The sequence below is a fragment of the Xenopus tropicalis genome, chromosome 10 (genome assembly GCF_000004195.4).
Source record: "Xenopus tropicalis strain Nigerian chromosome 10, UCB_Xtro_10.0, whole genome shotgun sequence".
Taxonomy (NCBI): domain Eukaryota; kingdom Metazoa; phylum Chordata; class Amphibia; order Anura; family Pipidae; genus Xenopus; species Xenopus tropicalis.
Genome location: NC_030686.2, coordinates 45,586,915 through 45,695,389, shown reverse-complemented (window position 1 = coordinate 45,695,389; position 108,475 = coordinate 45,586,915). Strand labels below are relative to the sequence as shown.

At 47.2% G+C, this 108,475-nt stretch overlaps 3 protein-coding genes and 1 pseudogene across 7 annotated transcripts; all 4 read right to left on the bottom strand.

Moving 5' to 3' along the window:
- Nucleotides 1-9,547: 9,547 nt before the first annotated feature.
- Nucleotides 9,548-10,177, bottom strand: ras-dva2 (small GTPase Ras-dva-2). The gene has a single exon (NM_001044409.1). It carries the CDS (start codon nt 10,175-10,177, stop codon nt 9,548-9,550), a length of 630 nt encoding a protein of 209 aa, NP_001037874.1.
- A 17,034-nt stretch (nt 10,178-27,211) lies between these two features.
- On the bottom strand, nt 27,212-53,030 carry sec14l5 (SEC14-like lipid binding 5). 3 transcript variants are annotated; one of them, XM_031894046.1, is made up of 18 exons: nt 52,909-53,030; nt 48,079-48,160; nt 47,696-47,789; nt 37,149-37,298; nt 36,056-36,187; nt 35,396-35,524; nt 35,061-35,295; nt 34,275-34,384; nt 32,878-33,067; nt 32,400-32,488; nt 32,149-32,219; nt 31,871-32,042; nt 31,649-31,783; nt 31,401-31,535; nt 30,425-30,676; nt 30,124-30,302; nt 29,928-30,029; nt 27,212-28,862 (listed from the first exon to the last, which is right to left on the bottom strand). In XM_031894046.1, exons 3-18 carry the CDS (start codon nt 47,756-47,758, stop codon nt 28,625-28,627), a joined length of 2,382 nt encoding a protein of 793 aa, XP_031749906.1. In that variant the 5' UTR covers nt 47,759-47,789; nt 48,079-48,160; nt 52,909-53,030; the 3' UTR covers nt 27,212-28,624.
- Nucleotides 53,031-60,034: 7,004 nt separating this feature from the next.
- Nucleotides 60,035-61,413, bottom strand: LOC101735073 (annotated as a pseudogene).
- Nucleotides 61,414-68,244: 6,831 nt separating this feature from the next.
- mgat5b (alpha-1,6-mannosylglycoprotein 6-beta-N-acetylglucosaminyltransferase B) lies at nt 68,245-99,507 on the bottom strand. Of its 3 annotated transcripts, none has more exons than XM_004918435.4 (19): nt 99,303-99,506; nt 94,779-94,853; nt 92,609-92,721; nt 89,419-89,566; nt 87,924-88,033; nt 87,664-87,737; nt 87,341-87,508; nt 85,749-85,913; nt 84,856-85,025; nt 84,397-84,528; nt 80,459-80,592; nt 78,906-79,036; nt 78,401-78,406; nt 75,569-75,724; nt 75,295-75,441; nt 72,938-73,054; nt 71,084-71,158; nt 70,142-70,404; nt 68,245-68,710 (listed from the first exon to the last, which is right to left on the bottom strand). In XM_004918435.4, exons 2-19 carry the CDS (start codon nt 94,844-94,846, stop codon nt 68,512-68,514), a joined length of 2,376 nt encoding a protein of 791 aa, XP_004918492.1. In that variant the 5' UTR covers nt 94,847-94,853; nt 99,303-99,506; the 3' UTR covers nt 68,245-68,511. The 3 variants fall into 3 exon arrangements, 2 of the variants coding, with proteins under 2 accessions (XP_004918492.1, XP_004918495.1); XR_209539.4 differs by having other exon boundaries at nt 68,621-68,710; nt 70,142-70,352; nt 99,303-99,507; XM_004918438.4 differs by lacking the exon at nt 70,142-70,404 and having other exon boundaries at nt 68,593-68,710; nt 99,303-99,507.
- Between the last annotated feature and the right edge of the window lie 8,968 nt (nt 99,508-108,475).

The window sequence follows — 108,475 nt, the reverse complement described above, 5'->3', positions numbered from 1 at the left end:
GTGTGAGTACCTGTGAGGGATAGAGTTCCAGAGGGAAGGAGCAGTGAGATAAAAAGGGTTAAGCTGAGAGAGCGCAGTGGGTGTGGATGGTGTAAAGAGACGGAGGCTCTGAGAGGAGCGGAGGAGACGACCAGGAATGTGCAGGGAGACCAGTGAGGGAATGGAGTGAGGAGCGGGGAGGCCGGTGAGGGAATGGAGTGAGGAGCGGGGAGGCCGGTGAGGGAATGGAGTGAGGAGCGGGGAGGCCGGTGAGGGAATGGAGTGAGGAGCGGGGAGGCCGGTGAGGGAAGCTCTCAAGTTTGGGGTTTGAGCAGTTATTTGGTTACTATGGTCCAAGTTACCTTAGCAACCAGGGAGTGGTTTGGATGAGTGACTGGTATATGGACAGAGGAGGGGCTGAATACAAAAGTAACAATAAAACTGGAGCCTCACAGAGCAGTAGTTTTCTGGCTGCCGGGGTCAGTGACCCCCATTTGAAAGTTGGAAGAAGAAGGCAAATAATTCAAAAACTAAAACAAATAAATATAAAAGACCAATTGAAAAGTTGCTTTCTATAACATACTAAACGTTAGTGTAAAGTTAAAGCACCCCTTTAGTGTGAGTAACCCTTTATGTACCATGTCCTGTGTCACCCACTGACGAGACTGAGCTGAGCTCTGGCTCCTTATTGTATTCACATTTGCCTTTTCTGTATCATTCTTACCATCACTCAATGGGGCCACACTCTCAGGCCACTTAAAGGGGAAAAGTCAACAACATTTTTTATAATTTTGAAAATCAAAGTCTGGACAAACATTCTGACAATGTGTAGCCTTTATGGCTAATTACTGACGCAGCCTCCCTGGCCCGTGTGAGTGAAAGCTGATTCGCTGTGGCAGGTCACGTGGCCACACCCCTCAACAGCCAATAAGTGCAAAGGGAAAGTAAAGCAATGGCACCGGGCTGGGGCTGATGAAGCTGCATTTGTACATGTAACAGTAAAGCAGCTTATTGCTTATATCCACATACACACAGCACTTTCCTTTGCATTTGTGCGGCCCCCCAGCAGCCTTAGTGCAGCTGCCCCTCACCCTCCTGCAATTTACCCACAGATACGAGTCCTTTGGCAATAGCCACATACAGGGGTAACTAAAGAGTGTATAAAGCAGACTTACCCCCATACCAGCGACTATTGTAGCACCATTACAGACCTGGCACAGGCAACTGTGTGTGTACTGGCACATAGACTCCTGTATGTTGGATTCACAGACACCTCTCTATAGTCAGAGCTCCCTGTAGACTGAGCAGCCAGGCTTTCAGGCTTCATGATTGGCCAGCTGAGTCTAATCAGGCCCCCTGGTCAGTCTGTAGCATTTACTCTGCTCTAGCCAGTCCCTGTATTCCTATTCTGTTATCGTTAAGCTCACATACATACACACATACATAAATATATAAACAAATTGTAGTTTTATAGGAATGTGCAAGTGAATGCCCTAAAGGTATTGCTTAACTACAACTCCCAGCATCCCCTGCAGCTCCCTCGGCAGGTGTGTTTCCAATGGCTGGGCCTTTGTGCTAAATAACATGATGGCTGCTGCTCCAAAAAGCAGGTATGTGGCTCCTTGTCTCATAAATAGCCAAGAAATAAAGTTCTAGGTGTTTGTTAGTGACTTAAGTTGAATTTTTAGACCTTTCCGGGTTTTCTATCAGGAAAGATGGGCAGGTGGGGGTTAAACTCCCGCCCTCTCTGCTCAGAACACAATCTGCCTGTCAGTACTGAGCCCAGTTGGGCAGAATCCCAAGCAGAACTTGTTGGGGTTACCCTTGGCCTCTGCTGCAATGCGCTCCCCATTTTCTACCTTTGCCGTACGGATTGCTGCTTTATATTGCTGCAATGCAGCGTCTGACCCCTCTGACCGGTATGGCTTAAATGCCTTCATTTTCTTCCCAATTAACTTCTTTACTTCCCAATTAAGCCACATAGGGTGGGTCTTAATGCTTCTACATTTACGTCTTATGGGGATAAATCATTCTATCCCTCCAGTTTCCCATGGGTATATTTGCCATTCTGTACTACTTGTTCTAGCCTGGCTATTCCTGTCATTCTATCCTTTAATCCGTGGGATGAGCCCAAGGCGCTCATATTGTCCACCTGTTAGAAATCCCTTGTGTCACTGACTGTGCTGCTATTATGGGCTTTGGCCACTAGTGGGCGAGCTGGCTCCATGGAACTGCTTTACAGGGTACAATGTTGTCAGTCACTTTCTCAGCAGACTGTATCCTTCTAAAGAGTCTGCCCAGTCTGAGCATCTTAGAGTTACCCATATATATATAATAATAACATTTTGCTGTTGTATGGACCTTGCCATAATAACTGCCAGGATCAGACACTGGCACCTTACAGCAGCCCCTCTGGCATTTGCCTGAACCCACAGATTGCCAGTCTGGGCCTGGGTCCTGGCATTCCAAGTACCCAGAGGCACAAACAGCCCCCCCAGCCCAATAAATAGTGAGTGTCTGTGGCACCTTACAGCAGCCCCTCTGGCATTTGCCTGAACCCACAGATTGCCAGTCTGGGCCTGGGTCCTGGCATTCCAAGTACCCAGAGGCCCAAACAGCCCCCCCAGCCCAATAAATAGTGAGTGTCTGTGGCACCTTACAGCAGCCCCTCTGGCATTTGCCTGAACCCACAGATTGCCAGTCTGGGCCTGGGTCCTGGCATTCCAAGTACCCAGAGGCACAAACAGCCCCCCCCCCAGCCCAATAAATAGTGACTGTCTGTGGCACCTTACAGCAGCCCCCCTGGCATTCCCAGTACCCAGAGGCCCAAACAGCCCCCCCAGCCCAATAAATAGTGACTGTCTGTGGCATCTTACAGCCCCCCTGGCATTCCCAGTACCCAGAGGCACAAATAGCCCCCCAGCCCAATAAATAGTGACTGTCTGTGGCACCTTACAGCAGCCCCCCTGGCATTCCCAGTACCCAGAGGCCCAAACAGCCCCCCCCAGCCCAATAAATAGTGAGTGACTATGGCACCTTACAGCAGCCCCTCTGGCATTTGCCTGAACCCACAGATTGCCAGTCTGGGCCTGGGTCCTGGCATTCCCAGTACCCAGAGGCCCAAACAGCCCCCCAGCCCAATAAATAGTGACTATGGCACCTTACAGCAGCCCCTCTGGCATTTGCCTGAACCCACAGATTGCCAGTCTGGGCCTGGGTCCTGGCATTCCAAGTACCCAGAGGCCCAAACAGCCCCCCCAGCCCAATAAATAGTGACTATGGCACCTTACAGCAGCCCCTCTGGCATTTGCCAGAACCCACAGATTTCCAGTCCGGCCCGGGGGCACCCCCCCACAAGACAAAGCACTGCTGGGCAAAGACCAAGAGGCCTACAAAAAGGCTTCTGCTTTACACCCAAGACCAGTAAAAGGTTGGTCTATCCCAAAGGCGCTGTAGAGAACGAGCCGTCAGACTAAAGTCATAGCGCTCAGGGGTGCACCAAGGGCCCCCCCATTTCTCATAGCACCCGGGGGTCTATGCCTTACTAAAGCACCAACACAGCAGCAGATTCAAACTCAGGGTTCCATCTATAGCAGGTAGCCGACCTACTCCCTGAGCCGTGCCGCTGCTAGCCCACATTCCCACGCTCTGTTGCTCTTTGGGTCGAACATTGGGTGCAATCGAGCAGGAACAGACTGAAATAAATGAAAAGCAGCCTTAGTGGGCTGGCGGCATGGTGGCTCATCGGGTTGCGCTACTGCCTTGCGGTGCTGAGGTCCTGAGTTTGATTCCGGCTCTGATCTCAGCTCCGCGAGGGGTGGGTGCTCTCTGCGTGGGAGGCGGCTAGTTCTTTGGGCGGCCCCCTCTCATGCAGAGAACACATCGTTAGGCTGATTGGCTATAACCAAATTCCCCGTAGGTGGGTGTGCTTGGGTGTGTGTGCGCATAATGTGATGTAGGGTTCCTCACTATAGGGGGAAACTCCTCGCGGTGCTGGGGGCAGAACCCCGAGACCCCAGCACCGCAAGGCAGTAGTGCGAGCCGCCATGCCATTTTTGAACCTTTCAAGCCAAAAATAATAAAATAAAAACTCCCAGTGGATGTGGCTCAGGTCAGAACTGATCCCAGGACCCCAGCTCTGCAAGAAGCAGCACTTACCTCTGAGCCACAGCACTTTCACTTGTTGGGCCCTTTGTCATTTGCAACCATGTATCTGACCCCCTTATAAAGACTCACTACACTGTGTATTGGATATTTAGAACGAATTAGACAAAACACAACAGAAAGCCTAGTGGCTCAGAGGGTTGAAGGCCTCCAGTATGGCCCCAGAGCCCAGAGTTCAATTCTCACCTATGTGCTATTTTATATTATAGTTTTATTGATGGCTTTCTGACTCCTCCTCCTTTAGCAGCCATGTTGCTACTCCCTCTATGGGGAAGCAGATTCCTGTAGCACTTCCGGCTCAGCCATGTGACCTGTAGCTTCCTTTCCTGTTTGCAGCCATGACACCCCATAATGTTGCCCCATAATGTTGCCCCCCACTGGCCAGAGAGCGCACAGTCAGCACCAGGGTTTGGGCCTTTGTATTTGTGAGAAACAAGAGGGGCTGAAAGTAGATCCGGTTGTTGCGCAGGGAAGGAGGAGGCTCAGGGTTTGGAGACCATTTGCACCCAGTATGTTCCCAGTTCCTTGCATAGAAGCAGGGGGAATGATTGGTCTCAGATTCTACCTTGCTATGTGGAACTGGCTTCCCTCAGCCCTAAAAGACCACTGCTTGCCATTGTGGCCAGGGGACTAAGAGCTTGGGTTGTGGCCTGGCCGTGCCTATGTTGATGGGTGCCCAGGTGCCCAGGGTGCTTTGATTCAGGTAGAATGAAGTGGGGAAGACTGGGTGCAGCGTATTCCTGGCACAGGGGGCAGACAATGAGCAAATTTAAGCAGGTAGGTGCCACTTACCACAACGTGCAGCTCCGGCCAATAAGAACTCTTGGTGCCACCAGTATTTTGGTGCCTTGCTGCGCTGTAAGAACAAAGCCCCCGGGCACTCGGGTGAAACCGCAGTTTATTAAAGGTGCCAACATCAGAAGCCATTCCGTGCACTTTTAGGTGCCCAGAGCCATTGTGCCAGTTTTCGGGGTGCAATTTATTTCATATGATTGGCATTAATGTGACCCTGTGTGCATTATCTCTTTAGATCTATGGGCACAAATGGCAATAAATCCTCTTTAATCTGCCCTATTCTCAGCCCTTTGGGTTTGGCACCACTTGCCCCATAATTAGAATTCTATTGTTTCCCTGGTGCCCCTTATTCCTAACGGGGATCTACCCAGCCTTTAATTTAACCCTTAGTTATCCCTCCAGTTCATGTATTAAAGCTGCCAACCCTGCTGCGAAAGTGAGAAATGCCCACCAGTTGGCACAGGCCAGGTTTTAGATCTTTCCACTTTTTTTGTTCCTTTTGCTTGAATGATAAGAAGAGTTGCACCCCGTTGGCATCATGATTTGTTACTTTATCCTCCTTGGCCAACTTGCTCCATTGCTGCCATGCTTTGCCCAGGGTGCCCGCACTAGTGACCATCAGGAACAAACCTTGCATGCCAGCCCAGGGGAAACACAGAGTAATGCCCCCATATCCCTAGCCGGGGCATATTGTGTTCCCACATGTCTGTCGTGCCAGCACAAGAACTATTCATATACAGTAGGGGGTATCTATGGGTGCCCAGAGCCAACATAACCGAACATCACCATGTGCAATGCCAAGCGGGAGGGGTGTAAGGGGCACTGCCATTGGACTCTCAAGCAGTGGCAATGTGTTATTGGGCGTAGTAAATTGCATTTTACCATCTAGCAGTGATGGAAAGTCTGGGCAGATGGGGATTAATACCTCCCAGAATTGGGGGATCAATTCCCCCCCAGAATGCATGGGGCCCATGGTAAAGTTTGGTGGAGGAGGAATAATGGCCTGGGGGTGTTGCCATGGTTTGGGCCCTTGGTTGCACTAAAACCATAAGCCTACAGGGTACAATGACTTTCTTACATACTCTGTGCAACAGTTTGGCCCCCCCCCCCTACACACGCAGCCAGGTTTATACAGTTTGTTGTGATGGGAAGAACCTGAGCCCTGACCCCAACCCAACTGACCCCCTGTGGGATGGAACCCCCCGACTATGAGCCTGATCCCCAACATCACTGCCCAACCTCACTAACACTATTGTGGCTGAATGGGAGCAACTCCCAGCAACCCTGCTCCAATATCTAGTGGGAACCTTCCCTGACTGAGCCCTGACCCCAACCCAACTGACCCCTGTGGGATGGAACCCCCCGACTATGAGCCTGATCCCCAACATCAGTGCCCAACCTCACTAACGCTATTGTGGCTGAATGGGAGCAACTCCCAGCAACCCTGCTCCAATATCTAGTGGGAACCTTCCCTGACTGAGCCCTGACCCCAACCCAACTGACCCCCTGTGGGATGGAACCCCCCGACTATGAGCCTGATCCCCAACATCAGTGCCCAACCTCACTAACGCTATTGGGGCTGAATGGGAGCAACTCCCAGCAACCCTGCTCCAATATCTAGTGGGAACCCTCCCTGACTGAGCCCTGACCCCAACCCAACTGACCCCCTGTGGGATGGAACCCCCCGACTATGAGCCTGATCCCCAACATCACTGCCCAACCTCACTAACGCTATTGGGGCTGAATGGGAGCAACTCCAAATAAAATTTCCTTGGGCAAGAAACCATCCACTCCCACTCCCATCCTTGGCCAACTTGAGCAATGTAATACTAAGTGAATGTGCCTCCCTGTATCCCAGTCCCCTCCTCATTAGATTAGGGCAACGGCACAGGAGTGGGATCTATTATCCAGAATGGCCCTGTAATTTTCCGCTTGGATGGGACAGGAGCAGCCCAAACCAACACAGAAGCAGAGACATTTGGGCACTATTATTATTGGTTAGTGTATATATATATCCAATTAACTACTCTGCTCTGTGCTGCCCCCCCCCCCCCCCCCCATGTATTATGGTTCAGCCCAAGTCTGAGAGTGAGGGAAATAGGGGAAAGGTGTATAAGTTCATTATAGAAATGAATGGGCAGAATTTAAACTGATTAATCAATCACACACTCAGAATGAGGGATTTACAGGGTAAATAAAACAAAATGAAAGATATTTTAGGCATAAGAGTATATTTTCCTTTGAGTACAGAGTGAAATCCTTGGCATTTACCCCATGCAAAATCCTAAGTCCCTTCCTCCTGTAGAACCCAGTGCAGCCGGTAGATGGCGCTGCGCTCACACCAATCAGCAGCTCTCTGGTTCCCATACACTTGGCTGCGCTTGAACCAGTCACACACATAGTCATGTTTGCGCCCAGCTGCATCTCCCACGCAAGTCTCACCCAGCTGGGCACCTGGAGCAGTTATGTGCAACCTGCGTCCCCTGCTCTTGTTCAACTACAGCTCCCACACCCTCCCCATCCAGCTGGGGGGTCTCAGAGTGATGTCTAAATGAGAGAGGTCTGACTGCAGCACCAATGCAGCACCAATGCAGCACCAATGACTGCTCACCAGTAATTTGCCTGTATTATTTACCCTGGGTCTCTTGATTAGGATTGAAATAACTATTTGGTTGCTAGGGGTCAATAAACCTAGCAACTAAACCAGGTTGCACAGAGGGTCTGGAAAGAAGGATAAGCAATAAAAACATAAGAATAGCAATAAATTGGTATCTATTTGTTTTTGGGTTGCTGGGGGTCAGTGACCCCACTAACCTGAGAGCGTTGAGAGCTGCTGGGGGGGGGAGTAGGAACGCCATGCAAAATCCATAATGATGACCAACCGAAAAGTTGCTTAGAATAGGTCCAACAGCAATATATTAAAGGTTCATTGCAAGGTGAACTTACCCTTTAAAAACACAGTCATACGTTTTCCACAAAAACCACAAAGTGGGGGGGGGGGGATTTGGGATATTTAATGGCACATGGGAAAACCGTCGTAGCAAAATAATCCCCCCAAACTGTTGGCTGAGCCATTAGCCTAATCCCTATAGGGATGCCCAGCCTCCATCTGCCCCCCCCCCATAGCTTATACTGTGTACAAATAAATAGATATACACACCCCCCATAGCAAATAGCAGCACAGGCCGGGGGGGGGGGGGCACCAATTCCACAGGGAAAAGTCCTAGAAATAAAGGATGAATAGAATCCCCCCCCCTTTGTGTTGGAATACAAGTGCCCCCCCCAAACCCACTGCAGAAGGAATACAGAGGTAGATACATTATGTGGGGGGCCCATTATTTAAACACACAACTCCCAGCACTCCCTGCCAGCCCTCAGTTCTAGTCTCTCCTCCTTCCCAACTCCTCATGTTCCCCACTCTGTTTGTTATTGCCCCTGTTTAGATAACAAAGGAGGTACATTATATGAATAGTGAAGGGGGCATTACAGTGGGAGTGGGGGGGGGGACATTACAGTGGGAGTGGGGGGGGGACATTACAGTGGGAGTGGGGGGGGACATTACAGTGGGAGTGGGGGGACATTACAGTGGGAGTGGGGGGGACATTACAGTGGGAGTGGGGGGGACATTACAGTGGGAGTGGGGGGGGACATTACAGTGGGAGTGGGGGGGGGACATTAAAGTGGGAGTGGAGGGGGGACATTACAGTGGGAGTGGGGGGGGGACATTACAGTGGGAGTGGGGGGGGACATTACAGTGGGAGTGGGGGGGGACATTAAAGTGGGAGTGGGGGGGACATTACAGTGGGAGTGGGGGGGGGACATTACAGTGGGAGTGGGGGGGGACATTACAGTGGGAGTGGGGGGGGACATTACAGTGGGAGTGAGGGGGGACATTACAGTGGGAGTGGGGGGGGACATTACAGTGGGAGTGGGGGGGGACATTACAGTGGGAGTGGGGGGGGACATTAAAGTGGGAGTGGAGGGGGGACATTACAGTGGGAGTGGGGGGGGACATTAAAGTGGGAGTGGAGGGGGGACATTACAGTGGGAGTGGGGGGGGACATTACAGTGGGGGACATTATACAATGGTTATATTAGTAAGTAAATTACATTATTGGTTTGCGGTGGTACCAACTGTTACAGGGGGGGGGGAATATTTGACACGGGCACCCTTACACCCCTATTTCTCTGCTGAGCAGCTTCCAGCCCCCCCCAGCTCTGTGCCAGCCAATGGAATGTACAGATAAACCTCAAAGCCCCCCAAATTCCAACCTCTCTCTGCTCAGTGAGTGCAGCCAGGGCTGGAGTTTATGCACTGGTAGCTATTGCCTTGCTAATGGCCCCTGGGATACGGGGGCCCCACTAAATGTCCCCCCCCCCCGGGTACAACACTAACACAGCTGAGTCTTTTGATCGGTAGATAATGTGCAGTCGCTGTACTGACCCTGTCCCTCCTCCCTTAGAACAATGGGGGGGTCACAGGGATTGATCAGTAAATCAGTTACATTGAGTTCCCAGTCCTAAAATGTGACCCCCCCCCCCATGGGATCTTCCTTCCCAGTCTGTAATGCTCTATGTTGAGTCTTGTATGGCGGTAACTTGCCATTGATCAGCAGATGCTGCAGCTGTTGGTCTTGTTCATGGGGGGCTTAAAGCTCCCCCCGTTGGGAATGGTTTCCCTCCTCCTCCTCAGTGCCGGGCTTAGCCGGCTGGGCAAGTTGACCTCTCTGAGGACCTCGGTGAAGACTTCGGTGACGTTGAGGTTCTCCTTGGCCGAAGTTTCCAGCAGTCGGTGGTTCCACTCCAGTTCCACCGTGGACAGCGCCTCTTCCCAAGGCACCTTCATGTTGCCCCCCAAGTCCTTTTTGTTGGCCACCACCACTATGGGGGGGCTCTTATCCCCCTTGGCCTCCAGAATCTCCTCTCGCAGATGTTTCACCATCTCGAAGGAGTCGGGGTCGTCCATGGTGTAGACTAAGGCGAAGGCGTCTCCGCTCTTCATGTTGAGCTTCCTCATGGCCGGGAACTCGTAGCTCCCACTGGTGTCCATGATCTCCACCCTCACCTGCGTGCCACACGTGGCCTCATACTCGGTGCTGTGCAACTCTTCCACGGTGCGCCGGTGCTTGGGGTCGAACGTGTCCAGCAAAAAGCGACTGATAAGGGAGGTCTTGCCCACCCCGGCGGCCCCCAGGAACACCAGGCGGATCTGCCTCTTCTCCTTTGTGGACAGTGACATGGCTAGTGAATGGGGGCTTGGGCTAGTGAATGGGGGCTTGGGCTAGTGAATGGGGGCTTGGGCTAGTGAATGGGGGCTTGGGCTAGTGAATGGGGGCTTGGGCTAGTGAATGGGGGCTGGGGCTAGAGAATGGGGGCTTGGGCTAGTGAGGAGCGACCGGCCGGGATCAGCATGTCCGGTGCCTTCTCCTCTCCACTATTTATTCATATTATTCTCTGTGATGCAGCCAAGCTCTCCTCCAATCAGCTTCTGCCCCCACCAGCAGGATAGTGCAAGGGGCGGGGCAACCTACCAACAAGCATTAACCTCTTCCCTCCTGGAACCCAACAGAGCCAAACATTCCCCTGCAGCTGCCACACCGACCATCATCTTCATCACCAGTCAGGAAAGGGCAGGGATACGGCATATGGACTGCTGTTCTTTCACTACAACTCCCAGCAGCCTTTAGCAGCCACAAACCACTGTGCCAGTAGAATTTAGAAAATCAGTAGAACCAACGGTGCTGGGAAGGGTGACCCATGCCCTACTATGTGATACACAGTGCCAGGGGTGCCAGGCTGAGAATATAATACACAGTGCCAGGGGTGCCAGGCTGAGAATATAATACACAGTGCCAGGGGTGCCCAACTGAGAATATAATACACAGTGCCAGGAGTGCCCAACTGAGAATATAATACACAGTGCCAGGGGTGCCCAACTGAGAATATAATACACAGTGCCAGGGGTGCCCAACTGAGAATATAATACACAGTGCCAGGGGTGCCAGGCTGAGAATATAATACACAGTGCCAGGGGTGCCCAACTGAGAATATAATACACAGTGCCAGGGGTGCCCAACTGAGAATATAATACACAGTGCCAGGGGTGCCCAACTGAGAATATAATACACAGTGCCAGGGGTGCCAGGCTGAGAATATAATACACAGTGCCAGGGGTGCCCAACTGAGATATAATACAGTGCAGGGGTGCCCAACTGAGAATATAATACACAGTGCCAGGGGTGCCCAACTGAGAATATATACACAGTGCCAGGGGTGCCAGCTGAGAATATAATACACAGTGCCAGGGGGTGCCAGGCTGAGAATATAATACACAGTGCCAGGGGTGCCAGCTGAGAATATAATACACAGTGCCAGGGGTGCCAGGCTGAGATATTAATACACAGTGCCAGGGGTGCCCACTGAGAATATAATACAGCAGTGCCAGGGGTGCCCAGGCTGAGATTAATACACAGTGCCAGGGGCGCGCAGACTGAGAATATAATACACAGTGCCAGGGCGCCCAGACTGAGATATAATACACAGTGCCAGGGGTGCCAACTGAGAATATAATACACAGTGCCAGGGGTGCCAGGCTGAGATATTAATACACAGTGCAGGGTGCCAGGCTGAGATATAATACACAGTGCCAGGGGCGCCAGGCTGAGAATATAATACCACAGTGCCAGGGGTGCCAGGCTGAGAATATAATACACAGTGCCAGGGGTTCCAGACTGAGAATATAATACACAGTGCCAGGGGTGCCAGGCCTGAGAATATAATACACAGTGCCAGGGTGCCAGACTGAGAATATAATACACAGTGCCAGGGGGTGCCCAACTGAGAATATAATACACAGTGCCAGGGGTGCCCAACTGAGAATATAATACACAGTGCCAGGGGGTGCCAGGCTGAGAATATAATACACAGTGGCCAGGGGTGCCAGGCTGAGAATATAATACACAGTGCCAGGGGTGCCAGGCTGAGAATATAATACACAGTGCCAGGGGTGCCAGGCTGAGAATATAAATACACAGTGCCAGGGGCGCCAGGCTGAGAATATAATACACGTGCCCAGGGTGCCAGGCTGAGAATATAATACACAGTGCCAGGGGTGCCCAACTGAGAATATAATACACAGTGCCAGGGTGCCAGGCTGATAATATAATACACAGTGCCAGGGGCGCCAGACTGAGAATATAATACACAGTGCCAGGGGTGCCCAACTGAGAATATAATACACAGTGCCAGGGGTGCCAGACTTGAGAATATAATACACAGTGCCAGGGGTGCCCAACTGAGATATAATACACAGTGCCAGGTGTGCCAGTCTGAGAATATAATACACAGTGCCAGGGGTGCCAGGCTGAGAATATAATACACAGTGCCAGGGGTGCCAGACTGAGAATATAATACACAGTGCCAGGGGTGCCCAACTGAGAATATAAATACACAGTGCCAGGGGTGCCAGACTGAGAATATAATACACAGTGCCAGGGGCGCCAGACTGAGAATATAATACACAGTGCCAGGGGTGCCCAACTGAGAATATAATACACAGTGCCAGGTGTGCCAGGCTGAGAATATAATACACAGTGCCAGGGGTGCCAGGCTGAGAATATAATACACAGTGCCAGGGGTGCCAGGCTGAGAATATAATACACAGTGCCAGGGGCGCCAGGCTGAGAATATAATACACAGTGCCAGGGGCGCCAGGCTGAGAATATAATACACAGTGCCAGGGGTGCCAGGCTGAGAATATAATACACAGTGCCAGGGGTGCCAGGCTGAGAATATAATACACAGTGCCAGGGGCGCCAGGCTGAGAATATAATACACAGTGCCAGAGGTGCCCAACTGAGAATATAATACACAGTGCCAGGGGTGCCCAACTGAGAATATAATACACAGTGCCAGGGGTGCCCAACTGAGAATATAATACACAGTGCCAGGGGCGCCAGACTGAGAATATAATACACAGTGCCAGGGGCGCCAGGCTGAGAATATAATACACAGTGCCAGGGGCGCCAGACTGAGAATATAATACACAGTGCCAGGGGTGCCAGGCTGAGAACATAATACACAGTGCCAGGGGTGCCCAACTGAGAATATAATACACAGTGCCAGGGGTGCCAGACTGAGAATATAATACACAGTGCCAGGGGCGCCAGACTGAGAATATAATACACAGTGCCAGGGGTGCCCAACTGAGAATATAATACACAGTGCCAGGTGTGCCAGGCTGAGAATATAATACACAGTGCCAGGGGTGCCAGGCTGAGAATATAATACACAGTGCCAGGGGTGCCAGGCTGAGAATATAATACACAGTGCCAGGGGTGCCCAACTGAGAATATAATACACAGTGCCAGGGGCGCCAGGCTGAGAATATAATACACAGTGCCAGGGGTGCCAGGCTGAGAATATAATACACAGTGCCAGGGGTGCCAGGCTGAGAATATAATACACAGTGCCAGGGGTGCCAGGCTGAGAATATAATACACAGTGCCAGGGGTGCCAGGCTGAGAATATAATACACAGTGCCAGGGGTGCCCAACTGAGAATATAATACACAGTGCCAGGGGTGCCAGACTGAGAATATAATACACAGTGCCAGGGGTGCCAGGCTGAGAATATAATACACAGTGCCAGGGGTGCCCAACTGAGAATATAATACACAGTGCCAGGGGTGCCAGGCTGAGAATATAATACACAGTGCCAGGGGTGCCAGACTGAGAATATAATACACAGTGCCAGGGGCGCCAGACTGAGAATATAATACACAGTGCCAGGGGTGCCAGGGGTGCCAGGCTGAGAATATAATACACAGTGCCAGGGGTGCCAGGCTGAGAATATAATACACAGTGCCAGGGGTGCCCAACTGAGAATATAATACACAGTGCCAGGTGTGCCAGTCTGAGAATATAATACACAGTGCCAGGGGTGCCAGGCTGAGAATATAATACACAGTGCCAGGGGTGCCAGGCTGAGAATATAATACACAGTGCCAGGGGTGCCAGGCTGAGAATATAATACACAGTGCCAGGGGTGCCCAGCTGAGAATATAATACACAGTGCCAGGGGTGCCAGGCTGAGAATATAATACACAGTGCCAGGGGTGCCCAACTGAGAATATAATACACAGTGCCAGGGGTGCCAGGCTGAGAATATAATACACAGTGCCAGGGGTGCCAGGCTGAGAATATAATACTTAGTGCCAGGGGTTCCAGACTGAGAATATAATACACAGTGCCAGGGGTGCCAGGCTGAGAATATAATACACAGTGCCAGGGGTGCCAGGCTGAGAATATAATACACAGTGCCAGGGGTGCCAGGCTGAGAATATAATACACAGTGCCAGGGGTGCCCAACTGAGAATATAATACACAGTGCCAGGGGTGCCCGACTGAGAATATAATACACAGTGCCAGGGGTGCCAGGCTGAGAATATAATACACAGTGCCAGGGGTGCCAGGCTGAGAATATAATACACAGTGCCAGGGGTGCCCGACTGAGAATATAATACACAGTGCCAGGGGTGCCCGACTGAGAATATAATACACAGTGCCAGGGGTGCCCGACTGAGAATATAATACACAGTGCCAGGGGTGCCCGACTGAGAATATAATACACAGTGCCAGGGGTGCCCGACTGAGAATATAATACACAGTGCCAGGGGTGCCCGACTGAGAATATAATACACAGTGCCAGGGGTGCCCGACTGAGAATATAATACACAGTGCCAGGGGTGCCCGACTGAGAATATAATACACAGTGCCAGGGGTGCCCGACTGAGAATATAATACACAGTGCCAGGGGTGCCCGACTGAGAATATAATACACAGTGCCAGGGGTGCCCGACTGAGAATATAATACACAGTGCCAGGGGTGCCCAACTGAGAATATAATACACAGTGCCAGGGGTGCCCAACTGAGAATATAATACACAGTGCCAGGGGTGCCAGGCTGAGAATATAATACACAGTGCCAGGGGTGCCAGGCTGAGAATATAATACACAGTGCCAGGGGTGCCCAACTGAGAATATAATACACAGTGCCAGGGGTGCCCAGCTGATACCCAGTGATGGCGCTGCCAGCCCTCGCTCTCCTTGCTGGCAATATGCACAGACAGTTGGCACAGGTGCCAAGTCCAATAATGCTGCTCTGTTTGCACACAAGCTGCTCCCTATCTGAGAGCCCAGGGCTGCCAGCGGCCGGGCGGCTAATGTGCGGCTGATAAGGTTTATGGGGCAGAGCCGGGGAGCTGCAGCCGGGAGATTATCAGACAGGCGCGGTGCAACCATGGGAGAAAGACAGGGGACAATGGGCACCGTGGCCAACGCAGGAGAGACAGACTGACAGTCACAGTACCATCATGAGATGTCTCTTGTACTCCTATGCACAGACTGTGTCACTTGCCCTAAATGCCCCCGCCCCACCGCTGCCTGCAATGCACCTCCCATTCAAATGAGCGTGGTTTTGGTTCCTGTGTCGCTGCTTAGCTTCCTTATATTAAGCACTTCACTCCGGCCTCAATGGAAACCCGCTGTATATCTTCCTCTGGCCTTGTTAGCGCCCAGTCATGGCTCAAGGTGAGGGCTACCCAAGGGAAGGATAATACAGTTACCCAGCAGTCTCACAGAGATACAGCCAATCAGCTTCCTAGTTGAAGAGTCTATATAACCCTGTATTGGCGCTGATCTCAAACGAGCAAACAAGCTCCTGAACAGAGAGAGAGGCGGCTAATAGCATTAAATAGAACCGAGGTCCCATTGTTCCAAAGCCCATCCACCTACTGGGAAAGCAGATGTCAGATAGGCGTTTAACCCCCACTGGGCTGCGCTCTAACACCTCCTACATAGGAGCCTATTGGTAGGGAGCAGAATGAAGGTGAAGCTAATACACAGGGGGAATGCTCTGGGCCTTTATCCCAAGCAGCACATGGTACAGCCCCCGCCATCCTATGAAGCCTGAGCCCCAACTCAATAGCAGCCCCTATATTTCTGTAGGTGGAACCCCAACAGGAACGTGAGAGGCAGCAATGCCATCCCAGCCCCTATGCCCAGCTCACTGGGTATCATCCTCCTATGGAGATTTCCATCACATACTATAACAATATAATATAATACAGATATAGGACCCGTTATCCAGAATGCTCGGGACCATGGGTATTCCGGATAAGGAGTCTTTCCGTAATTTGGATCTCCATACCTTAAGTCTACTAAAAAATCATTTAACCATTAAATAAACCCAATAGGGCTGTTCTGCCCCAATAAGGGGTAATTATATCTTAGTTGGGATCAAGTACAGGTACTGTTTTATTATTACAGAGAAAAGGGAATCATTTAACCATTAAATAAACCCAATAGGGCTGTTCTGCCCCCAATAAGGGGTAATTATATCTTAGTTGGGATCAAGTACAGGTACTGTTTTATTATTACAGAGAAAAGGGAATCATTTAACCATTAAATAAACCCAATAGGGCTGTTCTGCCCCCAATAAGGGGTAATTATATCTTAGTTGGGATCAAGTACAGGTACTGTTTTATTATTACAGAGAAAAGGGAATCATTTAACCATTAAATAAACCCAATAGGGCTGTTCTGCCCCAATAAGGGGTAATTATATCTTAGTTGGGATCAAGTACAGGTACTGTTTTATTATTACAGAGAAAAGGGAATCATTTAACCATTAAATAAACCCAATAGGGCTGTTCTGCCCCAATAAGGGGTAATTATATCTTAGTTGGGATCAAGTACATGTACTGTTTTATTATTACAGAGAAAAGGGAATCATTTAACCATTAAATAAACCCAATAGGGCTGTTCTGCCCCAATAAGGGGTAATTATATCTTAGTTGGGATCAAGTACAGGTACTGTTTTATTATTACAGAGAAAAGGGAGTCATTTAACCATTAAATAAACCCAATAGGGCTGTTCTGCCCCCAATAAGGGGTAATTATATCTTAGTTGGGATCAAGTACAGGTACTGTTTTATTATTACAGAGAAAAAAGAAATCCATTTTAAATTTTTGAATTATTTGATTAAATAATCAATTGAGTCTATGGGAGTCGATTGAGTCTATGGGAGTCGGGCATTCCATAATTTGGAGCTTTCTGGATAACGGGTTTCCGGATAAGGGATCCCTTACCTGTACTACTATAATAAATGAGCAGCCCCTAAGGCGAATGTGCTTCCTCCATTGAAACCCCCAAAACTGCCTGTGCCACTTTTAAAAGCTTTTATTGGATTTAATCCAAAAATGAGTGGTTTCCAGTAAAGCCTATGGGGAGGGGGGTGCCCTAACCTACTCCTGGCCCCTTGGTTCATTAACTCGGAGGCTGCAGCTGGCCCTTAGTGGATAGTAATAGCCCCTGGTAGCCAGCCCTGCCCCATATACAGTAATGCAGAGCAGAGCAGATTCTTTACAACCAGACCCAATTTAGCCCCAGTAATTGCTTTATAATCCCTTTATATTACACTGATCCATAGAATCTAATTAGCAGGAAACGTTAAACCTTTATTTCCCAGGGTACCGGGCAGATGCGCTCTGGGACCTTCTATGGGGGGTACACAAGCCCCTTTACCTTCTATGGGGGGATACACAAGCCCCTTTACCTTCTATGGGGGGATACACAAGCCCCTTTACCTTCTATGGGGGGGATACACAAGCCCCTTTACCTTCTATGGGGGGTACACAAGCCCCTTTACCTTCTATGGGGGGATACACAAGCCCATTTACCTTCTATGGGGGGATACACAAGCCCCTTTACCTTCTATGGGGGGATACACAAGCCCCTTTACCTTCTATGGGGGGATACACAAGCCCCTTTACCTTCTATGGGGGGATACACAAGCCCCTTTACCTTCTATGGGGGGATACACAAGCCCCTTTACCTTCTATGGGGGGGGGATACACAAGCCCCTTTACCTTCTATGGGGGGATACACAAGCCCCTTTACCTTCTATGGGGGGATACACAAGCCCCTTTACCTTCTATGGGGGGATACACAAGCCCCTTTACCTTCTATGGGGGGATACACAAGCCCCTTTACCTTCTATGGGGGGATACACAAGCCCCTTTATTTTGCTACAGAATCATTTCCAAGCCGGAATGGACTTTAGGAAGGGGGGGTTAGTAGGTAAATAGGCCCCTGACTGTCCCTGTAATGGAAACACAGGCAGCAGTGCTGCCCTGCTCTGTGCAATCTGCGGGGGTCTCACAGGGCCCCATTAGCACAGTGGGGGGCGGCCGAGCCTGGGGAATAAATGTGCCGCTTAGCATTCTGCGCAGAGATTAACTGCCAGCCGAGGGGCGAGAAACCCAGCGCAGACCCCAGGGCTCCTAACTGCCTCATACATTGCACATTACATGGATATATAAATAGAATTATATTGGGTTTTTTTACCTTTTTCTATTACATTTTTCCCAGGAGTTGGGACATTTGGCGAGCGCAGTTTGACTCTGTAGAATGGAGTAGATTAGGAATTTAACCCTCGCCGTTCCTTTTTCTGGTACCGACTGCAGGGAGAGAAGCAAAGGGATTAAATGGGATCCAAACCCAGAGCTGCATTATGTACAAAGCTCATTAGAACCCCAGAAATACTTGGGGCCCATCAGGGATAAGTGACTGGGTATCAGAAGACAAAGCAGGTTCCCTTTTATGTCAATGGTATAAAGTATGGGTGTGAGTGCTTCTCAAGGAACTGAGTATCACTCGTATTATAAGGGATAATGTACCCCCTACTGTAAATGATAAGGATATTAGCAGTCACTGAGGGGTTCTGTGCCCCCCATATAAAGGCACAAGGCTGCAGGCTGAGTTATACAGGGAACTCTGAGTATCACTCATGTATTATAAGGGATAATGTACCCCCTACTGTAAATGATAAGGATATTAGCAGTCACTGAGGGGTTCTGTGCCCATATAAAGGCACAAGGCTGCAGGCTGAGTTATACAGGGAACTCTGAGTATCACTCATGTATTATAAGGGATAATGTACCCCCTACTGTAAATGATAAGGATATTAGCAGTCACTGAGGGGCTCTGTGCCCCCCATATAAAGGCACAAGGCTGCAGGCTGAGTTATACAGGGAACTCTGAGTATCACTCATGTATTATAAGGGATAATGTACCCCCTACTGTAAATGATAAGGATATTAGCAGTCACTGAGGGGTTCTGTGCCCCCCATATAAAGGCACAAGGCTGCAGGCTGAGTTATACAGGGAACTCTGAGTATCACTCATGTATTATAAGGGATAATGTACCCCCTACTGTAAATGATAAGGATATTAGCAGTCACTGAGGGGTTCTTATTATGGGATACAGACTGCGGTGGGCAGGAGAATGCTCTTTCCCAGACAGGGGACATTAGAAGGCAATTGCCCTACATTCCTGGGGTGACAGAAGAGAGAAATAACGGATAGTGACAAGTGACCTTTCCAATGACAATTTCCAAACAGACAACTGCAGTCATTAGATTTGTGCAAAGCTCTGAAATGCTGACAGGGTATTTGCCCCCGTCCCGGTGCCAGTGTGAGGCAACAACGTGCGGCTGTCGGTGCATCTGGTGGCAGGGGAGCGCGGCCCTGCAAGCACCGGCGTTACAGCTATTTATATCAGCAGGAAGATGCCTATCAGGTCTATTAGAGCTAAAGAGAAATGTAATGTTTTCTTCCCCCCCAGCTCTGAGTGCAGATACCAAGTCCTATTATTGGCCATTAACCCCATGCCCTACTAGAGGGAAGGGTTCCGCTGCAGCAGCCCAGCCAGGCGGGGGTTAAAAAGAACTCATTGGCAGCTACATTTCTGCCTAAAAGCACCGACATCTCCATAGGAACAGAGAGGAGAAGAGACAAGCGGAGGGGAGAGCAGCTATCGGAGTGCGGCCATTCCCCGGGGATACAGCAACAATGTCCGGAGGTCTTTAGGGGTAGTGGGGTCTGGTGGAGACCATACTGAGAATTGCCTCTGCTAAACACACATAGAGACAGTTATCAGTAAATGATCAGCATTGTCTGTTTTAGTAGCTGCTACTAGTAGCTCTGTGTGTCTTCAGCCTTAGGGGCAGTAGTTGGTTATAGACAGGATAGGAGGATTGGAAACCCAAACCTATTTCTAAAATCAGGTCCTCGGGAACATTTATATGGCATTGCCCTTATGGCACAGCCCCGCACTCCTTGGCACAGCCCCGCACTCCTCGGCACAGCCCCGCACTCCTCGGCACAGCCCCGCACTCCTCGGCACAGCCCCGCACTCCTCGGCACAGCCCCGCACTCCTCGGCACAGCCCCGCACTCCACTCCTCGGCACAGCCCCGCACCCCTCGGCACAGCCCCGCACCCCTCGGCACAGCCCCGCACCCCTCGGCACAGCCCCGCACCCCTCGGCACAACCCCGCACTCCTCGGCACAGCCCCGCACTCCTCGGCACAGCCCCGCACCCCTCGGCACAGCCCCGCACCCCTCGGCACAGCCCCGCACCCCTCGGCACAGCCCCGCACTCCTCGGCACAACCCCGCACTCCTCGGCACAACCCCGCACTCCTCGGCACAGCCCCGCACTCCTCGGCACAACCCCGCACCCCTTGGCACAACCCCGCACTCCTCGGCACAACCCCGCACCCCTTGGCACAACCCCGCACCCCTTGGCACAACCCCACACCGCTTGGCACAGCCCCGCACCCCTTGGCACAACCCCGCACTCCTTGGCACAGCCCCGCACCCCTTGGCACAACCCCACACCCCTTGGCACAACCCCACACCGCTTGGCACAGCCCCGCACCCCTTGGCACAACCCCGCACTCCTTGGCACAGCCCCGCACCCCTCGGCACAACCCCGCACCCCTCGGCACAACCCCGCACCCCTTGGCACAACCCCACACCCCTTGGCACAACCCCACACCCCTTGGCATTAAGTTCCCTAGCCACAAGGGGCATGTTCCATTTAGAAGGGTGCCTAGGGTGGGGGTAGAAGGGGATAATAATTCAGGCCTTTAGGCACAGATGTAGCTCTTGCACTGCCACCTCCCACCTTTATTGGGCACATAAAACCCACAAGCTGAATGGCTAATTAGCATTGTATTTGGATACGTTCTGCATGGCTGCACAGATATCGGCACAGGCTGCAGCGTGCAACTGCTAGTCTGCCACACAGGGCATGGATTTACTATGTGCCCGGTAATAGAGGGGGGGCGTCGGGACCATTAGTATCACTTTCTGTAAATGCTTTTCATTCCTGCTTGCCGGTATATGGATAGACTCATGGTGTAGACTGCTAGCTCTGCAGACAAATCCCTCTGGATTTGTGCTCTACTCTGATGTGCCAGCCTGTTAGTCCTTATGGATCTAGATATAGATCCAAGCACTCACACACCATCATCTCAAGCTTTTATCTTGTTATCCAACAGACAGTCCTTGGTACGAGCAACTGAGCCATCTCATATCAAAGGTCATTTATTCACTGCCGTGCGCTCATCCACTCCATCTGTCTGCCCCAATCTCATCTGTGTGTCTGTCAGCTCCTCACACCAACCAATAGCCTGGCAATATGTATTTATACATGTGGGTAGGAGGTGCCATAGTGTTTCCCTTAGACAGTACAGTATGGGGGTACAGCTTATTGTGTGCCCAGAACATTCCTTCTCTGTATATTTGTATTTATACATATGGGTAGGGGGTGCCATAGTGTTTCCCTTAGACAGTACAGTATGGGGGTACAGCTTATTGTGTGCCCAGAACATTCCTTCTCTGTATATTTGTATTTATACATATGGGTAGGGGGTGCCATAGTGTTTCCCTTAGACAGTATAGTATGGGGGTACAGCTTATTGTGTGCCCAGAACATTCCTTCTCTGTATATTTGTATTTATACATATGGGTAGGAGGTGCCATAGTGTTTCCCTTAGACAGTACAGTATGGGGGTACAGCTTATTGTGTGCCCAGAACATTCCTTCTCTGTATATTTGTATTATACATATGGGTAGGGGGTGCCATAGTGTTTCCCTTAGACAGTACAGTATGGGGGGTACAGCTTATTGTGTGCCCAGAACATTCCTTCTCTGTATATTTGTATTTATACATATGGGTAGGGGGTGCCATAGTGTTTCCCTTAGACAGTACAGTATGGGGGTACAGCTTATTGTGTGCCCAGAACATTCCTTCTCTGTATATTTGTATTTATACATATGGGTAGGGGGTGCCATAGTGTTTCCCTTATACAGTACAGTATGGGGGTACAGCTTATTGTGCACCAGGAACATCCATACTCTGTATAGTTTACATGTATTACTTTCGTGTCCAATGAGGCAATACCCAAAGACTACTATGATAACAGCACCATCTAGTGGCAACAAAGAGTTGGTTCTGACACTGTAAATAAACAGTGAAAACAGGCAGTCGGTGCTGCCAAACTGATTTCACATAGTGAGGCCTTCATACTATAATATCTAAGGGAAACAATATGGAAACGCTCACGTGCAATAGCCGATTAAAGGCAACTTACCCCTCCTGCACAGTTGGCTGCAACCTGCCTCATATGGTGCAACTGGAGTCCTGTAGTGCCCTATTGCTGGGGGTAAAACAAAGACAACAGCAGACTTAGTACTAACCAAACCGGTGTAAAACTCAAATACCAACTTTTATAATCAGTAGGAAGCAGGCGCATTGCTAGTGATATACTAATTTAAAGGGAAAATTAACCTTTTATGCATCTGTGCCAACAAGGATGTTTGTGGGCATTGGCACCAAGAGCAAATTCTCAGCCAGGCCCCTGTATAAAGTGACATTATCAGACAGGCCCAAAATTTCCCATAAGCACCTGGGGCCTGCCACCCAGACCAGTTGGGGTTTGTCCTCCAACACAGAGGGATAGATAGAGGTGCCAGGGAAACCACAGCTGGAGGTGCCACAGTGTCTCCATGGCCAGGCCCGGACTGGCAATCTGTGGGTTCAGGCAAATGCCAGAGGGGCTGCTGTAAGGTGCCATAGTCACTATTTATTGGGCTGGGGGGGGTGTTTGGGCCTCTGGGTACTTGGAATGCCAGGACCCAGGCCCAGACTGGCAATCTGTGGGTTCAGGCAAATGCCAGAGGGGCTGCTGTAAGGTGCCATAGTCACTATTTATTGGGCTGGGGGGCTGTTTGGGCCTCTGGGTACTGGGAATGCCAGGACCCAGGCCCAGACTGGCAATCTGTGGGTTCAGGCAAATGCCAGAGGGGCTGCTGTAAGGTGCCATAGTCACTATTTATTGGGCTGGGGGGGCTGTTTGGGCCTCTGGGTACTGGGAATGCCAGGACCCAGGCCCAGACTGGCAATCTGTGGGTTCAGGCAAATGCCAGAGGGGCTGCTGTAAGGTGCCATAGACAGTCACTATTTATTGGGCTGGGGGGGGGGGGCTGTTTGGGCCTGTGGGTACTATAAATACCAGGGTCTATTTTGTATTCCAGTCTGGCCGAAGGCCTAGGCATCCCTTCCTGTGTAACACACATATTTGTAATGATTGGCACCATCTCAGAATTCCCATTAAAATGTCCCACTTTCCACCAGAGCCCATTCCTGATGCAGACTTCCCTTCCTGCCCAGTTACATTGGGCACATCATTGGGCACATCACTGGGCACAGAACGTTTGTAGCCGCAGAGCCGCCAGTTGCATCTGTTCTTCTGTTCAAGGGCAACATACCCTATATGTATATAAATACCAAGAAGAACAAGCCCCCCCTGGAGACGCTGTGGGCCCGGGGGGGGGGGGGGTTGGCATATATAAATGACAGCTGACTGATTTCACAAACCTTGGGAGCTGTGGGGTCAGTCCTGCCCTGTGGGCACCAACACTGTGTCGGAGCCCTAATTATTTCTCTATACAGTAATATTGGGACTGTGGGTTTATTATGTCTCCGCATCCCGGTGGGGCTACAAACCCAGTGACTGTGCAATTGTAATGATTTAGGTACCACACAGGTTGGCAAAACCCACCCCAGGGGTATGAGGGGCACAATTTAGGGACCACTACCTCCTACAGACCCCCCTGCTTCTCTAGGAAGCGGCCATATTGTCACTCAGACACCAAGCGTTACACGACTGATGAACTACAATTCCCAGCATCCTCTGCAGCTATTAAAATGTAGTATAAGAGGAAGATTAATGAATCATATCTTAGGATAGTGGATTTGGCCACAGGGGGGAGCTCTGTGCATTATATATATATAATGTATAATATAATGTATAATATATATATATATATACATACATATCTACAGGTAGGAATTATATAGACAAATATAATTACCAAACATGGCCAGCCTTCCTCTGTCATCCAGAGTAAATATAGTATGTCTCTACCAACCAAACCCGGGGCCCCAGCCCTTACCAATCAGACCACTGATTGCCCCCTAGCCAATAAGAGGCTCCCTGCTCAGGTGGGGGGGCTCAGCAATTAGAAGCAGAAACCTGAGACTGTTCCATAAAATAAATGGCTCTTTCCATTACAGAAATGAGGGAGCTTAAATGGAGGAGGATTGGATGTAGTGGCCCTGGGGGGCCCCGTGGAGCCACTTAGACATTGCCCGGCCCCAGTTGTTGGATTAAAAAGGAAAATGCCAGCAGAATCCAGGCTCCAAATGGAATTTTCTGATGTCTCTGTTTATTGCTGCCCCCCCCCAATCCTTTATATGGGAAAAAGCAGAATATCCGAGGCTACTGTGATACAAAAAACTACAATTAGTATAGATCTTGGTGTATATTTAGTTTATATATGTGAGTATACAGATCTGTATATATGGTCACTGGTTTCACCTTTCTGTATGGCTTTTGGGTGAGTTACTTTTTATTTCTTTTCAGTTCTGCATCAGGTTGCCAAGGCTTAACCCTAGCAACAAGGCAGCAAGCTAGAGAGGATAATGGCCTTTCATTATGTGATGCTGAGACTGGTTGGCTGCTGATTGCACCATTCACAATGCAATTAGCAGGGCAGCTCTGATTGCAAGCTGATTGCCTTCATGTTAGGAACGGCTGGGGGGCAAATGTTAACCCTTGCACTGCTGTATTGGTGAAGCAGGTTGGTAAGACTGATTCTGCCCAGGGCATTGGGCTAAGTGCAGAGGAAGCACTAACTGACCACTATTGGGCCTCATTTGCAGTGATTGTTAACCCTTTTATTGCCACCCTAGGACGTGTTTCTGAAGGACACCGAGGGGGGGGATGTTTGTATTGGCTGAATACCTGTGGGAGACACGGGCAGAGCAGTAAATATAATTCTGCCCAGATACAATCATGGCAATCTAGATAACAGAGGTTAATGGATATATAAATGCGACAGGCCCATGTTTCCCATAGCAACAAAGTGCCAGGCGGCTTTTTCCGAGAATTCAAATAAGTGAAATTAATCCAGATGTACTGGGGCCGGAACATTCTAGGGACGGCTGGGAGATTCAGCATGAACCCATGAAAGTAATAAGGGCTCTCTTCATTAGCCATGGCTCCTCATTATTTCTATAGAGAAAGCATCTCCGCTCTTATACAGCCTGTCTGCTAATGTGCAACTCCCAGCAACCCCTAGTAGCCTCCTGCTTGAGCAACAACTGAGAAATAGCTCTGCAGCTCTACTCTATTAGATCTGCTCTCCCCACTGCTACTATAGGCACCATCTCTCCCTACTATACCTGCTATCCCACAGCCCCAGTCCCTTCCCAGAGGCTATTATCCCCCCACTGCTACTATAGGCACCATCTCTCCCTACTATACCTGCTATCCCACAGCCCCAGTCCCTTCCCAGAGGCTATTATCCCCCACTGCTACTATAGGCACCATCTCTCCCTACTATACCTGCTATCCCACAGCCCCAGTCCCTTCCCAGAGGCTATTATCCCCCCACTGCTACTATAGGCACCATCTCTCCCTACTATACCTGCTATCCCCCAGCCCCAGTCCCTTCCCAGAGGCTATTATCCCCCACTGCTACTATAGGCACCATCTCTCCCTACTATACCTGCTATCCCACAGCCCCAGTCCCTTCCCAGAGGCTATTATCCCCCCACTGCTACTATAGGCACCATCTCTCCCTACTATACCTGCTATCCCACAGCCCCAGTCCCTTCCCAGAGGCTATTATCCCCCCACTGCTACTATAGGCACCATCTCTCCCTACTATACCTGCTATCCCACAGCCCCAGTCCCTTCCCAGAGGCTATTATCCCCCACTGCTACTATAGGCACCATCTCTCCCTACTATACCTGCTATCCCACAGCCCCAGTCCATTCCCAGAGGCTATTATCCCCCCACTGCTACTATAGGCACCATCTCTCCCTACTATACCTGCTATCCCACAGCCCCAGTCCCTTCCCAGAGGCTATTATCCCCCCACTGCTACTATAGGCACCATCTCTCCCTACTATACCTGCTATCCCACAGCCCCAGTCCCTTCCCAGAGGCTATTATCCCCCCCACTGCTACTATAGGCACCATCTCTCCCTACTATACCTGCTATCCCACAGCCCCAGTCCATTCCCAGAGGCTATTATCCCCCCACTGCTGCTATAGGCACCATCTCTCCCTACTATCTATCCCACAATCCCTTCGCAAAGGCTATTATTCTCCCCCCAATTGCTACTATAAATTGCTGACACCAGGCTGATGTTATGTAGACATTCAGCATTCCCTGACCTACTTATATTTTCTACTGACCCAATTCAATCAGCTTGTAGAGCCCTTATGCGCAATAGCATGGGCTATTAATTCAGTTTTGATTTCACTTGATTACGTTGGATGGCTGCAAGGTGGTATCTTAGTGCTCTTAAGCCATTTCTGTCCTACTTTTATCCCCCCAAATACAGACACGATCATTCTTCCTAGTATAGGAACGTAACACCCACCATGATTTCCCCGACAGCAGATATGTTTGGAATCATTATTATATGAGCCTTTCTATCCATGTATATGACTTTGGCAACACAAATCACACAGGTGGCATTACTAGCAACACTGGCTACAACATGGAGATATGTCTGCCTACCATAGGTGTGGGTGGGTCAGGGCTGTGACCAGGGCACTAATTGGCTAGCTTACTCCTCGAGCAACTCTTGGCACAAGGTAAACTAATAACCTCAGGCTCCCTAGGAAAGTAATGGGGGGCCCCATGATTTCTAAGGTAGCCCCGCACCTACCTGGTATTTTTCATACTCTGTCCCCAAAGTGGAGGGGTTAATGTGGAAGCTCCATATAACCAACCCTGGTGTTTAGAACTATAGTCAGGGCAGAGCAACAAAGACAGGCCCCCAGGTCTATTTACACAGTGTCAATGTTTATTACAATGAACGTTTTTTTAAAAAAATGTATTTAAAAAGGATACTGAAGTGTTATATAATGGAGAGTGAGATCACAAGTTAAACTCAATAGCAGACAACTGATATGCAATTGGACAGTTACAGATTTATATAAAATAAAAAAAAAAAATGGAGGGGAGGAAGAAGTTAGAAAAATAAAAAGTTGAGCCATAAGTGTTACATGGTATTTATCCAGAGGGTCAGGCCTGCTCCCCTTAGGCTGCGGCTAAAGCACAGCAGATGCTGGGAGTTGTAGTTCTGGGATAGGAGCAGGTTAGACCTTCTTGGATGAATTCCTTCCAGTGCCAGGCAGTGAGGCTCCCCAGATACAGGAATGGTATCTACCCCACTACCTATAGATAATGTGCTTTTATTAAATATATAAAATAAAAAATACCCCCAGCCACCTATTGTGTGGGAGGGTGTCTGACGGTGATACAGGTGCTCGTGTGAGTACAAGGGAATGGGGTGAGTGGAGGGTACCCAGCAGGCAGGGCACAGCCCTTGCTGGTGGGTAATCAGCCCTTATATTCAGGAGGAAAGTGACATCGGCATCACAATGATAAAGATTGGTGCTACCTACAAAACCAAAGTTTCACGCATGCAGTTAATGTCTGAAGAGCATGCTGGCGCCCCCTGTATGTAGTTGTGCAGTATGCTACCCCCTTATTACTATTCCTGGAGCTAGGAGGCACCTGTAAAGCAATTTATTCTCTAGGCTAAACAGGACAGGGATACACTGGTGTGGAGGGTAAAACCGGGCAGATTTACCCCTCTATTAAAGTGACCTGGCCTTTAAACTCCTACATTCTTATTGGACAAATATGCCCAGAGAATGCCTGCACCTCTCCCATACTGCCTAGAGTTCAGCATCTCAAAAGCAGATGGAAGGGGCAAAAAAAAATGTAAAGCCTACATTGTGTAGGACCTGGGTAGGATATATGCAGGTAAGTGCACGCTGATGGGACTGCCACAGTCCTGACTTGGGTCACTGGGATAAGCCTAGAACTCAGAAAGGAATTGTATTTTGATTTAATACCCTGTGCCCTTAAGTGTGTGTGCCAGCAGAACCCACACCAACAGGCTTTAATGTGCAATGCCAGCGTTGGCTGATCTTACCTACTCCTGCATGCAGTAATGCTCTGTGTGTATTGCCTATGGATATCACAGCGCTCAGGTATTTGCAAGAGAGTAACCGAGCATCACATGCCCACGCCTATCATGGAAAAAAGTAATAAGACACAACCACAATGAGAACAGTTCCACGTCAGGGTGCCTTTCTGCTGTAGAAGAGAGTAGCATCTGAGAGAAAACAGTTGTCTGGTGCATAACCCCTCAATACAGACTGCCTACCCCCTCCAAGCACAACCTCAGGAAGCATCGGTGCTCTCGGGTTCGATGGCAGGTGGGCCCCCAGGCTCCCGGATGAATGGGAGGCGCCAGGATGGGGGCCAGCGCAGGAAGACGGGGGGTCTGAGTGTGTAGAGAGTAGAAAAGTGCTGGCCCCAGAAGGAGGGGGAGAAACGGAGGAGCCCATCCGGGTTGGACTTCAGGTCTTGGGGGTGAATAAGAGAGGGGAGCGCTGACTCAGACAGAGGGAGGGGCTCTCTGTAACAACCAAAACAAGGGGAGAAATATTGGGGTGAAGGTACAGGAGAGGGAGAGGGTGGGGGCAGGAAAAAAAAAAAAAATTAAAAAAAGGTTACATAGTTTGTAAACAGCACGGAGCATGTGGCGGGGAGATTAACGTTTGAATATGGAGGCGCAGAAAGCTAAATGGCCGTGAATGGTGACACAAGATGGGCTGTGAGAATGTGGAGGAATAAAATGAAGGGGAGAGGGGGGGGGGGGGGGGGAGAGTACAAGAGATACATAAAAAAGAAAAAACAAGTCAGAAGGTTTGTAACCTCACCCATAAATACAGTATTACAATAAAAGACCAGTGAGAAGCATATTACATGGCACATAAAAGAATGCCCAGCCAGCAGCCCTTACCCTCCTGTACAATATCAGCCCAAGAGACTAAATGCCAACTCCCAGAATGCCACACACTGCCCATTTAACTCTCAAGGGTTACGGCTGAACATTCTAGCCTTCCACCTGCAGAAGAACTAAAGCTCTCAAGATGCTGAGAGGTAAAGTTCTAAGTCAGAATACAGATGGCTTATAAAATGGATTCGAAGCTGAAAGCCCTCGGGCATTATAATAACCCACACAGCCGAATACAGAGGTCTGGTCTTGGCCAAGCCACTTAGGGATGAACAATGGTTGGAAAAACAAGAGCATAGCATTTTTATACAAATTTAATACAGATTTATGTTTAACTCTTTTCCAACATTCAAACAACTTTACAAACCCCCCGCCAAAACCAAACACATACAAAACGTGGATAAAGGTGATCAAAAAGCTTTAGTTATATATATATCCAAGAGCTTCCAGCCATAAGGCAGGATGGTCAACATAGAGGCCGTAGAAACTCTAGATTATTAAGTGCTAATTAGCAACAGGTCTAGAGTAACTCCCATGGCAAGTCTAGCCCACTTACTCCCTCCCATAAATTAAGAGGGTTCTCATAAAGGGAGTGGGGGGGAAGAATTGGTGAGATGAGGCTTCAGTGGGGGTAGGAGGAGAAATCTGTGGCACGGTGGGGTTACAGGTGCAAGGGCCGGCTACCTGGAAACCATGGAACTGGAGTGTGACTGGCTTGAGGAGGTGGTGGCAGCGCTGAGCTGAGAGAAGCCACTATGGCTGGATTCCAGGCTGGTCATGGAGCCCCTGATGGAGAAAGAATCAGCATTAGCACTTTCATAGTCACTGCTCGTCTACAAGAACACAATCCTGCCCTCACCCCAGGGTAAAGCGGCCATACCTGAAATCCTCTGAGCCAATGATCTCTGTGTAATACATGACTTTGCACTTGTGAGAGGAGACCTGAAGGGAGGCGAGCACATCCTCCACCCGGGGGAGACTACTGGTGGCACAGGCTGGCATACTGTGGAACTTCCACTGCAGGATGTAAAAACCCGGCCAGCGGGTCACGTGGGAACCCTGTGGAATTGGGAGTCAGTGCTATAATTATATAAAGCCTGTAGCAGTTTCACATCCTCACTTTACCATCATGAAGTTGCAGATGTTACAGATGTTTTCTCTGGTCTGAAAACAGACATTACCTGCACACTCTCTCCTTCCTTGCAGATTAGCGGAGATTCCACCATGCTGTAATCCCGCCCCAACTGCCAAGCTTTGTCAATCAGCTGCACATTGTTGCCCACAGGAGAGGTGATGCCATGGGCTCCAAGTGTGTCCCTCTTGGGCGCCTGGGGGGCCCGCTTGGAATGGTAGATGTTGAACACGATATCCCCTTTACACACATCAAAGTCCCAGGTGATGACAGAAGAGGCATCAACTATCTGGATCAATATCTGTGGGAGAGAGACACACAAGATAAATTATTTGCCCTGAGCCTAAAGAAAATGGGGGAGTCTACCCATATATAAGTTGCTTCTCAGCACTGGGGACACTATAAACCCCCCTTTATGGGTAAGAAATGAAGAGAAGGACAAAGTAAACATCTATGGAACAATGAGATTCAATGTAATAACTGTTTATTAGTTACATTTTCTATATTACTAGAAACCCATAGATTTTGTATCTTAAGGTGGCCCATACATGGACCGATTCGGCAGCTTTTCGGCCCGTGTAGGGGCAGAAACGACGGCCATACCCAACCGATATCTGGCCTGAAATTGGCCAGATATCGATCGGGCAGGTTATAAGATTTAGTCGGCTCAGGGACTGCATAGGCTCGTTGATGCAGTCCCCAAAACGGCCCCAAAATGCCGCCATTATAATTGGATCGTTTGACATACATGTCCCCTAGTATCGCCCACCCGTAGGTGGGGATATCAGGTGAAGAGGAGGGAGGTCTCCAAGCGAGCGGATCTTAACGTGTATGGGCCAACTTTAGACGCTCACAAGAGCTCAGACTCAAAGCAGCACATTACTAAATCTTCAGGAATATGGCAATTTGGCAGCCCTCTGTAAATCACTAGAAGGTTCTGCGACCAATACAGGTCACCTCAGCATGCCCCCTTTGCAATATTAGGGGCATATAAAGCAAGTGAGGTCAGGTAGTTCCATACATACCTCATGCGGTGAGCCCTTAAATACACTAGCAGATTGATATATGGTCTCTGTCCACAATCGGATATCATCATTCTCTAGTTCTTCTGGGGTCCTGTAGAGAGCCTTGGGGACCATTCCGCCCTCTGACACTTCACACTGGAATGCAGAAGTTTCATTGGTGAGTTAGAGGCAGCGGAATGCAATCTATGCTGTAGTCATTTGGATGAAAAGCAAGTAGATATTATATTATAGACAGAATGCACACTTACCATACACTCCCCTCCCAGGAAGTCAGGAATGACCTCTTTGTCAATGTAATCAATCAGCCCACCCGGACCTTGGTAATCATTCCCAGCATAAATAAGAAATTTCTTTCTGGTATTCTCATCAATGAAGGGACTGACCTAAAGGCAGATAATAAGGTGGATGGTGACTATTATGAACAAATAAAGCAAAAGCAATTTGGTACATATATAGGAAGGGGAACCTACCAGAGTCCAAAGGACCGGAAACACTCTGGGAGCCCGCAGGATCAGTAACCGACCAAGGGTCTCTGGGTAATTTGCTTCAACAACCTCAATAATGCGCAGCAAGGCTTTGACTCCTGGCCTCCATAGATGCCTCATGTTTAGACCTTCCAGGTCAACTAGACAGGTCCAAGAGCTGAGAAGAGACAGGGACAAAATTATATGAGGAACAAAGATTTAAGGCAGAAGACTAATTTCTCCAGCCTGAAACCGTCCTGGCATTCTTATCACAGGCCTCTCACCTGATGGGGCGCCCAAAGATGTTCGTGTTCTCTTCACAGCGCCTTAGTCCTTCCTCATTGATTGACAGCACCTTTAACCAAAAGAAAAATATATTATTAGAACGCAATTCCAGCAAAACCCATTGCCAACAGTGCCAAATAAGGTCCAATTTGTTGCCCCTCTCACAGCAAAAGGACATATAGAAATCCTGACTTTCTGCCCCTATTACCGGCTCCCCAGAGTAAGACTCCCACCCCAAAATTCATCTTACATGTCGAAGGAGGGACTCTTCCCCAAGTGCCCTGACCAGACCCTTGGTATCCATCTGTCCAAGTCTCAGCACATACAGCGGGCGCCCATCTGCAAGGGAGGAAAGGGTGGCTTTATTCATCGTAGCAACAGAAAACAAGTGAAAACATTGGTTTAAAATTAGGAGAATAAAGACCTAACTCTTATCAACTCTTTTCATACTGTAATATCTATAAAAAGTAACACAGCATCTCTCTCCCACTAACGGAGAGAAGGAAAAGGCTGCTTTGCACTTAACTTTAGGGAAACTATTCAACTTTCTTAAGTACATTTTAACCATTGCCCCCAGCATATTGGGGTTTGTAGATCCATAAGATGAGCCACACTTTGCACACAAGGACAGAGATCTATTTTGTGCATCTTTACAGGCACCAGGTCTTCCCTGCTACATAAACCTGCACATTGTTAGGTGTAAGCAACAATGAAGTGTGGGTGCCAACCTCTGTCGTGGTGGTGCCAGCCTCCAGCATAGTAATCGTGTAACACCTGGGGAGGGTCCCACGTGCTCAGCAGGTAGTCGACATGGTGCTGCTTTCTCCAGGTGAGGGATTGGCAGAGGATTTCCCGAGCTTTGTCGATGTTGAAGTCGCGGGCTCGCAAAAATCTCAATATGTGCTCATCTTTGGGAATCTAAACACATACAAATGTAATGATAATAGTCCAAATTGGAGACTCCAGGGTCTACTCAAGCTCATTTAGCGGTGAGGACAAATTCCCTTTTTTTCTATAGTCTACCTAGACAGTCATCCAGAGGCTATCAAAATCAGTGCTTATCTTATGTCCTACAGCAGGGATTATATATATATATATATATATATATATATATATATATATATATATATATATATATATATATATATATATATATATATATATATATATATATATATATATATATATATATATATATATATATATATATATATATATATATATATATATATATATATATATATATATATATATATTATATATACATATATATATTATATATATATATATATATTATATATATATATATATATATATATATATATATATATATATATATATATTATATATATATATATATATATATATATTATATATATACATATACACATATATATAAATATATATTATATAACACACACACACACACACACACACACACACATACACACACCAGGGATCCCCAACCTTTCATACTCGTGAGCCACAGTCACATGGAAAGACTTGGGGAGCAACACAAGCATCATAAAAGTTCATGGAGGTGCAAAATAAGGGCTGTGATTGGCTATTAGGGGCCTCTATGCACCCTATCAGCTTACAGGGGCTTTATTTGGTAGTATATCTTGTTTTTATTCAACCAAAACTTGCCCCCAAGTCAGGAATTCAAAGATAACTCCCTGGTTTGGGGGCACTGAGAGCAACACCCAAGGGGTTGGGGAGCAACATGTTGCTCCTGAGCCACTGATTGGGGATCACGGTCCTGCAGCATGGCTGTTCATATATCATATGTAGCAGCCAATTATTTCTCATACAGCATGTTCAAGAGCTGATTAAATTAAAATGATGTCATACAGAAAATTCTATGGAGCCTTTGAGCAGGCTAGGGTCCATAAAAAGCCTTTGGACAGCCACATCCGGCCCGCAGGCCTCCACTTGGACAGCACTGTCCTACAGTATAACAATTCCACAGGCTACATGGGAGGATGCAGAGTGCTATAGCTGAACAGCATCTGAAGAGTCAGACTGCCCATCCCTGTTCTAGAGAGGCACAAATTACATTGCCCCCAGCCTCCAGTGTTTTTCCCTTTCACAGGAGCCCAGCACGACAGACTGATGGCCAACTTACTTTGCCCTTGTGGGTTTCCTGTAGCCACTGACGCAGGCGGATTAGGCAGCTTTCCTGAAGAGGGGTGAGATCTCCCAAGTAACGTTTAATGTAATCAGCATCCAGCTTATCTGCAAACACACAGGGCGATAAGTTTCAGCAAAGTCAGAATAAAGGGCACACACATGTACTATATGTATGTTTCTCATTATAAGACAATACCACAAGGGTTTTCTTGTATTCTTGTATTCTTGTTTTCTGGTGCTTCTCTCTGTCTCTACCAAGCTGGGTACAGATTTTATTTGATATCTATTGTTTATGGCTGAGATTCTAGCTATCCGTATAACAGAGCATTCTGTCACAGTGTCACAGATCCTATCTGATCCCCCCCCATTGTAAGCAGCAGTCCTGCCCTGCTTTATGGCTGAGATTCTAGCTATCTGTATAACAGAGCATTCTGTCACAGTGGCACAGATCCTATCTGATCCCCCCCCCCCATTGTAAGCAGCAGTCCTGCCCTGCTTTATGGCTGAGATTCTAGCTATCTGTATAACAGAGCATTCTGTCACAGTGGCACAGATCCTATCTGATCCCCCCCATTGTAAGCAGCAGTCCTGCCCTGCTTTATGGCTGAGATTCTAGCTATCTGTATAACAAAGCATTCTGTCACAGTGGCACAGATCGGATTGTAAGAAGCAGTTCTGTCTTGCTTAATGGGCCGAGACTAACTATTTAATTAGAAAATTCACTGCTTAATAAGTCCTGGTTTGCTGGAAATTATCTGGTGGAACAGACAGATGAACTTACCATCGGGTGTGCTGCTCAGCTCATGGGTTGCAGCGGTGGGGCTGGATGGTAAGCCATCTTTGCTGCTGGGCCCATCGGCAGATTTTGTGGGTATGCTCTGAGGGGGAGACATGGCCCGGCCTGAGGTATCTGTTTTGGTTTCTTGCCGCTGAGCGATTTCAGGAGTCCAGCGAGGCATGGAGGTGATACCCTCCTGCTCCAACTGGTTCAAGTAATATTCAATGATTTCTTTGCCCTAAGAGGAATAAGGAGAAAAAAAAGGCATCAGAGATGAAGGATTTGGTAATGATGTCACATTCAGAGCTAGGAGTGCCACCCTGTGGCATAAAACTCACCTTTTTTATGTTTGTTGTGTACTGCTTCATTGCAATCTTTTCCACAGTGCTCTCAAATCCAAAGAAGGACTTGATGTCCAGGCTGGCCGACTGTTCGAAGCAAGTCCAGTTTTCATTATCAGGGTGTACCTGAATGGAAACATTAAAGATCAAGGCTATATCCTTGTCTCAGGGGGAACGAAAATAAATTTCCCTTGTTCAGCCATTATGGCAACAAGTGAGGGGACAAATTATCCACTGAAGCTGGTCATAAACCAGAAGTTTTTTGGATGAAGCATGGAGAAAATGACATGGCAACCCAATCAAAAAAAAATAAATACTGCAATGGCTGAAATAAGGTCCCCTATGTGATCCAGTCATTGGCCAGGTTTAATATATTATACCACCCTTATCTGGTTCTGCCACTATGCTGGTACCTGATGAAAGTAATTTAATTTATAGTGCCCGATATAATGGCTATCAAGAAATGGCACATTTGGAGGCACATTAAAAGCAGATATGATGGGACCTTCTGGTTTATACTCTTTACACGTAAAGTAGTATCTGTGCAGTAATAATTCAAAACAGATATGGTTTAACTTGGGGCCCATCCCCAATTATTGTCACCAAAAGCCTAGATATGTACAAATAATTTCACAAGTACTTCCCAGTGCTACTCACAGTGTAACAGCAGTGCTCATTGACTATAATCCTACTAGAGAAGGTCTCATTGTAAGCCTCAATGTGCAGAGTACGCTCCTGGCGGTTCAGAGAGTTCTTCTGGATAAAGTAAACATAATCCACTCCAGCTATCTGAAAACATGAAGACAAAAACAAGGCAATGAGCTTCGTGCAATACAGCAAGGCAGCATGGCGCCTCCTGATAATACATTCATATATTAACGGGCTTGTTTGTTTGTTTTTGCACTTAATAACAATTCGATTTAGAAAAACAAAAACTTGAATGTGAAAATTTCGCCACGAGGTTTCAAAGTGTGTTTATTTTAAAAAGTGATGAAGACCTCTACAATTTTTCTGGTTACTAAGCTCTCTCGGACAAGGACAAAAGCTCCATTAATCACCAATTTATGGCAAAGTGCAAGGTTTTTACTTTGCTTTTGGCTGCAATATTACATAGTTACCAGCAGAAGGCGCCCACAGATTAGTTATTGCTTCTGCATTCCAGTGGAGGCCACAGTTTAAGTGTGCCTTTTATTCCCGCAGAATAGCATTATTCTGCAGCTCAATGGCTCTGTGCCACAACTAAGGGCAGGCCTGTATGCCAGAATGGCACAGATAAACCTTGATGCTCATGTGAGCAGACTCCTTTGAAAAACCAAAGGCCAATTACCAGAACTAGACAGGTGCCCTACACACGCTAAAGGTCCCCATACACGGGCCGATCCGCTTGCTTGGCGACATCTTCTCCCGATATCCCCTCCTACAGGTGAGAGATATAGGGAGAGTCCAGGCTAATACGATCGTTTAGCCCTGGGGCCAAACGATTGAATTATAACGATGGGTATAGGAAAAGTTGGTCCGGGGACCGCATTAACGAGCCAATGCGGTTCCCGATCCATCTAGATTTTATTAACCTGCCCGATCAAGATCTGGCCGATTTTAGGCCTTATATCGGTTGGGCAGACCCGTCGGTAGTGCCCATATACGGGCCGCTTAGCTGCCGAATCGGGACCGACATCGACAGCTAGAATCGGCCTGTGTATGGGGTCCTTTATCCATTCTACAGATAAAATGACATGTTAATAGGGCTCACTTTCTTCAAGAGGCGCGGAGCATCCACGTCCAGCTTGCAGCGCCTCTCTACGATATGTACAGCTCCATCCTCACTCTTGTATTCGTTCATTAGGTCGCTGCCAACAAACATGGGGATGAGGGGACAGGTGGGGAAACGCCGCTCGTACGCCTGCGAATGGAAAAAGAAATGAGACAAGAGATCTGTACATTAGAATTTAATGTATGGTATCATTCTAATATTTTAAACTGCTTTAACAAGACGGCCAATGAAAAAGGCTGGCACTGCCAATCAGGCAGGAGAAAAAGAAAAGTGTGAAGAGTCAGAACAGCTCCCTTGGCATGTATGCTTGCCAAACAGTTTGAGTAGCCTCCAACGCATCATAGATTTCATTAATAAAGCACATAAATTAAAAAAATCTGTCGCTGGCCCGAGAACAGGAAGAATCAAGAATGACAGAATTAGTGCTTTGTAAATACAAGTTAGCATCTTTGGTTCTCTCATTCTGCTTGGCCTTATTTATCCGCAATAAAATAAATAATTGGCACCCTAAAAACGGGGCCCTCCCGATGGCCTCCCACACAGATATCAAGCAACACAGCTGGGCAAAGACTGCATTGGCATGGTCCTCCATTATGATCTGACCAAAGGGCCCATGGGTCAACACTATGGGGGCCAAACCAGATAAAAAAATAGCTTATCTGGCAACCCTTTAGGGCTGTGGCACACGAAAATCTCACTTGTTGCGGGTGACTAATCTCCCCGATATGACATCCCACCGGTGAAAATGTAAATGGCCGGTGGGGTGGCATACGCGGCAGTGCGATTTGCAGAAATCGGTGAAGTTGCATCAAAAGGCAACTTCGGCGATCGCGCCGCCGCATATGCCATCCCACTGGCGATTTAAATTTTCGCCGGTGGGATGTCATATCGGGGAGATTAGTCTCCCGCAACAAGTGAGATTTGTTGCGGGTGACTAATCTCCCCGTGTACCAGAGCCCTTACAAGAGGCGAATTCACTCAAGAATTCACAATGCTGATTCTCTCTATTGTCTATTTTGACAAGTAGCTGCTACTAAGTAGCTGTGTGTCTTTAGCCTTAAGTACACATAATAGATCTCTGCTAGTGCATTTCAGCTGGCAAAAGACACACCGGACCCCCTTCTGTTAGGCTGAGGTGGTTTATTGAATAAATAAGGCCCTTCTCTGTACCATAGGCCTAAAGTCAATATAATTAAATACACTAAGAAGCTGCACAATAAATCAACATTACTACACATTGTGAATGTTCCCCATAACAGCCACCAAATCAAACACGACTTTACAGCACAGGGAAAGCACAGACTGTACTGAATATAAAATCCCCTGAGCACCATGACTGTATTGCCAGAAAACAGGCTTATACAAGTCTATAAAATATGGGGAAACGCAAGTCAATCACTTTAGCACAAAAGGGGGAAAAAAAAATAAAAAAAGACAAGGAAATGTGAATAAGTGGTTGGACCAGTGGAACTTCCAGCTGCAGTCTGTGTTGTTACTGTAAAGCTACGGAGGAAGCACGGGTTGAAAGAAACATTTCCACTGCTGTGCATACAGTTTCCAGAACATAACAGAACTATGAAACTGCCTATTTTTTCAGCAGCTGGGTGCCGAGAATATTTTCCGATGTGCTTAGGCCGGGGTAGCGCTAACAGCTTCTGCCCTCTTTCCGACGCACTCACACAGGCCTCGCTGCAAAAATACATCAAGAACCATCTTTAGCTGCATCTTTGTCGGTCACCCCGAGAAATAATTTCCAATCCTTTTCTATCATGTAAGTTGAGAAAAATAAACTTTACTTACACTATATAGATCTAGGTGATACCTAGGAAGTGCTGAATGGAAATTAAAAGTAATTGTAATTAAAAATCGGAGCGGTCAATCATTTTTAAATACATTTCTTAAAAAAAAAAAATTTGATTTCAGGTTTCATTTTTATTATACAGCTTTTTATCTGTGGATGACAAGTCCCCTTTAATGTACAGGGAGCTCCATACTACTAAAACATATTTTATATAGTTAGAAGCCTCTAACAGATGTTCCAAGTACAGGTATCAGACCACTTATCCGGAAACCCATTATCCAGAAATCTCCAAATTACGGAAAGGCTATCTCCCATAACCTCCATTTTAATCAAATAATTACCATTTTTGAAAAGGATTTCCTTTTTTCTGTAATAAAACAGTACCTGATCCCAACTAAGATATAATTACCCCTTATTGGGGGCAGAACAGCCCTATTGGGTTTATTTCATGGTTAAATGATTCCCTTTTCTCTGTAATAATAAAACAGGACCTGTACTTGATCCCAACTAAGATATACTTACCCCTTATTGGGGGCAGAACAGCCCTATTGGGTTTATTTAATGGTTAAATGATTTCCTTTTCTCTGTAATAATAAAACAGTACCTGTACTTGATCCCAACTAAGATATAATTACCCCTTATTGGGGCAGAACAGCCCTATTGGGTTTATTTAATGGTTAAATGATTCCCTTTTCTCTGTAATATAAAACAGTACCTGTACTTGATCCCAACTAAGATATAATTACCCCTTATTGGGGCAGAACAGCCCTATTGGGTTATTTAATGGTTAAATGATTCCCTTTTCTCTGTAATAACAGTACCTGTACTTGATCCCACTAAGATATAATTACCCCTTATTGGGGGCAGAACAGTCCTATTGGGTTTATTTCATGGTTAAATGATTCCCTTTTCTCTGTAATAATAAAAAGTACCTGTACTTGATCCCAACTAAGATATAATTACCCTTATTGGGGCAGAACAGCCCTATTGGGTTTATTTCATGGTTAAATGATTCCCTTTTCTCTGTAATAATAAAACAGTACCTGTACTTGATCCCAACTAAGATATAATTACCCCTATAGGGGGCAGAACAGCCCTATTGGGTTTATTTCATGGTTAAATGATTCCCTTTTCTCTGTAATAATAAAACAGTACCTGTACTTGATCCCAACTAAAGATATAATTACCCCTTATTGGGGCAGAACAGCCCTATTGGGTTTATTTAATGGTTAAATGATTCCCTTTTCTCTGTAATAAAACAGTACCTGTACTTGATCCCAACTAAGATATAATTACCCCTTATTGGGGCAGAACAGCCCTATTGGGTTTATTTCATGGTTAAATGATTCCCTTTTCTCTGTAATAATAAAACAGTACCTGTACTTGATCCCAACTAAGATATAATTACCCCTTATTGGGGCAGAACAGCCCTATTGGGTTTATTTAATGGTTAAATGATTCCCTTTTCTCTGTAATAATAAAACAGTACCTGTACTTGATCCCAACTAAAGATATAATTACCCCTTATTGGGGGCAGAACAGCCCTATTGGGTATATTTGATTTTTAATTTTTATTTTTTTTTAATAGACTTAAGGTAGGAGGTACGAATTATGGAAAGACTCCTTTATCCAAAAATCCCAAGGTCCCGAGCATTCTGGATAATGGATCCTATTCCTGTAGTTTTAGAACAGTTACCCCATGCAAAATCAACTCAACTGGATGTTGGTGTTGAGCAAGCTAAACATTATCATCTCATTCTGGGGAGTAGAACATTAATCTGTACGTAAGAGATCTGTTCTACTGACCCATTAGGAAGCCCGATAGACTGATAATTAGGAACTGGGTTAAAGAGAGTAGATTTGCTATGAGTGCAATTTATACTGCGCCCCCTTCCAGACGCGGAGAGGCTGAATGTGACTCTGGGGGCACTTATTCTCCTTGACTGAATGGGGTCAGAGCCGGCAGAGAGAGCACAGCTGTTCCGCTTTGGGGGGGCAGAGTCGGGAAATATACATCACGTGGCACGTTAGGGAGCGGTTCAGGATAAGATGTATTTAATGAATCAGACAAAACTGAAAATAAAAAGGATTATACATGCTGAAACAGGAGAAATGAAGATTATGCCTTTGTGCTTACGGCCCTCGAGCTATTGTGGCAAAATACGTCTACTTATCCTGCCAGTGTTTCCAAGAGTATTGGGGCACCTACCTCCCTATCCAACATCTCATTCCCAAACCAAGGGGATAGATATGAAGTTGCCCCTCCCTTTGCTGCTATAACTGCCCCTTCTCTGCTGGGAAGGTTCCCAATAGATGCTGTAACAGGGTTGCAGGGAGTTGCTTCCATGGGTTGGGCACAGACGTTGGGGGGGGGGGGGGGGGGGGGATGAGGCTCAGTCATTCCATCAGGGTCCCAATTCATCCCACGGGTACAGCTAGCTTAAGGTAGTCATCTTAAGCCACCTTAAGTGTAAGCAGGACCGGTTCTTCTATTGTATTTGTTGTCATTTATTATGTCTTGTGGTTATTCAGTTATTTCCCTTTTTCTTTAGCAGCTATTTGGTTGCTAGGTTCGGGTTACTTTAGTAACCAGGCAGTGGTTAGAAAAAGAGACTGGAATATGAAAAGGAGAGGGACTGAAGATAGGGAATGAACAGTAACAATAATAAAATTGCAGCCTTACAGAGCAAACGTTTTTGGCCACCCAAGGTAAGCGACACCCATTTCAAATAGGGACGCACTGAATTCAGGATTTGGTTTGGGAATTGGCCTTTTTTGGGAGGATTCTGATTCCCGGACTGGCTGCCACAAGCATTTGAACTGAGGGGGGCAGCTAACACCGCTCGCACAACCAGCACAAGTGAGAACTGCTAATTAGGCACATTCTATGATTTCCCACAAACTTGCAAAATAAGCCCCGCCTCTTTCCGCCAGCACAACAAAAGCAGCCGCTGCACGATAACAGCTTGAAGTGAACACGGAGTTTATCGGAACGTTCTGTTTTAGGATGTTATGCAACGAGAGCAGCGCAATATCCTGCCAGGGCTCCCCGTTCCCCAGATTTACTGCGCAGCCCATTGTTATTGGCCTTCACCGTAGGAAAATCTGCTTCCTTAGCTCACAATAGCACAGCGGGCGAATGGCTGGGCCAAGCCACTCTCAGCCAAAGCGAGAAACACGACTTTAATTAGGGCTTACGGATCAAAACTGGGTTTATTGCCCTTTAGCTGAAGGGCTGCTAGGTTAACCCCATTGTACTCCCAAGGCTTGGGATCTGGCCAGTCGCCCAATAAGAAGTCCCTGAAGACCGGGGCCAGATCAGGGATTTCTCATGCTGAGCAAGAACCCTCACTGCTTATGCAAGGACTCCAGCTGTTCATTACAACACTATGGAACTGTTGTATAACATTATCCCAACCCATCAGGAATCTTGCATTCCATAACCTTGTTGCCCCATCTACCCATATCAAAGGGCGTACTGCAATATATAGGTTAAAGTTATAGTTATATTCCTAGCAACTTTGCAATTGGTTTTTGAATTATTTGCCCTTCTCTCCTGCCTCTTTCAAATGGGGGTCACTGACCCCGGCAGCCAAAAACCTATTGCTCTGTAAGGCTACATTTTTATTATTGATTAATTTTTATTACTTCTCTTCCTATATAGGCCCTATACTATTCATTTTTCCCCATCTCTCATTTAAACCACTTCCTGGTTAATAGAGTAAATAAGACCCTAGCAACCAGATACCTGCTAAAACACCAAATGGAGAGGTGCTGAGCAAAAAGCCAAATAACTGAAAAACCATTAAAAAAAATGAAGACCAATCGCAAATTGTCTTAAGGTGGCCATACACCTTCAGATCCGCTCGCTTGGTGATGTCACCAACCGAGCAAAGCTTCTCCAGATATCCTCCACCTACGGGTGCGCGATATCGGCAGAATCCAGGGTAATTCGATCTGGGGCCAAACGATCAAATTATAACGACGGGTATAGGCAAAGTGAGTTCGGGGACCGCATCAACGAACCAATGCGGTCCCCGATCCGACTAGATTTTCTAACCTGCCCGATTTCAGGTTAGATATGGGTCGGGCAGGCCCGTTGGTAGTGCCCATACACGGGCCGATTAGCTGCCGAATCCATCTAAGGGACCAATATCAGCAGCTACTATCGGCCCGTGTATGGGGACCTTTAGGCTACATCTATTCTATTATTATTGTTAATTTTTTATTATTTCTCTTTCTATGCAGCCCCTCTACTATTCATTTTTCCATCTATCATTTAAACCACTACCTGGTTACAAGAGTAAATAAGACCCTAGTAACCAGATAGCTGCTAAAATACCAAATAGAGGAGGTGCTGAGCAAAAAGCTAAATAACTGAAGAACCATAAAAAATGAAGACCAATTGCATATTGTCTTGGGATAGCAACGTCTACATCATAAAAGTTAATTTGAAGGTGGACTACCCCTTTAAGGTGCTTTATTTACCCTGGCTGTACGGCAGCTCCAGGTCCTTATCATAAAGAGGCCCTCACCCATGCGCTAGTGAACATTTAATATGTGTATTTATTGCACAAGGCAGGCGCATATCTCTGGATTACACAAGGTAAAGAGTTATATAAGTGTTTAAAACGGGTGCAGATAGCAGGGCCAGGGTGGCAGCCCAAGAACAAGGTGAAGGAGTGTGAGCCGACAGCATGGAAAGGCATGTGTGTTCTGATAAGTGCAGCTACGCACTCCCAGGCTGCTCACAATACACTATGGAACCCAAAGGTGACTATCTGTTCTTTTAGCCGGCATCATGATCACTTTTTTTTTTTGTTTCTTTTAGAGATAAAGCAGAACCGTAACTTTTGCATGAAAATGTAATTAACAAAGGGGGATAATGATGCAAGGACAGGAGCTGCCGCCATTTAAGGTCATGGCAGGGGGCAGGAAAAGTGGGTAATATTCCAGCAGTGTTTTCTAGAGCCGAGAGCGTGATCTGCCCATGGCCTCTAATTGCTGTACAAGAACATCCGCAGAAACTTCCTGCAATCAATAACAAGTTCTGGGACAGGGCGGGCCTGCTCTCACAGGATAGCAGTTCCCACCCATATGTACACAGAATAAGCTGTACCCTCATACTGTACTGTCTAAGGGAAACACTATGGCACCTCCTACCCATATGTATAAATACAAATATACAGAGAAGGAATGTTCTGGGCACACAGTAAGATGTACCCCCATACTGTACTGTCTAAGGGAAACACTATGGCACCTCCTACCCACATGTATAAATACAAATATACAGAGAAGGAATGTTCTGGGCACACAATAAGCTGTACCCCCATACTGTACTGTCTAAGGGAAACAATATGGCACCCCCTACCATATGTATAAATACAAATATACAGAGAAGGAATGTTCTGGGCACACAATAAGCTGTACCCCCATACTGTACTGTTTAAGGGAAATACTATGGCACCCCCTACCCATATGTATAAATACAAATATACAGAGAAGGAATGCTCTGGGCACACAATAAGCTGTACCCCCATACTGTACTGTCTAAGGGAAACACTATGGCACCTCCTACCCATATGTATAAATACAAATATACAGAGAAGGAATGTTCTGGGCACACAATAAGCTGTACCCCCATACTGTACTGTCTAAGGAAAACACTATGGCACCCCCTACCCATATGTATAAATACAAATATACAGAGAAGGAATGTTCTGGGCACACAATAAGCTGTACCCCCATACTGTACTGTCTAAGGGAAACAACTGGCACTACCCAAGCATTTGACCGCCCCTGCAGGTACATCTTTTAGGGTAAAGCCTCACGAGATGGATGATCAGCCTGCATATAAGCAAAAGGCTGAAAACCTGTCCTTAGCTTGAAAAATCTTCTAATTGCGCCTGCACCATGAAGCACTGAACCCACCTTGGTGCAGGCACAGGCAGCAGATATCGAACCAAGTGATGGATACTTCTATACACCCAAGAAAATACAAGGTGGTATAACTGAACTAAGGGCTGGTTTGGTAGATCCTGATTAAAATGAATGTGGCTTTAGAGGATATTGTTTTCATTCCCTCCTCTGAATTAACTAGAACCCAGATACGAGTGGTTTGGCCAAATGGATGAACCAACTGGCAAGGTCCAAAATACATTAACAGTAGTTTCAAAACTATTTGTAAGGGTAATTCAACCGAAAGCATAATTTGTTTTAGCCCTGCTCAAAATGGTACCTTGAAATATTCTGCTGCATTGTGCCAGGAGTCAGAACAACACAATCAGCTCAACAGTGGACTAGACTGGTACCAAACAGCATTGCGTGACCAGCATAAATCACCATCTGTGCATCTAAGCCCCTACCACTTTGCTAAATGCTGGCTGAAGCAGCAGGGCAGAGGATAGTGGAAGAAGTGTTTTCAAAAGCTGTAAAGCAACAACCCTTAGGTAGAAGTTCTATACTCATTAACAAGTGTCTTGCAGTTAAGCTTCAAAGGAGGTTCCAAGTTACAAAATCCACCCCCCCCCCCCCCCCCACTGCTCTACAAGCTTCCAAGAAACTTGGGCGAGTCTGGAATTTTAATGAGAATAAGATCAAGCGGGGTAACATTATGTGCAGGGCTGGGAGGGCCATGAGTAAATGTGCAATTACACTTATGGCCCATGATATTGGCTAAATGATATATATGTATCGATGGCAAATTGATGCTAGCGAGGAAACCTGACATGGAAACCTGTGCATGAAAGCTCCCTGGATCTGCAGGGCTTTGAAGGAAGGCAGATTAATAATGCAGAGAGTGCTGTTGGAATTATTTTCATGCATAGAGTGAAGCGCCCTGGTTGCACTTGAATACGGCCATTACCACCACAAAGGGGAATGAAACCTACTCGTGAGAGCGATTCTCAGCCCCGGATGGAACCACTTCCCTACTTATCGCCCGTTCCGTAAACAAACTTTACCCAAGTGTTGCAAAGGGAACAAACAAACTGCCAGATCCAGTCACGCACTCCACCCAAAAATATTTTTGCATCATGCTTATAACTCTAAGCAACTTCCCAATATCCCTTCATTACACACTTTCAATGGTTATTTGTAAACCTAAATGTTAAAGAAAGCAGCATCTGTCTGGCTGTTTTAGATACCCTGCACTCCTAGCTCTGACTCCTAAAACTATATAGCAGAATCCAACTGATAAGCGGGCTGGAGGAAAACAGACTTCTCCAGAGAACAAGAAGGGATAAACACTCAATAGCAATTAGATGTGCCAAATCAAAATTATGAAATCACTTACTACTACTCAGACTAAAGCTGGCCATACACATAAGATTTGCTCGCTTGGCGACCTCGCCAGGCGAGCGGATCTTCTCCCGATATCCCCACCTACGGGTGGGAGAAATCGGGGGAATTTAGGCTAATTCAGTCGTTTGCCCCTGGGGCCAAATGATTGAATTATAACGACTTAATGGGGCAGTCGGTTCATGGACCGCATCAATGAGCTGATGCGGTCCCCGACCCAACTGAATTTTTGTACCTGCCCGATCGATATCTGGCTGATTTCAGGCCAGATATCGGTTGGGCAGGCCAGTTGTTATTTCCCCTACACAGGCCGATAAGCTGCCGAATTGGTCCAAGGGACCGATATCAGCAGCTACAAACGGCCCATGCATGGCCACCTTTAGTCTTACAAGAACCCAAATAAGCATGTAAAAACTATCTGCTCATTCATTGAGGTCACCAAAAAAGCAGATTTTTCTCCCAATACACCCACCTAAAGTGGGCAATTTCGGACTAATTCAACCATATGGCCCTAGGGCTAAATGATCAAATTAAGACGGGTATAGGAGCTGCCGGAGCAAGGCATGCATCAATGAGACACTGCGGTCCCTGGTCCGACAAGTAAATCAAACCAGTCTGACTCTTGCCACATATCTGTCGGGTAAGTTACCGAATCGGTCTGAAGGACCTTAAAGCTATTCCTTTGAATAACTACTCCATAGCATTCTTATTTGGAACTCAGATTGAATTTCTAAATCAGCTAGGGATTACAGCCTTATGTTTCTTTCACTTTTTTCCAGTAGAGCCAATCACAGGGGAGGGGCAAATTCATTACGTGACCCCCCCCCCCCCCAAGTGAATACTTTTCTTCAATGAAAAACGTTCCACCCTCAGGTACCACTATAGTAAGTGCCGTACCCAGGGGTGCTGCCACCATGAGGCAAGTAGAGAAACTCTCCTGAGGCGGCAGCACCCCCAGAGTTACCGGGGGCGAAAAAAAAACTCCTGGTAACTTTAAGAGCCGAATTTCCATCATCTTTTCATGTCATGTGGATACTTTATGGCCGGGTCTGGGCTGTGTTCATTCACAGTGGAGTGTAAAAAAATAAATAAATAAGGGCACAACCAAAAATAGTCTCTGACCGGATGCAAGGTGTAAAGCAAATACACATTTAATGAAAGAGGCAATTTAATTCTAAAGGGACGGCTGTATCGCTTCTAATCTACTTATGAGGTTACAGAGTTTAAATGCAAGTTTGAATGGATTAAGCGTTAATCTATTTAAACGTTCCCTGGACACCCTTTGGCCTTGTAGTTGGAGAAAGGCAGTTACTCAAGACAAACACTATACACAGAACCAAGATAAAAACATACCTATCAAACTGTACAGTAACAAGCGTATTAAAGCAATGAATTACAAGGATCTGAATAAAATAATAAGACTTACGGCCATAATCAGCTCAAAGCCGTGCTTATACACGCGGACGGGCGACTGGTATTTCTGCACCATGGTTGCTTGTTCTTTTTGGCACGTTAGTTACCTGACAGACATGAAATGTATTTACATTAAAAATTGTATGAGAGCTCTATTATACAAACAGCTTGAAAGCAAGGAACATTCTTAGGATTCCCTCCGAGTTCAGGCTACACAGGGCCACCTTTCAACTCCGCAGCTGAAACAATCGGGAACAGCGGGAAGATGTGGATCCTCTTCAACGTACACTTCTTGGAGCAAAAATTCTTATATGGACCCCATAACCAACTGTTCTGTTTCTACATATATAAAATGCCCCTTTCCCAAGCTTCCTGGTCCACAGGGTAAAAACATACCTAAAAGGAATCTTCATTAAGTCCCAGGTTAATTGGCAGCAAAGGTGGCCGATCATACGTGTAACAATTCCATGTAACACATCTGCAGGGAGGGAGGAACATAAGCTATAATTAACATGAACAGTACATTACAACATATATAACAATCCAAAATATAAAGTTAATGATCCCTTATTACATGAAAGGTACTCTGTGTTCCCTGACCTGTATAACTCAGCCTGCAGCCTTGTGCCTTTATATGGGGGGCACAGAACCCCTCAGTGACTGCTAATATCCTTATCATTTACAGTAGGGGGTACATTATCCCTTATAATACATGAGTGATACTCAGAGTTCCCTGTATAACTCAGCCTGCAGCCTTGTGTCTTTATATGGGCACAGAACCCCTCAGTGACTTCTAATATCCTTATCATTTACAGTAGGGGGTACATTATCCCTTATAATACACGAGTGATACTCCGAGTTCCCTGTATAACTCAGCCTGCAGTCTTGGGTACACAGGAATCCCTATGCTGCCATCGTTTTATGGTATCTCTCTGTACAGGCTATGAGCAAACTTAGGGGGCTGTTCCTGCTGAATTGTGCTTAGTACAGGGGAATCCCTATGCTGCCATAGTTTTATGGTATCTCTCTGTACAGGCTATGAGCAAATTTAGGGGGCTGTTCCTGCTGAATTGTGCTTAGTACAGGGGAATCCCTATGCTGCCATAGTTTTATGGTATCTCTCTGTACAGGCTATGGCAAAAGTCTAATTTTTTGCAGTGTACATTACACATACCTTAGCTACACTTATGTAATGAAATAATTAAAGCCTATGCTTGTACAGAACAGATACATAGCTTGTATCTATATTAAAAAAGAAAAACCTAACTGAATTAAGTGACATTTGAAATAAGGAAACAGAAACGGTGTGGTTTGTGGGCAGGGAGGGTCCGTGACATTTTATTTCCTCTTGCATTTGCCAATGCATATTTTATAAACATGCTCATATGGGAATATAGTAAACCCACCAGTAAGTTTCCTCATAAAAACTGCACAGAGATTGGACCAAAAATGCAATAAAAATAATATCCCTTAACAATGCCCAGCCTTAAAGGGACAGTAACACCCCTAAACACCCCTTGCTACACTTTCAGTTTTTGTGTTACTGTTTCTTTAACATAAGCAAGCCCACATCTTGGAATACACACCTGTAAATGTAGTGGTAGAAAACCTAATTGTAGGCTAATTCCCAATATACAGTCACTCAAAATTTCCAATGGTTTTCAGGTGATTTGTAATTGCTACGGAAGGCACTGTTTGTTTATCTTTCTCTGTTCTAGGGTTCAGCCTTTGGACACTATGTAGCAGAAGCCGCTTCTCCTTTAGGTCTATTCACCTTGGCTTCTGCCGCAGCCCGAGGCTTTTAGCAACAAGCAGTGTTTCTCTTGTTGCAATTACATTTACAAATATCTCCAAAACCACCAACAATTTGTAAAGTATTTTGGGAAGTTGCTTAGAATTACATTGTATTTCATAACGCAAAGAACAGGTTTTGGGTGGAGATCCCCTTTATATAACAAGTAAACAGTCGCTGGGAGAAAGCGCGCAGCTCAGCGAGTAATGCCCTCGCCAGTTTGCATTATATTTGCACACAGAGTTGAGCCAGAAATTAGCTTTAACCCCAGTACAAAGAGTTCTCAGGCGTCCCTGCTCTGGGCCCAATTGGGCCCTTTGGTACCTCGGCCATTACATAAGCAGGTAGGAAGCAGGGTGGCTCCACCAGACAGCAGGGCTGCACTTTGGCAGGATAAACTCAGTAATGGCCTTATTTACAGGCTATAAACGTATATATATGTACTGAGTAACCTCTCCACGTAACCCAGGCCTCTACCCATTGTGTAACTACAGCACTCACTGTGGGTCTGTGTGCAGGAGAGGGTTACACAGGCCTTGTGACTCCCCTAAATAAACTACTGCTCCCATAATCCCCCCCCCCCCCCCCCGTAAGTACAGGTTTGTATAGGAACAGCCAGTTATGCCAGGCATCTGTGCCCTCCGGCATCACCCACTCTCCCGCATTCACCTCTATCCACTCCCCCCCCCATATACCACACTCCAGCCAACCCCCCCCCATATACACACTCCAGCCCCCCCCCCATATACACACATCCAGCCCCCCCCCCCATATACACACACTCCAGCCAACCCCCCCCATATACACACTCCAGCCCTCCCCCCCCCCCCATAATACACACTCCAGCCTCTCCCCCCCCCCATATACACACTCCAGCCTCTCCCCCCCCCCCATATACACACTCCAGCCTCTCCCCCCCCCATATACACCCACCTCCCCCCCATAAGCCTCCCCTCCCCCCCCCCCCATATACACACTCCAGCCTCTCCCCCCCCCCCATATACACACTCCAGCCTCTCCCCCCCCCCCATATACACACTCCAGCCTCTCCCCCCCCCCATATACACACTCCAGCCTCTCCCCCCCCCCCATATACACACTCCAGCCTCTCCCCCCCCCCCCCCATATACACACTCCAGCCTCTCCCCCCCCCCATATACACACTCCAGCCTCTCCCCCCCCCCCATATACACACTCCAGCCTCTCCCCCCCCCCCATATACACACTCCAGCCTCTCCCCCCCCCCCATATACACACTCCAGCCTCTCCCCCCCCCCCATATACACACTCCAGCCTCTCCCCCCCCCCCCCCATATACACACTCCAGCCTCTCCCCCCCCCCCCCATATACACACTCCAGCCTCTCCCCCCCCCCCCATATACACACTCCAGCCTCTCCCCCCCCCCCCATATACACACTCCAGCCTCTCCCCCCCCCCCATATACACACTCCAGCCTCTCCCCCCCCCCCCCCCATATACACACTCCAGCCTCTCCCCCCCCCCATATACACACTCCAACCCCACTCACACAGTCCCCTCTCAGGCCCCATACTCACACTCCAACCCCACTCACACAGTCCCCTCTCAGGCCCCGTACTCACACTCCAACCCCACTCACACAGTCCCGCTCTCAGCCCCAGTACTAACACTCCAACCCCACTCACTACAGTCCCCTCTCAGGCCCCATACTCACACTCCAACCCCACTCACACAGTCCCCTCTCAGGCCCCGTACTCACACTCCAACCCCACTCACACAGTCCCCTCTCAGCCCCAGTACTAACACTCCAAACCCACTCACACAGTCCCCCTCTCAGGCCCCATACTCACACTCCAACCCCACTCACACAGTCCCTCTTCAGGCCCCATACTCACACTCCAACCCCACTCACACAGTCCCCTCTCAGGCCCCATACTCACCACTCCAACCCCACTCACACAGTCCCCTCTCAGGCCCCATACTCACACTCCAACCCCACTCACACAGTCCCCTCTCAGGCCCAGTATTCACACTCCAACCCCACTCACACAGTCCCCTCTCAGGCCCCATACTCACAACTCCAACCCCCACTCACACAGTCCCCTCTCAGGCCCCATACTCACACTCCAACCCCACTCACACAGTCCCCTCTCAGCCCCACTCACACTCCAACCCACTCACACAGTCCCCTCTCAGGCCCCATACTCACACTCCAACCCCACTCACACAGTCCCTCTCAGGCCCCGTACTCACACTCCAACCCCACTCACACAGTCCCCTCTCAGCCCTACTCACACTCCAACCCCACTCACACAGTCCCCTCTCAGGCCCCCTACTCACACTCCAACCCACTCACACAGTCCCCTCTCAGGCCCCTACTCACACTCCAACCCCACTCACACAGTCCCCTCTCAGGCCCATACTCACACTCCAACCCCACTCACACAGTCCCCCTCTCAGGTACTAACACTCCAACCCCACTCACACAGTCCCTCTCATACTCACACTCCAACCCCACTCACACAGTCCCTCTCAGGCCCCATACTCACACTCCAACCCCACTCACACAGTCCCCTCTCAGGCCCCATACTCACACCTCCCAACCCCACTCACACAGTCCCCTCTCAGGCCCCATACTCACACTCCAACCCCACTCACACAGTCCCCTCTCAGGCCCATACTCACACTCCAACCCCACTCACACAGTCCCTCTCAGGCCCCATACTCACACTCCAACCCCACTCACACAGTCCCTCTCAGGCCCCATACTCACACTCCAACCCCACTCACACAGTCCCCTCTCAGGCCCCCTACTCACACTCCAACCCCACTCACACAGTCCCCTCTCAGGCCCCATACTCACACTCCAACCCCACTCACACAGTCCCCTCTCAGGCCCCCTACTCACACTCCAACCCCACTCACACAGTCCCCTCTCAGGCCCCATACTCACACTCCAACCCCCACTCACACAGTCCCCTCTCAGGCCCCATACTCACACTCCAACCCCACTCACACAGTCCCCTCTCAGGCCCAGTACTCACACTCCAACCCCACTCACACAGTCCCCTCTCAGGCCCCATACTCACACTCCAACCCCACTCACACAGTCCCCTCTCAGGCCCAGTACTCACACTCCAACCCCACTCACACAGTCCCCTCTCAGGCCCCATACTCACACTCCAACCCCACTCACACAGTCCCCTCTCAGGCCCCATACTCACACTCCAACCCCACTCACACAGTCCCCTCTCAGGCCCAGTACTCACACTCCAACCCCACTCACACAGTCCCCTCTCAGGCCCAGTACTCACACTCCAACCCCACTCACACAGTCCCCTCTTGCCCCCCCCATACACACACTCCAGCCTGACTCAATGCCCCACACACCGGGGGTAAGCAGACTCAGCGCCATACACACTCCCCAAGCCACTCAGGCTCCGAGCCCCCTACCTCTCCGTGCTGACCGGTCCGTATACCCCGCAGCCGGGCCCCGGTTCCACAGAGCAGCCGGTTGACCAAGTCGCACAGGCGCAAAACAGCCTCCTCTGACGTCAAAGCTTTAAAATCCAAGCCCCGCCCCTCCCCGTCAGCTGCTCGCACATTCCGGCCCCTGGTCACATGTTCCGATCCGAGAGTCGCCTGATTGGCTGGCGCTGCTGTTTATTGTGCGTCACCGGCACCGGGGCTGTCAGTGCGCCTCTAGCGGCGGCTACTGTGTACTGCCAGCTTCTGTACTACCGCTTCCTCTCATATGGCTGAACTACCACTCCCAGGATCCTTTGCCTGCCGTGAGAGCCAATATGTAATTATTGTTAGCCAAGTAACAAAACATGTCCGCACTCCATAGCTTTCATTTCAGAAATATTCTCTTCTCTCCGAAGAGGCGCATCATCAGAACAAATATGATTTATTATTTTAATTTACAGAACCCCTCAGTGACTGCTAATATCCTTATCATTTACAGTAGGGGGTACATTATCCCTTATAATACATGAGTGATACTCAGAGTTCCCTGTATAACTCAGCCTGCAGCCTTGTGCCTTTATATGGGCACAGAACCCCTCAGTGACTGCTAATATCCTTATCATTTACAGTAGGGGGTACATTATCCCTTATAATACATGAGTGATACTCAGAGTTCCCTGTATAACTCAGCCTGCAGCCTTGTGCCTTTATCTTTGCTCCCAGTGCCCAGCCTGTGACTCCCAGTGGCCACTAGATGGCAGCAATACCATGTACTACAAGCACAGAAAGGCCAATGCACTTTTCACAGCTTTATCTAGAAAGCTTTAAAAGGAATTTGCCATAAAACTCTATAATAACTAAGGAGGCACTGAACCCAGGATTCGGTTCGGGATTTGGCCTTTTTTCGGCAGGATTCGTCTGAATCCATTTGCCTGGGCAACAGAATCCTTAAAGGGGTGGTCCTCCTTTACTATTAGCATTTAGTATGTTATAGAACGGCCTATTCTATGCAACTTTTCAATTGGCCTTCATTTTTTGTAGTTTATGAATTATTTGCCTTCCTCTTCTGACAGCTTTCAAATGGGGGTCACTAACCTTGTCAGCCAAAAAACGAATGTTCTGTGAGGCTGCAACTGTATTGTTATTGTTATTTTTTATTACTTATCTTTCTATGAAGGCCCTCTCCTATTCATATTCTAGTTTATCGTTCAAAACACTGCCTGGCTGCTGGAGTAATTTGGACCCTAGCAACCAGGCAACTGCTAAAATTCCAAACTGGAGAGCTGCTGAACAAAAAGCTTAATAACTCAAAAAACTACAAATAAAAAAAATGAAGACCAATTGCAAATTGTCTCAGAATATCACTCTCTGCCATACACTAAAAGTTAATATAAAGGGTAACAGCCCAGAGCTCAATGGGCATGTGCAGTGCCAGCGACACAAATGATAGCCTAATAAGAGCCAAGACGGGGAGCAGCTGGGGACAAATTTGAAGGCCTGGATCAAAACTCTGGATTCCTACAGTAAAGTTCTAGGTAATGTAACCCCCAAAACAAACACATGTAACAATGCCCAGAGCGCTCTTTGCTCCAAATCTACATTATTTTTCTAGTTTTCAAGATATTTCAGTTTTTATCATTCTAATATAATGAGTTTGATACAACAGTGCCTCCTGCTGGTCAGTTAACAAGTGGGCAGAGATGCGCAGAGGTGCATTCTGGGTTTCCTCCCTTTCACTCACATCTCCCTCACTATATAGAATGGTCAATTCTAAGCAACTTTTTAACTGGTTTTCATTAGTTATTTGTTATAGTTTTTAAATTATTTGCCTTTTTTTCTTCCACTTTTTGCAGTTTTTAAATGGGGGTCACTGACCCCGGCAGCCAGAAAACTATTGCTCTGTGAGGCTCCAGTTTTATTGTTACTTTTTGTAGCTTTCTTTTCTATTCAGGCCCCTCTCCTTATCATATACCAAGCTCTCATCCAAACCACTCCCTGGTTACTAAGGTACCTTGGACCCTAGCAACCAAATAGCTGTTCAATCCCCAAACCGGAGAGCTCCTGAACTGAAAATGAAATAACTAGAAAACTACAAATGATAAAAAATAAAGACCAATTGCAAATCATCTCAGAATATCTCTCTCTACATTATACTAAAAGTTAAGTTCAAGACGAACACCCCCTGTATGGAGGCTCCTCTCCCGCCCCACTGAGCGCTCAGGGACCCCCCAGCTTGGGTATAGCAGATATTGGGGCTGGATGCTGCCTGTGCCGACTGCACAGCTTGTTTTGCCTGGGGGCTGAGAGCAGTTGAAAGTAAGCCGGTCCTGCCAGGACTCAGATGCTTGTGATAGTAATGCAGATGCAGCTGCAGGCGGTGGGGCGCAATTGTGCAGCCCGAGGGGTCTGTATGGCACGGGTTCATGGGTGGGCCTGGGAATAAAATCATCTCTTTATAAAGGTGCCATGACTAATAGAAGTGCTTATTTATCCTCATTCTTTTTATATTCCCAGCAATGGGCACAGGGGCTTCAACAAATGATGGGATGAACAAAGCTACGATATAGACCATGTTTATTGCCGCTCTCTTCCCCCCAAAACTCCCTTTCCCATTTCATCCTTCTCCTACCTTTATCCCCCCTCCTTCTCTCCCTTACCCCCCACCCTTCCCTGCCCCCCTGTCCCTGCTTCTGCCATCAATATAACAATAGACATTAGTGTAGCCATTATCCCACCATGCACCTGTACATAGCACGGAACTATGACACAATCAATACTCCAATCAATCATTTCATTTTCCATGTAAAGCATAGGAGCTTGTGTTTTATTCTCCCTTTGACTGTTATTGTGCACCAGTTTGGGGGCCGGGGCCCGGTGAACCAGGGGCCCCTTTACTTTGTTAAAGTGAAACTGTGGCCCTTAAGGCAAATGGTAAGGACTGGGCTTCAAAATGCTCTGAATAAGTCAGTTTCACTGCCCACATGGATAATGTGATGAATGGGCAGACTGATTCCTTGAAACAGAACCCCTTTTATTTTCTCTCTCGTTCACAAAATGATTTTTGTTAGCACAAAATGAATGTGGCGAGGGCAGCCAGACAGGGAGATGGATATGATGGGTAGATAGAAAGACGGAGTAAAATCCTCCCAAGAGCAGGTAAGGATGGAGATGGATGGCTGGGCCGGACACAGGCTCGGAATGAGCCCAGAGTAAACGAATTAGTGAGAAGGGGCTCAGCCTCGGGGAGAGAGAGGCGCAGGTCTCGCAGATGCCGGAGGCAAAGACAGTTTAGATTGAGATGAATGGAAGGAGCGGCAGTGTGACGGCACCATTACTGGGCTCATGGAGAAAGAGCAATGGGAGGTAGATGTGATAGCAGCCAGAGACATGTTGTACTGGGATTGATAGGAGGATGGGAGAGGGGATTCAGCAAGAAGGAGAGCAGCACTGAGAGGCAGGGAGGAAGGAGAGTCAAGGGAAATATGGGAGAAATGAATAAATATAACAAATGGTACAAAAAAGGACAATTCACAAAAATGTATATCCCATCTGTAAGTACTCATTCAGACAGGCAGAGAAAGAATGCAATACCAGGCTCAACCTCAGGGGGCAACCACTCTTACACCCCCACCTGAGCAGAACTGATTCTCTTAGAATCAGTACAATAATAGCGTATAGCTTATTGTGTGCCCAGAACATTCCTTCTCTGTATATTTGTATTTATACATATGGGTAGGGGGTGCCATAGTGTTTCCCTTAGACAGTACAGTATGGGGGTACAGCTTATTGTGTGCCCAGAACATTCCCTCTCTGTATATTTGTATTTATACATATGGGTAGGAGGTGCCATAGTGTTTCCCTTAGACAGTACAGTATGGGGGTACAGCTTATTGTGTGCCCAGAACATTCCTTCTCTGTATATTTGTATTTATACATATGGGTAGGGGGTGCCATAGTGTTTCCCTTAGACAGTACAGTATGGGGGTACAGCTTATTGTGTGCCCAGAACATTCCTTCTCTGTATATTTGTATGTATACATATGGGTAGGAGGTGCCATAGAGTTTCCCTTAGACAGTACAGTATGGGGGTACAGCTTATTGTGTGCCCAGAACATTCCTTCTCTGTATATTTGTATTTATACATATGGGTAGGAGGTGCCATAGAGTTTCCCTTAGACGGTACAGTATGGGGGTACAGCTTATTGTGTGCCCAGAACATTCCTTCTCTGTATATTTGTATTTATACATATGGGTAGGAGGTGCCATAGTGTTTCCCTTAGACGGTACAGTATGGGGGTACAGCTTATTGTGTGCCCAGAACATTCCTTCTCTGTATATTTGTATTTATACATATGGGTAGGGGGTGCCATAGTGTTTCCCTTAGACAGTACAGTATGGGGGTACAGCTTATTGTGTGCCCAGAACATTCCTTCTCTGTATATTTGTATTTATACATATGGGTAGGGGGTGCCATAGTGTTTCCCTTAGACAGTACAGTATGGGAGTACAGCTTATTGTGTGCCCAGAACATTCCTTCTCTGTATATTTGTATTTATACATATGGGTAGGAGGTGCCATAGTGTTTCCCTTAGACAGTACAGTATGGGGGTACAGCTTATTGTGTGCCCAGAACATTCCTTCTCTGTATATTTGTATTTATACATATGGGTAGGGGGTGCCATAGTGTTTCCCTTAGACAGTACAGTATGGGGGTACAGCTTATTGTGTGCCCAGAACATTCCTTCTCTGTATATTTGTATTTATACATATGGGCAGAAGGCGCCATACAGTGTCGGACTGAGATGCCAGGGGCCCACCAGAAAACCTTGAACCATAGGCCCACTTTCTAAACTATTATCCCTCCTCTCTCAACCTCTATATTATCCAAGTCTCTTTCCTCTATCCCTCCAACTCTTTTTTTCTATACATATACAAATGGGGAATAACTATGCAATGGGCCCAAATGTTAGAAACAAGAGGGCCCACTGTGAGTCTTCCGGGTATCCTGGTGGGCCAGTCCAACACTGTGAATAGCACCCTGATTGGTCAGAGGTTAACGACTATATTTACTGGGCGGTGCCTAACACATTGAATTTCCTTGTTCAAACAACTCTGCCCAATGCCCAATATAACATTAATTGCTTGAATTAAAATTACACTTGTTAATATTTTTCAACAACTAGTACCCACAGACATTTTCTCCCCCACTTGACTCTGATTTCTTCCCTAATTTATTCTCTGAGCCCCTTGATGCCCCTTACTATCAGTATGGGGATGCATAGGGCAATCTATCGTGGCCATTTTAATAAATGGGCAAAAGGTGCAATTGCCCAGTTCTCACCTAGACTTGGGGGCCACCATCAGGCCTTTACAAACATTAACATCCAAGCAGCCTGAGATCACCATTCATTCATGGGGCTACTGTTTATTACATACATTATCAGTTCTCATAACAAAATTAAAGAAAAAATGAAGCCAAAGCTAAAGGACTTTAGGTTAATGCCATTGTACCTGTTATTTATTGCCCTTTTCGTGACCACGTTCCATGCCATACCCCTTTAACTGCTAGGCCGCACTCTCTTCTGACTTCATGCAGTGCCATAGAAAAACCACAGTATAAAGCCTGTTAGAGATTAAGATATTGGGGCCAGCCTGCCTGTCAGATAATGGCTTCTTAAGGCCCCCATACACGTGAAGACCTTCACCCAATATCCCCACCTACGGGTGGGCGATATTGTGGAACACGTAGGCTAATTTGATTGAATTATAACGATGGGTATAGGCAAAGTCGGTTTGCCTATACGAGCCGATGCGGTCCCCGATTCGACTAGATTTTCTAACCTGCCCTATTGATATCTGGACGATTTCAGGCCAGATATTGGTCGGGCAGGGCCGTCGGTAGTGCCCATACATGGGCCGATTAGCTGCCGAATCTGTCTAAGGGATCGATATCGGCAGCTAGAATCGGCCTGTGTATGGGGACCTTTAGGCAATGCTAAACTGCAACATGTTGCTGAGAAAATGAAGAAAATTAAATATAACTACAGTTTCAGCTCATTGGGCAAGTCTATTTGGAAAATGAAAGAAGGCTTTGTGGTCCATTAATAAAGGGATCAGCAACCTTCTGCTTAGCTGAACTATAAAGCAGCATCCACTAAAGGTGCCCATACACCTTCAGATCCGCTCGCTTGGCGATGTCGCACCTTAAGGCCTTTGGAGGGACAATTTTCATCAATTTTATGTGCAAACCCCATAGCACTTGAGTCCCCAAGATTGGCAATCAGCCCCGAGCTCTAGCTTAGATCACGCATAGGTGGGCTTGCATACCCAATAGTTGCCCCAAAAATCCCTTTGATAAATATGTCCCTTAATATAAATGTTATAACAGAGCTTTGCCCTGTGGCACACTCCAAGCACCTGGATACATGAACCAGAAGAACGCAGAAACAATACGGTTAAATGTAATATATATTTATTTTTGTTGTAAAATAGTATGTTTGTACAGTTGTGTGTTAATATGCACACATGCAACATTTGTATATATATATATATATATTCACATTTTTATTAATATATTCATTACAAATATACTATATGCACAGGATTTATATAATAGAAGACGCGCAGAGCAACTTAAGGAGGAGGTTCCAGCCCCTGTACCCTCGGCTACGTGTTGGGATACGAGAAGCATCTTCTTATTATTGTAGAAAACTAAAATCTTAGACAATTATTTATCTCCAGAAAAGTCTCCTTAGATCTCTTTGGAGAAGTGGCAGCATAGACAGTTGGAATCCCATCAACGGCCTCATAACTGATTGCAGAAATAATAGAAATGCTCTGCTTCATGAGTCCTCCCAACGTTTCTGTATGGTTTTCAGTTCCAAGAGTTGATTGTGGGTCTTAAGGTGGCCATACACGTTAAGATTCGCTCGCTTGGCAAGATCGGCATGTGAGCGGATCTTCAGGCGATATCCCCACCTACGGGTGGGCGATATCGGGGAGTGTGGGGACAAACGATCAAATTATATTGGCAGCAATGGGGCAGTCGGTTCAATTTCAGGCCAGATATCGGTCGGGCAGGCCCCTTGTTTCTGGCCCTACACGGGCCAATAAGCTACCGAATCGGTCCGTATAGGCAGCTACAATCGGCCTGTGTATGGGGACCTTTACTTAGGGGTTTTGTCCAACAAGAGCAGCATTTTTCTCTATGTCCTCTGTGGCATCACGCATTGGGAATGAGCAGCCGTCTCCTAAGCTGCTGAAGTTCGGGAGGAGCCAATATCTCATTTCATTGCCAAACACTTGCCTCAGATTCTTGCTGCAGCCCAAATTATATGGATTACTCTCACCATCGTCATCAGAATTCTCCCTGGCAGTTTGATTCCATGTAGCCAGTGGGAAATGGAAGAGGAAAAATAGGAATAAAAATAAAGAGAAGAGTGCAGTGATAACAAACAGCACAATGATTGGGACTTTGGATTCGGTGTTGGGCAGCCGATGAGCCCAGAACAGTACGGAGTAATAAAGCGACACTGCGCACGTGAATAGGCACATAAGCAGCGCATAAAACACGCACAGGAGAAAGAACTTGTAGTTGGAAAACCCCACACAGTTGTTAAGAAATGCGCAGTGATGATCCAGTTTCAGTACACAGATGTCACATACTGGGCAATGGTAACACCTGTCTGGCTTTAGCGCTTGGCACACCATACAGTACCGAATTGCTCGTCGTGCACCGCGAGTATTACGTATAGGCAAATCTTTAGCCATACGGATGAGGATCTCCTGCAACACTTCCGGCCGCTCATCGCTCAGGTACAGCCGCTTGTCGGCCTCCGATAGGCGGAATTGGGCCGGCGGGACAGCAGGAGGGGTAATAACAGTGCGGAGATAGCACCACAGGCACAGGAGGTACAAAAGGTGGAAAATCACCAGGAAAGTCACCTTTGCCTCTAGAACCTCTACTGTCAACATGCAGAGCTCCACCACAAATATATAATAGCAGGCAGCAAGGAGCCCAAGGATGAACAGAACCAAGATCCGGCTAGCCTTCCTCAAGCCAGAATGTTCATCTGCATTTCTCTGATTTTCTTCATTTATCTCTTCTTCTTCATTAATGTTTATCTCAATATGTTTTTCTTCTTTTGACATTATAATATTTTTGAAGTAATATAAAAAATTAAGAAAGCGATAAAAACTGTGAGTCACTGATGTGTCACCACCAGAGCTCGTCAGTCAAATGACCAAGTAGCTGAGTGAGTAAACATCAGCGTCATCACTCTGTCTGTGACATCACAATGGCTTGGTAACCATAGCAACCAACTGTCATGTCATGCACACTATGCCTGCAGTGCAACTGACTTTTCCAACAATGTTACAGAGTTAATGAACATTGGTGATATTATGGCCCGAAGAACTGTCACTACATGTAAAAGAAATGGAAAGGGAAATTTACTAGGGGGGGGTGCCAATGTGTTATGATATACTATATAATATAGTGAATACACTTATTATCCAAGTCTCTTTTTTTTCTATCCTTCCATCCCTTTTTCCCATTCAGAAATAGGGAATGGCCATGCAATTGGCTAAATAGTTAGAAGCAAGAGGGCCCACTGACACCTGGGCCCACCGGGAGTTCTCCTGGTTTACTATTGGGCCAGTCCGACACTGGCGCCATAGTGTTTCCCTTAGACAGTATAGTATGGGGGTACAGCTTATTGTGTGCCCAGAACATTCCTTCTCTGTATATTTGTATTTATACATATGGGTAGGAGGTGCCATAGTGTTCCCCTTAGACAGTACAGTATGGGGGTACAGCTTATTGTGTGCTCAGAACATTCCTTCTCTGTATATTTGTATTTATACATATGGGTAGGAGGTGCCATAGTGTTCCCCTTAGACAGTACAGTATGGGGGTACAGCTTATTGTGTGCCCAGAACATTCCTTCTCTGTATATTTGTATTTATACATATGGGTAGGAGGTGCCATAGTGTTCCCCTTAGACAGTACAGTATGAGGGTACAGCTTATTGTGTGCTCAGAACATTCCTTCTCTGTATATTTGTATTTATACATATAGGGAGGAGGTGCCATAGTGTTTCCCTTAGACAGTACAGTATGGGGGTACAGCTTATTGTGTGCCCAGAACATTCCTTCTCTGTATATTTGTATTTATACATATGGGTAGGGGGTGCCATAGTGTTTCCCTTAGACAGTACAGTATGGGGGTACAGCTTATTGTGTGCCCAGAACATTCCTTCTCTGTATATTTGTATTTATACATATGGGTAGGGGGTGCCATAGTGTTTCCCTTAGACAGTACAGTATGGGGGTACAGCTTATTGTGTGCCCAGAACATTCCTTCTCTGTATATTTGTATTTATACATATGGGTAGGAGGTGCCATAGTGTTTCCCTTAGACAGTACAGTACAGGGTGGGTATAGCTTCTAGTGTGCAAATATTATGGGATGCCAGGAAATCTTTAGGGATGTTATGTGAGGCCCATGGACCATCTCTGACATATTTAAACACATACAGGAATGACTGCAGCCTTTATTGGCAGCTTTGGACATGTTTGCTGCTGGTTATAGACCAATTTCAGTTTATATATTAGATAAGGGCAATGTTTCCTCTATTCGGTTAACACAACCCATTGCTCTTGTTCCTATTGTCTGTGCTTGTACAATCTGTCTGCCTAGATCTGATTGCATTGCTCATCCCTTCCGCTCTGCTCATAGAAGCAATAAGTCTGCCGCTGATTCTCTTTCATTTGATTTTATCCTTTCTTTTCTATTTTGCAATAAAATCTGTGTGGCCGCCTCCTCCTGTACGGTACAATGGGGGACATTTTAGGGGCTGTAACAGAGCGCAAAGATCATTTAGGGTGAGTTTTCATCTGTCTTCAGGGGGATAAAATAGGGGGTGAATACCATGGGGTCTTGCAAACCAACAGCTACGGATCATAAGAATGGGGGATGGTGAGGGCAATAGGGAGACAATATCGTAGGACACTTGTATATAACGACATAGTAAGATAACATGGCTAAGATAGTGAGAGTAGGGCAAGATGGTGAGAGTTGGGCAATGTGGTGAGAGTTGGGCAAGGTGGTGAGTGTTGGGCAAGGTGGTGAGAGTAGGTCAAGAGGGAGACAGTAGGACAAGATGGAGAAAGTATGGCAACATGGAGACAGTGGGGGAAGATGGTGACATTGAGGGAAGATGGAGACAATAAGGGAAAGATGGAGACAGTGGGGAAAGATGGAGACAGTAGGACAAGATGGAGACAGTAGGGCAAGATGGAGACAGTAGGGCAAGATGGAGACAGTAGGGCAAGATGGAGACAGTAGGGCAAGATGTAGACAGTAGGGCAAGATGGAGACAGTAGGGCAAGATAGAGACAGTAGGGCAAGATGGAGACAGTAGGACAAGATGGAGACAGTAGGGCAAGATGGAGACAGTAGGGCAAGATGGGGACTAATGGAAAGACGTTAGTGATGCAGTGTAGGAACAGCTGACGACCATAAGTTAGACAATCCTAGTTCATTAAAGTAAAGTCTCCCCTGGTCTCATGTCATTGGATGCTCTTTGTAAACGGTCCTCCCGTGCCCTCCGATGGCCCACTTAACTGCCCAACCCAGTGTGTGCAGGTATAGCTGCCTTTACTCAATGTTGGACCAGCTAAATGCAAGCAATGCACAGATCTTGATTACAATTACTTTTAGTGTGTTACAGAATGGTAGAAATTTTAAATTGATCTTCATTTTTATAGTATTGCGATTATTTGTCTTCCTCTTCTGCCTCTTTATTATTTGTACCAGTTACATTTGGATCTCTACTCACCTCCCGACTGCACCATCCAGGCCTTGGGCCACACCGCACAGTTAACCAATCACTTCATTAGTCAGTAGCCAATTGCAATGAGCCCGGTTGAACATCAGATGCCCCAGGGCAGCTCATTACAGCACCCATATGCTGCTCATTAGGGCAAGCTGGTGTGACTAAAGCCGGGTGTACACAGGCTGAGACACAGGGCCCCCCACCAGTGTGTATGTGGCTGCATGATTGGTTAAACTATAGCCAAACAACAGAACCCATAGACAATCTGGGTCCCCCTTTTTTCCAGTTCTGCCCCCACCAGTCATAGGGTCTACTGTCCAGTAGTTATGCCACTGCTTGAAACCCAGTTTGAAGGCCAGTTATGGGGGGATTTGGGGTGAGTGCTTATTTGTGCCCTGGGTACCCCTGGAACTATAGCAGGGTGACTGTTACCCCAATGTTTCTATATATCTGTAACCTTGTTATGGGCTAAGGGGGCCCAGCCTGAAGGCCAGTTATGGGAGGATTTGGGGTGAGTGCTTGTTTGTGCCCTGGGTACCCCTGGAACTATAGCAGGGTGACTGTTACCCCAATGTTTCTATATATCTGCAACCTTGTTATGGGCTAAGGGGGCCCAGCCTGAAGGCCAGTTAGGGGGGGATTTGGGGTGAGTGCTTATTTGTGCCCTGGGTACCCCTGGAACTATAGCAGGGTGACTGTTACCCCAATGTTTCTATATATATCTGTAACCTTGTTATGGGCTAAGGGGGCCCAGCCTGTAGGCCAGTTAGGGGGGGATTTGGGGAGAGTGCTTATTTGTGCCCTGGGTACCCCTGGAACTATAGCAGGGTGACTGTTACCCCAATGTTTCTATATATCTGTAACCTTGTTATGGGCTAAGGGGACCCAGCCTGAAGGCCAGTTAGGGGGAGATTTGGGGTGAGTGCTTATTTGTGCCCTGGGTACCCCTGGAACTATAGCAGGGTGACTGTTACCCCAATGTTTCTATATATCTGTAACCTTACTATGAGTTAAGAGTGGCCCTGATCAACGAGCTCTACAGTTTCTATTCCCAATCACAGTGCAGCAATCTCAGTTGCTTTTGTTCTTTCTGTCCTATCTCCCGCACAATAAAACCCCATTCTCTCCCCCATTGCCTTTGTACAATAAAACCCTCCCCATCCTCTTCCCCAGAGCAGAATAAACTCTCCCTTCTCTTCTCCCCCCATTACTCACCTGCCTCTTTCACTTGTTCCTTCTCATGATACATTTATTCTCTCTCATTATTAATTCTCTTCCTGGGTACCTCATAATGGAACAGCTCTTCCTTTTCTACCTTGTTCCTTATACAGAAAAGATCAGCCGCTCAGCTTCTCATCAGTCCCTGGGGTGTAATATCAAAGGGTAAATTAACTACTAGCCACAAAATTCACCGACCATAACCATTTGCTGTCTGTTCTTATTAAAGGGGAACGTGTATGTATGCACATTTTATCAAAGCACTCACACCTGCACTTTCACATGCTTTCCATTCACGTCAATGGGAGCCATGGGAGGCTGAAAAGCGCAGAGTGTGCCCAATGGCCGAGTTATCGTAGAATGTCACAGTACCCACTGGAGTTTTCTAAACGGAACCCCCTGAGGAAGGCAATGAGGATAATATTTATGATCCAAGGTCACTGACAATATTTTATGCATCTTTATCCTTGCTATGAGATAACGGGGGGCCAAGATAATACTGGGCCAGAAAGTTGGAATCAAAACATAATAAAAAAAATCTTATGTTTAGTAAAATAAATATAATCATAAGGTCAGCTTGGCCTTTAATCACTGAAAAATCGGCATATAAATATGAATGTATATGCTCAGCCAAAGCTAACCTTGCTGCCCAACCATCTGTCCAGCGGTGGCACCTTTTTTGATGCAGTACCTCTCTCCTACAATTGGGTAAACCTGCCCCTACTCTGATCCATGGCTATGCAGATGTCCAGAACTCAGATATTAGCCAACTGTTTCATCCATATTCCTACCAAAGATAGGAATGATCTGGGCAAAACTGGGGTCTGGCAAAAAATCAGCAAGATTTGTATAGGTAAGGAGCCCAAATGTAGGATGTTCCCTTTATCTGCAGTAAGTGAGCACTCACACAAAAACATGACATTGATTTGTCAGTCTCATCCGGAGTATTCTGCCCCATGGGGCACGGAGCTGGAGTGTCTAGACATTTTATTGCTCTGTGCCGACTCAGCTGCACAGAATTCACATTAGGTTTTATCCTTGCACCCACTGTAGCGCCTCTATATTCACAAACTGTGGGGCTCAATCCAAATTGGATGCAGCACGCTCTTTCCCCACCCTGTGTTTATTACTGCAGTGCCCAACTAAATGCCAGGCATGTTATACTGCACAGTGCCAGTCCTTGGTCTGTAGCTGACATAAAAGTGATTTTAAAAAGAGCAGCCTCACTATACAGCAAGAATAGGGTAGGGAAGGGGAACTGTAGGTTTCTTCATCCTGCCTGCTAGACCTGTATGTATTCATACATCAATACTGCTTTGTACAAAGTTAGGAAAATGTTAGTGCAGGGCTCTCATTCTATATGGTTTTTAGGGAAAAGTAACCCAAAAAAGGTTTCAGGGCTAATCCATGCAACCTCAAGACTTCTGAAGCCAACATGATTTCTCAAGCAAACACAATTTTCATGTTTTACTTATGATCGGCACTTGCAGTGGCCTAACAATAGAGAAAGCAGACCCTGCAATGGGGTTGGGGGGCCCAGACCATGGGGTCTGCCTCCTCTATTTTTGCTCGAAAATCCCCACTCACCACCGGCTCTTAGAGAGGACTGAGTGGGTGGGGGAAGGGGGCCCAGGGGCTGGTAGAATTTGCTACTCTGCACCAGGCCCCCCTGCAAAAAAATCTTCGGATGGCAAGTTATGCCACTGGGCACTGGATGCACAAGCCTGTAGTTACTGACTGGCAATGCCAATGCCCAGCCTACCAACAAACGTGGTGAAATGTAGCAGCGGAGGAACACACCCACAAGTCCTAGCATTAGCTCTGGGGTTTGGCACCCCCCAGTAATTAACATTTGGCACCCACCAGTGATTTTTACCATTCCTTCTCATTTAAGCTGTCCTTTAGACCGATTTGGCAGTTTACCTGCCTTTGTATGGGACCCCCCTGATCGATATCTGGCAGAAAATCGTCTAGCTGTCCATTGGGCATGTTTGATTTTTCTGACATTGATGTGGTTTTCGCTCCTATACCCATTGTTATAATTTGATCATTTGGCCCTAGGGCTATAAAATTGGATTAGCCTGATATCACTCATCATAGGTGGGCATATCGGGAGAAAATCCAATCATTTGCCAAACGAGCAGATCTTAACGTGTATGGCCACCATTACACTTTTTCATGTATGGGGCACAATTGTGGCGGGTGCTACAGTTATGGAATTATGGGTAAATTCTACGTTATTGGCAATAAATGGCGATTTGCAACCGAAATTGCACTAGTCCTCAGAAATGATCCCTTAACTTTACAGGTTAGAAGCCAGTTGGTTAAGAGAGAGGGCAGATGAGAGGGCAGTGGCAGATAAAAAAATGCCCGAAAATGTCTCAAGTGCCACTGGCTTCATAGTCAAACACAGCACTGGCCATAAGGAGAAGCTAGCAGCCTTAATACCCTCCCACCTCGGCCAAAAGAACGCCATCTTGTTGCACTTCCCCTCAGATCTTTATTACCAGAAATAAATCTTTCGAATGAAAAACAAAATGATAATAAACACACACAAGAGAACATGAAGTCTATTGCTCAGATCTGCCTCATTGCAAGCGCTCCAGTCCCATAGGGTGCTGTCCCGTAACCTCCATCGGAGGGGTTACCTGTGTAAACCTTTCTACTTGGTCCCAGTTCTTTAGAATATTAGAAAAAAAGAAATCCTATAGTGGACTCATGTGTTTAATGGATACTTGTTATCCTCCATTGGCCTTTATAGTCACCGTCTGTTTTGGGTGGGGGCCCCAATGGTGGATGCCGACAAAGTCTGGACTTAGATTCAAAATAGGCCCTGGCATTCCAAGTACCCAGAGGCCCAAACAGCCCCCCCAGCCCAATAAATAGTGACTGTCTATGGCACCTTACAGCAGCCCCTCTGGCATTTGCCTGAACCCACAGATTGCCAGTCTGGGCCTGGGTCCTGGCATTCCCAGTACCCAGAGGCCCAAACAGCCCCCCCAGCCCAATAAATAGTGAGTGACTATGGCACCTTACAGCAGCCCCTCTGGCATTTGCCTGAACCCACAGATTGCCAGTCTGGGCCTGGGTCCTGGCATTCCCAGTACCCAGAGGCCCAAACAGCCCCCCCAGCCCAATAAATAGTGAGTGACTATGGCACCTTACAGCAGCCCCTCTGGCATTTGCCTGAACCCACAGATTGCCAGTCCGGGCCTGATGCCGGCAGTACCAATATCCAAAATAACTGAGCTTCCTCACTCAGGGGCTCAGCCTAAGCATTGTGCTTTTAATTGTAGAAAGCCATTGAGGCCAACAAGGGAAGATGAAGGATCACCAGAAGGATGTGGCTTGTGTTCACCATGTGCCTGTAAGGTCAGTGCTTAGTATTGCCATATGCTGCAGCATAAAACCCCAGGGCTGGGACACAGCAGCTAATGGGATTGAGTAGAAAACTATTAAGGGTGCAGAATGTTTCCATGCTGTGCTCACTCCGATGGCCGTCGGCAGTACGACAGTGGCACATAGTGCTTGGCTCAAGAGCAATCCCGACACAAGGCTACTTGTCCAGGCTGATAGTCTCTGCAGGGGCACAGTCGTCGAAATTTGTTACTATGCCCGGAACAGCTGAACAGCAGTGGCTCCCTCTGCAGGTAACATTCACGGACCGCCAGGGACACCGCTGGGTAGAGGTGGCTCATCACGGACTCGGTGCTGTCACACAGAGCACCCAACCTACGGGAAACAGAAAAGTTGTCTCTGGGAGTTGGATTTTAACAACAACTGGGAAAGAGAGCTGCTGCTGCCACCATCATGTCCTACTGGCACCATCTTCAGGGTAACAATATGGCACCTCCTACCCATATGTATAAATACAAATATACAGAGAAGGAATGTTCTGGGCACACAATAAGCTGTACCCCTATACTGTACTGTCTAAGGGAAACACTATGGCACCCCCTACCCATATGTATAAATACAAATATACAGAGAAGGAATGTTCTGGGCACACAATAAGCTGTACCCCCATACTGTACTGTCTAAGGGAAACACTATGGCACCTCCTACCCATATGTATAAATACAAATATACAGAGAAGGAATGTTCTGGGCACACAATAAGCTGTACCCCCATACTGTACTGTCTAAGGGAAACACTATGGCACCCCCTACCCATATGTATAAATACAAATATACAGAGAAGGAATGTTCTGGGCACACAATAAGCTGTACCCCCATACTGTACTGTCTAAGGGAAACACTATGGCACCTCCTACCCATATGTATAAATACAAATATACAGAGAAGGAATGTTCTGGGCACACAATAAGCTGTACCCCCATACTGTACTGTCTAAGGGAAACACTATGGCACCCCCTACCCATATGTATAAATACAAATATACAGAGAAGGAATGTTCTGGGCACACAATAAGCTGTACCCCATACTGTACTGTCTAAGGGAAACACTATGGCACCCCCTACCCATATGTATAAATACAAATATACAGAGAAGGAATGTTCTGGGCACACAATAAGCTGTACCCCCATACTGTACTGTCTAAGGGAAACACTATGGCACCTCCTACCCATATGTATAAATACAAATATACAGAGAAGGAAAGTGCTATGCACTGAATAAGCTGTACCCCTATACTGTACTGTCTAAGGGAAACACTATGGCACCCCCTACCCATATGTATAAATACAAATATACAGAGAAGGAATGTTCTGGGCACACAATAAGCTGTACCCCCATACTGTACTGTCTAAGGGAAACACTATGGCACCTCCTACCCATATGTATAAATACAAATATACAGAGAAGGAAAGTGCTATGCACTGAATAAGCTACACTCGTATTGTCTGTTTTATGGAAAACCAATTAAATTTACATGGTGCCTCGAAACTGGCAGTACGTGTTCAGAGCAAGATCCAGATTTGATACTCAGGCATCCGAGCAATTGAATCAATTATTTATTGGATCATTGTGTAACTGAGTCTTGGCTACACAGAACAGCTGGTGTAAAGGAACGTACAGGGAACAGAATGTCCGTCTATCCCTGCCTGCCATAATATGTAGGTGGGAACCCTGATATATTGAATTTACAGAAGCCAAGCCGACCGCAGACTGGGCACCCAGCCTGGCAGCGCCATTGTATACTCACTGCTCTAGTAAGCGTTGCTGGTTGATGAAGATGAAGAAACTCGGCTCACAGACTAGATTGCGCTCCCAGCATGCATTGGTGCAGGATTCCCCTTCTTCCGACAGCCAAACCTGCATGGAAGTGACTGGGGGCCAGATATGGGGAAGGGGTACGTTCGGGGGCCACACCAGGTGTGTGTGATTAACGAGGAGCAAGGGAGGGGTGTGAAGGCCTTGGGACCCATTTATGGAATAGGGGGAGGACATAGAGGGTGAGCAAAACTCCTGAGGAGGAATGTACAGAATAGAAAAAAATAGGAGAAATGTGGGAGAAAGAGAGAAAAGAAGGGGACAGTAAAGCAGTGGAAAGGAAAATAAGGAAAAATGCAAGATACTCTGGGGGAGATTTAACAAAAGGTGCATAGTTTGCTACTAGTCTTGTAACCAATAGCAACAAATATGCAGGTAGCATTTACAGGTCAGATGTTTGGTTGCTATGGGTGAATACACCTGGGCAAACTGTGCCATTTATTATATTACCCTGTAGAAGTGTTAGATGCCTGACACTAAGGGAAGCCAAGAGCTGGCACGACAGCCGCTAGAACCACAAAATCACGGGGCCCTCAATGGGTTTAGCAAAAGGCGCATCCTCCACCACAGAGGAAGCAGTTCTTCAGCTTAACTGATGCAGCCAATTGCATATAAGATTCTTGCCATGTGACTAAACTGATGTCCTAATCACGACAAGCAGAGACAGATAGATAGATAGATAGATGATGATAGATAGATAGATAGATGATAGGATAACTTCAATCCATTTATTTGTAGACCCCAACTAAAAATAAATGCCTTTAACCTCTGATGAGCTAGGGACCCTTCCCCAGTATCCAAACATTGGTCCATCTTAATTTCTGAACCCCTCTTCTCAGCTTTCACTGCTATATCAAATGTAGAAGACACTTACCTGATGCTGAATGTAAGCATGGAGTCTCTGCAGCATTCCCTCGCTAGTGTATTCGTACGGTAAGTAGGGCTCCACCTATGGGAAATGGTGAGTTAGGTGTGTTATAGAGCTGGCCCGGACTGGCAATCTGTGGGTTCAGGCAAATGCCAGAGGGGCTGCTGTAAGGTGCCATAGACACTCACTATTTATTGGGCTGGGGGGGCTGTTTGTGCCTCTGGGTACTGGGAATGCCAGGACCCAGGCCCAGACTGGCAATCTGTGGGTTCAGGCAAATGCCAGAGGGGCTGCTGTAAGGTGCCATAGTCACTATTTATTGGGCTGGGGGGGCTGTTTGGGCCTCTGGGTACTTGGAATGCCAGGACCCAGGCCCAGACTGGCAATCTGTGGGTTCAGGCAAATGCCAGAGGGGCTGCTGTAAGGTGCCATAGACAGTCACTATTTATTGGGCTGGGGGGCTGTTTGGGCCTCTGGGTACTTGGAATGCCAGGACCCAGGCCCAGACTGGCAATCTGTGGGTTCAGGCAAATGCCAGAGGGGCTGCTGTAAGGTGCCATAGTCACTATTTATTGGGCTGGGGGTGCTGTTTGGGCCTCTGGGTACTGGGAATGCCAGGACCCAGGCCCAGACTGGCAATCTGTGGGTTCAGGCAAATGCCAGAGGGGCTGCTGTAAGGTGCCATAGTCAGTCACTATTTATTGGGCTGGGGGGGCTGTTTGTGCCTCTGGGTACTGGGAATGCCAGGACCCAGGCCCAGACTGGCAATCTGTGGGTTCAGGCAAATGCCAGAGGGGGCTGCTGTAAGGTGCCATAGTCCACTATTTATTGGGCTGGGGGGCTGTTTGGGCCTCTGGGTACTTGGAATGCCAGGACCCAGGCCCAGACTGGCAATCTGTGGGTTCAGGCAAATGCCAGAGGGGCTGCTGTAAGGTGCCATAGACACTCACTATTTATTGGGCTGGGGGGCTGTTTGGGCCTCTGGGTACTGGGAATGCCAGGGCCTATTTAAAATCCCAGTCCAGGGAATATAGATCCCATATCATAGTGCAATATCCAAGTCACATAGTGTGATCCTATCTGTGCCTCTAGGAAAAAGCCAGCTGAAATGTATTATGGGAACACTGCTCTTTGGCTGCTGAGTAGGCCGGGGTGCTTTGATTAAGTTAGTATGATATAGCTCAGGTGCAAAGAAGGCTCACTCTGATTGGCTGCAGTTTAGAACTGTGTTGCAACCTATGTTATAATATGGAAAGTCTGACAGCAGTGGTCTGTTACCGGCAATTGGAGACTGGCAGCTGGTAGTCAGTCATGTCTCATGAAATGACCCTACAATGGCGGTGGAACAGTGGGCTCCTATACCATTTCTGCAAAAAAACCATACCCTGGATAAATAGGATATAACAGGGCTGTGACTGGGGACACGGCTGCATCTGCCTCCACTCCTCATTCCTCCAGGCGGATCAGCAAATCGCTGGATAACAGAGTCTGGCTTCCGTGGCTAAAACATTTCTCCACCTCCCCCAATCACAGTCGTTAATTATTTCCCCCGGGCGCTGTCTCTGAGCCGCGAGCCATCATTCTCCAGCATGGAACCGTCTAGATAATGAGGCTGCTCCCCTAGCTACTTGGAAATATTGACATATAAAACACCCCTATCTGACATATCGGCAGCATCAAACCGAGACCGAATATTCAGTCTCCGAAATGATCCTGTCCCGGTCACAGAAACTCTCTTGCCAGGTTAATTGGCGAATCTTGTCCCAGTCAGCCGGGCAAGGATTTTGTCACTTAGCCATTATAATTGCACCAGTACAATGTCCTAAACACAGAGGAAGGCTTTTCCCTTGCCCATCATACCTTGCTCCTTAAAATTGCCTTGATGGCTGCCTCAAACTCCTGCGTGTTGTTGTAGTCGACTGTTAAAACATGTGGTTTCCCAACGGCCATCTCCATGTATGGATGCTGAGAAGAGACCTGCACACAGGACAGAGTATGAACTATTTCCACCATTGTTTCATCCAATGTTCATTATTACAGTGGTGCCTACAACTGCAACAGTAACCTGAAACACTGGTGGCCCTAACCCTGGTGTTTGTAACCTACAACCCCATTGCCTACAGTCTTAAAGAACTCTAAAACCCTCATGTCTACAGCTTTGTAGAACCCTGTAACACTGGTACCTACAACTTTGGAGAACCCTACATCCCTGGTGCCTACAGCTTTAGAGAACCCTATAACACTGGTACCTACAGCTTTAGACAACCCTATAGCCCTGGTGCCTACAGCTCTGTAGAACCCTATAACACTGGTACCTACAACTTTGGAGAACCCTACATCCCTGGTGCTTACAGCTTTAGATAACCCTATAACACCGGTACCTACAGCTTTAGACAACCCTATAGCCCTGGTGCCTACAGCTTTGGAGAACCCTACATTCTTGGTGCCTACAGCTTTGGAGAACCCTACATCCCTGGTGCCTACAGCTCTGTAGAACCCTATAACACTGGTACCTACAGCTTTGGAGAACCCTACATCCCTGGTGCCTACAGCTCTGTAGAACCCTATAACACTGGTACCTACAGCTTTGGAGAACCCTACATCCCTGGTGCCTACAGCTTTGTAGAACCCTATAACACTAGTACCTACAGCTTTGGAGAACCCTATAACACTGGTGCCTACAGCTTTGTAGAACCCTATAACACTAGTACCTACAGCTTTGGAGAACCCTACATCCCTGGTGCCTACAGCTTTGTAGAACCCTATAACACTGGTACCTACAGCTTTGGAGAACCCTACATCCCTGGTGCCTACAGCTTTAGAGAACCCTATAGCCCTGGTGCCTACAGCTTTGTAGAACCCTATAACACTGGTACCTACAGCTTTGGAGAACCCTATAACACTGGTACCTACAGCTTTGGAGAACCCTACATCCCTGGTGCCTACAGCTTTAGAGAACCCTACATTCCTGGTGCCTACAGCATTGTAGAACCCTATAACACTGGTACCTACAGCTTTGGAGAACCCTACATCCCTGGTGCCTACAGCTTTGGAGAACCCTACATCCCTGGTGCCTACAGCTTCAGAGAACCCTATAACACTGGTACCTACAGCTTTGGAGAACCCTACATCCCTGGTGCCTACAGCTTTGGAGAACCCTACATCCCTGGTGCCTACAGCTTTAGAGAACCCTATAACACTGGTACCTACAGCTTTAAACAACCATATAACCATGGTGCATACAGCTTTGGAGAACCCTATAACCCTGGTGCAAACAGCTTTTGAGAACCCTATAACCCTGGTGCATACAGCTTTGGAGAACGCTATAACCATGGTGCCTACAGCTTTGGAGAACTCTATAACCATGGTGCCTACAGCTTTGGAGAACGCTATAACCATGGTGCCTACAGCTTTGGAGAACCCTATAACCATGTTGCATACAGCTTTGGAGAACCCTATAACCGTGGTTCCTACAGCTTTGGAGAACGCTATAACCATGGTGCCTACAGCTTTGGAGAACGCTATAACCATGGTGCCTACAGCTTTGGAGAACACTATAACCATGGTGCCTACAGCTTTGGAGAACCCTATAACCATGGTGCCTACAGCTTTGGAGAACCCTATAACCATGGTGCCTACAGCTTTGGAGAATGCATTTATGGTGCATATATAAAAGTCCAATCTGCCATTCAACAATATATGCAGACACAGTATTGACTGCTATATATATTATATTCCTTCATTAATTCTCTGTAGTAGTTTTCCTTTAATTCTATCCCCTTAATAATTCTTCATCATCTTTCATCTTTCCCTCCCACTCCCCTACCATCTCCCCCTGGGCTACTTGCACGACCACAATTCCGTGTTGGCTCTCGAGCCTTGGCGCTCTCTCTCTGACACAGCTTCACGTCTCAGTTGGTTGACTTGTCTATTTAACACTGATAATTGGGTTTTTGTCAGCTGCTTATGATGAATATTTCCATGCTATTCCCCTTTTTAGAGGCTGCAGGACACCTATCTCATAGCTTTGCTTAAGCACTAGTTGCTTTGGACATTATTTTTTGGAATCAGACTGTGACCACTATAACGTAAATACATAAGGGGCCACAAGCCCCTGGTTCCATTCTTTAGTGAGCCGGGCCTGGGGTGTTGCAGCTGACCCTGGGTATTTTTCCATGGCCTTCACTACATCCTGGGTAAGAAAACTGTAGAGTTACCTCACGAGAGGTCGGTTTCCCACGGAAAAATTCATGGTTGAGAGAGCTGTGTGGGGGATTGAAACGAGGCTGCAGGAACACACAACCATTGGCTACTGCTTCCAAAGGGGCAGGGCCTTCATAAGGAAATCCAAAGCCAATGAAAAGCTGTGGGAAAGAACATGTAATACACCATTATACAATGACCCTCTCCTAAACCACCACTGATCCTGCCCCATAGCCATCATATCAACATGGGCCACTTTCCCCAAAGTCTTCTCCTTATCCTAAGTACCTTGGCCTTTTTCAGCAGCTGCTGCAGGTCCTGTTGGGGCAGTAAGCCGTGGTTCTTCACAAATGCAGGGACCTCCGGGGGGCGCTGTGTTTCAAAATAAACAGTGCCGTGGATTTCCATGTGCTTATGCAAGACAGATAGGAACTTCTCTTTTCCCTAAAAATAAGATGAGATTCCTTGTTGGAGGAACATTTTAATGATCAGTTATTATTACCCTTACACTAGCACTAACACACCGCAGGATATGGAGTATGGAGCGTAAATACTGTATGTGTATATATGTATATATGTGCAGAGTTATCCTACCATCATATCTATCTTTCTACTTTGGTTTAAGTTGGTAAAATGCTTGTAAATATGATATAAGTTTAAGTTTATTGATGCACTTTTTTTATATTTATGGGTTTTTGTTTCTGCATTATTTTTGTATGTTTTTACTAATTTTTCATTAAAAAAGGATAAATACAGTGCCAATTCCATGTATAATACCCCAGAACCCACAGCGGGATAAATACAGTGCCAATTCCATGTATAATACCCCAGAACCCACAGCGGGATAAATACAGTGCCAATTCCATGTATAATACCCCAGAACCCACAGCGGGATAAATACAGTGCCAATTCCATGTATAATACCCCAGAACCCACAGCGGGATAAATACAGTGCCAATTCCATGTATAATACCCCAGAACCCACAGCAGGATAAATACAGTGCCAATTCCATGTATAATACCCCAGAACCCACAGCAGGATAAATACAGTGCCAATTCCATGTATAATACCCCAGAACCCACAGCGGGATAAATACAGTGCCAATTCCATGTATAATACCCCAGAACCCACAGCGGGATAAATACAGTGCCAATTCCATGTATAATACCCCAAAACCCACAGCGGGATAAATACAGTGCCAATTCCATGTATAATACCCCAGAACCCACGGCGGGATAAATACAGTGCCAATTCCATGTATAATACCCCAGAACCCACGGCAGGATAAATACAGTGCCAATTCCATGTATAATACCCCAGAACCCACAGCAGGATAAATACAGTGGCCAATTCCATGTATAATACCCCAGAACCCACAGCAGGATAAATACAGTGCCAATTCCATGTATAATACCCCAGAACCCACAGCGGGATAAATACAGTGCCAATTCCATGTATAATACCCCAGAACCCACAGCAGGATAAATACAGTGCCAATTCCATGTATAATACCCCAGAACACACAGTGGGATAAATACAGTGCCAATTCCATGTATAATACCCCAGAACCCACAGCGGGATAAATACAGTGCCAATTCCATGTATAATACCCCAGAACCCACAGCGGGATAAATACAGTGCCAATTCCATGTATAATACCCCAAAACCCACAGCGGGATAAATACAGGGCCAATTCCATGTATAATACCCCAGAACCCACAGCAGGATAAATACAGGGCCAATTCCATGTATAATACCCCAGAACACACAGCAGGATAAATACAGTGCCAATGCCATGTATAATACCCCAGAACCCCACAGCAGGATAAATACAGTGCCAATTCCATGTATAATACCCCAGAACCCACAGCGGGATAAATACACTGCCAATTCCATGTATAATACCCCAGAACCCACAGCAGGATAAATACAGTGCCAATTCCATGTATAATACCCCAGAACCCACAGTGGGATAAATACAGCGCCAATTCCATGTATAATACCCCAGAACCACAGCAGGATAAATACAGTGCCAATTCCATGTATAATACCCCAGAACCACAGCGGGATAAATACACTGCCAATTCCATGTATAATACCCCAGAACCCACAGCAGGATAAATACAGTGCCAATTCCATGTATAATACCCCAGAACCCACAGCAGGATAAATACAGCGCCAATTCCATGTATAATACCCCAGAACCCACAGCGGGATAAATACACTGCCAATTCCATGTATAATACCCCAGAACCCACAGCAGGATAAATACAGTGCCAATTCCATGTATAATACCCCCAGAACCCACAGTGGGATAAATACAGCGCCAATTCCATGTATAATACCCCAGAACCCACAGCAGGATAAATACAGTGCCAATTCCATGTATAATACCCCAGAACCCACAGCGGGATAAATACACTGCCAATTCCATGTATAATACCCCAGAACCCACAGCAGGATAAATACAGCGCCAATTCCATGTATAATACCCCAGAACCCACAGCAGGATAAATACAGCGCCAATTCCATGTATAATACCCCAGAACCCACAGCAGGATAAATACAGTGCCAATTCCATGTATAATACCCCAGAACCCACAGCAGGATAAATACAGTGCCAATTCCATGTATAATACCCCAGAACCCACAGCAGGATAAATACAGTGCCAATTCCATGTATAATACCCCAGAACCCACAGCAGGATAAATACAGTGCCAATTCCATGTATAATACCCCAGAACCCACAGCAGATAAATACAGTGCCAATTCCATGTATAATACCCCAGAACACACAGCAGGATAAATACAGTGCCAATTCCATGTATAATACCCCAGAACCCACAGCAGGATAAATACAGTGCCAATTCCATGCAATGCTATGAATCCTTAAGTCTTTTGCCTATGGCTGTGGTGCTGTCCCTCCATCCTTTTCTCTCACTGTTTATTATTATTACCGCTCGTTTTGTACCTTGAGCCCAGGATATGCATTGCATCCCACTTCACAGACCAACTGACACTGGTGTAACTGCCAGCATGCACTTAGGGTATAAATCTAACGTGAACACAATGTGCTTTGGGATTGGGAGTGCAAAGCAGATAGAAATTCATCCCGTACCTGTAGCTAAGGGACGCCATCCGGGAATCCAGCGCAGCAACGGCAGGCAAGGAGAGAAAACAGAGAGAGAGATCTGTAAATAATTGCAATATTTTTTAATAAAGGCAGTGAGCAGAGAAGCGAGAGATAGAGCGGAATAGTAAACCAGGCAAGAATAAGGCATTCTGGGACAATAAACAGAAAAAAAGAAGTGACTGATTAAAGGACCAAATCACCAAATATTTGCTTTGACCTGACATTCCAGTGTCCCCCACCCTGCACCTCTCCCTACCCATGACTTGAATAAGGGTGATTTCCTCGGATATATATTCGCTTATCTGCTCTCTAAAGGCCGACATCTTTAATCCATTGCAAACTTAAGCCCCGCCCACCCAGTCCAGCCCAGCCCATAGGGTTATATTAGCAAAAGATGGCAGAAAGGCTCATTCTGGGAGGGACACCGGGCATGCAAAAGGGGCCTGTGTGATACAAGAGTGGGGAGGGATAATATGAGTAAGGGCAGAACCTTCCACATGGCAGCTTCTTTCCCGTACACCACAGCCATATTCCGAACTTTGTTCTGCGCCACTTGCCGGCGCTCTGTATCGTTTAGCTCATCTGTCACAAAACCCATGAAGGAATTGTCTGGAGTGTGAGCTGTAGGATAAAGAGAAAGAGCTAAGTTTACTCATAGCCTGTACAGAGAGATACCATAAAACTATGGCAGCATAGGGATTCCCCTGTACTAAGCACAATTCAGCAGGAACAGCCCCCTAAGTTTGCTCATAGCCTGTACAGAGAGATACCATAAAACTATGGCACATAGGGGGCTGTTCCTGCTGAATTGTGCTTAGTACAGGGGAATCCCTAAGTTTGCTCATAGCCTGTACAGAGAGATACCATAAAACTATGGCAGCATAAGGATTCCCCTGTACTAAGCACAATTCAGCAGTAACAGCCCCCTAAGTTTGCTCATAGCCTGTACAGAGAGATACCATAAAACTATGGCAGCATAGGGATTCCCCTGTACTAAGCACAATTCAGCAGGAACAGCCCCCTAAGTTTGCCCATAGCCTGTTCAGAGAGATACCATAAAACTATGGCGCATAGGGGGCTGTTCCTGCTGAATTGTGCTTAGTACAGGAGAATCCCTAAGTTTGCTCATAGCCTGTACAGAGAGATACCATAAAACTATGGCACCTAGGGATTCCCCTGTACTAAGCACAATTCAGCAGGAACAGCCCCCTAAGTTTGCCCATAGCCTGTACAGAGAGATACCATAAAACTATGGCAGCATAGGGATTCCCCTGTACTAAGCACAATTCAGCAGGAACAGCCCCCTAAGTTTGCTCATAGCCTGTACAGAGAGATACCATGAAACTATGGCACCTAAGGATTCCCCTGTACTAAGCACAATTCAGCAGGAACAGCCCCCTAAGTTTGCTCATAGCCTGTACAGAGAGATACCATGAAACTATGGCACATAGGGATTCCCCTGTACTAAGCACAATTCAGCAGGAACAGCCCCCTAAGTTTGCTCATAGCCTGTACAGAGAGATACCATGAAACTATGGCACATAGGGATTCCCCTGTACTAAGCACAATTCAGCAGGAACAGCCCCCTAAGTTTGCTCATAGCCTGTACAGAGAGATACCATGAAACTATGGCACCTAAGGATTCCCCTGTACTAAGCACAATTCAGCAGGAACAGCCCCTAAGTTTGCTCATAGCCTGTACAGAGAGATACCATGAAACTATGGCACCTAGGGATTCCCCTGTACTAAGCACAATTCAGCAGGAACAGCCCCCTAAGTTTGCCTCATAGCCTGTACAGAGAGATACCATGAAACTATGGCACATAGGGATTCCCCTGTACTAAGCACAATTCAGCAGGAACAGCCCCCTAAGTTTGCTCATAGCCTGTACAGAGAGATACCATGAAACTATGGCACCTAAGGATTCCCCTGTACTAAGCACAATTCAGCAGTAACAGAATATTTCCTGTGAAAATAAACCCTACAGAACCTACACATTGCTATTCTGAAACATATCCCACCAAAAAAGTGCCCCAAACTCACGGAACATGGTCATGAACTGCTTGGGATGCAGGTTCCAGTAGCCCCAGTTGGTACGATAGCCGTGGAGCGTGGCATACTCTTCATGGTTATAGGCCGGCTCTGTCCCAAAGGTGTCGACTACACGCAAGCGGCACCTAGAGAAAGAAACATTCATGGGTGGGTGTAGACCCTGATTACTGAGCAGTATGGGGGCCCTATGATTACTGATAGTGGCCCTGAATGCTATTTATTCTTAAGGCGAATACTGAAGGAAGCTGCCAGGGTCCCCTTTAAGAATCACAAGACCCCCATACAACTAAATAAGAAGGTCCTGCCCCCCACCCCCAAGTGGCCCCATTTATTAGCCCATTGGTCACCTGGGCAAAGGGTTCTGCCAACAAGTAGAATGAGTCTCCAGTGATAAAAAATATGGCCCCCATGAACACACAACCGCATTCCTGATCCCCTCAGACCACACCCATTCTACCAAAACCCCACCCACAATCTACCCAGTGTCACCTACTTTATTGCAAGCCCCACTTTTATATCAATTGGGCACAAAGGCAGATCTGGTCTAGACATCGGCATTGGCCCATTAGGCCGATTTAGAGGCGGGCTGTAAGGTGGCAGCCATCCTGGCCGGCAAGTATAAATATATGGGTTTCAAATGCAATTTTTATTGTGCCATAAATCAAGAAGCACAAAGCAAGACACAGGCGCCACTGTAATAAGCGCGAGCTATAAACTCACTCCGCTGATAGCAGAGCCGGAACTGGGACCCCAGGAACACAGCACGGGGCTAATCTGTGGTATGCATGAGCTTGCTGAACTGTAAATATCAGCCCCCTTAGGAATTATCACTCATATGGAGGCCTTGAATGCCCTTAAAGGGGAATAACACTAATTAGGGCTCATTTATAGTGCAATGTGGAATTGTTTAAAACCAGGATTTTTAAACCCACAATGCAATGCTAATTCCCAGAATTCCCAGTTCACGTAGCACAATACACAGATGTAGAAAAGCTTGTATATAGGAACAAGCTGAAAATGAAGAAATTGTGAGTTTTGTGGCAGTTAAGGTGAGATCCGCTCGCTTGGTGGGGCCAAACGATCGAATTGAAACGACGGGTATAGGCACAACGAGCCGATGCGGTCACCAATCCGACTAAATTTTTAAACCTGCCCAATTGATATCTGGCCGATTTCAGGCCAGATATCGGTCAGGCAGGCCAGTCGTTGTTTCCCCTACACGGGCCGTTACGCTGCCATATCGGTCCAAGGGCCACCTTTAGAGGCACCTACTTACAAAAGATATTGCTTGTTAAATCTGATGATGCAATAAATCCTTTTTTCCCTATGTGATCACAAGAGGTCACTGTTTCATGAGAGCCTATGGATCGGGATTCCTCATCAGAGCAACCATGGCTTCTTTCACTGGTGTGACCAGGGCCACCATTAGAAATAATTGGGCCCAATACTACTATGTTAGCACCGATTATTAACCCACTGGTCACCTGGGCCCCTGGATGGAGGGCTCTGCCAACAAGTCGAATAGGGCCACAACAGGGTCAGACTGGGCCGCCAGGACACCGGCAAAAATCCCAGTGGGCCCCAGCAGCCCAGACCCGACCCTTGCCGGCGCTCGCCCTGCCCAACCATTCTTCCCCCGACGCTTTAAATTTACACGCTCGGGTGAGGACGTCGGGTGGGGGCCCTGCGAGGGAGGTTACACCCTGTAACACTAGAACCCCACAGAAAATCCGCCCAATCCAAACCCACTCTCCTGCAAACCACACCCCTTTCACCACCCACAGATCACATTTTTACTTCTCTTTGGATCCCCCCTCTGCCATAGCACACCCAGTACCCCCCTGATGGATGTCCCAGGTATAATATAACAGAGAGATATTCCCTCTATGTGCCATTATACTTTACAAGGGGCTTTTTATAGGTAAAAAAGGCCACTAGAGAAACAAAAAGGCTACTAGAGAATATTTCCCCTTTAATACAGTAAGTGAGCAGCCATATAAATGATTCAGTGGCACATAAAGATTTAAGCGCAAATGCCACACTGTAAGCGGCAACTGGCGGGCACAAGGCTCCCGGCATTTTTGTACCAGGAATTCCGCAATATTCCCTCTAAAAGGTGTTTTATTGTGCGTTAAATCCATATACAGCAGAGAAGTGTGAGCCATATACAGCAGCCAATACACATCATAAAAATGTTTAGCCGTGTCCCTGAAGGCTTCATCTTTGTCTCTGAGATCTATCGCATCGGGAAGGGGGGGCTCCTTATTTTCTCTGCTTTGTGTTAAGGGAGACTTTAATGTCTCTTCCCAATAAAGGGGAAATAAAGCCAAATAAACAGCTACTGATTTAGCAGGCAGTGATGTTTTTTATAGTGAATGCTGCAGTATGCTGTGGTAATTGGGTCTAGTTTGAAACCCTAAATGTGGTTTTAATGAATAATTTGGCAACTTAATATATTAAAGGGAGATTCCATACTGATAAAAAGAAGCTGGGGGGGGCCTTAAATGAATTTTATTCTCCTACTGATGCATCGCTGAGCCCTGCGCATCTCTGCACTACGGGGAGGGGGGTAGTTGGCGTCTCCCTAACCTCGACTGACTTTTCCGTGGCTATAGTTGCTCTGTCGCCTTTCATATTTAATGAATCTGGATTTAATTACCTCCGTTTCAGCTCAATATGTCAATCGCCACGGATCATAAAAGCTGCCAAAATAAATTCCAAGTTTATTTTTATGTTTACGGCTGCAACTTTAAAGGGGTTGTAACTCCCAGCGTACTTCAACATCTTCTCAAGGATTCTAGCTGGGAGCTGTGGTGCATAAATGGGATGGATTCTTAAATAAAGTGTACCCTCCAATGAAAATCCTGCTTGCTCTGTGACCCCACCCCCGGGTCCCCTGTTTATTCATGGGATCATGTAGGATATTCTCTAGCACCAAACATGTATACAGCACTACATGCACCCTTATGGTGCAAAAACAGCATGCTAATCTCCCTATGTAACACAGCAAGGTGGCTGGTAAGGAGAATTCTCATTGGTGGATCTCCTTGCATCTATAATTATGTTTGACTCACCTACAGTTAGGTTGTGCAGCTGGAGAGTTTAATACCTGGTTTGTGGTGGGAAACAACTGGCCTACACATAACTAGGGAAGAGTAGAGCCAGAATTAAGGTCCCCATACACGGGCCGATTCTAGCTGGCGATATGGGTCCCTTAAGGTCCCCATGAACGGGCAGATTGTAGCTGCCGATATCGGTCCCTTGGACTGATTCGGCAGCTTATCTGCCCATCTAGGGGCAGAAACGAGGGGCCTGCCCAACTGATATCTGGCCTAAAATTGGCCAGATATCGATCGGCCAGGTTAGAAAATTCAGTCGGATCAGGGACCGCATGGGCTCGTTGATGCGGTCCCCAACCCGACTGCCCCATTGCCGCCAATATAATTCGAATTTTTTTTTTTTTTTTTTAACTACACGCTCCCCGATATCGCCCACCTGTAGCGTGTATGGGGACCTTTAGACCGATACGGCAGCTAATCAGCCCGTGTATGGGCACTAACGACAGGCCTGCCCGACCGATATCTGGCCTGAAATTGGCCAGATCTCGATTGGGCAGGTTAGAAAATCTAGTTGGATCGGGGACCGCATTGGCTCGTTGATGCGGTCCCCGGACCGACTCTTCCTTTGCCCCAGGGCCAAACGATTGAATTACCCTGGATTCTCCCGATATCGCCCAACCGTAGGTAGGGGATATCGGGAGAAGATCCGCTCACTTGGCGACATCGCCAAGCGAGCGGATCGGCCCGTGTATGGGGACCTTTATGGGTAGCTGCCAGGAACGCCCTGAGGGACTTCTCCAGCTGATGTGAAATGACAATTCCCAGAATCCTCTGCCCAGTGGCTAAAACTTGATAAAGCAGGTGCCTTACCTGTATTTCCTAAAGGAGAGACCCATATGCTGTTTCATCTGCTGCATTCCGTGATAATCCGTGTAGATGAGGTCAAAGGGCAGTGGGTCGGTCAGAGGACAATTGCCCCTCCCAGGAGGAACCCCTAAGTAACTATAATAAATAGTGTTAGTTGTTCCAAGTTACAGTATATAGCTTTCTGCTCCTACGGAGTATAATAAGGATTTGTAACCTATCCCCCCTCCCAACATGATGTCATTAAACTATATCACCCACAAAGGCTGTTGGAAGGTGTAGTTTAACAACCACCTGGAGCTTAGTGTATGCGCTCAATGCACGGGGGCTGCCTCTGTAATGCAATTAGGGAGACCCTGTTAGTTTAGTTACAGTTATCTGGTCCCTTCTGTTACCATGGAAACAAGCTAACAGGTATAGTCTATGCTGATCCTATATGCACCACGCTAGTGTTAGCGGTCTTACCTTTGCAGCTCCTTGACAGACACTGTAATTTTCAGGCTGTGCCCTAAAATATAGAGAGCCGCTAAAATGTCTGCCCACTGCACCATCTCGCCCAAAGGCCCGCCCTTCAGCACCCGCGGACTGAAAACATCCCCTGACTCTTCCGTCAGGAATCCGATATGAACAAGGATCTGGTGAGAGAGCAAAATGGAGAAGGAATGTTTAAAAGGTTGACCTTCTTAGAGGTGTGTCTTTTTGTAAACTTAGCTACTAGGTAACACTATTGTATGGTATAGACCGGGAGGCACCAGAACGCAGCCTGCCTAGCTCCAGGAGAAAGCTGGAAAATGCTTTATGAAATCTACTGCAAGCAGCAGTCCTGCCCTGCTTTATGGCTGAGATTCTAGCTATCTGTATAACAGAGCATTCTGTCACAGTGGCACAGATCCTATCTGATCCCCCCATTGTAAGCAGCAGTCCTGCCCTGCTTTATGGCTGAGATTCTAGCTATCTGTATAACAGAGCATTCTGTCACAGTGGCACAGATCCTATCTGATCCCCCCATTGTAAGCAGCAGTCCTGCCCTGCTTTATGGCTGAGATTCTAGCTATCTGTATAACAGAGCATTCTGTCACAGTGGCACAGATCTTATCTGATCCCCCCCATTGTAAACAGCAGTCCTGCTTTATGGCTGAGATTCTACCTAGCTCTATATCACAGTGGCACAGGTTGCATTAAAACATCTTAAAATTACTGTATGTAACTTATTTAATAACTAAAACTACTCAGGAAGGAAACGGAATAAATTTTGTATAAATTGCATTTATTTGGTATTGTAATGTAACAGGTTGGAGAAAAAGCAGAAAATGAGGGGCTTAGGAAAAGACGACGATACACAAGAGAGCACCTGTTACCTGCTTCTGCTCTTTCGGCGTGTCCAAAACCTTATTCTCCAGTCTCCTAGCTGCCAGCAGCCACTGAGCCTCTAATCTGCGCAGCCTTTTCTTCATGAAGATCAGAGACTCCTTGCCAGTTCCCATTAAGTCCAGCAGGGAGGAGAGCTCCGTACGGAAGGCAGCCTGGGGGAACAAGAAAGAGGTTGGTGCTTAATCCAGGCCAAATGTGCTTTAGTGAAAGCAATAGGAAGCCACGTGGGACTGACTGGAGCGCATAAACCTGATCCCACCCTAGCCAAGGCATTTACACTTTATCCATTAGAGCTGGTAGTGTCAGACATCAGCTCTGAAGCTGCTGCTAAACTACAAACCCCAGCATCCCACGGCAGCCAAATGGAGAACACAGTGGTTAATGCTATTGTTTCTATAAAAGATGCCTCTATCCCTTTGAGTAAAAATAAAAGAATAAAAAAAAGAGCGGCTGTTAAATTTCTCTCAGTGTTACTGGGGGGTGGGGGGCACTTATGGCCAGAAATCCTTCTCTAACCGTGATGCTTTCAGAGTAAGGCACAGCAGGGAGCCTTAGGGATATACAGTATGCATTAGGAATTAGCGAACCACATATCAATGTGTTATTAAAACACATGGGACATTTTGACTGCCCTAAACCCAGGCTGTATCGTCCCTATGTACCTCTCGGGACCTAGGGGTTTTCCAGATAAGTGGTCTTTCCATAATTTGGATCTCCAGACTTAAGTCCTAAGTAGACCTAAGTCTACTAAATAAATAATTTAAACATTAAATAAACCCAATAGGATTATTTCCCCTCCCATAAGGATTAATTATATCTTAGTCGGGATCAAGTACAGGTACTGTTTTATTATTACAGAGAAAAGGGAATCATTTAACCATGAAATAAACCCAATAGGGCTGTTCTGCCCCAATAAGGGGTAATTATATCTTAGTTGGGATCAAGTACAGGTACTGTTTTATTATTACAGAGAAAAGGGAATCATTTAACCATTAAATAAACCCAATAGGGCTGTTCTGCCCCCAATAAGGGGTAATTATATCTTAGTTGGGATCAAGTACAGGTACTGTTTTATTATTACAGAGAAAAAAAATTAAATCATTTTTAAAATTCAGAATTCTTTGCTCTAAATGGAGTCTATGAGAGATGGCCTTCCCGTAATTCGTAATATTCTGGATAACGCGTTTCCGCTTAAGACATCACATACCGGTTTATACACAAGAAACATGAACATCCTGTAAATGATATCCATATAAACAGTGCTTAGTGATGTAATTGGTCATAACCTGTGCAGATAATGTAATTTGGGTCACATGATTCACTGAAACATGTGTATTATAATAACTAATGTACCACCTGCTGTAAAATATGTTGATATTAGAACTTACCTTGGAGCTCATGATCTGTACAAAAGCACTCAGCCTTTAGCCTCCTAGGGGGTACATTGTTCCATATACCTGTATATACTTTATATGTTATTTTTTTTTATCTTTCTTTTTAAACCAACACATTGTAGGTGACTCCCCCCCTTCCCCTATAAGTGTTTGACTATCAGATAATGAATTAACGTAATGGACACCTGTTTCTTGGGCCGGTACTTGGAATAAGAGCCGACCGTCTGGTTCCTCCAAGGCAAAACTGGGCAGAACCATTCCACTTCACTAAGGTAAACCAGAAAGGAGCACTCTGTACCATCCACCCCGTAGTAGGCATAGCAGGGATCCGACGTCCAGCGAGAGCGCATCCACTGAAAGGGAACACATGGTTCAATGACTACCAACCTGGCTGCAAGGTAATTCCTTTCCTGTACATGGCACTGGGTCTTTGTAAGACTTACTGTATTCGTATAAATGAAAAATTCATTCCACCTTAACAGGGAAGCAGCAATGGTGCTGAACATACCTCAACCTTCCCAGAACAGTCTGGAAAACGAGGGTCTCGAGGGATATCGCAGAGGTCTCTCTGGCCTTCCATCACTAAAGATACAAAGAAAATACCCCTGTAAAGTAAGGCCTGTTGGAAATGCCCAACATTACCCCCTCCTACCACTCATAACACTGGTGGAATAGGCATGAAACTGGCAGCACTGACACCTGTTTTTGGCATCCATCCATGACTCCCTATGACAGAACACCGGAACCGGGCACCTTGGCCATACTTACCCTTTGATCGGAGAAGGCTGTTCCGCAGAATCTGATCTACTTTCACTGCAATGTCAGACACGTTTTGAGCGATGGCCTGGATCTTCTCCATCAGCCCAACTGTCTGCAAGCTGGGAAATACAAATATAGGAGTTATTTACATGCTAAGGCTAAGCACACACTGTAAGCTGTTTGCTGCTGATGCACCATTCACCTCCTGCCGTGTTACCTTGGAGCCCAGAAGGATTAGAGGAGTTATATGGGAGGACATTGGGCAGTTTTGTTCTAAACAACAGCACCAAACACTGATTGCTATGAAGAATAAACACTGAGATTTGAAACAAAGGAACTTCTCATATTAGGGTCACCATATTTGTCTTCATGGGCCATCATACCACTATGTTGGGCAGCAGTGATGCTACTGCTTCCATCTTGCATTCTTATGCTCCCATCCTTCCTGCCTGAAGCAATTAGTGGCCCCCACTAATTGCTTCAGGCAGGAAGGATGGGAGCATAAGAAAGAAAGATGGAAGCAGTAGCACCACTGCTGCCCAACATAGTGGTATGATGGCCTGCAGGCAGCTGCCATCAGGGTGGTCCATCATGGCAGGGAAGGCCCTACAATCTAAAAGTGAGATTCATGGTTTATAGCTTGGGAGGGAATGGGTGGAGTGTGGCCTTGCATGTGAGGGGCTTATTGCTTTCATCAGGACCCCATGTTACTTGAGGCCCAGCTCTGGGCAGGTACTAGGGATAGGAAGGACAACGGTGAGGAAAGTGTCAAGACCCTAAGGACATACCTTTTCCTGTCTTCCGTAACTTTGAATCAGCACATTAGCTGGGAGAGGGGTTTGGGGAATGCTGTGGTTGTGACAAGCAGCTTTAATTGGGAATAACATGGTGGTGGGGGATAATGGCAGGTCAGTCTTGGGCACTGACCCAGATGGGCTAATAATTGGGGGGGGGGGCCCGCTAGCCAAGTAGCATGGAGCCAAATGATTACTGATGGCAGCCCTGCAACTGTGTGCGGACCTGGGGGGGAGCCTGGAAAGGACAGGTTGGGGGGAAATCACTTGTGGTATAGGAGTTGCACCCTCCCAATATAATGCAGGGGGCCCAGGGTTTTTGATGTTCCTCCCCAGGTTTCGATGATCTCAGTGCATCAGGTACCGATATCACACATTACCCAAAGATACACAAGGAATCACAGAGATTTCTTTGTGGTCGCAAAAACAGATGTAATTAAAGTGATAAAGTCATTTCTATCCACTTAATTAAAAGAAGTTCTTGCAGCCGAGATGCAACACAGATTATAAAATCAATTCTGTGACAGTAACAGAGCTCTGCAAGCGCAGCCAACTGCCTCTGGTCTTGTTGATGGGAGATAAAGGTAAGTCTGAGAGTGATTATTGCCAAGGACAAGGAGGTTTTATACCAAGGTCAACACGGGGCATATATACTGTATATAACTATACTATATTACAGATTTATTATGGTACAAGAAGTGATTACAAACCCTTCCAGCCCATAATGTTCAGCTTCTTCTCCTCTACGGTATTCACTGGCATTTTCCAGGCGCGCCAACATGTCCATTCTCCTCACCAGTGTCTCCAAAATGTCATTCATTCGCCGCAGAGCCCCCCTTGACTCTCCTGTGCCCAGCACTGAAACCAGAAGAGCATTCTTACTGCTAGGTAACCATAATGCTTGTCCTTCTATGATTATATCAGTGTAACTGAAACCATAATCACCATCTCTCCCTACTATACCTGCTATCCCACAGCCCCAGTCCCTTCCCAGAGGCTATTATCCCCCCACTGCTACTATAGGCACCATCTCTCCCTACTATACCTGCTATCCCACAGCCCCAGTCCCTTCCCAGAGGCTATTATCCCCCCACTGCTACTATAGGCACCATCTCTCCCTACTATACCTGCTATCCCACAGCCCCAGTCCCTTCCCAGAGGCTATTATCCCCCCACTGCTACTATAGGCACCATCTCTCCCTACTATACCTGCTATCCCACAGCCCCAGTCCCTTCCCAGAGGCTATTATCCCCCCACTGCTGCTATAGGCACCATCTCTCCCTACTATACCTGCTATCCCACAGCCCCAGTCCCTTCCCAGAGGCTATTATCCCCCCACTGCTACTATAGGCACCATCTCTCCCTACTATACCTGCTATCCCGCAGCCCCAGTCCCTTCCCAGAGGCTATTATCCCCCCACTGCTACTATAGGCACCATCTCTCTCTACTTTACCCACTATCCCCCAGTATTCCCACTTGCAATCGCAACCTTTCCTTTAAAGTCCATTGATATAAATATCAGTGTTTTAGTATAGAATATACCCTTCAAAGTCAAATAAATCAGCTAACAGACAAGTAGGATGTGTTATAATTAAGGAAACAATGTCCTTGGTCTAGTAACCCATAGAAACCAATAAGACATTTGCTTTCAACATTCTAACTGTACCAGCCTGACTGGTTACTAAGGGTTACTGGACTAGAAAATCCATGAAGCTGCAGTGGATGGTTAATAAATTTAACAAAGGGTCAATTTCAAGTGTGCACTAATTGGCTTAAAACCCACCCTGTGTGCACAATGACAGGCCAATCCATTTATGCCTTTTACTACAAATAATGCCGGCAGGACCAGCTTTTTATTCACTGCCCAGCTCATTGGGGGGGTCTTTGAATGTTATGAGTCTGAGCAGCCCAAAAACCTGGTCCCAAAGCAGGTTGGGTTCTTTGCTGTAGCTGAAAAAAGACAATTTCCACCTTATTATACATTATTAAGAAACATTCCCCTTGAACTAAACACTGTGTTATTGGCCAGGGGAAAACAATCAAGGACACAGCAGTACATTTTCCTTATACTTATCAGTACTGTAAGAACCATGCGCCAAGTTTGGGTCACGGAACCTGCTCAGCGGGCTCCCAGCACCACAGGACACAAGCAGGACTCATACATTAAATATACATGTCTGTGTATAATTATTCCTGCCTTCCCTTCGCTCCTCACTAGAAATCCCTGAGGACTCTGTACTCCTCGCAAGGTGGGGGGGGGGGGGGAGGAGGAAGAAGAAATTGCTCGAAGGGGTTTATGGTTTATGAAATTGTCTTTGATTCTGTATCTCAGCAACTCCCCGAGGACCATAATCTGTTGCGACAATATCCTCGCTGCCTCCCGCCATTGTGAGGATTTCATTATCTGGGCACCAAAGTGTGAGAAACCATTTGCCTATAATAGGAGAGCTACGGGCTACATGCAATGGGGGTATCTGCTAACAACGTATGTAGCCCAGCAGCTATTGGGCTCTCCAGCTGCACCAACACATTTAAAGGGGAAGTAGAGGAGCTGCAGAGGAGGAGAAGCTGTAGAGATTCCCCAGTTGGCTCTGGTTTGTTGGTTCAAATCAATATGGATAAATGATCATTACAGGTAGGCCATTCGCAGTACAGGTATGGGACCTGTTATCCAGAATGCTCGGGACCTGGGGTTTTCCAGATAAGAAATCTTTCCATAACTTGGATCTCCATAACTTGAGTGCTAAAAATAATTTAAATATTGAATAAACCCAATAGGATTGTTCTGCCCCAATAAGGGGTAATTATATCTTAGTTGGGATCAAGTACAGGTACTGTTTTATTATTACAGAAAAAGGGAATCATTTAACTATTAAATAAACCCAATAGGGCTGTTCTGCCCCCAATAAGGGGTAATTATATCTTAGTTGGGATCAAGTACAGGTACTGTTTTATTATTACAGAGAAAAGGGAATCATTTAACCATTAAATAAATCCAATAGGGCTGTTCTGCCCCCAATAAGGGGTAATTATATCTTAGTTGGGATCAAGTACAGGTACTGTTTTATTATTACAGAGAAAAGGGAATCATTTAACCATTAAATAAACCCAATAGGACTGTTCTGCCCCCAATAAGGGGTAATTATATCTTAGTTGGGATCAAGTACAGGTACTGTTTTATTATTACAGAGAAAAGGGAATCATTTAACCATTAAATAAACCCAATAGGGCTGTTCTGCCCCCAATAAGGGGTAATTATTTCTTAGTTGGGATCAAGTACATGTACTGTTTTATTATTACAGAGAAAAGGGAATCATTTAACCATTAAATAAACCCAACAGGGCTGTTCTGTCCCAATAAGGCGTAATTATATCTTAGTTGGGATCAAGTACAGGTACTGTTTTATTATTACAGAGAAAAGGGAATCATTTAACCATTAAATAAACCCAATAGGGTTGTTCTGCCCCCAATAAGGGGTAATTATATCTTAGTTGGGATCAAGTACATGTACTGTTTTATTATTACAGAGAAAAGGGAATCATTTAACCATGAAATAAACCCAATAGGGCTGTTCTGCCCCCAATAAGGGGTAATTATATCTTAGTTGGGATCAAGTACAGGTACTGTTTTATTATTACAGAGAAAAGGGAATCATTCAACCATTAAATAAACCCAACAGGGTTGTTCTGTCCCAATAAGGGGTAATTATATCTTAGTTGGGATCTAGTACAAGGTTCTGTTTTATTATTACAGAGAAAAAGGAAATCATTTTTAAAAATTAGAATTATTTGCTTATAATGGAGTCTATGGGAGATGACCTTTCCGGATAATGGGTTTCTGGATAAGGGATCCCATACCTGTACCGGTTTTCACTAGCATATATCAACAGACCACCTACCCTCTGTCCGAATGGTGAAGGGTGAGTCCGCCAGCCGTTTGGCTGAGAACTGACCCCCCAGTGAGGTCATCAGGAAGCACAGCGTAAAAAATCCGATGCCCAGAACAAATATCCTAGGATGGAAACAGACAGGTATTACCATATTGCACAATAGGTTCATAATAACACATTTTCATTTCAGCAATGACAAAGATCCGAATTAAAGAGTGGGCAAGTCAACAGGGCCCTTTCTGATAGATTGAATCTGGGACTGGCAATGGGGGAGAGCCCCAGTGATGCCATTGCTGACATCAGCAAGTAACTGGCCAAAGCTGGCTGCACCTACCAATAAAGCAGCTCATATCCAGGATAGCAATAGCTATCATTATATTAATTAGGTAGGGTTGCCACCTTACCATGAAAATCAGTTAAAGCCAGGGCCAGTATGACAGGTTTATTGACAATATACTTGTCAGTAAGTTTATTCTTCCATCCCCAAAAAGCCCATTTATGCCCCTCAGCCCAGCTCTGCCCATCATCTGCCCAATGCCAACCACAAATATCACTGTCTATATCAGGGATCCCCAACATTTTATACCAGTGAGCCAAATTTAACTGGAAAAAGTGTTGGGGAGCAACACAAGAATGAGAAAGGTTCCTGGAGGTGCCAATCAGAGCTATAATTGGCTACTTAATAGCCCCTATGGGGACTGGCAGCCTACAGAAGGCTCTGTTTGGCTTTTCACTGGGTTTTTATGCAGATAAAACTTGCCTTCATACCAGAGATTCAAAAATAAGCACCTACTTTGAGGCCACTGGGAGCAACATGTTGCTCCGGAGCCACTGGTTGGGGATCACTGGTCTATATCATACTAAATGTTAAATGTCTTCCCCTTAAAGTGGATTTGTTTTTGTGTTCTGTCAAGATCCTCCCAGAAGCATTTATGGAGGCCAGAAATCGAGGCCCAGGCCCGGATTTGTGGAGAGGCCACAAAGGCCAGGGTCTAGGGCGGCAGAAGCTTAGGGGCGGCATGCCGCCCCGCCGCAAGAAAATTTTTAAGTTTGGCTCCCATACGGAGCAGTCGGGACCTCTCCCCACTGCTCCGTATGGGAGTTTAAAGAGCGCATGCACACTCGCGGCTGCGTTCACGCATGCGCACTGGGGGGGGCGAGCATTTGCGCATGCGCACGGGGGGGGCACCAACAGGGGCGGCCTCGGGGCGCCCAGAAGAGAAATCCAGCCCTGTCGAGGCCTAATGTCAGCCTTTATCTTAAGGTCCCCATACACGGGCCGATAGTAGCTGTCGATAAGGGTCCCTTAGACAGATTCAGCAGCTAATTGGCCCGTGTATGGGCACTACCGACGGGCCTGCCCGACCGATATCTGGCCTGAAATCAGCCAGATCTCGATCGGGCAGGTTAGAAAATCTAGTCGGATCGGGGACCGCATCGGCTTGTTGATGAGGTCCCCGGACCGACTTTACCTATGCCCGTCATTATAATTCGATCGTTTGGCCCCAGGGCCAAACGATCGGATTACCCTGGATTCTCCCGATATCGCCCGTGTATGGGGACCTTTAGTGCAACACAAGAAGAGGCAAACACACAACACTCTATCCCCCATATGTAATAAAAGGCAATAAGTTTGCCCAGGAGCAGTAACCCATAGCAACCAATAAGATGTTTGCATTTAAACTGGTGACCTGCTGATTGGTTGATATGGGTTACTGCATCTGGGCAAACTTAGTGCCTTTTATAACATAACCTCATTTGTGTGTATAGAGAAGGGAAGCAATTGAAATTCATGGCACTGTTACACCAAAAATAAGGGGGGGGGGGGGGTGGAATCACCGCCCAACAATAGAAATAAAGCTGGCCATACACGCACCAATACTATCGTACGAAACCTCGTTTCGTACGATATTCGGTGCGTGTATGGCATGTCAACGAGTCGACCGATATCGCAGAAGGCTGCTGATATCGGTCGACTCGCCGATCAGACCGGTTAAAAGATTTTGATCGGGCGCCATAGAAGGCGCCTGACCAAAATCTGCCGATGGTCGCACGAAACATCGTCAGATCGCCACGTGTGTGGCCACCTTAAGTGTGTTGAGGACAGAGAAACACAGGTTTGCTCCCCTGATGTACAAGTAGGCAGTGCACTAGCAGTGAATATCTGGCGCATTCTTACCGGAAGGGTCTGAGGGTGAGGAAACATCTCCTGACAAGGACCTTCCCATCAGAGTTTACAGACAGCATCTTCTCACTAAAAGGCAAGAAAATATTGTAAAGACAAATGCTATAAAATGTGAGGCTGGGGTTTGGCCTAAATACCAGTTGGCATCAAAACTGAAAAGAACCTCTACTTGCTCGCCTAGATAGTCCTGGAAGCCTGTGTTAAAGGTTAGTTAGAGATTTGAGAGTCCTGGAAGTCCACCCTGAGGGTCAGGTAGGCTAAAATTTAGGAGATCTTTGACCTCCTAGAGCAGGGATCCCCAAACTTTTTATACTCGTGAGCCACAGTCAAATGTATAAAGACTTGGGGAGCAACACAAGCACCATAAAAGTTCATGGAGGTGCCAAATAAGGGCTGTGATTGGCTATTAGGGGCCTCTATGCACCCTATCAGCTTACAGGGGCTTTATTTGGTAGGAAATCTTGTCTTTATTCAACCAAAACTTGCCCCCAAGTCAGGAATTCAAAAATAACTCCCTGGTTTGGGGGCACTGAGAGCAACATCCAAGGGGTTGGGGAGCAACATGTTGCCCCTGAGCCACTGGTTTGGGGATCACTGTCCTAGATCAAAAAAGCCAATAGCTTGGGTGAGATTTAGGGGGAATCTTTTTAACTTGTATATTATTATTAGTGTATCATCGCATTGCATTTATTAATTTAGTACAACTGCTACTAGTAGCTCCATGTGTCTTCACCCTTAGAGTAGGGGAAAACGCCTGTGTGTGGGTGCAAGGAGATTTTTTTCCATATTTCTACCCCTAATTGGCCTTCAAGCTGGACTTCCAAGACTATCTCTAAATATCAGGAGATATTTTCTCCAATTCTGACGCTAACTAGCCTTCAAGCTGGACTTATAGTGTACCTCTCGCACACTCATCCAGAATAGCAGGCCCCTTACAGTGTACCTCTCGCACACTCATCCAGAATAGCAGGCCCCTTACAGTGTACCTCTCGCACACTCATCCAGAATAGCAGGCCCCTTACAGTGTACCTCTCGCACACTCATCCAGAATAGCAGGCCCCTTACAGTGTACCTCTCGCACACTCATCCAGAATAGCAGGCCCCTTACAGTGTACCTCTCGCACACTCATCCAGAATAGCAGGCCCCTTACAGTGTACCTCTCGCACACTCGTACAGAATAGCAGGCCCCTTACAGTGTACCTCTCGCACACTCGTACAGAATAGCAGGCCCCTTACAGTGTACCTCTCGCACACTCGTACAGAATAGCAGGCCCCTTACAGTGTATCTCTCGCACACTCATCCAGAATAGCAGGCCCCTTACAGTGTACCTCTCGCACACTCATCCAGAATAGCAGGCCCCTTACAGTGTACCTCTCGCACACTCATCCAGAATAGCAGGCCCCTTACAGTGTACCTCTCGCACACTCATCCAGAATAGCAGGCCCCTTACAGTGTATCTCTCGCACACTCGTCCAGAATAGCAGGCCCCTTACAGTGTATCTCTCGCACACTCGTCCAGAATAGCAGGGCCCCTTACAGTGTATCTCTCGCACATCGTCAGAAAGAGCCCTTACAGGTACTCCGCACACCTCGAACAGAATAGCAGCCCCTTACAGTGTAACCTCTCGCACACTCGTACAGAATAGGCAGGCCCTTACAGTGTACCTCTCGCACACTCGTACAGAATAGCAGGCCCCTTACAGTGTACCTCTCGCACACTCGTACAGAATAGGCAGGCCCCCTTACAGTGTACCTCTCGCACACTCGTACAGAATAGCAGCCCCTACAGTGTACCTCTCGCACACTCGTACAGAATAGCAGGCCCCTTACAGTGTATCTCTCGCACACTCGTACAGAATAGCAGGCCCCTTACAGTGTATCTCTCGCACACTCGTACAGAATAGCAGGCCCCTTACAGTGTATCTCTCGCACACTCATCCAGAATAGCAGGCCCCATACAATGTATCTCTTGCACACTCATCCAGAATAGCAGGCCCCTTACAGTGTACCTCTCGCACACTCCTACAGAATAGCAGGCCCCTTACAGTGTACCTCTCGCACACTCATCCAGAATAGCAGGCCCCATACAATGTATCTCTTGCACACTCATACAGAATAGCAGGCCAATTAATGAAAGTTAAATGACCTTTACCTCCCACACAGTATGACACGGCACACAGATATCACACTCACGACACATCAGCTCACTTACCTCTCACGCATTCCACTCTCACAGAGCACAAAGGCACTAACACACAATGTCAGGTGGCTCACGTTCCCATGTCTCACATAAGCAGAATATATAATAATATCTATGTGCACTTACCTCTGGCTGGGCCGAGGTTAGAATAGCAACCATTCAAACCATAATGGCATTTGCTTTCCTTGCACAGATGAAACAGCGCTCACCTCTATTATACAACCTGTGTCTCTCACATACACACATACACACATACACACATGATACACATATTATCTCTATATATAAACCTCTGCCTCACTTACTTCTCCCTCTCACACACGCAATAATATATCAATTATACATAGCCCTTTCTCTGTCGCACACAAAGTATAATGGTAACACTTACCTACAATCTCTCACTCCACATATGAGAGCACTTATCTCATTCTCCCACAGCGCATTAATAAAGCGACCTGCCTTGCTCACAGGATATATATATTATATACAATTACCCGCCACACATACAGCAAGCCACTTACCCCACTGGCAGTTATCATCAAATGTCCAGAACAGATGTTTTGGTACCAGTCTATCGTGCATACACAATATAGACACAATTATACAAGGATTCCCATTCTGCTACCACAGCATACACTGGTACTTACCATTATATATCACATATACATAGCATAAAGGCAATTACCCAATTCAGTATGGCAATACCTACCAAGCTGCTGACAATTGCAAACAGCACTTACTTGTTTCCCACACAAATATATAAGGGCAATTATGCCTTTCCCTTAAGGAATTTGGAAAACCTACCTTGCTGGCCACAGTCACAGTATATAATGGCTCACATAAATATCACACACACACACACCTAGGCACAGTATATAAATTGCTCCTCTCCCCGTACCCTACGGTACATGATGATACCCACCTTAATCACACACAGTACTAACCAAGCTGCTAACACTTAGCTGTGTTTCACACACATATACCGGCAATTACCCTTCTCCCCTATGAAACACACAGTATATAATGGCACTCACCTGTATCTCATACACACAGACAGTATATAAGTATTTAAGGGCAGTTATCCCTCTCACCTATGGAACATGAGGCTACCTACCTTCCTGCTCATACACAGTATATAATGGAACTCACCTGTATCTTATAGACACAGACAGTATATAAGGACAGTTATCCCTCTCCCCTATGGAACATGAGGCTACTTACCTTCCTGCTCATACACAGTATATAATGGCACTCACCTGTATCTCATACACACAGACAGTATATAAGTATTTAAGGGCAGTTATCCCTCTCACCTATGGAACATGAGGCTACCTACCTTCCTGCTCATACACAGTATATAATGGAACTCACCTGTATCTTATAGACACAGACAGTATATAAGGACAGTTATCCCTCTCCCCTATGGAACATGAGGCTACTTACCTTCCTGCTCATACACAGTATATAATGGCACTCACCTGTATCTCATAGACACAGACAGTATATAAGGGCAGTTATCCCTCTCCCCTATAGAACATGAGGCTACCTACCTTCCTGCTCATACACAGTATATAATGGAACTCACCTGTATCTCATACACACAGACAGTATATAAGGGCAGTTATCCCTCTCCCCTATGGAACATGAGGCTACCTACCTTCCTGCTCATACACAGTATATAATGGAACTCACCTGTATCTCATACACACAGACAGTATATAAGGGCAGTTATCCCTCTCCCCTATGGAACATGAGGCTACCTACCTTCCTGCTCATACACAGTATATAATGGCACTCACCTGTATCTCATACACACAGACAGTATATAAGGGCAGTTATCCCTCTCCCCTATGGAACATGAGGCTACCTACCTTCCTGCTCATACACAGTATATAATGGCACTCACCTGTATCTCATACACACAGACAGTATATAAGGGCAGTTATCACTCGCCCCTATGGAACATGAGGCTACCTACCTTCCTGCTCATACACAGTATATCATGGCACTCACCTGTATCTCACAGACACAGACAGTACATAAGGGCAGTTATCCCTCTCCCCTATGGAACATGAGGCTACCTACCTTCCTGCTCATACACAGTATATAATGGAACTCACCTGTATCTCATACACACAGACAGTATAAAAAGGGCAACTATCCCTCTCCCCTATGGAACATACACATCACATAATAGCACACAGAATGGCAGCACTCTTACCCTCCTTGCCCCACATTCTACACAATATCAGTACATTCCAACACTACACACACTTACATACACACTTACACACACAATGTTAAGAGCCCACTCACCAGGATCGGCTCGCCAACTGCACAGCTTGAGGTCACATAAAGCCATCAGCATGTATCCTGGCTGAGAGAGAGCACCCCATGGCCGAACCGCTGCCCGTACCTCCCCTCCCGGCTTTGCACTGCGCTTTGCCACACGAATATGGGGGGCTGCATTGTCTCCACCGGAGAGAGCACCAGCTGCATTACACCTAACGCAGGTGCAGCGGCGACACCTACCGGCAGAGTGCGAGTACTGCAGCCAGCCCGCACAGCCGCCTGATTAAACAGTCACTTAACCACCTCATTGCCAGGCTCGGTGAGCAAGAGCTATAGGTTTAATGCTATACAGACTATAAATCACTGGGGGGCAATTATAAGCCCATCCACTCAAAGTGGTCAGTGACACCCAGTAAGTGGCCTTTTGAACATTTCTAGGTCTCCACATTGATGTGAGGCATGTATGGAAGATTCCATTTCCACCATTATGGGCTGGCTGGGCAAGACCCCCCCCAATACATGATCTTTGTAAATATATTAATAGCAGGGACAAGTGGCTTCACAAGCTTGGGGGAGGTAGCCCAACACCTACAGTGCCTTTGCTATGGTAATCTGGAGCTCCCACCTGCTGCCTGAGAATGTGGGTATTTTTGGGGGGTAGTGTGGGCAGGAGAGAGACATGGGTATATAAATAGAGGGAGAGACAGATGAGAGTAGATGATATCACAATTGCCTTATTGCTCACAGATTATCTGGGAACTATGCATCACCCAGACCCAGCTGCCAGCAGGGAGGGGGAGCACTTGGGGAGGCAGTGTTCCTCCAGCTGAGAGTTTAATTGGTTTATTATGTGGGATTTGGCTTCCTAGATGGTTTTATTAATGATGCCCAGAAATAAGCATTGTATGGGGAGATAGGTGGAGATGGGGCAGGTGAGCCGCCATGACTAGGGCTAGAATTATTTATACAAACAAAAATAAGCACTCACTCCAAATCGCCTTCAGGCTGGGCCCCCTTAGCCCATAACAAGGTTACAGATATATAGAAACATTGGGGTAACAGTCACCCTGCTATAGTTCCAGGGGTACCCAGGGCACAAATAAGCACTCACCCAAAATCCCCCCCTAACTGGCCTTCAGGCTGGGCCCCCTTAGCCCATAACAAGGTTATAGATATATAGAAACATTGGGGTAACAGTCACCCTGCTATAGTTCCAGGGGTACCCAGGGCACAAATAAGCACTCACCCCAAATCCCCCCCTAACTGGCCTTCAGGCTGGGCCCCCTTAGCCCATAACAAGGTTACAGATATATACAAACATTGGGGTAACAGTCACCCTGCTATAGTTCCAGGGGTACCCAGGGCACAAATAAGCACTCACCCCAAATCCCCCCCTAACTGGCCTTCAGGCTGGGCCCCCTTAGCCCATAACAAGGTTACAGATATATAGAAACATTGGGGTAACAGTCACCCTGCTATAGTTCCAGGGGTACCCAGGGCACAAATAAGCACTCACCCCAAATCCCCCCCTAACTGGCCTTCAGGCTGGGCCCCCTTAGCCCATAACAAGGTTACAGATATATAGAAACATTGGGGGTAACAGTCACCCTGCTATAGTTCCAGGGGTACCCAGGGCACAAATAAGCACTCACCCCAAATCCCCCCCTAACTGGCCTTCAGGCTGGGCCCCCTTAGCCCATAACAAGGTTACAGATATATAGAAACATTGGGGTAACAGTCACCCTGCTATAGTTCCAGGGGTACCCAGGGCACCCCAAAACCAATATTTAAGCCTGGCATTGACCGTACTGTTAGAATAAATGATAACAGCCCCATGTCCCTTTGTGCATAAATCAGTTACTAAGCTGCTCACATCTGCTGCTGCCTGAGTGATGAATGTGGGGGGCTGCAGCGCTCAGTGTGCTATGGGGTTAATGAATGAGGGAGTAGAGAGGGGGTGCAGGCTCTCCTATGGAGGGCAACTTGCCAAACACTTGATAATCATTGGGCTGTGGGATGTGAGGGGCACTCGGCATGGTCTCCCTGGTAACAAAAGCGCCTCTAAAAGCCTCACTACCCAGGGCTCCTGCCAAAACCATACCCCGCGGGGCTGGGGGTGCCCCTTGCTGTTTAGGCACCTACTATTCCTGTGCCAACTCACCCACTCATCTCTTTCTACATATTCCCTATAAATCTACCATTTATCCATTCCATCCATCAACATATCTGTTATTCCAGAGCTGTGGCCCAGACTTGGCTCAGTCTCACTCACTGCCCAACTGCCCCTACCTACTAGATCTGACTATAGACTCACAGCTCAGTCCCACTCACTGCCCAACTGCCCCTGCCTACTAGATCTGCCTATAGACTCACAGCTCAGTCTCACTCACTGCCCAACTGCCACTGCCTACTAGATCTGCCTATAGACTCACAGCTCAGTCCCACTCACTGCCCAACTGCCACTGCCTACTAGATCTGCCTATAGACTCACAGCTCAGTCTCACTCACTGCCCAACTGCCCCTGCCTACTAGATCTGCCTATAGACTCACAGCTCAGTCCCACTCACTGCCCAACTGCCCCTGCCTACTAGATCTGCCTATAGACTCACAGCTCAGTCCCACTCACTGCCCAACTGCCCCTGCCTACTAGATCTGCCTATAGACTCACAGCTCAGTCCCACTCACTGCCCAACTGCCCCTGCCTACTAGATCTGCCTATAGACTCACAGCTCAGTCCCACTCACTGCCCAACTGCCCCTGCCTACTAGATCTGCCTATAGACTCATACCCAGGTCTGTCCCACTAACTGCCCAACTGCCCCTGCCTACTAGATCTGTCTATAGACTCACAGCTCAGTCCCACTCACTGCCCAACTGCCCCTGCCTACTAGATCTGCCTATAGACTCATACCCAGGTCTGTCCCACTAACTGCCCAACTGCCCCTGCCTACTAGATCTGCCTATAGACTCACACCCAGGTCTGTCCCACTTACTGCCCAACTGCCCCTGCCTACTAGATCTGCCTATAGACTCATACCCAGGTCTGTCCCACTAACTGCCCAACTGCCCCTGCCTACTAGATCTGCCTATAGACTCACACCCAGGTCTGTCCCACTTACTGCCCAACTGCCCCTGCCTACTAGATCTGCCTATAGACTCACACTCAGGTCTGTCCCACTCACTGCCCAACTGCCCCTGCCTACTAGATCTGCCTATAGACTCACACTCAGCTCAGTCCCACTCACTGCCCAACTGCCCCTGCCTACTAGATCTGCCTATAGACTCACACTCAGCTCAGTCCCACTCACTGCCCAACTGCCCCTGCCTACTAGATCTGCCTATAGACTCACACCCAGGTCTGTGCCTGCCCATTTGTCTCTCGCACTATACAAGTATTACTGCCATTCTATCACACTCAGATATGCAAGGCCGGCCCACGGGTCACTAAATGGCTATCTTACCCATTCTCCGTGCTTTCCTTCTCATTAGCAGAGTGCTGATAGAAATCCAATACCACCCTACAGGGTATATGTCAGTCTGCTTAGTTCCTATTTGTGTCTTTGTATCCCCAGTGAGAGCAAGTCTGGCCTAAACTCCTCTCACAGCAATTCTCTTTGATTTGCTCAGTACAAATGGGAAAAGTGCCCGGCAGGAGCTAAACTCACAACTTACAGACTAAATCATTCAATAGGATTTCTCAGCTCCCAGGAACTGCAGCAATCCCTCTATACCCCACGCCTCGGTTGTGCCAAGCAATGGGGTCTACAGCCCATTCCAGCCATAGCACCCAATCGGCTGGGTATGTGTGTCAGCTCAGGGGTCCAGCTTTAACAGAACATCATTGAACTGAACAATATAACATAGAGGCCCCCATGTACGCCTGTAGCCCCGCTCTTCTATCAGCTGAACCCTGTGCTATTCCGCCTGTAGCCCCGCTCTTCTATCAGCTGAACCCTGTGCTATTCCGCCTGTAGCCCCGCTCTTCTATCAGCCGAACTCTGAGATATTCCGCCTGTAGCCCCGCTCTTCTATCAGCTGAACCCTGTGCTATTCCGCCTGTAGCCCCGCTCTTCTATCAGCTGAACCCTGTGCTATTCCACCTGTAGCCCCGCTCTTCTATCAGCTGAACCTTGTGCTATTCCCCCTGTAGCCCTGCTCTTCTATCAGCTGAACCCTGTGCTATTCCGCCTGTAGCCCCGCTCTTCTATCAGCTGAACCTTGTGCTATTCCCCCTGTAGCCCTGCTCTTCTATCAGCTGAACCCTGTGCTATTCCGCCTGTAGCCCCGCTCTTCTATCAGCTGAACTCTGAGATATTCCGCCTGTAGCCCCGCTCTTCTATCAGCTGAACCCTGTGCTATTCCGCCTGTAGCCCCGCTCTTCTATCAGCTGAACCCTGTGCTATTCCGCCTGTAGAACCGCTCTTTTATCAGCTGAACCCTGTGCTATTCCGCCTGTAGCCCCACTCTTCTATCAGCTGAACCCCGTGCTATTCCGCCTGTAGCCCCGCTCTTCTATCAGCTGAACCCTGTGCTATTCCCCCTGTAGCCCCGCTCTTCTATCAGCTGAACCCTGTGCTATTCCACCTGTAGCCCTGCTCTTCTATCAGCTGAACCCTGTGCTATTCCGCCTGTAGCCCCGCTCTTCTATCAGCTGAACCCTGTGCTATTCCACCTGTAGCCCTGCTCTTCTATCAGCTGAACCCTGTGCTATTCCGCCTGTAGCCCTGTTCTTCTATCAGCTGAACCCTGTGCTATTCCGCCTGTAGCCCCGCTCTTCTATCAGTTGAACTCTGAGATATTCCGCCTGTAGCCCCGCTCTTCTATCAGCTGGACCCTGTGCTATTCCACCTGTAGCCCCGCTCTTCTATCAGCTGAACCCTGTGCTATTCCGCCTGTAGCCCCGCTCTTCTATCAGCTGAACCCTGTGCTATTCCGCCTGTAGCCCCGCTCTTCTATCAGCTGAACCCTGTGCTATTCCGCCTGTAGCCCCGCTCTTCTATCAGCTGAACCCTGTGCTATTCCGCCTGTAGCCCCGCTCTTCTATCTGCTGAGCCCTGTGCTATTCCGCCTGTAGCCCCGCTCTTCTATCAGCTGAACCCTGTGCTATTCCACCTGTAGCCCTGCTCTTCTATCAGCTGAACCCTGTGCTATTCCGCCTGTAGCCCTGCTCTTCTATCAGCTGAACCCTGTGCTATTCCGCCTGTAGCCCCGCTCTTCTATCAGTTGAACTCTGAGATATTCTGCCTGTAGCCCCGCTCTTCTATCAGCTGGACCCTGTGCTATTCCACCTGTAGCCCCGCTCTTCTATCAGCTGAACCCTGTGCTATTCCGCCTGTAGCCCCGCTCTTCTATCAGCTGAACTCTGTGCTATTCCGCCTGTAGCCCCGCTCTTCTATCAGCTGAACCCTGTGCTATTCCGCCTGTAGCCCCGCTCTTCTATCGGCTGAACCCTGTGCTATTCCGCCTGTAGCCCCGCTCTTCTATCGGCTGAACCCTGTGCTATTCCGCCTGTAGCCCCGCTCTTCTATCGGCTGAACCCTGTGCTATTCCGCCTGTAGCCCTGCTCTTCTATCGGCTGAACCCTGTGCTATTCCGCCTGTAGCCCCGCTCTTCTATCGGCTGAACCCTGTGCTATTCTGCCTGTAGCCCCGCTCTTCTATCGGCTGAACCCTGTGCTATTCCGCCTGTAGCCCCGCTCTTCTATCAGCTGAACCCTGTGCTATTCCGCCTGTAGCCCCGCTCTTCTATCAGCTGAACCCTGTGCTATTCCGCCTGTAGCCCCGCTCTTCTATCAGCTGAACCCTGTGCTATTCCGCCTGTAGCCCCGCTCTTCTATCAGCTGAACCCTGTGCTATTCCGCCTGTAGCCCCGCTCTTCTATCAGCTGAACCCTGAGCTATTCCGCCTGTAGCCCCGCTCTTCTATCAGCTGAACCCTGAGCTATTCCGCCTGTAGCCCCGCTCTTCTATCAGCTGAACCCTGTGCTATTCCACCTGTAGCCCCGCTCTTCTATCAGCTGAACCCCGTGCTATTCCACCTGTAGCCCCGCTCTTCTATCAGCTGAACCCTGTGCTATTCCGCCTGTAGCCCCGCTCTTCTATCGGCTGAACCCTGTGCTATTCCGCCTGTAGCCCCGCTCTTCTATCAGCTGAACCCCGTGCTATTCCGCCTGTAGCCCCGCTCTTCTATCAGCTGAACCCTGAGCTATTCCGCCTGTAGCCCCGCTCTTCTATCAGCTGAACCCTGTGCTATTCCACCTGTAGCCCTGCTCTTCTATCAGCTGAACCCTGTGCTATTCCACCTGTAGCCCCGCTCTTCTATCAGCTGAACCCTGTGCTATTCCGCCTGTAGCCCTGCTCTTCTATCAGCTGAACCCTGTGCTATTCCACCTGTAGCCCTGCTCTTCTATCAGCTGAACCCTGTGCTATTCCGCCTGTAGCCCCGCTCTTCTATCAGCTGAACCCTGTGCTATTCCACCTGTAGCCCTGCTCTTCTATCAGCTGAACCCTGTGCTATTCCGCCTGTAGCCCCGCTCTTCTATCAGCTGGACCCTGTGTTATTCTGCCTGTAGCCCCACTCTTCTATCAGCTGGACCCTGTACTATTCCGCCTGTAGCCCCGCTCTTCTATCAGCTGAACCCTGTGCTATTCCGCCTGTAGCCCCGCTCTTCTATCAGCTGAACCCTGTGCTATTCCGCCTGTAGCCCCGCTCTTCTATCAGCTGGACCCTGTGCTATTCTGCCTGTAGCCCCACTCTTCTATCAGCTGGACCCTGTGCTATTCTGCCTGTAGCCCAGAGATGCCAGTAGTTGCCCACTCCTTGTGGTGCTGAATTCTCTACCTTCCCTTTATCTGCATTTCATTACATATAAATATTTTGTCTATCGGTACCATCTCTTCCACTTTTTCTCAGGGAATATAACCGCATGGACCATGCAGCTCTTGGGGGCCCGGGAAATGCACAAAGCCTGAGACCCCCATCTGGGAGGGAAACAATGCCCTACCCAAACTGGCAATGTTGGTGGGTGCCCTAAGGGCTGTACTTTGAATACATTAGTGTCACCTATAGGGTGCTTCTATGGTTAAATTAAAACCCTGCAGAGCCATTTGTTTATAATTGAATTTGAGGCTTTCCAGATGTTGTTGGATTAAAACTCCCAGTAGTCATGCAAAAACTGGAGGCGGAAAACCCCAATATTCACCCTTCATGGCACCCCTTTCCCTTACTTTTCCACACTGGTAGCCCCTTTCCTTCTGTGGGGGGGCAGTGGGGATAAACAAAATCAAAGATAATTAGAAAGCAAAGAAGGAATCCAAGAAACATGAGAGCTTCTCAGAGAGAGAAGGTAGAGAGATGGTAGGAGAGCAAATTAGAAACAAATATCAGCAGGAGAGGGGAGGGAAGGGGGGAACACAGGAACAAAATACAGATAATAATGAGAGAAGTTACAGAGGCATAGCCTGTGCAATGCTTGAATTTCCCCCATGGCCTGCACATTGGAGCTGAGGGAGATCTATAATAATGAAGCACAGAATGATCCGCGCACAGAAATTCCAGCTGGCAGAGATATATAATAAGGGATGCAAGGATGCTCCAGGTCTGCAGATTCTACTGTGGAGAGGTATATTGTAAATAATAACGGGGAAAAATATAGCCCTGGGGACTCCAGGTGAGATATAATAATGGAAACAAATTGATCTTGTGAAAAGGTGGCACAGATATATAGAAACATTGGGGTAACAGTCACCCTGCTATAGTTCCAGGGGTACCCAGGGCACAAATAAGCACTCACCCCAAATCCCCCCCTAACTGGCCTTCAGGCTGGGCCCCCTTAGCCCATAACAAGGTTACAGATATATAGAAACATTGGGGTAACAGTCACCCCGCTATAGTTCCAGGGGTACCCAGGGCACAAATAAGCACTCACCCCAAATCCCCCCCTAACTGGCCTTCAGGCTGGGCCCCCTTAGCCCATAACAAGGTTACAGATATATAGAAACATTGGGGTAACAGTCACCCTGCTATAGTTCCAGGGGTACCCAGGGCACAAATAAGCACTCACCCCAAATCCCCCCCTAACCGGCCTTCAGGCTGGGCCCCCTTAGCCCATAACAAGGTTACAGATATATAGAAACATTGGGGTAACAGTCACCCTGCTATAGTTCCAGGGGTACCCAAGGCACAAATAAGCACTCACCCCAAATCCCCCCCTAACTGGCCTTCAGGCTGGGCCCCCTTAGCCCATAACAAGGTTACAGATATATAGAAACATGGGGGTAACAGTCACCCCGCAATAGTTCCAGGGGTACCCAGGGCACAAATAAGCACTCACCCCAAATCCCCCCCTAACTGGCCTTCAGGCTGGGCCCACTTAGCCCATAACAAGGTTACAGATATATAGAAACATTGGGGTAACAGTCACCCTGCTATAGTTCCAGGGGTACCCAGGGCACAAATAAGCACTCACCCCAAATCCCCCCCTAACTGGCCTTCAGGCTGGGCCCCCTTAGCCCATAACAAGGTTACAGATATATAGAAACATTGGGGTAACAGTCACCCCGCTATAGTTCCAGGGGTACCCAGGGCACAAATAAGCACTCACCCCAAATCCCCCCCTAACTGGCCTTCAGGCTGGGCCCCCTTAGCCCATAACAAGGTTACAGATATATAGAAACATTGGGGTAACAGTCACCCTGCTATAGTTCCAGGGGTACCCAGGGCACAAATAAGCACTCACCCCAAATCCCCCCCTAACCGGCCTTCAGGCTGGGCCCCCTTAGCCCATAACAAGGTTACAGATATATAGAAACATTGGGGTAACAGTCACCCTGCTATAGTTCCAGGGGTACCAATGAAATCACATTTTGTTCCTATTCCATGAAACAGGCTTCTGATGATAGTGAAATGCATTGGTTTGAGGCTCAGATGGGGCAGATAGGTGCGGGGCCCCCTTGGCAGTGGAAGGGTTACCCCGTTGGCTAGCTTCTGCTAAAATATTGATAAATCCCAAGTGCAAGTAGCAACATCCTTGTGCGTCTCCTCCGTCTCAGTCAGATCAGTAGGGGTGTGTGCGAGAGCTGAAGGGGCTGCCTGTCTGTGCTGCTGAATATTTACAGCTGTGTGGGTGTCTGTCCGTCTGTTCCCGATCTATGGGGCACCGGTGATTGCCAGGGTATAATTAGATTTGTGCCTAATGACG

Excerpts from the sequence above, each read along its gene's own strand:
- ras-dva2 (NM_001044409.1), bottom strand. The coding sequence starts at position 10,177 with ATGTCACTGTCCACAAAGGAGAAGAGGCAGATCCGCCTGGTGTTCCTG.
- sec14l5 (XM_031894046.1), bottom strand. The coding sequence starts at position 47,758 with ATGGTGCAGAAATACCAGTCGCCCGTCCGCGTGTATAAGCACGGCTTT. Across the intron at positions 32,489-32,877 it reads CTGGCACCACCACGACAGAG|ATGGGCGCCCGCTGTATGTG; the intron begins GTTGGCACCCAC and ends CCTCCCTTGCAG. Across the intron at positions 31,784-31,870 it reads TTCCGGTCCTTTGGACTCTG|GTCAGTCCCTTCATTGATGA; the intron begins GTAGGTTCCCCT and ends ATCTGCCTTTAG.
- mgat5b (XM_004918435.4), bottom strand. The coding sequence starts at position 94,846 with ATGCTGTCTGTAAACTCTGATGGGAAGGTCCTTGTCAGGAGATGTTTC. Across the intron at positions 84,529-84,855 it reads TCTGTCAAGGAGCTGCAAAG|TTACTTAGGGGTTCCTCCTG; the intron begins GTAAGACCGCTA and ends TATTTATTATAG. Across the intron at positions 80,593-84,396 it reads CTCTCCTTTAGGAAATACAG|GTGCCGCTTGCGTGTAGTCG; the intron begins GTAAGGCACCTG and ends TTCTTTCTCTAG.